Genomic DNA, 144,179 nt, shown 5'->3' on the forward strand with positions numbered 1-144,179 from the left:
GAAACCATGGCTCCAAGCCCATGGTTTTGTGCATGTACAAACCTATAAAACCCCTAGTTCGGCTTGTGTAAAGGGGGGACTCAATATGATATGACCATCATCATCACCATCAATAATAAAAGCTTCTATTTCTTCTTCTTCACATCTATCTTGTAATTATTTATCTACTTCTGAAAGTGTACAATCTTAAATCTTCTGAAGTATAATAGGTCTTCCTCCAATCTTACATTCACATCGTCCTCTTCTCAATACCTTGACGGATATCCTCCTTGGTCCAAGACCCCGGTGGTCCCGCTCAAGCGAAGCACGCTCGCACGCACATCTTCGCGACATTTTTGGTGAACCCGACATGAAGAGCGGTAGGGGAGGATGAAGCTGGACGAGGAATATCTAATGAAGGCAATGTCAAAGATGATGATGGAGTTTTCAAGAGAAGGGAAAACACGACATGCGGCCCAACAAGCCGTCGAAAGCATGATCAAGCGAGTCGGGTTTTTCGATGGAGGAAAAGTCCAAAAATTTCTAAACGCCTACAATGCCGAAATGGATTCAAGAGGAGTGGAGGAAGCAATGAGGCTGGAGTACTTTTGTCAAGTGGTGGCCGAACCAATCTTCGAAGAGATTAAAGAGATGCAAAAAACTCACGATTCGTGGGTGTCCTTCAAAGAAGCTTTACGAGAGTCATATGGTTACGAAGAGCAAAAGGGACGAGGTCTGCATGAGTTTCACGAATGGGTGTCATCGAGAAAGACCCACCAGAGTGCTATGCATGCATTCGTTGAGTTTGAGTATCGCTTCGCTCAACTCTCGGACCAGGATCGAAGATTGGTGGGGGGGAATAAAGTTCTGATGTTTGTAAAGTCCATCGATCGGAATGAAAGGAAGACCATTGGAATCCAACTCGAGGATGACAATGGTGAAAATGGCCTCACTGAGGATTGGGCCAAAGTGGAAAGGGTATGCCGACAACACGATAAGAAGGAGATGAGACTCTCATCGACAACAACACGACCCACAAGGGATGTTCAAAGGAGAATGGGATGTGGCAATAAAAACCCACTGAAGGAAGAAAGCTCGAAGAGGGAAGCTTCGAAAGAACTCAACATAGAAGCCTTGATGAGAGAGGCAATAATGAACTTAAAGGCACAAGTCGAGGTTGAAGAGAAGTTGAAAACAAAACCGAGCAAAATGGTGATCGACGAAGAGGAGACCTCCCGACAAATGCAGAATAATGGTGCAGCCAATAGGAAGGCCCAGGTTTGGTATGATAGTACCATGGGAGAAGGTGTGAAACAAGCCACCTTCTCAACTTATGGAGGAACGACGGTCGAGAGAAGGGCCGAAGACTCGAGTGCGGGAAATGCTGCTTTAAGAGTGGACGAGCATTTTAAAACACATGTTGTGTCCGAAATATCGAGTAATGAAGGTGCAAGCATGAGGGAAGCTTGCGTGATCAAGGGATGTAAAGAGTGCGAGGTCGACGTGATTGAGGCGGCAGCCATGAGAAACGACATCAAGTCGCAGATGGCTAAGGAAGAGTTCACGGCGGATGACCGTGTCGAGACTTTCCCAACACTTGATCTAGAGACTTGGGTAGTTGCGTCTGAGAGCCAACATGAAACCCAAGAGACGGAAAGTGGTGGGGAAGAAAATATTGAAGACAATGCGAATAACAACATTGAGCGAAAGATGGCTACGGATGAGAAGACGATGACCGATGGTGTCGAGGTTCTCCCCACATTTCTTCCTGAGACTTCGGCAGTTGTGCCCGAGTGTCAACGTGAGACCGGAGAGACGGAAGGTGACAGCAAGAAATCGAAGGACCAAAGTGGCAATGAGGACGATGACCACAGACGAAGGGATCACTCCAGACCGGTTCCGAAGACTTCGGCAATTGTGCCCGAGAGCGAACATAAGACCGGAGAGATGGAAGGTGGCAACGAGGAGATGAGGGTCGAAGCCGGCGCATACAGAAGAAGGGTTGCCAACAAGGAGGCCAAAAACAAAGCTACAATAGAGTTCGATGAAGAGCCAAAGATCAGCAAGAAAGGAAGAACTAGAATACAATCCGGATGGAAGATGACTCAGTTAGTATTCCGACCCGAACGGAAGCCGACCCGGACAAGAGTTGATCAACCAGGCCCGACGCAACTGAAAACCGGACGGAAACTAACCCGGACGAAAGTCGATCATCTTAGTCTGATTCGGCCGAATGCGAATTCGAACGGAGGCCGACCAAGCCAGAAGTTGATTGGTCGAGACCGATCCCGACAAAAGTTGAGCCGGCTTAGACAGAGGTCGAAGCAAACGAGCCCCGACATCCAATCGAGGATGTTGAGCATAAGGAAAGGCAAGCATGAGACGAGAAAGGATGATAAAGGAAAGTTAAGTGACCAAGGAGATGGCCGAGATGAAGGTGGCACGTGCACGAGGCATGAAGCGTTATGCTCGTGAGGAGCACAGGGAGCCATGATAACTAGACATGGCAATAAAAAGGGTGAGCGAATGATATGGTGTATCGGATGGCAATGACAGTTTGAAGTAGACGACAAAAAGACGGTGTGGACGAGGCACAAGAAAGGAGGAAATCAAACACCAACCACCTTTGACCTTTCCACATCACTCTTTTCTTCTTGGCACATTTCGGAGGATGTGCGGTTTGGTGGGGGTGGATGTCGTGATGTGGCATGTCTAGTGCGAGAAAAACTCAAAAATTGAGGATCCACACACATTTCACGAATACTTGTAAAAATGAAAATAAATAAACCTAGGTCACAATGGCATTGAGTGCATGTAGAGGGTTGCAAGTAGGATTTGAAACTTGCACCTCTAAGATAAGAGGCAATTACCTTACCACTAAAGCTACTACTAAGTGCTTTAGATGTTCTATATTTCTTTCTCATATTCAGTATTCCGTAGGAAACAAACGAACAAAACCGTGTACACAAAACCACGGTTTTAAGCCCATGGTTTCCTGCATGTCTCAAAACTGTGTGCATAGAAACCATGGCTCCAAGCCCATGGTTTTGTGCATGGACAAACCTATAAAACCCCTAGTACGGCTTGTGTAAGGGGGGGGCTCAATATGATATGACCATCATCATCACCATCCATAATATAAGCTTCTATTTCTTCTTCTTCGCATCTATCTTGTAATTATTTATCTACTTTTGAAAGTGTACAATCTTCAATCTTCTGAAGTGTAATAGGTCTTCCTCCAATCTTACATTCACATCGCCCTCTTCTCAATACCTTGACGGACATCCTCCTTGGTCCAAGACCCCGTTGGTCCCGCTCAAGCGAAGCACGCTCGCACGCGCATCTTCGCGACATTTTTGATTATGTCGTGAAGATCCGTCACTACGCGCAGATCGTGAGGCGGAACCGCCGGGGTTCTAGACCAGAAGGATTTAGAGTCGATACAAGCTTTGGCGAGAAAGTACTTAAGATAGATTGGGAAAGAGAGAAGATGAGATTACACGATTGATTTGATAACGAATTTCTTCTTCTTAATTTTCATAAAAGAAACCGTGTTTTTCTCCTCCCCCTTCCCTCTTTTATAGATGCTCTCATGCATATGATGCATGTGAGGGTACAAGACATGCATAAATTGCATGTTTGCCATTTGGCGCTTAAGTATTACATGTGGTGCATGCTAACCATGTCACTCATTTTAGCACTCATGGATGAGAATTTATATGTAAAAGTACAATGATAGAAATATAATTTTCAACTAAATAGCATGTCTTAATGGTAAGCCAATTGACTCCTAACTTGGAGGTGCAAGGTTCAAATCCATACTTGCCCTCCTTGTATATGTAAATATGTATATATATTTATATATTTATTTTATCTAGTCGCCGGACGCCGGTTCGCTGGATACCGTCACCGGATACCGGTGCCTCGCCGGATGCCGACGCCGGATGCCGGTGCCGCCGCCGGATTGCGGTCGGATCACCGGCTCCATCGCTGGTCCGGTTTTGGTTGGCCAAAACCCTTTTCGAGTAGCTAGCTACCTCCACTCTTAGTTCAAGTTACCTTGAACTCTCTATGCTCCACACATAGACACAAAGATAATATCTTTTGCTCCACCTTATATATGATGAGAGCCGTATTTGTCGTGCCTATGTGGGATATCTCACAATTTTCTCTTTTCTTTTTACAAACTTTATACCCTCATATCTTGACATTTAGTTATCCATTTCTCATGTAATAAAGTGCATTCGAAACCTCCATCATTTTGTACTTAGATATTAAAAATGTTATCTTCACAATTATTGTATTACGTGATTCATACTCGATTTCGTACATTTTATGGGATTTTCACACTATTGCCGAAAATCTTCACGACATCCACCCCCACCAAACCGCACGTCCTCCGGTACGTGCCAAGAAGAGAAGAAGTGAGATTTCGGCTACGATGATCAATTAGATTCCTCCATGTCTTCATTTTCATCCGGCCTATTATGTTCATCGTCGAGGTAATCGAGGTCAGGATCCTTGTCTTGTCTTTTCTTGAAAAGCTTTACTCTTTTTCCCGCAATGGGTACGGCCAACCTTGATCCGTCTAGTTCCGCAAGGTGGTATGTGGCATTATCGTTGGCACTTGTCACCACATATGGCCCGAACCATCTTCTTGCGAACTTCCTTGTTGTACTATGTTCTTCAATCTTCTTGGGACGAAGTCGATGCGTGTTGTCGAGCCGAACTTTGTTCTTTACTCGGGCTGCCTTCATCATCTTTCGCGCTTTTTCTAAATCTTCAGGTCTTCTTTCAAGTTGCCTTATCCGCGCCGCTAATAACTCTTCTCGGCTCATCTCGTTCTCCCACGGTATCGCTACCCATGAGGCGATTGTCCTTTCGATGGGCATAATCGGCTTTTGTCCATACATAAGCTCCGTCGGCATATACCCTGTCACTGAGCTATGTGTCGTTCTATCGGCCCACAGGGTAATAGTCGTGGCCAATTCCCGACTCGACCGTTGCATGCCCGTACGATGGCTTTAACGATAGGTCCATGCCCTCGCTCGATCTTCCCATTTGCTTCCGGATTGTAGGCAGTCGTGAGGGAGAGCTTCACGCCTAGTCTTTCGAAGAGCTCCGTCGCTTCGTGCGCGTCCAACTCCCCTCGGTCGGCCACTATCTTCCCTACACATCCATATCGGCAAACAACATCTTCAAGTAAAAATTTGCAAACGGCTGAAGTCGTCTTATTTGTCAAGGCTCGTCCTTCCACTTGATTTGTCAAGTCTTCCCTTGCGAGCGCTAAGTACTTCATTTGTCCCACTCCCATTGGCATCGAGACCAGATCCACCATCCATTTGAAGTGAATGGTGAGTGGGTATGTCGGCTTTAACTCATCACGATGACGTATATTTGAATATATTTGGCAAGTTTCACATGTGGACACGAAATGGAGTACATCTTTGTACATGCTTGGCCACCAGTACTTCTCCTTCAATTTTTCGAACATCGCCCATGTTCCTCTATGACCTGCCCAAGCACTCTCGTGGAATTTGGTCATCAGCGTCTCTTGCTCTTCTTTCTTTACCACCACTCGACGTGGTATTCCTGTCCTTCTTTTTGGATGTCGCTAAAGGAATCCTCCCTTCAAGAAGTATCGATAAGCTTTCTTTCGGATTCGTAGGGCCTCCTCCTTTGTCAACGAAGCATCTGTCGTCAATGTTCTTAGGAATCTACCGATGAGTAACCACTCTCCTTCGTACTCGTTCTCGTTGAAGGCGTGGAGGGTTTGCGTGTCCTGGTCTTCCGCCGACAATCGAGCCATCTTGAAGAAGTCGAGGGCGACATCTTCATCTTCCGAAACCATGTTACTTCCATTTGAAAATCTTGCCCTCGACAGCATGTCAGCCATGGCGTTCTTCTTCCCTGCGATGTGACGGATCTCTGGGTTTAAAGACTTGATGTAGGCGATCAACCTTAGCATAGCAAGATCTGGGGTCGCACATCCCGAGACCATTCCGAGAATTGGGAGACAATCTGTCTCTATTATCACTTCTGACCCGATCAGGTAATCTTTGTCCGTCTTCACTGCCGACACAATACCCCAAAGTTCCTGCTTGACTTGGGCATATCTTTGTTGCCGTTCGCTGAGAACCTTTGCTCCGAACCGGATGGCATATCGCGCATTATCTTCACCTTCTTGATTGATGAACCACCGATTCCGGTTGGGCTCGTATCTACGGTCACGTAAATTGGTTTCCCTTTGGCATAATCGGCCTTCCTTAGTGCCGGAGCTTCAAGAAGCAGTTTCTTTAATCTTCGCATCGCCTCTGTGTGCTCGTCTCGCCATTCGAACTTTATTCTTTTCTTTCGTAGTCCATATAACGGTTCGGCGACATGAGCGTAGTGAGGAATCCATATATGATAAAATGCGCACGCTCCAAGGAACCTTCGAACCTCCGTTTGGTTTTCGCATTCTTCTTTCATGTCTTCGATTGCGTTCACTTTGGATGGCGAGGGCTTCCGGCCGTATGCTCCACACAAGTGACCTACCACCAAGATCTCTGGTTGCCCGAATGCGGATTTTTCTCCCGAAAATGTCAAATTCGCATCTTCGAGCCTTTGAAGCACCTTCTCGCAATCTTTCATATGATCCGCAACGAACTTTCTACAACCTTCCTTATCTTTCGATTCATCTTTCTCCTCATCCGAACATCCTTTTATCGGAATATCATCCAAGAATGGCATCGTGATGTCCGGAATGCAATCCTTCAAGACTTTATTCATGGCATTCACCATATGAGCCACCGAGTTCGTTGCGCCTTGGGGTAAGGTACACATCCGCACAAGCCCGATCGGAGTCCTCATGGTTGTAATGTCCCGACTGTCGATCGCCAATTGGAATTGGTCATATCCGGAGTAGAGATCACCAATGGAGTAGATGGACCGGCCCGCAAACGCTTCGGCAAATTCGTCCACGCTCGGACCGATTCCGGCATTTCGAATTGTCACCTTGTTGACGGGTTGAAGATCTTGGATGAATCGCAATGATCCATTCTTCTTCGGCACCGTGAACCACCTATTGGAATAAGGAGCATTCGACGGTTCTAGAATTCCCATACTCACCTTCTCCTTTAAGAGCTCGATCAGCTTCGGAAGGTGTGCTCTCGGAACCGGTATCGGTTTCAAATTCCAAGGCACATGAGGCACCGTGAAGATCACCATTGGCTCTATAACCTTTGGGTCGGCGCATCCGATTTCTTGTGGGAAGAATGCGAAAGCCTTCCCATGTCTCTCAAGCATATCGTGAAACATTCGCTCCTCTTCAGGGAGAAGGAAATCCTCCTTTCCAACTCGTAGCTTCCCCTTCGTCTCTTTGGTGAAGTCATGACCTATCTTCTTCGGATCTCTTAAGCTTGGATCATTAGCGACTTCCTTCATCTTTTGCCAGCTATCTTCCGGTAGCGGAACCGCAACTGGCTTGATCTTCTTATCCACCATTTTATATTTCGTGTTGATGTCAGCATCCTTCATCGAGATGCCACGACGGTATTCATCGATGATAGCGTACATGTTGACGGAGTTAACCGAAATCACGCATTGGTTGTGAAGATAGCTCAAGTCCACGACGTCCTCGATTTCACCGATGGTGTCGTTAAATGAGGCTTCTTCCATAATATGAGTCACGAACTCCCCTTCTTCTATTATGTTCTCTTCTTTCAGCATCTTCTCGAATTCTTGTATCCGGTGCTTGTGCTTCTTGTCGGGTAGTACTAGTTTACATGCGCCACTAGGTGTGACACATGTTGCTTCTCCTTGCAATCCACGCGCTCTTCTTTCTTGTGGGGTCTTGTGATTGCTCGGACTATTTGTGCCCCATGCTTCAATAGTCCGCTCTAAAAATCCGAGGATTCGCCTCCGAGACTATCTCGATTCCTTTCATGATTGGCTCACACTGTTAGGAATTGGACCGATCTTTGGTTGTCAAGACTCTTTATTCGTGCGAAGGCTGCTCCATTATCGAACACTTTGGTCTCCATCCGAGATGATGTGATATAAGGTTGCCCTAGGATGACAGGATGCAACGCCGATTCTTGTACGAAGAAGTGTTGATCCATCTCCACATCCCCGATCGTGACTTTGACATTGGGACAAGCTCCGTACAAGTCCTCTGTAGACTTTGTTGCCGCATGAATCTTCCATCCGTGGTTTGTATTGATTGGCCATCTTCCCTTTTTGTAGAAGTCGGTTGACATGAGGTTGATCTCCGAGCCGTGGTCGATCAAGGCTACGACGGTCTCTTTCTTCTCCCCGATCTTTACCGGCGTCTCCATTGTCGCTCGTGCCCAATGAGGTCGAGTGTAGTGGCTGTCCACCATATCTTCATCGATTTCGTCTCTTGCCATTGTTATGGCATTCGTTTTTGCTTTCTGCGGTTTCTCTTCTTCCTCGTCCGATTGTTGTCTCTTTCTCTTTACAAGGTTCACGATCGTGTCATGGAACTCCTTCTTCGTAATGCCAAGCAATTCCCTCAAGGACAAAGTTACGTGGCTATCAAGAACTCGTTCTTCGAGAATCTTCTTTAGGTCCGTCATCTGCTCTATGTCCGACCTTAGCTTATAGGTAGGTATGGTCCTTGTCCTCCGAGCGGGGTCTTCGACACCAACCTTCACGGGCCGAACCGTTTCTTCAACTCATATGCTCGGCTCCCCTTTTCGGCTTGATTCTCGTTCCTCCGTTTGTAAAGGTCGACTCGTCTCCGCATCGTCCTTCTTTTCCGCGTTCCTTGTTTCATGTGTTTTTGATGGGCCTTGCTCTTCTATTCTCTTTCTCTTTTCTTCGACGAACACCTCGTGGTTGTCGCACATCACCTCTGCGAGTATGGTGTTGTCGTCCACCGGATCCGACCACCTGGTTATGGTTTGCACGTTTCGGTCCGCAAGCTCTACCTCGTTCGATGTGACTTTTCCCTTCTTCTCATATTCGAGAACGGAAGTCCAAAACTTTGCTCCCGCTCTAGCAGCTTCAGTCTTGTCTTTCCCGACTCTTATTCCGGCCGACGCAACATAGTGCATCGCATCCACATGAGTCGCATCGGCATCCTCCATAGATTTCTTCATTCCTCCTCTTCCGAAATTCACCCGTAGGGGTCTTCTAGTCTCGCTTGAGCAGATCATGTTGTCCTCTATGTATACGATATTTTGTCGAATCGCCTCTCGAAGGCTCGCACAATCCCTTCTCATGTGGTCCATGCTATCGCACCACACGCATCTAAAGGGTTCTTTTCCTTTAGGGCTCCGACGATTCATGTTGGCTACCGTGACCTTCTCGAACTTCTTCGCTAGCTCTTCAATGATGTCATCATCAATCTTCTTTTCTTCCACGTTACTTTGTCTCAGCGGCTTAGCTACTTTCGGCGGTCTTGCTTTCTCCGTGGTAGTCGGTCCCGTCAAGTCGGTGTCATCAACCCATTGGCGACGCTTGTCGAGCCTATTGCATGCCCGCTTCACCGCGATCCAGTCCGCTACGAGCCCATTTGCTTAGGTATCATCTTCGAGAAGAGTCCCCAACTCCCGTCTATCCTTTATGTCCACGGCCTTCAAGAAGTACAAAGTCTTGTCCTCTTCCTATTCTTGGTCCGTATTGGGGAGACGACTAAACATCTGGTCGAATTCGTCGTACACCCTCAAGACGCTCATCTTCTTATTCTTCTTCTCTATCCACTTCATCAGGGCATGTCGAGTCATCCTCGTTGAGTCTTCAGTCACGAACTCCGCTAGTATCGTTTTCTCGAACTCGGACCATGTTGTCTTACCTTCTTGAAGCTCGATGACGCGTCTTTGGATGTTGTTGGCGACAACTCTCTTGAAGCTTGCGATTTGACGTGCCTCGGACACGTCCCTTTGATTCATCTCCCTCTTATATGCATCAAGGAACTTCGTAACGTTCCTTCCATCGAATTGGCCCTCGAGCTCTACGACACGATCGACAGCCTTCTCCACGCTCGCGTCGTTGTCCCGAGATCTCATCATTTGCTCGACGATTAGCATCATCCTTTCGAGCTCTCCCGCTTGGTTGCTTGAGGACGCCATCTCCAAGTATTAATCTCGACTTGATCCTTCCTACCGCCTCGTTCACATCGGGTTCACCACTTAAAAAAAATGTCGCGAAGATGCGCGTGCGAGCGTGCTTCGCTTGAGCGGGACCACCGGGGTCTTGGACCAAGGAGGATGTCCGTCAAGGTATTGAGAAGAGGGCGATTGAAGGTGAATGTAAGATTGGAGGAAGACCTATTACACTTCAGAAGATTGAAGATTGTACACTTTCAAAAGTAGATAAATAATTACAAGATAGATGCGAAGAAGAAGAAATAGAAGCTTATATTATTGATGGTGATGATGATGGTCATATCATATTGAGCCCCCCCCTTACACAAGCCGTACTAGGGGTTTTATAGGTTTGTCCATGCACAAAACCATGGGCTTGGAGCCATGGTTTCTATGCACACAGTTTTGAGACATGCAGGAAACCATGGGCTTAAAACCGTGGTTTTGTGTACACGGTTTTGTTCGTTTGTTTCCTACGGAATACTGAATATGAGAAAGAAATATAGAACATCTAAAGCACTTAGTAGTAGCTTTAGTGGTAAGGTAATTGCCTCTTATCTTAGAGGTGCAAGGTTCAAATCCTACTTGCAACCCTCTACATGCACTCAATGCCATTGTGACCTAGGTTTATTTATTTTCATTTTTACAAGTATTCGTGAAATGTGTGTGGATCCTCAATTTTTGATTTTTTCTCGCACTAGACATGCCACATCACGACAGCGTCGGTCGCAAAGATGACAACCGTCTGTGTTTTACTTACAGTAGTTGCAGAGAAAGAGTGGCACTTACATCAGATGGATGTCAAGAATGGCTTCTTGCAAGGCGAGCTTGAGGAACAGGTGTACACGGTACAACCCCCGGATTTCACTCTGGACTGAACACTTCGACGGTCTGCCGATTGAAGAAGTCCCTTTACGGACTAAAGCAAGCCCCGCGTGCTTGGAACGCAAAAATCACACAACGATTGTGTCGGATGGGATTTGCGACGTCTAGATCGGACTCTTCACTATTCATTTGGAAAGGTTGACTCGGGCCGATTAGTATTTTACTTTATGTTGATGACCTGGTCATCACGGGCGCCTTCCTAGGTGAAATCAACCGCGTAAAGCTCCAGCTCGCGGCATCATTTGACATGAAGGACCTAGGGAACCTTCACTACTTCCTCGGGATCGAAGTGATCCGTACCCCCGAAGGCATATTGATCATCAGCCAACGTCATTATGCATTGAATATGCTCTTCAAGTTTGGGATGGCAAATTGTAAGCCCATCTCGACCCCTCTGGACAAAAATGTAAAGCTTCGCCGAGATTCAAGAAAGCTGTGCGACCCTACACGGTTTCGACAAATTGTCAGAAGCCTCATCTACTTGACGATTACTGGGCCGGATCTCAGCTACCTGGTCATCTTAATCAGTCAATTTATGTCGCAGACCACGGCCAAACACTTTCAGTGCGTGCAAAGGATATTGCGATATGTCAGCGGCACGAAATACATGGCGTTGTTGTATCAGGCAGGCATAACTGAACAGTTGGTTGGCCACACGGATGCCGATTGGGCCGGAAACGCCAATGATCGTAGATCCACATCCGGATATGCCTTCTCATTAGGAAGTGTGGCGATCGCATGGAGCAGCAAAAAGCAGCTGATAGTGGCACTGTCGAGCACAGAGGTTGAATATCGAGGGGCGATTGTTGCTACGTGCGAAGTCATCTAGTTGAAACGGCTATTACGGGATCTGCATGTAGAGGTGTCTGATCCGACGACGATCTATTACGACAACCTCAACAGTATCCACCTTGCGAAAAACCCCGTGTTCCACGCCCGGACCAAGCACATTGAGGTGCATTACCATTTTGTCCACGAGCGGGTCCTTTCAGGTGAAGTCTAACTAGCGTATGTTCCGACGGATCGGCAGGTTGGTCTCGACAAGTTACGACATTTCTCAGGTGAGCTAGGGTTGTGTCACCTCGACACGCCAAACTTGAGGGGGTGAAAAGAAGAATAGGAACAAGAGCATGAAAGGATCAGAGGTATTCATTGCGGCGAATGTGACCGTGACGCTGAATTGGATGGAGAATTCGATTTTGAACCGGCTGAAGAAGCCGAAGGAAGAATCAAGGGCCATAATCGTAGGAAAGAGTCGCAGACAGCCGAATCTGGGGGAGATAAGACCAAGACGAAGAGGTGGTCGAAAGTTGTCAAAGGCCTGAAGACTGAAGACGAATTGGAGACAACCAATTCGGATGAGAGGGGAATTGAATCGGAAGTGTTCGATTCAATCAAAATGTTCAATTTGGATACGCCAAATCAACGGAAGGCCAAACGGAGAAAAGGGCAGTGAAGGAACTGCCAACACCGTGATAGCAAGGGAGCTGAGAAGGGTCGAACAAGCAGAAAACCCGACCAGAAGGGTCGAGGCACGCGGATTCAAACAAGTCGAGGAGTGAAGAAAGAAGGAACCGGAGCATAGATTCGGAAGGGCAAACAGAACCTCAAGTTTTGCTGTAGGGGGAGTGTTGAGTGACAAGCTCAACATTCGGCGTGTAATACGGTGCGTAACCCAGTGCGTAGACTGGGTGTGTGAAATAGTACGCATAATGTAGCCGTAGTGGTGCGTAAACCGTGAGGCCGTTAGTATGGTATTGCTCGTAAGAAATAATTTTGGGAGTTATTGTAGTAGGCTCATTTATGAGCAGTCAAGTATTGTCAGTACTTGTGTCAGCCCAATTGTCAGGGCTTGTATAAAAGATGCTCACTGAGCACGATGTATATACAAAGCATCATTATTTTTGAAATAGAACTAAGTTGTCTACTCTCTATCTGTCTCTCCATCTCCATCTCCATCTTTGTGTTTCCTGAGTTTACCGAACTGACTTATTTTCGAACTGTGTACTATGTGTTTACGCACACCCTTCCGCACACATATTCTTTACAATCATCATTATTGGTCTTACCATTATGACGAGGACAAGGTGGTGGTTGAACAATGGGAGCAGGAACCTGAGAAACTGCAACTTTAATGGTAGTACTGATGAGGCTCATTGCATCTTCTACTTTCATGAAACTTCTTTTTTTCTATTCATGGAAAGCTGAAGCTTGAGAGAAGTCTTCTCTATTTAGCACCGAAGAAGGAGTAGAGCTATTGTTTTCTGCACACAACACAAGACTTTCTTCACTAAGAAGGTAGACGAGGAAGAAGGGCAACACCAACGAAGAGTAGAGTTCCAATGGTTCCTGATAGCATTGTCTATGCGACCACGGAGTAATCGAGCTATGGCAGCCCACATGAGCTTTTATGGCCTGATCTGATCGACCAGGTATTCCTTTACTTATTAGAGACCAGTTTCGATCTCCATACTTCTCAACTAGTCGATGGAGAGCCGCGTGTTCGTTGGGGCTCCATGGACCTTTCCCTCGATCATTCGGGTTGTGGATGGTCGACGCAGACAGAGATGCGTGAGAGACCGATGCAGATGTATTGGTCAAGCTTGAGAGCGCCCTGGAAGCTAATACCAAGGGAAGATGACAATCGAGAAGTTGTGATCAGATATCAGGAGAAGCTTGTGATCACGGAGAAGTTGAGCGGAGGTTGCTTCTCCTACTTCTGTTTCCATTTCGGTTGGTGCTCCTCATGATTGAAGCCTTCCATTGATGGATTGATGGATGGATAGATTCGTTCTCTGGCAGAGCAAGAGAAAAGGGAAACAGAGACAGAGAAAAAGAGGATCATGGCATCAACATGATAAGAGGATTTGAAAGAAGGAGGATGCCATGTCTCATCTTCATCCTCAGAATAGTGCAAGACTCTAAGAAAGGCTCTACCTCTTCATCTTCTTCCATTTCCCTTCCTCTCCTTCTTCCAGGTTGTTGCTACGTTTCTTCTTCACTATTTCTTCCGAGGGTCTAGGGTTTACATCCCAAAAATGAAACGATGAGTTAGGGGAGAGAGACACACACACAACACAGAGATACAACGAGAGAGAGAGAGAGAGAGAGAGAGATTAGTGTTGAAGAGGGACAGTAACAGAATTCTTTCTCAAGGAAGGGTCGGCCGTTGAGGCATGCCAAAAGTGTTGTTGGGGTGGGGGGTGAAGCCATTCTCCCAAGGGGTTAAGCTAGAGAGAGAGCGAGAGAGAAAGACAAATAGAAAATGACACCAAATGAGAGGGGAAAAAGTTATTCATTACATACCCTAGAGGGGGTTTATATAATACATCCAATGTAACGGTTACATGACAGTTATAAATAAGAGTGTTGGGTGAAAGCATGAGAGTGGAAACAATTAGCTCTGTCCTTGACATAGCTAATTAGCTATGCAAAAAGCTACCATTGATAAATAGTCATTTTAGCAAAATGCCATCATTAATAAATTAACTATGCAAAAAACTACAATTGAAAATACTAGAGTGTTTTAATTACATATGTAAATGAGCACCATAAATGTGCAACACAAATTGATATGTGCACCATAAATGTGTACCATAAATTATATATCGAATTCCTAGGTCCATTATGCATGATCCTTTGCCACATCACGTAGGCCATCTCTAGTTGAGTATTGTGGGTTAGTTGCTACCACTGTTGCTAAACCCTATCGAGTCCACCTGCCGCCACTCTACACTCAGTGGGCCGTTACTGTGAAGGTCATGTATTGCTGCCACTTTTCAACCCGACGGCGTTAACAACTCCACTACCGCCATTCTACTCTCAGTTGCCTTCTCTGTGCGTTCCAAGCATCATCGGTAACTGTTCAATCTGACGGGGTTCTCTCCTCCATCGCCATCATTCTACACTCAGTTGCCGCAACTGTCCAGTCCTGGATTGCTTCCACATTTCGATTTGACGGAGTTCACTCATCCAACGGCAACATTTTACACTCAGTTGTCACCATTGGTCGGTCCTGGATCGCCTCCTCAACTATTCGATCCAACGAAGTGAACTCCTTAACTGTTCGGTCTTGGATTGCAATAACTTTTCTGTCTATTGATTATCTTGTGTATTGTTGTGTCTAATCTTGTGTATTGTGGAATATTTTTGTGTATTGTTGTTGCCCATAGCCATCTTAAATACTTGTTTTTTTTCCTGGAAATTTAGGGTTTGAATATGTCCAACCAAATGGAAGGGGAAGAAGGGTGTTTAGAATTACCCCTCAATGATCATAAGGATAGGGATGATGCTATCAGGCACAACAAGCCATATGAAACTATTGGGCAGAAATAAAAAGGAAACATCGTCAATTGTTGAAGGATACAAAAGCCACACTCAGTAAAGGTAAGGATAGTTTAGCTGAGAATGTAAGTAATGCGATTACCATCATAGAGAGAAAGGTTGTAGACTATTTCAATGTTCAAACCAAGCACATCAACAATGAAGAAAAGAAGGTAGTACTTTATGGAATATTAAATGATCCATCGATAAAGGACTTAGTTGATTGTGATGGTCTTAATGCAAACATATCATCTATTTTAGTAAATAATCTTCGTAATAGTTTCGTATCCATGAGCAAGTCAGAAGATGATCTTGTCTTAAAAAGGTCTAGTCTAATGATGTTACTTAATAGTGATGTTGACGATATAAACATCAATGAGCTATCTAAGGTAATTGGTGTTAGTAGAAAAATAGTGTACAATACATTGAACTGTATAATTTCCTCGGGTGAAGGAACTAGTCTACTAAAGCTAACTATAAGATGTAAGCCAATGACACCCATAACATCAGAAATCAAGGATGTAATCACAATGTTTTGGACTAATGAGAGTAGGGTTTCACCCAATAAAAAGGATTTATGCAGGAAACGTGTTGGAAGAAATCAATACGAGGAGCATCCCATTCATCTTCTTGATGTACCTCAGGTATTTACATTTATCTCAACATTTGTTTTGACTGTACACGGAAAGTTAATTAGCTTAGTTAGCAGAAAAGCTAATTAGCTTATCAGTTACATTTACCTCAGTTAGCTACTAGGATAGCTACTACATAGGTAACTGGCTACTCTCAATAGATACTACCATGATAGCTAATTAGCAAACTCAATAGCTAATTTAGTTACTACCAGATAATTAGCTACCAAAATAGCTAACTAGCTACCATGATAGCTAATTAGCTATTCTCAATAGCTAATTTAGTTATTACCAGATAATTAGCTACCAGAATAGCTAATTAACTTTTAGGATAGCTAATTAGCTATTAGAATAGGGTTTTAGCTACCATGATAGCTAAATAGCTACTCGAATAGCTAATTAGAATAGCTAATTAACTAATTAGCTATTAGAATAGGTAATTAGCTACCATGATAGCTAATTGGCAACTATGATAGTTAGCTACTCTAGTTATTACCAGCTAATTAGCTACTAGGAAAGCTAATTAGCTACCATGATAGCTAATTAGGTACTAGGACAGCTAATTAGCTACCATGATAGCTAATTAGCTACTAGAACAACTAATTAGCTACTAGGACAACTAATTAGCTACTAGGATAGCTAATTTCGTTATTACCAGCTAATTAGCTACTAGGAAAGCTAATTAGCTACCACGATAGCTAATTAGCCACCATGATAGCTACTAGGACAGCTAATTAGCCACCACGATAGCTAATTAGCTACCTTGTTCGTCCAACACTGTTTTAAGTTACATTGGCAGTGGTTATTAGCTCAACGTTTGGAGCTTACTCAACATTGGGTCTGGTCTGACGGAGTTGCGTCATAATTCAAGGCTCGACGTCCATTTTATTTTGTGGGGAGGTATCCTACTATAACAGGTTTGGAGATGAGATGAGATGTGGGAAGGATAGCTAATTAACTACTTTACACAACTATGGTAGTAGCTCATTAGCTAGTAGGATAGCTAATTAGCTAGTAGCTAATTAGTTGCCAATGCCATGAAATAGTGGAAACAGCATGTAAAACTGAGGTTCACAACAACAATGTTTTTGAACACTTGATGTAGCATACTGCCATAATGTTGCATCAAGTGCTGCATCAAGTGTTCAAAAACACTGTTGTTGTGAACCTCAGTTTTACATGTTGTTTCCACTATTTCATAGCATTTCAAATCGTTGCCTAATTCAGTACACTATTCCAAAAGAATAGGGTGGAGCTGATCTGAAGGAGATGTGATAGCAGAACTCTTACTTTCAGCCACGTTGGCAGCTATCTCCTCATCTGTTGCAGCGTCATCAACACCAGACACATCATGTGCCGTCCTTAATCCACAAAATTCTACAATAACAAGGCAGCTATTTAGGATAGCTAATTAGCTACTTTACTAAACTATGGTAGTAGCTACGATAGCTAATTAGCTAGTACGATAGCTAATTAAGATAGCTAATTAGCTAGTACGATAGCTAATTAGCTACTTTCCTCAACTATGGTAGTAGGTAGGATAGCTAATTAGCTACTATGGTAGCTAATTAGCTACTTTACTCAACTATGGTAGTAGCTAGGATAGCTAATTAGCTACTTTACTAACTATGGTAGTAGCTAGGATAGCTAATTAGCTACTTTACTCAACTATGGTAGTAACTAGCATAGCTAATTAGCTACTTTACTAACTATGGTAGTAGCTAGGATAGCTAATTAGCTACTTTACTAACTATGGTAGTAGCTAGGATAGCTAATTAGCTACTTTACTCAACTATGGTAGTAACTAGCATAGCTAATTAGCTACTTTACTAACTATGGTAGTAGCTAGGATAGCTCATTAGCTACTATGGTAGCTAATTAACTACTTTACTCAACTATGGTAGTAGCTAGGATAGCTAATTAGCTACTTTACTCAACTATGGTAGTAGCTAGGTGTTATGTACACATAACGTTGGTGAGGGTAGGTCACTAATATTTACATTAGTGAAGGGTATGTTCACTATTATTAAAAAGGGGACTAATGATTGGATAGAATGAATGATATGTGCATGCACTATCATGATTTAGACAACCAATGAATAGAGAGCCTTTTAGAAAGGCACATCTATTCAAGGGGCCTAGGAAAAGGTATAAATATGAGGCTTAGCTACCCTCATAGGGATCATCACGTCGGAAGGCTGCTGTCGTAGACACCGGTGGTGCGGGCTAGGCTTTCGTCTCGACAATCGTGTTTATCTCTTCCAAGGTATTAGTCATCCTAATATCCGGCGGTATGGGACGTCGGTGGTAGGTTGGCTATGTCTAGATCATAGCTCGGGGGTGGTCGGGTGGAATGGGTTCTTCTATCCAATCTATTTTCTTCCTTTTTACTTGATTTGGTCTATTGATTAGTAATAGACTCTTAACAGTGGTATCGGAGCTTTTACTAACAATTTTTTTGTTGTTTTGATGTTTTTTGCGTGTGAGCGAGGGGGATCTAACAAGGCTCGTCATGCTCTTCTCAGGATCAAAACAACACTCTAAACCCGGTATTCTTCTTTTTTGATCTCTTCTCTTTTTCTATTATGCGTTCTTTATGGTCGAATCAAATTGGTATTACGTTTTATTCTCTTTCTTTCTACCTCCTACTACGCTACAATTTTACTTATTATTATGCATCGGGCCGAGCGTGTTTGCACTAATCGCACACGCTCAACTCATGGCCTTTTGCATATTGCGATATATATCCCACTCTCTCCTCTCTTGAACTCTTACGATAATAATTATTCTTGTGCATTGGGTCGAGCGTGTTTGCTCTAATCGCACACGCTTATCTCATGGCCGTTTTGCATATGATGTTGAGTATACCACTCTTCCCCTCTATTGAGCCATCACTTGGCCGATTCTAAGGGATGATGTGGCCTTGACGAGGTGTATGTTGCGTACCTATGCCACTCTACTCTCTATTAAGCCATCAATTGGCCGATTCTATGGGATGTTGTGGCCTTGACAAGGTATATGTAGCTTACATATGCCACTTTCCTTTTTAATTAGCCATCAATTGGCCGATTCTAAGGGATGATGTGGCCTTGACGAGGTATATGTCACTTACCTATGCCACTTTCCTCTTTAATTAGCCATTACTTGGCCGATTCTAGGGATATGTGGTGGTCTTGAGGAGGTGCATGTCAACTACCCTAGGGTTTCGTATCTTAGGGCATGTTTGATTCCATACACCTAATTGTTGATTATTCTAATTAAATCTTAATTTCATAAGTATTGTTTCACTTATATGATTTTCTAGTAATTATTATTTACCCGCCCACAATTAACTCTCCTTTTTCCACTTCCTTTTCATGTATAAAGTATTTACATCGTTTATTTTTAATGTAACCTTTACGTGTAGACTATTTTTTTCGTATGGAGTGGCTTGTTGAACGATTTTTTTTCAACGGGTCATCTAGGTTTAACTCTTATCATCAAGCCTTAGAAAACGAGTAAAACCATATGAGTTCCCTTATTGATGTTTTACTCATGGATTTGAGTATTACATCTTTGCGCACAACACCGTCATCACTTGTATCAATTTGTGGCTTATGTCACAATTGTGCAAGTTATAACAATCATATTGGGATGTATATGTGCATACCTTGCACTTCCCATTTATTTGTGACATTGTTTTTTTCGTAGGTAACACATGGGTTCTTTTTTTTTTACCCTTGTTTTCGTCACTACTTAACTCTTATGAGTAGTGCCTTATTTTATCATTTTATCATCACGTTTGCTTATTGCTCGCAAGACTAGAATATTACTTGTGAGTGCACTTGTTTTTTCACGTAATACACTTTCTCGACCATATAATACATGATGGGTTGGCATTAATATAAGGCTATCTAGGAAATTTCATTGATGTAAGAACCATGTTTGAGCCTCGGGGAGCCGCCATGATTACTCAAGATAGAGATCCGAGAAATACATCTTAGCTATGTTTTCCCCCATGGTTTTTAAAACACCATAGTGTTACCATAGTTATCGGATCTCGAATCACATCTCATATGTCTAGAGGGGTAAAGACATGAGATACTTTCTTGGATAAAGTTCTTTCAATCAAAATTTCAAGCATTCATTTTGCTTGTGTATTTTCTGAACCTCCTTATTTTATTGCATACCCACAGCGTGCATCATGGAACAAGTTTTGAACGCAGTTGGAACGATCTCTCCAAATGAGACCTCTCAACCCCAATCCGCATCTCGCACACAAGCTGAGATCACTATTGAGCAATTGCTCACTACTACCTTGAATCAATTGGCCGAAATGAGACAGGCCAATATGGCATTGGAAAAGAAATTCCAAGAATTAACTATTGAGTCCAAGAAAGAAGGTGAACCTTCCTTCGTAGTCACGCCTTTCAAGGGAGATAAGAAAGAAAGAACCGAGGAGGCCATTAGCACTTGGCTTGGTCGTTGGGAGTCTCACTTTGAGCTTCATCCCAAGCCCGATGCAGTAAAAATTGGTTATGTCGGTCGTGAGTTAGGTGGCCGAGCTGCTGCTTGGTGGCGTGGCCTAAGGACCGCAAAAAACTTACCCACAACTTGGGAAGGTTTCGTTGATGTTTTTAAGAAACAATTCTTGCAGCCACCTTCTCAAACCGAACAAGCGCAACACTTGCTCACATTGTCTAGTAAGCCATTTACCTCTCTCGAGGATTATGTGCATCACGCACGGACCCAGATCCAAAAATCGGGACTTACGGGTGAGAAATGGTTTGTCGCTTGTTTTTTGAATGGTATTCCCAATGGGGATTATCATTGGATTGTCCATGACAAGGACCCCACAACTTTCGAGGAAGCCGTCAACATTGTGCTGCGATACCATAGGACTTCCAAGAAAGACCACAATAAACCTGAGTTCGCCAAAACTCCGAATGTCAAGCTCATTGGGAAACGTAAGCAATCCAGTGACACTCTTGACCGCGACTCAAAGAAACCGAACCTCTTCTGTGCATATTGCAAGAAGCGGGGCCACACAAAGGATACCTGTCGTCATCTTGAGAGGAAGTCAATGAACACCCCTCCTCAAGACAAATCTACGAGTCACACAGGTGAGTCTTTTGATATTGTTGAAGTTCATACCAATCACTTAAGTTTATGTGAATGCACTTTTCCTTCACATTTACTTGGACCTAATGATTTACTCCGAGCAGTCGGATATATCAATGGAACACAAGCACATTTCTTGTTTGATTCCGGTAGTTCTCACAATTTTCTTAATGATCACTTTGTGCAGCAAATGGAGCTCCACATAAACGCAAGTGATCATATCTATCAAGTTCACATGGCAAATGGAAACGTTCAATACATCAGTGGCATTGTTTGTCAACTGCCAATTCAAATAGATACTTATTTGGAGAAGCTTGACTTTCATGTTATGAAATTACAATCCGCAGATGTCATTTTAGGATATCCTTGGTTTTTTAATAAAAACCCTTCTTTGTCCATTGATTGGGTTAATCACTCAATCACATTTGAACTTAAAAATTGTAAACATTTTATTCAATGTTCCAAACTTCCTTCTCATTCACTTGTGTCTTCTAAATCTTTAAGTGAGTATTCTAGTTCATTAATTTATTCGTGTGTAATTGATCCTGCGGTTCAATTTTATTATTTTAATATTGACGCCACACAATTACCACATTTTGAGCAACGATTACTCGACTCTATTTTAGAGGATTTTCAAGATGTGTTTCCTACTGAATTACCGCTTACTTTACCACCTAAACGTAATGTGGACCATCAAATTGAACTCATCCCTGGGCTGCTCCTGTGAGCATTCCACCTTACCGACTTAGTCGATTAGAAGAGGATGAGATCGCTAAACAACTTAAGGAATACTTGAGTATGGGCCACATTAGGTATAGTAAATCACCTTGGGGTGCGCCAGTTCTATTAGTCAAGAAGAAGGAAGGTTCGTGGCGAATGTGTATCAATTATCGCCGTTTGAATAAAATGACAATTAAGAATGCATATCCATTACCTCGTGCCGATGATTTGATTGATCGTTTGCACGGGGCTCGATATTTTACGAAAATTGACTTACGAACTGGTTATCATCAGATTCGCATCGCCGAGGATGATATTCCTAAAACCGCTTTTCGTACGCGCTATGGCCATTATGAGTTTTTAGTCATGCCGTTTGGGTTGACTAATGCTCCAGCCACATTCCAACAAGCGATGAATGATGTTTTCCGAGATCAACTCGGTGATTTTGTTGTCGTCTTCTTGGATGATATTTTGATATATAGCCGTACCTTGCAAGATCATGTTCAACATGTTCGATTTGTTTTGCGAAAGTTGCGTGACAACTCTTTCTATGCAAAACATTCAAAATGTGACTTCTTCCAAAACTCTATTGTGTACCTAGGTCATTTAATTACAGAAAATGGCGTTGAAATTGAACCTTCTCGTATTGAAAAGGTTAAACTTTGGCCCATTCCTCGTAATATTCGTGAACTTAGATCATTCTTAGGGTTTGTTGGATTTTTACGAAAATCAATTCGTAACTATTCCAAATTGACTACGCCATTAACTGACCTTTTAAAAGGTCATCCACGTAAGTCTGTCAAACCAATTTCATGGAATGAACAACTTGAAAAATCATTTGAGACACTCAAGGAGCATGTGTGTCAGGCTCCCACTCTTCTATTACCAGACCCTTCTAAGCCTTTCTCAATTGAAACCGATGCTAGTGATTATGCTATTGGTGCCGTTCTTTATCAAGGTGGTCACCCTATCGCTTTTGAAAGTAAGAAGCTTGATGCTGCTCAATCTCGGTATTCGGTTCAAGAGAAAGAGTTGTTTGCGGTGATACACGCACTTAAAACATGGAGGCACTATCTCTATGGAAATAAATTTGTGGTTACAACAGACCATCAATCATTAAAGTATTTTTGGGACCAGCCCGATCTTGTTGGTCGTAAAGGCCGTTGGGCTAACCTTATGCAAGATTTTGATTTTTCCATACGATATCGCAAGGGTTCTATGAACACCGTTGCTGATGCTCTTAGTCGCATTAAAGAAGTTAACATGCTTAGCTTCACGGAAATAAAATCTGATCTTTTAGATCACCTTCGAGGGAAATACCTTGATGACAGTTATTTCTCAAAATACTGGACGAAAGCCGAATCTGGTTTAGATGCCGATACTAGCACCCTACCCTCGAAGGCGACCTTTCACATTACAAACGGTTTGCTCTACCGTAGTGGAAAGGTCTGTGTTCCAGATTTACCAAATGTTAAACAGAAAATTCTTCATGAATGTCATGATGCACCATCTGATGGTCATCCTTGAATACAACGCACACTCGTTCTCATCTCGTGTACTTTTTTCTGGCCTAAGATGCGCTCTGACGTGCATAAATACGTAACTCAATGCTTACAATGTCAGATTAATAAGTCGGAACGACTTAAAGCTGCTGGTCTTTTACATCCCTTAGATATTCCCAACAATAAATGGGAAAGTATCTCGATGGATTTTATTGTTAGTTTACCTCGTACACAGAGGGGTCATGATGCCATATGGGTTGTCGTTGACAGGCTAACAAAATTAGCTAGATTTATTCCTACAAAAACCACGGTAACCGCTCAACAGTTGGCTTATCAATTTGTTGATGAGTTATTTCGTTTTTATGGATTACCGATGGATATTGTTAGTGATCGAGATTCCAAGTTTACTAGTGACTTTTGGACTCAGGTCTTTAAGAAACTAGAAACTACGTTGAGCATGAGTTCCGCAGATCATCCTCAGTCTGATGGACAAACTGAACGAGTTAATCAAATTATTGAGGACATGCTTCGAGCTTATGTAGCAAAAACCCCTTCTAAGTGGGAGCAATACCTTCCTATCTTAGAATTTGCCTATAATAGCTCTAAACATACATCCACTGGATATAGTCCTTTTATGTTGATGTATGGTTTTCAGCCACGTGCCCCAGTTGATGTCACGATTCATCATGATACATTAGACAGTACACGCAATTTTTTGCAAGACATGAACCAAATGTTGCATATTGCCAAAGAAAATGTCAAGACAGCTCAAGATCGTGCTCGATTTTATGCTGATCAGGATAGACGTCCTCGTGCATTTACTATTGGTCAAAAAGTTTTTTTTGCATGTCCCGACTGATTCTACGTCATTATCTACGGGCAAGTGCGCTAAGTTAGCCCCACGATATTGTGGCCCATTTGAAATCCTTAAGCGAGTTGGGTCATCTGCTTATCACCTTGCCTTACCTCGTAACGTTGGTATTCATCCTGTTTTTCACGTCAGTCGTCTAAAACCATTTTTAGGCTCTGGTGATAACACCATCACAATCCAAGATCTTGTAATATTAGAGGATTTTTCTTACAAACCTCATGTTCCTGAACGAATTCTTGATTCTCGTACTAAACGTTTACGTTCTAAAGAGATTCGGCTATTCAAGATCAAATGGATGGATAAACCTATTGATGATGCCACATGGGAACGCGAGCATTCGCTTAAGGCACAATTTCCTCACTTTATATTGCAAGAGTGCAATCTTTTGAAGTAGGGGAGTATGTTATGTACACATAACGTTGGTGAGGGTAGGTCACTAATATTTACATTAGTGAAGGGTATGTTCACTATTATTAAAAAGGGGACTAATGATTGGATAGAATGAATGATATGTGCATGCACTATCATGATTTAGACAACCAATGAATAGAGAGCCTTTTAGAAAGGCACATCTATTCAAGGGGCCTAGGAAAAGGTATAAATATGAGGCTTAGCTACCCTCATAGGGATCATCACGTCGGAAGGCTGCTGTCGTAGACACCGGTGGTGCGGGCTAGGCTTTCGTCTCAACGATCGTGTTTATCTCTTCCAAGGTATTAGTCATCCTAATATCCGGCGGTATGGGACGTCGGTGGTAGGTTGGCTATGTCTAGATCATAGCTCGGGGGTGGTCGGGTGGAACGGGTTCTTCTATCCAATCTATTTTCTTCCTTTTTACTTGATTTGGTCTATTGATTAGTAATAGACTCTTAACACTAGGATAGCTAATTAGCTACTATGGTAGCTAATTAACTACTTTACTCAACTATGGTAGTAGCTAGGATAGCTAATTAGCTACTTTACTCAACTATGGTAGTAGCTAGGATAGCTAATTAGCTACTGGGATAGCTAATTAGCTACTTTTCTCAACTATGGTAATATCTAGGATAGCTAATTAGCTACTTTCTCAACTATGTAGTAGCTAGGATAGCTAATTAGCTACTAGGATAGCTAATTAGCTAGTAGCTCATTAGCTGCCAATAGCTAATTAGCTAGTAGGATAGCTAATTAGCTACTTTATACAACTATGGTACTAGCTAATTAGTTATGAGTAGTTAATTAGCTAGTAGCTAACTAGCTGCCAGTAGCTAATTAGCTGCCATTAGGATAGCTAATTAGCTAGTAGCTAATTAGCTACCAGTAGGATAGCTAATTAGCTAGTAGCTAACTAGCTGCCACTTAGCTAATTAACTACTGTAGTAAACTATGGCAGTAGCTAATTAGCTACTAGGATAGCTATTAGCTGCTTTAATCAACTATGGTAGTAGCTAATTAGCTGCCAGTAGGATAGCTAATTAGCTAGTAGCTAATTAGCTGCCATTTAGCTAATTAACTATTGTAGTAAACTATGGCAGTAGCTAATTAGCTACTAGGATAGCTATTAGCTGCTTTAATCAACTATGGTAGTAGCTAATTAGCTACAACGATAGCAACAAAATAGTTTCCATACTTTTTACGGCTTAGCTAATTAGAAGAGACTAAGCTTACTAGCTACAGTATGGTATACCTGTTAGTTTTCTCCACTCATTTGGTAGAGTTGTACTGCAATCTACCAAATAGAATGCAGCAATTCGATAGGCATATTGAAAACAAAGGAGATGGTATGTGTGGTTGCATGGTTGTAGGTGAACCAACAAAGACGTAGTTTTGTCCTCCATACCTAACCCACAAGCGATGCAACGTGCTTGAACTGTCAATAAATCATTTTCTGGTTCTCCTTCATTTGGTAAGGGAGCAAGAATGTTCAGGTCCAAATCCTGTCTGCTCCTTACCATTCCCTCCACAAAATGTAGCTGCTTCTTAAGGCAGATAACTACCTGTTCTTGATGAATGTATTGTTCCTTCAACGCAACAGAGAAATTTACCGATTAATTATTCTTGTCTGAGAAAGATACACCAACTTTGCTCAGGAATCGTTAACTTACTTGAAGCTTTTCCAAATTGTAATCTACAACAGTATTTACACCTAGAAGGTCCAGGTTCGTTGAAAGAACCTGGATCTCTATTTGCAGTTGTATTTTACGTTGGGGATCTAGTGGCCCCTCTAATTCAAGCTCCTGTTGCGCAACCTATTCCAGATAATGCTTGATTAGCACATTTTACCCTTAAAGTTATTTATAACACAATCACATACCAACAAAACAATAGTTACCTGAATCTTATTTCTAATCGTTGTAACAGCGAAAGTAACTTTGCTCTCCATTGCAGAAGCCATTGTGGCTTTCTCTAAATCAGTCTTAAAAAATGCTAATGTCTGACAGGCTTCATGGACATTTTTTAGCATATAGCTAACCAATGTCTCACCTGTATCATCGACATTGGCTTTCCTTGGGTGTCGGTGTCGTGTATGCCCCCGGTTTTGCCGGGAGTTGGCAGTTGCATCAACAGCTGCCATGCTCCAAAATCTGTCTATTTTTTGTGCCAAGGTCCCCATCTTTTGGCATCTTTCTATCGATGCCTCACCATAGACTGCCCAAGCTACCCTATACATTTCAGGGTCTCTGGATTCCTTCGTTGTTTTGCAGTACTCATATGCAAATGCTCTAGCAAATGAAACTGACAACTCATTGTTGACTGGGATCTCCTGATGAACTTTCTGGTGCAGCCTCATGCAGTCATCGTACAAGTCGGCTCGTACATGCTTCAGCTTGACCTTGCCTTTGACTCTAGGCACTGTATATATACTGTCATCTAGTCTACATCACTTATCAATTTATCACTTAGTACAGTAGGGTCAACACCCTTGAGTGACAGACCATAGGTGTTGTGGAAGTCCTCCTTTGTCTCGCAAAATTTTGCGAAGTTTAGCACTCTCAGATACGGAGGAACGAGCCATCTGAAATATCAAATCAGAAATCAGAAATAGTGCAAAATCAGAATATGTCAGAATCAGAAATCCCAATCAACAACAGAAATAGTGCAAAATCATTAACTTAGCAAATCAGAAACCCCTTTCAGAAATTGCAATCAGATATTTCTAAACAGAAACCCTAATCATAATTTGTATTCAGAAATTTGAAATCAGAAACCCTAATCAAAATCTGTAATCAGAAGTTTGTAACCAGAAACCCTATTCCGAAATTCTAATTAGAAATTTATAATCAAAAACCCTAATCAGAAATTTAATCAGAAACCATAATCAGAAAATTGTAACTAGAAACAAAAACCCTAATTATAATTTGTATTCAGAAATTTGAAATCAAAAACCCTAATCAAAATCTATAATCAGAAGTTTGAAATCAAAAACCCTAATCAAAATCTGTAATCAGAAGTTTGTAACCAGAAACCCTATTCAAAAATTCTAATCAGAAATTTATAATAAAAAACCCTAATCAGACATTTCAATCAGAAACACTAATAAAAAATTTCAATCACAAACCCTAATCACAAATTTATAAAGAAAAACCCTATTCAGAAATTCTAATCTGTAATCAAAATCTGTAACCAGAAACCCTATTCGGAAATTCTAATCAGAAATTTATAATAAAAAACCCTAATCAGAAATTTCAATCAGAAACCCTAATCAAAAATTTCAATCACAAACCCTAATCAGAAATTTATAAACAGAAACCCTAATCAGAAATTTTAATCAGAAACCCCAATCTATTTATTATACGGAATGGTCGTACTATGATAGAATTATATGCCCCTTCACTCTCCCAAAGGGTAGTATTGCACGAAGGGTAGCTGTGACTGACAACAAGAATAAGGATACAAGATATTTGAAGGGTGATGGAAGGTAAGTACCTATAATAGCATAAGACACAATAAAATATATATACATTATAATAGAATAACACACAATATTCTTTTTTGTTTATGTTTTTGCCATTGTTAAAAACAAGAAATTGTTTTAGCCAAAAACAACACTTTTTGCTAGTGAATGCAGAGTAAGCATTGAAACTCTACAAGTTCCGCTACCACAGAAAGGTGGTACTATGACAGAATCATATGCCCCCTTCACACTCCCAAATGGTAGTATTGCACGAAGGGTAGTTGTGACCAACAATAAGAATAAGGATACAAGAAATTTGAAGGGTGATGGAAGGTAAGTACTTATGATAGCATAAGACACAGTAAACATACATACATTATAATAGCATAAGACACAATATTCTTTCTTGTTTATGTTTTTGCCATTGTAAAAAACAAAAAATTGTTTTAGCTAAAACAACACTTTTTGCTGGTAAATGCAGAGTAAGCATTGAAACTCTAGGAGTTCCGCTACCATGGAAAGGTGGTACTATGACAGAATCATATGCCCCCTTCACACTCCTAAATGGTAGTATTGCACAAAGTGTAGCTGTGACCGACAACAAGAATAAGGATACAAGAAATCTTAAGGGCGATGGAATGTAAGTACTTATAATAGCATAAGACACAATATTGCTTTTTGTTTATGTTTTTGCCATTGTTAAAAACAAAAAATTATTTTAGCCAAAACAACACTTTTTGCTGGTGAATGTAGAGTAAGCATTGAATCTCTACAAGTTCAGCTACCACTAAAAGATGGTACTATGACAAAATCCTATGGCCCCTTCACACTCCCAAAGGGTAGTATTGCACGAAGTGTAGTTGTGACCGACAACAAGAATAAGGATAGAAGAAATTTGAAGGGCGATGGAATGTAAGTACTTATAATAGCATAAGACAAAATTAAACATATATACATTATAATAGCATAACACAAAATATTCTTTTTTGTTTATGTATTTGCCATTCTTAAAAACAGAAAATTGTTTTAGCCAAAACAACAGTTTTTTGCTGGTAAATGCAGAGTGAGCATTGAAACTCTACGAGTTCTGCTGCCACGAAATGGTGGTACTATGACAAAATCCTATGCCCCCTTCACACTCACAAAGGGTAGTATTGCACGAAGGGTAGCTGTGACCGATAACAAGAATAAGGATACAAGAAATTTGAAGGGCTATGACAAAATCCTATGCCCCCTTCATACTCACAAAATGTAGTATTGCATGAAGGGTAGTTGTGACGGATAACAAGAATAAGGATACAAGAAATTTGAAGGGCGATGGAATGTAAGTACTTATAATAGCATAAGACAAAATTAAACATATATACATTATAATAGCATAACACAAAATATTCTTTTTTGTTTATGTATTTGTCATTCTTAAAAACAGAAAATTGTTTTAGCCAAAACAACAGTTTTTTGCTGGTGAATGCAGAGTGAGCATTGAAACTCTACGAGTTCTGCTGCCACGGAATGGTCGTACTATGACAAAATCATATGCCCCCTTCACACTCACATAGGGTAGTATTGCACGAAGGGTAGTTGTGACCGATAACAAGAATAAGGATACAAGAAATTTGATGGGCTGTGACAAAATCCTATGCCTCCTTCACACTTACAAAGGGTAGTATTGCACGAAGTGTAGCTATGACGGATAACAAGAATAAGGATACAAGAAATTTGAAGGGCGATGAAAGATAAGTACTTATAATAGCATAAGACACAATAAAACATACATATATTATAATAGCATAACACAAAATATTCTTTTTTGTTTATGTTTTTGCCATTGTTCAAAACAAAAAATTATTGTAGCCAAAAAACACTTTTTGCTTGTGAATGCAATGAAAGCATTGAAACTCTACGATTTCTGCTAACACGGAATGGTGGTACTATGATAAAATCCTTTGCCCTCTTCACACTCACAAAGGGTAGTATTGCACGAAGGGTAGCTGTGATCGACAACAAGAATAAGGATACAAGAAATTTGAAGGGCGATGGAAGGTAAGTACTTATAATAGAATAAGACACAATAAAAAATACATACATTATCATAGCAAAACACAAAATATTCTTTTTTGTTTATGTTTTTGCCATTGTTAAAAACAAAAAATAGTTTTAGCCAAAACAACACTTTTTGTTGGTGAATGTAGAGTAAGCATTGAAACTCTACGAGTTCTGTTACCACGGAATGGTGGTACTATGACAAAATCCTATGCCCTCTTCACATTCCCAAAGGATAGTATTGCACGATGGGTAGCTGTGACTAACAACAAGAATAAGGATACAAGAAATTTGAAGGGCGATGGAAGGTAGGTACTTTTAATAGGATAAGACACAATGAAACATTCATACATTATAATAGCATAAGACACAATATTCTTTTTTGGGTGGTGAATGCAGAGTGAGCACTGGAACTCTACGAGTTCAGTTGCCATGAAGGGAAAATACTTTTGCAAAATTGTTGGCCCCCATCACACTCACAGAGGGTAGTACTGCATGAAATTTGAAGGATGATGGAAGGTAAGTACTTATAGTAGGATAACACACAATAAGAGATACATACATTATAATAGCATAAGACATAATATTCTTTTTTTTAATTATGTTTTTGCCATTGTTAAAAGCAAAAAATTGGTGGGAGAGGCAAAAACGTATTGATTCTAAAGATGCTAAAGATTGTGTGGAGGAGGATGTTGTAGAAGTGGTGATGGAGACCAATTCTATGTTAGCAACTTTTGATAGGTTTTGTGATCGTGGTGTTATTTTGTATTTCACCAGGAAACTTCCTTTGGTATGATGGATTAAGCAGTGGTTAAATTCATTCATAATGCCCAATTGTGTTGAGGATATGTATGTGGTTCCAAGAGGTTTCTATAATGTAGTATTGCACGAAGGGTAGTTGTGACCGACAATAAGAATAAGGATACAAGAAATTTGAAGGGTGATGGAAGGTCAGTACTTATAATAGCATAAGACATAGTAAAACATACATACATTATAATAGTATAAGACACAATATTCTTTCTTGTTTATGTTTTTGCCATTGTTAAAAACAAAAAATTGTTTTAGCTAAAACAACACTTTTTGCTGGTAAATGCAGAGTAAGCATTGAAACTCTAGGAGTTCCGCTACCATGGAAAGGTGGTACTATGACAGAATCATATGCCCCCTTCACACTCCCAAATGGTAGTATTGCACAAAGTGTAGTTGTGACCAAAAACAAGAATAAGGATACAAGAAATCTTAAGGGCGATGGAATGTAAGTACTTATAATAGCATAAGACACAATATTGTTTTTTGTTTATGTTTTTGCCATTCTTAAAAACAAAAAATAGTTTTAGCCAAAACAACACTTTTTGCTGGTGAATGTAGAGTAAGCATTGAATCTCTACGAGTTCAGCTACCACGGAAAGATGGTACTATGACAAAATCCTATGGCCCCTTCACACTCCCAAAGGGTAGTATTGCACGAAGTGTAGTTGTGACCGACAACAAGAATAAGGATAGAAGAAATTTGAAGGGCGATGGAATGTAAGTACTTATAATAGCATAAGACAAAATTAAACATATATACATTATAATAGCATAACACAAAATATTCTTTTTTGTTATGTATTTGCCATTCTTAAAAACAGAAAATTGTTTTAGCCAAAACAACAGTTTTTTGCTGGTGAATGCAAAGTGAGCATTGAAACTCTACGAGTTCTGCTGCCACGGAATGGTGGTACTATGACAAAATCCTATGCCCCCTTCACACTCACAAAGGGTAGTATTGCACGAAGGGTAGTTGTGACCGATAACAAGAATAAGGATACAAGAAATTTGAAGGGCTATGACAAAATCCTATGCCCCCTTCATACTCACAAAGGGTAGTATTGCACGAAGGGTAGTTGTGACTGATAACAAGAATAAGGATACAAGAAATTTGAAGGGCGATGAAAGATAAGTACTTACAATAGCGTAAGACACAATAAAACATACATATATTATAATAACATAACACAGAATATTCTTTTTTGTTTATGTTTTTGCCATTGTTAAAAAACAAAAAATTATTGTAGCCAAAAAACACTTTTTGCTGGTGAATGCAGAGAAAGCATTGAAACTCTACGATTTCTGCTACCACGGAATGGTTGTACTATGATAAAATCCTATGCCCTCTTCACACTCACAAAGGGTAGTATTGCACGATGGGTAGCTGTGACCGACAACAAGAATAAGGATATAAGAAATTTCAAGGGCGATGGAAGGTAAGTACTTATAATAGCACAAGACACAATAAAACATTCATACATTATAATAGCATAAGACACAATATTCTTTTTTGGGTGGTGAATGCAGAGTGAGCACTGGAACTCTACGAGTTTAGTTGCGATGAAGGGAAAATACTTTTGCAAAATTGTTGGCCCCCATCACACTCACAGAGGGTAGTACTACATGAAATTTGAAGGATGATGGAAGGTAAGTACTTATAGTAGGATAACACACAATAAGAGATACATACATTATAATAGCATAAGACACAATATTCTATTTTTTTTTTATGTTTTTGACATTGTTAAAAGCAAAAAATTGGTGGGAGAGGCAAAAGTGTATTGATTCTACAAAACATGAGAAAATATCATATGATGCTATTCTTGGTGGGAAAGATGTTATTGGAGATGATTATGATATTGATAGTAGTAGTGATTTTGTTAAGGCTTTGCTTTCTGATTTTATGGAAAAACTGACAAAGATGATAAAGATTGTGTGGAGGAGGATGTTGTAGAAGTGGTGATAACACCTTTGCATTCACAAGTGGAAGGACTGCGCATTCCACTTATAGATTCCTTTTATAATCTTGCGATTTTAGACAATTTCCAAAAACTTGATACACTAGTATCATATGTTTTAAATAGCATGTAAATTTTGCTAATTTTTTGAGATTTAACAAATTTCAAAATGATAATTTCTAAAATTGAATAGTTTAGGGATAATGTTTAAATGTTGATGGTTTGCAGATATGAAATGTAGTTAACTTAAAGAAAATCACAATTATGGTCAACTCAAGGCACAAGTTAAGATTAATGGTTTCACCGTCTTGAGAAGATTAAGGTTACATCTATTGTTAGACTTGAAAATGTTTTAAGTATAAAAGGTAATATTGCAATCCTTAATGTCATCATCTATAAATTAGTGCTCATTAACATCCATAAATTCACAACTCAAGAAATGTAGACAATATTTATAAACAATTTTGATAAATCCACAACTCCTAAAATGTAGACGATATTCATAAATTGTCAAACTTTAGATGTGAACATTAATATATCAATTTGAACATAACACATAGTTATCAAGGTATCTACAATGTTATAATCTCCTTCCTTATAAGAATTCCCCTTCAAAATTTGTGAAGTAAATGGCATTTGCAAAGTTCAATTTCCATCAACACAATTATTAATGGTTTTCTTCTAATAAATGAAGCACATATTTACCATAAGGTATCTTGTTCTGCAACATACATCTTTAAAAAACCTCTTTTATTTGAAAAACAACAAGAGTTTTAAACATGAACACGATATGTTGTATTGAATTGACGTAAAAAATAGAGTTTTCATCATAACTCTATACAATATATTGAATTCATGTTCAAAGTTTTTTTTACCGGATTTAAAAAATAATAATAATAATAAATTAAGCTTGAGTTCATAGAAAAACCAGATTTTTCATCACAATTCAATACAATGTATCAAGTTCATGTTTAAAGCAATTTTTTCTAATTTTTAAAAAAACATTTTCAATTTGTTTCAAATTTTTTTATTTTTTTTCAAATTTTTTTTGTTTTTTTCAATTTTTTTTATTTTTTTATTTTTTATGGAAAAAATAATAATTTTAAACATGAACTCGATACATTGTATCGACTTGTGATAAAAACTCTGGTTTCTTCATCACTTATTAAAGCTCCAAAACAAAATTCTAAGACAGAGACGAAATTGGTACTAAGAGAGAAATATTAGTACTAAGAAGAATTGGGACTGAGAGGGAATGATGATGACATGAGTTAATCTACGGCGTATCGAGTTCATGTTGAAAAGCTAACTTTTGTACATGAACTCGATACGCCTTTTCAACATGAACTCGAAACGGCGTATCGAGTTCATGTTTAAAGTTTTATTTTGGATTGTTTTTTTTAAATAATTACATTTTTTCCTATTTTCTTTTTTTTGCTAAAAAACTTTGAGCTTTAATAAGTGATGAAAATAATATTTCATGTATTACAATGTATGGTCTAATGGTCGAGAGCTTGACCCATGTAGCATAAGGTCATGGGTTCTAGTCCTACCATATCATGACATGAACTAAGCTAACTTTTTTACATGAACTCGATACGCCTTTTCAAGATGAACTCGATACGGCGTATCGAGTTCATGTTGAAAAGCTAACTTTTTTACATGAACCCGATACGCCGTATCGAGTTCATCTCGAAAAGCTAACTTTTTTACATGAACCCGATACGACGTATCGAGTTCATGTTGAAAAGCTCACTTTTTTACGTGAACTGGATACGGCGTATCGAGTTCATGTTTAAAGTTTTATTTCGGATTTTTTTATTTAAATAATTACATTTTTTCCTATTTTAGTATGGTTTTTTGTTTTATTTCTAAAAAGAAATTGAGTTTTAATAAGTGATAAAAATAATATTTTATGTATTACAATGTATGGTCTAATGATCAAGAGCTTGACCTATATAACATAAGGTCATGGGTTCGAGTTCTACCATATCATGACATGAAAAGTTTAATTTTGGATTTTTTTTAAAAAATAATTACATTTTTTTCTATTTTATTTTGGTATTTTGTTTTTTTTCCTAAAACAAAATTGAGGTTTAATAAGTGATGAAAAAACCAGAGCTTTTATCACAAGTCGATACAATGTTTCAAATTGATGTTTAAAAAATAAAACAAAATCAATAAAAAATTATAAAAAATTGAAAAAAAATTGAAAACAATTAGAAAAAATTACTTTAAGCATGAACTCAATACATTATATCGAATTGTGATGAAAATTATGGTTTTCTAGATGAACTCAAGCACAATTTATTATTATTATTTTTTTTAAAATCTAGTAAAAAAAACTTTGAGCAAGAATTCAATACATTGTATGGAATTATGATGAAAACTCTATTTTTTACATCAACTCGATATAACATATCGACTTAATGTTTAAAATCTTGTTGTTTTTCAAATAAAAGGGGTTTTTTAAACATGAACTTGAATCGTACTAAAATGTTTGTTTTAACAAGATAAAAATATGCATATCGATAGTGCAAACAAGTATGTTGTACAACAAGATACTTTATGGTGAACATGTGCATCATTGATTAACAAAAAACTATTAATAATTGTGTTGATGGTAATTGAACCTTGCAAATGCCATTTACATGGTCCATAAAGTGTTCGTGTGGTTCTTAATCACTACTTAATGTTAATCTTTATAGTTGGAACGAAGGATGACAACACAAGTATAACTCAGATGACAAGGAAACTTGCAAGAACTCAAGATGGGGATATTAATAGCTACACTTGTAGATGGCCATGACCTAGGGTACCAATTCTGCATTGGTAAAGTTTTGGACGTGATGATGTATTAAACATTTGTAATACATCTATCACTGACATTAATGAGGTGGATATCATTATGTATGACTTTACACAAACAAAAGTTGGATGTATAAGGACAACAACGATATGCATACTAAAAGAGATATTAGCAAGTCTAGAAGATATCTCAGATTGAAGGCGAAGAAGATTTATTGCACAAAATTTGAAGATACCATTTGGTGAAGACAATGATTTGATTGGTACATTGGAAGATGAGGAGGAAGAGTCACAATTGTATATTATCTATAGTAGTGATTCTCATGAAAAGAATGATGATAGTCATGCAAATAACTCCCAAATGTATTTGTTGTGCAACTATATGTAACAAATTTAGACAACATTTTATCGAATGGAACAAAAACGTTCATTGTTTTGAAATATTCTACTTTGATTTCTTTAAGATCTAAAAACTTATTAGTTGTCATTTTTCTTTAAAAATCCACAAAGTTACTTTTCATATTTTACCCAAATTTGGCATTTTTCAATTTTACCAAATGGTGAAATTTTCAACTTTTTCATCATGTTTTGGAGAACATGTGATACTAGTATCAAGATGTTTTGTGAAATGGCAAAAAAAACCCAAAATCAAACGGAATATTCCTTATCCTTCCACTTGTGCGCGATCCTTCCACTTGTGAACGCAAACGTGTTTGATGGAGACCAACTCTATGTTAGCAACTTTTGATAGGTTCTATGATCGTGGTGTTATTTTGTATTTCACTAGGAAACTTCCTTTGGTATCATGGATTAAGCAGTGCTTGAATTCATTCATAATGCCTAATTGTGTTGAGGATATGTATGTGGTTCCAAGAGGTTTCTATAATGTAGTTTTTCAATCCTCAGAACATTGTACGACTTTGATGGCAAAGGTACCAATCTTTTTTGATAGAAGATTTGTGAATGTGATGCAATGGGTTCCAGTGCTAGATTATAAAGATTTAGTAAAATACACTGTCCAATTCGGGTGACCGTTGATTGTAGCAACTCATTCTTTTGGGATTTACTACAAGGATTGATGTCTCAAATTGGTAAAGTTTTGGTTGCAGCTCCTGTTAATTCGTTGAACAAATGTAGATTTTGCATGTTATGGGATACAAGTTGTAAACTTCCAAGATGGTTGAGTATCGATACATCTCGATTTGGTTGGTTTCGTTTTAAGCTTCAACGGGAAACTTTTGCAGGACATTGTTTAAAATGTGGTAATTTGGGGCATTTTATGGATGAATGCCAATATATGGTGAACTATCCCTAGAAAATAAGGAAGATGTTGAGAAGGATATGGTCATGATTATTCATGATTCGTTTTGTCCACATATTGACTATAATGATCCATATGGACGTTTTTTGGTGATGGAAGTCAAGTATTTTGAGGATTTGATATGGTTGGTAGGAATCTATGCACCCAATAATGCTAATCAATGCATTGAGTTATGGTCTTCAATCTATCCATGACTATTAGTGGGCCGTGTTGGTTTGTTAATGGGTTATTTTAATATGTGTGTTGATGCGTCACAATCTACTTCATGATTCTCATTGATAGATTCTCATGAGCAAGTAGTTTGGGACAAACTGGCATCAGAGGTTTTGAAGTTGGATGTATGGAAATGGTTGCATCAAGATGAGGTTGGGTTTACATTTCAATCTATCCAATATAAGGAAACATGGAGTAGGTTAGATAGAATGTATGTTATGCATGATGAGTCCTTTTAGCCAGAGATGCTTAATATGTGAATTATGCAAGAGGGTGTGACATCGGATCATTTTCCCAATTTGATGCCTATATGGAACAAATTTTTGGCATGTTTTCAGAACAAGTTATTTAAAAAGGATGGCATTCATGGGATACAACACACTACAAAACATCAATGATATTCATCATATGTATGGTATGACAAATGCTAAAAGACGTAAGAGATTGATTGATAAGTTTCCATATATTCTTACGCGATGCAAATATTTGTCAAGTATTGGATGTTGATTTTGAAGAAGCTGAGGTTGAAAAGGTATTGTTACACCTTCCAAATGGTAAAAGCCTTGACTGGGATGGTGTTAAAAATGAAGTTTTTAAGAAGTATGCTAGGATGCTTAAGAGTCCATTCCCACAAATGTTTCAACAATGTTGGGATTCTGGTTTCATGCCTCAAAGCTAGAAGGTGGGCTTAATCAAATTGTTACCAAAGGTACCATCTCCGGAGTCATTTCATCAATGGAGGCCTACTTCTTTGATGGGAGGGTTGTACAAAATCGCGTAAGAATATATGAAAACTTATCGATCAATTTCTTATGTCGTTTAGCATTAGTCATACCATACATACGATGAATACACATCCATAAGACACAATAAGACATACATATATTATAATAGCATAAGACACAATATTCTTTTTTGTAACAACTTGGAGCAACTTTTGTCATTTTCCGATAAGGGATAATGTTTATTGATTTTTACAAGAAATATTTTGAAGAATACTAGTGAGTTCTAATGTTTATATATAACTACATCGTACAAAATAGAAACATATTATGAGAATGCATTGATTTGACAGTTTTAGTCCTAGTAATTTTTGTTGAAAAGACAACTACTTTGCTGGTGAAATATATGTATGTGTATAGATATTAAATGTATATATTTAGTTTTCCCAAAATATTCTTTTTTGTTTATGTTTTTTGCATTGTTAAAAGCAAAAAATTGTTTCGGCTTGAAACAACACTTCTTGGTGGTGAATGCATACAAAGGGCTCTTTCAGTTTTGATCAAAATTTAAGAATGAAGTAGAGAAAGCCATGGGCTAACATGTACAATTTCTTCGGTCGGACGGAGGAAAAGAGTACTTCTCCGACGAATTTTCGGCCTTTCTCCGGAAAGAAGGAATTCGGCGAGAGTTTTCACATCGTTTGTTAGTAATGTTGTCAAAACTTGCAGCCAGTGGTGATATTGTGGGTTTGCATCTTCCTTATGGTGGACAATTGGTGGCACAGGCATCAACTGATGATTCGTTTATGTTTTTCCAAGCCTCAAAATAAAATCATAAAAGGAGTATACAAGTTTGGGATTAATTTGCTTTGGCTTTAGGGTTGTATATAAATTGGAGAAGTCTCGACTTATTTCTTTTACATAGAGTAATTTGGAATGTTTGGGATGGCGAGGGTTAGTGATTACATGAGGATCAATTTATCAACATTTGGGTTATCCATTGGGAATTGAGGTTACAAATGTTCAATTGATTGACTGGATTGGTAGTAAATTGAGGGACAAATTTATGTATTGGAAGTCTCAATTATGGCCCTTGCATGTACGACCCAAAGTGGTGCAATGTGTCTTGATACCCATGTTATTATATTTTTTGCATTTACATCCTTGGACTAAGAAGCTATTGAGATACAAGCTCAACATTGGCCGGATTGGTTGCGCAAGCCGAGAACCGGATCGGTTAAGTCGGACCGGTGCGTAAACCGGGTACGTAAACCGGTGCGCAAACAAGAAGCTATAGCGGTGCGTAAACCGCGAGGCCGTTGGAAAGATATTCCGCGTAGGAATATATTTTGGGAGTTAGTGTAGAGCTCATTTATGAGCATTGAAGTACGTGTCAATACTTCTATCAGTCTGTATAAAAGTGCTCACTGAGCACTTTCTATGTATATACTGAGTATTATTTTTTGAATAGAGTTGTGTGTATTCTCTCTCTCAGTCAGTCTCTCCTGCATACTGTGTGTCCAAGCTCTCCATTAAACTTGTGTTTTCCTACGTTCTGCCTTCTGTTGCTTCTGCATGTCCTTTTTTTACATGGTATCAGAGCGCGAGGGTTGAGAATGAAACTCTACAGCAGACCTTAGCATGAGAAGAAAACCTAACCTTCGAAAAGAATAAGAAAAACTGAATAGATAGAGGCATGGCTAGCTTGCTTCCGACCGAGAAGCTCGACAGAAACAACTACGCATCTTGGTTGTACAAGATGCACCAGTACCTGCTCGGGCATGGATACTGGAACTATGTCGACGGAGCAAATGACTCAGCACCCGATTCGACACACAAAGACTTCCCAACTTGGGAATAGTCGGCGAGTAGAGTTCTCTATTGCTCTACATCTTGTGTGGGCGAACAACTTCTGAGCTATATTCGGGGTGCGAAAATGCCAAAGGATGCTTGGGGAAATTTGAAAAAGATTTTCACCGCAAGCACCACAGCCAGAAAGCTCCAACTTCGATAGGAGTTGAGCAACTTGCGGCAACACGATTTTTCGGTGGCTGATTACACCTCGAAGATCAAAGATATATGCGAATCCTTAGCCTCCATTGATGTGAATGTCAAGGAAGGTGAGATGGCGCAGATCTGTCTCGGGGGACTGGCGTCGAAGTTCGGAGCGTTTCAAACTGCTATGTGCACACGGGAGAATACGCCGTCGTTTTTCGACCTATAGTCGATGCTCCTTATAGAGGAGTACCATGCGGGTGCGTGGATGAGTACGCACACCGATAGCAAGATGTTGTACACGAAGGGAGATAGGCCCCGTCGTCATGGCAGACGAGGCGAGTCGGTGCACAATGGAGGCGGCCGATGGGATCAAGGAAGAAGGCACTGAAGTGATGCCAAGAGCAATTCTGGACCCTCCAGAAACAGGGGGAGTCGAGGCAACGAGAACCGGCAAGGGAAACCCGTCGCGGAATGCTGGTACTGTGGCAAGAAAGGCCACAAGGAGAGCGAGTGTTGGAAGAAGTGCGCCGATTCGGAGAAAACCGGATCCTGATCCATACAAACCGACAATGGAAATCACCAGCGATCGCACTACGCCAAAGGATCCGAAAAAGTCGGAAAGGGGGCCGTCTTCATGACAAGACACGAGGCGAACTCGATGAAGAAGAGCACCCCGGAATCGGACAAGGTGTGATACGTTGACTCCGGTGCGTCAACCCACATGATGAGCCATAAGGAGTGGTCCTCATACCTTGAGAAACCGATGCAACTAGGAGTAGTCGCAACAAGACACGTCACTCCACATCCGATCGAGAATTTTGTTGAAGTTCCCCTAAGCCATGCCGGGCAAAAAGGGAAACTCATGAACGTGTTACACGTCCCGACAATCACGAAGAATCTAGTGTCGATCGGGCATATCGTCAACTAGGGGATGCAAGTCCGGTTCATGTTGTCGTAAAGATCCGTCACTACGCGCAGATCATGAGGCGGAACTGTTGTGGTTCTGGACCGGAAGGATTCGACGTTAGTATAAGCTTTAGCAAGAAAGGAATTAAGATAGATTGAAAGAGAGAGAGATTGAGAAAAGATAGAACACTTGATTTTAGATTGAGAGAGAGATTAAGAACTCTTGACTTTAGATTTCAGAAACAAGTTACACGATCAATTCGATAACGAATTTTCTTCTTCTTAATTTCATAACCAAAAGAGCCTAACCCTCTTTTATAGATGCTCTTTTATAGATGCTCTTTTCATCCCCCTCTTTTATAGATGCTCTCATGCATATGATGCATGTGAGGGTACAAGACATGCATAAAATGCATGTTTTCCATTTGGCGCTCATGTATTACATGTGGTGCATAATAACCATATCACTCATTTTAGTTCTCATGTATAAGAATTTACATGTAAAAGTACAATAATAGAAATAAAAATTCAACTAAATGTTATGGCTTAGTGGTAAGCCTACTAACTCTTAACTAGGAGGTGCAAGGTTCGAATCCACACTTGCACTCCTTGTGTATACATATATTTATTTATTTATATATATATCTACCCGGTCACCGGATGACGCCGGTTCGCCGGATGCCGGTCGCCACCGATTACCGTTGATTGCTGGATGACGTCAGTTCCCCGGATGTCGCCGGTTACCGTCGGTTACCGGATTTCGGTTACGTCGCCGGATGCCAGATGCCGGTTACCGCTCGGTCACCGAGTCCCGATTACATTGCCGGTCCGGTTTTGGTTGGGCAAATCCTTTGCAAGTAGCTAGGCCACACCCATTCAGCCAATAGCTTAGTTCAAGTCACCTTGAACTCTATATGCTCCACACATAGACACAAAGATAATAGCTTTTGCTCTACCTTATATTTGGTGAGATCCTTATTTCCTGTCTATGTGGGATATCTCACAGTTTTATTTTTCTCTTCTTCCTTCTTATACTTCACTCCCACATAACTTGTCACTTAGATGTCCGTTTCTTATGTAGTAAAGTGCATCTCTTCAAGATCTTCGTCTTTTGTACTAAGATATTAAACTTACTTAGAATCAGTATATTCACTATTATTGTTTTATATGATTGACACTTGATTTCGTATGTCTTATGTAATTTTCACACCATTGCCGAAAATCTTCACGACATCCACCACCACCAAACCGCACGTCCTCCGGTACGTGCCAAGAAGAGAGAAAGTGAGATTTTGGCTACGGTGATCAATAAGATTCCTCCATGTCTTCATTTACAACCGCCCTATTATGTTCATCGTCGAGGTGATCGAGGTCAGGATCTTCGTCTTGTCTTTTCTTGAAAATCTTTACTCTTTTTCCCGCAATGGGTACGATCAACCTTGATCTGTCTAGCTCTGCAAGGTGGTATGTGGCATTATCGTTGGCACTTGTCACCACATACGGCCTAAACCATCTTCTTGCGAACTTTCTTGTTGTACTGTGTTGATTGTCAAGGCTGTTGTCGTAAACCAAAACCTAATCTCCTTCTTCAATCTTCTTGGGACGAAGTCGATCCGTGTTGTCGAACCGAACTTTGTTTTTTACTCGGGTTGCCTCCATCATCTTTTGCGCTTTTTCTAGATCTTCAGGTCTTTTTTCAAGTTGCCTTATCAGCACCGCTAATAACTCTTCTCGGCTCATCTTGTTCTCCCACGGTATCGCTACCCATGAGGCAATCGTCCTTTCGATGGGCATTACCGGCTTTTGTCCATACATAAGCTCTGTCGGCATATACCCTATCACTGAGCTGTGTGTCGTTCTGTTGGCCCACAAGGCATAGGGTAATAGTCGTGGCCAATTCCCGACTCGATCATTGCATGCCCGTACGATGGCTTTGACGATAGGTCCATGTCCTCACTCGATCTTCCCATTCGCTTCCGGATTGTAGGCAGTCATGAGGGAGAGCTTCACGCCTAGTCGTTCGAAGAGCTCCGTCGCTTCGTGCTCATCCAACTCCCCTCGGTTAGCCACTATCTTCCCCACACATCTGTATCGGCAAAGAACCTCTTCAAGTAGAAATTTGCAAACGACTGAAGTCGTCCTATTTGTCAAGGCTCGTCCTTCCACTTGATTTGTCAAGTCTTCCCTTGCCAGCACTAAGTACTTCATTTGTCCCACTCCCATTGGTATCGAGACCAAATCCACCATCCATTTGAAGTGTATGGTGAGTGGGTATGCCGGTCGTAACTCATCACGATGACGTATATTTGAATGTATTTGGCAAGTTTCGCATGTGGACACGAAATGGAGTACATCTTTGTACATGCTTGGCCACCAATACTTCTCCTTCAACTTTTCGAACGTCGCCCATGTTCCTCTATGACCTGCCCAAGTACTCTCGTGGAATTTGGTCATCAGCCTCTCTTGCTCTTCTTTCTTCACCACCACTCGACATGGTATTCTTGTCCTTCTTTTTGGATGTCGCTAAAGGAATCCTCCCTTCAAGAAGTACCGGTAAGATTTCTTCCAGATTCGTAGGACCTCCTCCTTTGTCAACGAAGCATCTGCCGTCAATGTTCTTAGGAATCTACCGATCAGTAACCACTCTCTTTCGTACTCGTTCTCGTTGAAGGCCCGGAGGGTTTGCGTGTCCTGGTCTTCCGCCGATAATCGAGCCATCTTGAAGAAGTCGAGGGCGACATCTTCATCTTCCGAAACCATGTCACTGCCATTTTCAAATCTTGCCCTCGACAGCATGTCAGCCATGGCGTTCTTCTTCCCTACAATGTGACGGATCTCTAGGTTTAAAGACTTGATGTAGGTGATCCACCTTAGCATAACAAGATCTAGGGTCGCACATCCCGAGACCATTCCGAGAATTGGGAGACAATCTGTCTCTATTATCATTTCCGACCTGATCAGGTAATCTTTGTCCGTCTTCACTGCCGACACAATACCCTAAAGTTCCCGCTTGCCTTGGGCATATCTTTGTTACCGTTCGTTGAGAATCTTTGCTCCGAACCGGACGGCATATCGCGTATTATCTTCTCCTTCTTGATTGATGACCCACCTGATTCCGGTTGGGCTCGTATCGACGGTCATGTAAATCGGCTTCCCTTCAGCATAGTCGTCCTTCCTTAGTGCTAGAGCTTCGAGAAGTAGTTTCTTCAATCTTCGCATCACATTTGTGTGCTCGTCTCGCCATTCGAACTTCATTCTTTTCTTTAGTAGTCCATATAACGGTTCCGCGACATGAGCGTAGTGCGGAATCCAAATATGATAAAATGTGCATGCTCCAAGGAACCTTCTAACCTCCGTTTGGTTTTCGCATTCTTCTTTCATGTCTTGGAACGCGTTCACTTTGTATGGCGAAGGCTTCCGGCCGTATGCCCCACACAAGTGACCTACGACCAAGATCTCTGGTTGCCCGAATGCAGATTTTTCTCCCGAAAATGTCAAATTCGCATCTTCGAGCCTTTGAAGCACCTTCTCGCAATCTTTCATATGATCTGCAACGAACTTTCTACAACCTTCCTTATCTTTCAATTCATCTTTCTCCTCATCCAAACATCCTTTTATCAGAATATCATCCAAGAATGGCATCGTGATGTCCGAGATGCAATCCTTCAAGACTTTATTCATGGCATTCACCATATGAGCTACCGAGTTCGTTGCGCCTTGGGGTAAGGTACACATCCGCATAAGCCCGATAGGAGTCCTCATGGTTGTAATGTTCCGACTGTCGATCGCCAATTGGAATTGGCCATATCCGGAGTAGAGATCGCCAATGGAGTAGATGGACTGGCCTTCAAACGCTTCGGCAAATTCGTCCATGCTCGGACCAATTCCGGCATTTCGAATTGTCACCTTGTTGACGGGTTGAAGATCTTGGATGAATCGCAACGATCCATTCTTCTTCGGCACCGTGAACCACCTATTGGAATAAGGAGAATTCGACGGTTCTAGAATTCCCATACTCACCTTCTCCTTTAAGAGCTCGATTAGCTTCGGAAGGTGTGCTCTCGGAACCGGTATCGGTTTCAAATTCCAAGGCACATGAGGCACCGTGAAGATCACCATCAGCTCTATAACCTTTGGGTCGGCACATCCGATTTCTCGTGGGAAGAATGCGAAAGCCTTCCCATGTCCCTCAAGCATATCACGAAACATTCGCTCCTCTTCAAGGGGAAGGAAATTCTCCTTTCCAACTTGTAGCTTCCCCTTCGTCTCTTTGGTGAAGACATGACCTACCCTCTTCGGATCTCTTAAGCTTGGATCGTTAGCGACTTCCTTCATCTTTTGCCAACTATCTTCTGGTAGCAAAACCACCACTGGATTGATCTTCTTATCCACCATTTTATATTTCGTGTTGATGTCAGCTTCCTTCATCGAGATGCCACGATGGTATTCATCGATGATAACATACATGTTGACAGAGTTAACTAAAATCACGTAATCATCGTGAAGATAGCTCAAGTCCACGAGTTCCTCGATTTCACCGATGGTGTCGTTAAATGAGGCTTCTTCCATAATATGAGTCACAAAGTCTCCTTCTTCTATTATGTTTTCTTCATTCAGCATCTTCTCGAATTCTTGTATTCGACGCTTGTCCTTCTTGTCGGGTAGTACTAGTTTACATGCACCACTAGGTGTGACACATGTTGCTTCTCCTCGCAATCCATGCACTCTTCTTTCTTGTGGGGTCTTGTGATTTCTCGGACTATTTGTGCCCCATGCTTCAATAGTCCACTCTAAAAATCCGAGGATTCGCCTCTGAGACTATCTCGATTCCTTTCATGATTGGCTCACACCGTTAGGAACTGGACCGATCTTTGGTTGTCAAGACTCTTTATTCGTGCGAAGGCTGCTCCATTATCGAACACTTTGGTCTCCATCCGAGATGATGTGATATACGGTTGTCCTAGGATGACAAGATGCGACGCCGATTCTTGCACGAAGAAGTGTTGATCCATCTCCACATCCCCAATCATGACTTTGACATTGGGACAAGCTCCGTACAAGTCCTCCGTAGACTTTGTTGCTGTGCGAATCTTCCATCCGTGGTTTGTATTGATTGGCCATCTTCCTTTTTTGTAGAAGTCGGTTGACATGAGTTGATCTCTGAGCCGTGGTCGATCAAGGCTACCACAGTCTCTTTCTTCTCCCCGATCTTCACCGGCATCTCCATTGTCGTTGGTGCCCAATGAGGTCGAGTATAGTGGTTGTCCACCATATCTTCATCGACTTCGTCTCTTGCCATCGTTATGACATTCGTTTTTGCTTTTTGTGGCTTCTCTTCTTCCTCGTCTGATTGTTGTCTTTTTCTCTTTACAAAGTCCACAATAGTGTCATGGAACTCCTTCGTAATGCCGAGTAATTCCCTCAAGGACAAAGTCACGTGGCTATCAAGAACTCGTTCTTCGAGAATTTTCTTTAGGTCCGTCGTCTGCTCTATGTCCGACTTTAGCTTATACGTAGGTATAGTCCTTGTCCTCTGAGCGGGGTCTTCGACACAACCTTCACGGGCCGAACCGTTTCTTCAACTTTTATGCTCAGCTCCCCTTTCCGGCTTGATTCTCGTTCCTCCATTTGTAAAGGTCAACTCGTCTCCACATCGTCCTTCTTTTTCGCATTCCTCGTTTCATGTCTTTTTGATGGGCCTTGCTCTTCTATTCTTTTTCTCTTTTCTTTGACAAACACCTCGTGGTAGTCGCACATCACTTCCGGGAGTATGGTGTTGTCGTCCACCAGATCTGACCATCCAGTTATACTTTGTACACTTCGATCCGCAAGCTCTACTTCGCTCAAAGTGACTTTTCCCTTCTTCTCATATTCGAGAACGGAAGTCCAAAACTTTGCTCCCGCTCTAGCAACTTCAGTCTTGTCTTTCCCGACTCTTATTCCAGCCGACGCAGCATAGTGCATTGCATCCACATGAGTTTCATCGGCATCCTCCATAGATTTCTTCATTCCTCCTCTTCTGAAATTCACCCGTAGGGGTCTTCTAGTCTCGCTCGAGCAGATCATGTTGTCATCTATGTACACGATATTTTGTCAGATCGCCTCTCGAAGGCTCGCGCAATCCCTTCTCATGTGGTCCATGCTATCACACCACACGCATCTAAAGGGTTCTTTCCCTTTAGGGCCCCGACAATTCATGTTGGCTAGCGTAACCATCTCAAACTTCTTCGCCGGTTCTTCGATGATGTTGTCATCAATCTTCTTTTCGTCCGGGCTACTTTGTTTGGGTAGCTCAGCTACTTTCGGTTGTCTAGTTTTCTCCGCAACAGTCGATCCCGCCAAGTCGGTGTCATCAACCCACTCACGACGCTTGTCGAGCCTATTGCATGCTCGCTTTACCGCAACCTAGTCCGCCACAAGCCCATTTGCTTGGGTATCCTCTTCGAGAAGAGTCCCCAATTCTCGTCTATCCTGCATGTCCACAACTTTCAAGAAGTACAAAGTCTTGTCTTCTTCAAGCAACACTTGGTCCGTGTTGGGGAGACGACGAAACATCTGGTCGAATTCGTCATACACCCTCGAGGCACTCATCTTCTTATTCTTCTTCTCTATCCACTTCATCAGGGCATGTCGAGTCATCCTCGTTGAGTCTTCAATTGCGAGCTCCGCTAGTATCGTTTTCTCGAACTCGGACCATGTTGTCTTACCTTCTTGAAGTTCAATGACACGTCTTTGGACGTTGTTGGCGACACCTCTCTTGAAGCTTGCGATTTGACGTGCTTCGGACACGTCCCTCTGATTCATCTCCCTTCTATATGTATAAAGGAACTTCGTAACGTTCCTTCCATCAAATTGACCCTCGTGCTCTACAACACGGTCGACGGCCTTCTCCATGTTCGCATCGTTGTCTCGAGATCTCATCATTTGTTTGACGATTACCATCATCCTTTCAAGCTTTCGCGCTTCGTTTCTTGGGGACGCCATCTCCAAGTATTAATCTCGGCTTGATCCTTCCTACCGTCTCTTTCACGTCAGGTTCACCACTTAATTATGTCGTGAAGATTCGTCACTACGCGCGGATCGTGAGGCAGAACCGACGGGGTTCTGGACCGGAAGGATTCGACGTTGGCACAAGCTTTAGCGAGAAAGGAATTAAGATAGATTGAAAGAGAGAGAGATTGAGAAAAGATAGAACGCTTGATTTTAGATTGAGAGAGAGATTAAGAACTCTTGACTTTAGATTTCAGAAACAAGTTACACGATCAATTCGATAACGAATTTTCTTCTTCTTAATTTCATAACTAAAAGAGCCTAACCCTTCTTCTTTTTCATCCCCCTCTTTTATAGATGCTCTCATGCATATGATGCATGTGAGGGTACAAGACATGCATAAAATGCATGTTTTCCATTTGGCGCTCATGTATTACATGTGGTGCATAATAACCATATCACTCATTTTAGCTCTCATGTATAAGAATTTACATGTAAAAAAGTACAATTATAGAAATAAAAATTCAACTAAATGTTATGGCTTAGTGGTAAGCCTACTAACTCTTAACTAGGAGGTGCAAGGTTTGAATCCACACTTGCACTCCTTGTGTATATATATATATGTATACATATATATATATATTTATTTATATATCTATCCGGTCGTCGGATGCCGGATGACGCCGGTTCGCCAGATGCCGGTTGCTGCCGATTATCGTCAATTGCCAGATGTCGTCGGTTACCGTCGGTTACCGGCATCCAGTTCTGTTACCATTCGTCCGGTTTTGGTTGGGCAAAACCTTTGCAAGTAGCTAGGCCACACCCATTCATCCAATAGCTTAGTTCAAGTCACCTTGAACTCTCTATGCTCGACACATAGACACAAAGATAATAGCTTTTGCTCTACCTTATATATGGTGAGATCCTTATTTCCTGTCTATGTGGGATATCTCACAGTTTTATTTTTCTCTTCTTCCTTCTCATACTTCACTCCCACATAACTTGTCACTTAGATGTCCGTTTCTTATGTAGTAAAGTGCATCTCTTCAAGATCTTCGTCTTTTGTACTAAGATATTAAACTTACTTAGAATTAGTATATTCACTATTATTGTTTTATATGATTGACACTTGATTTCGTATGTCTTATGTAATTTTCACACCATTGCCGAAAATCTTCACGACATCCACCACCACCAAACCGCACGTCCTCCGGTACGTGCCAAGAAGAGAGAAAGTGAGATTTGGGCTACGGTGATCAAGGTGATTTCGTACGTCTTATGTAATTTTCACACCATTGCTGAAAATCTTCACGACAACGCATCTCGGGTGCTTGATCGAGGAGGAAGGCCAAGTTATTGCGCAAGGGCGTAGAGATGGGAGGATGTTTATCCTCGACACCAATGACGTTGCCACCACAATGTTTGCGAAAGGACAAAAAGTTGAGTCGGATATCGACTTGTGGCAGAAGCGGATAGGCCACGTCAACTTTCAAAGGCTTGAGGACTTGCAATCGAAACAAGTTGTGTTCGGATTGCCCAAATTCAGTGGCCTGAAGTCCCAAATTTGTGAAGCCTACGAGCTAGGGAAGCAAAACCAACTTCTTTTCCCCAACTAGCGTAACCGGAGCTGGAACAAGCCTGACTTGATAGAATCGGATGTATGGGGTCCGACACAAAACGTTAGTCTTGGCGGGAGTCGATATTTTGTCTCCTTCATCGACAACTACACGTGGCACACGTGGATCTATCTCATTCAAAAGAAGAGTGAAGTCTTTCACATTTTCCGGAACCTCAAAAGCTTCGTAGGAAGGGAAATAGGGAGAAAGATTCAGTGCCTGTGGTCGAATAGCGGAAAAGAGTACTTTTCCGGCCAATTCAACAATTATCTGCAATAAATGGGAATTCGACGCGAATTCAGTTGCAGGTATACCCCAGAGCAAACCGGCGTAGCCGAAAGGAAAAATCGGTTGGTTGTGGAAGCGGTGTGGGCAATGCTGGAAGAAAAGAGCTTGCCCAAGTTCTATTGGGCCGAAGCGGTACGAACCGCGGTCTACATCCAGAATCGGATCGGAGACAAAGTGTCGGCGCATGAGCTGTATTTCGAAAGGAGGCTAAATCTATGACACTTGAGATTTTTCGGTAGCATTGCGTATGTGCATGTGCCGAAGGAGAATTGGAGGAAGTTGGACGCAAAAGCCGAGAAGTGTATCGTGGTCGGCTACTCGGACGAATAGAAGGGTTATAAGTGTTATAATCCCCGAAACAAACAAGCTCGCGTGAGCCGCAATGTTGTTTTTGATGAGTTTGTGTCCTGGTACTTGCCTCCGACTCCGGACCTCAACTCCAACTCCGGATCTCCGGACCCGAGTTCTGACGATGAGGTCAACGAGGCTAAAATGCCTTCGGATGACCGCGAAATCAAGACCCTTGATGAGAGTCCAATTTCATTTCAGCTAAGTGGACTGAACGAGTGACTGGGTTGGCTTGACCAGTCCGAAGAAGAGACTGCGACTGGTGGAGACTCGACCGTGCATTCCCCTCGTAGGAAGCCGAGGAGACGGTTTACCCGCAAGGAAAAAGGGAAGAAGAAAATGCCAGAGTACGACACGGATAAGGGCGAGTCGGATAGATGCGAATCCGACTCTGAGAAGAGCGATGACGGGCCTTCGAGAGCAAAGTCCGTGTTAGCCAAAAAAGCCTCAACATCGGCTAATGAGCAGTTACGACAATCTACCCACCAGAAGAACCCTGTTGTGTGGTTCGGATACAACGAGTACATGGCGCATCACTATGCATACATGACACTTGTAGCGGATGTGCGTGAGCTGGAGAGCTACGTAGAAGCAGAGAAGGACGCAAATTGGTGTGCCACAATGAAGGAAGAGATGTGCGCATTAGCGAAGAATGAGACTTGGGACCTGGTTGACGCACCGAAGGGTGTAAAGCCGATCGGATGCAGATGGGTGTATAAAGTGAAATACAACACCGACGGCTCTGTCAATTGCTACAAGGCCCGGTTAGTAGCGAAAGGCTACTCGTAGAAGTACGGCATGGATTATGATGAGACCTTCACGCCAGTCACGAAGATGACTACCATGCGAGTCCTGCTAGCCGTAACAACGGCGAAAGGGTGGCACTTACATCAAATGGATGTAAAGAACGCGTTCCTACAAGGTGATCTCAAGGAACAGGTGTACATGGTACAACCCCCTGGATTTCTATCCGAACAAAACACTTCGGTAGTTTGCCGACTGAGGAATTCCATCTACGGACTTAAGCAAGCACCGCGAGCCTAGAACGCGAAGAGTACGCAACAGTTGCATAAGATGGGTTGCGTCGTCGAAGTTGGCCTCTTCACTATTTGTTCGACAAGGTCAACAAGGACCAGTTAGCCTTCTTTTGTATGTTTATGATTTGGTCATTGTCGGTGCCGACCTGAACGAAATCCGCCGCGTGAAGTGTCAACTTGCGGCATCTTTCGAAATGAAGGATCTTGGAGACCTTCATTACTTCCTCGGCATCGAAGTGATCCGTACCCCCGAAGGCATATTAATTAGCCAACGCCACTATGTGCTGAATATGCTCTTCAAGTTGTAAGCACATCTCGCCCCTTTAGACAGAAACATAAAACTTCGCCGATATTGGGGAAAGGTGTGCCACCCGACACGGTTCCGAAAAATTGTTGGAAGCCTCATATATTTGACGATTACTCGGCCGGACCTCAGCTACCCGGTCGAACTGATCAGTCAATTCATGTCGCAGCTTACAACCGAACATTTTTAGTGTGCACAAAGGATATTGCGATATGCCAGCGGCACGAAAGACATGGCGTTCCTATATCGGGCAGGAGTAGCCGAACAGTTAGTCGGCTACACGGATGTCGATTGGGTCAGAAACGCTCATGATCGTAGATCCACATCCGGATACGCATACTTTCTAGGCAGTGCGGCGATTGTGTGGAGCAGTAAGAAGCAGCCGATAGTAGCACTGTCGAGCATGGAGGCCGAGTATCGAGGGGCGACTGTCGCTACGTGCGAAGTCATTTGGCTAAAACGGCTATTACGGGATCTGTATGTAGACGTGTCTAATCCGACGACGATCTATTGCGACAACCTTAGCAATATCCACCTTGCGAAGAACATCGTATTCCATGCCCGGACCAAGAACATTGAGGTGCATTACCATTTTGTCCGCGAGCAGGTCCTTTTAGGTGAAGTCGACTTGGTGTATGTTTCGACTGATCGGCAGATTTCCGACATCTTCACCAAGCCTCTTGGTCTCGACAAGTTGCGGCATTTCTCGGGTGAGCTGGGTTTGCGTCACCTCGACACGCCATACTTGATGGGGAGAAAGGAAGAACAGGAACAGGCACAAGAGCGTGGAAGGAGTAGAGGTGGTCATTGCGGCGGAAGTGACCATGACGCGGAATCGGATAAAAAATTCGATTTCGGCCTAGCTGAAGAAGCCAAAGAAAAGAGCAAGGGCCATAACCGGAGGGAAGAGCCGAGGATAGCCAAATCAAGGGGAGATATAGCCAAGAAGGGCGTAAAGTCCAAGACCAAGACGTGGTCTGATGGAGTCGAAGGCCTAAAAACAAGAGACGAATTGGAGATAACCAATTCGGATGAGAGCAGAATTGAATCGGAAGTGTTTGATTCAATCGGAATGTTCCATTCGGATACGCCGAATCAACTGAAGGCCGTGCAAAAAAAGGGCAGCGAAGGGCGCACCGATACCGTGATAACAAGGGAGCTGAGAAGGGTCGGATGAGCAGACAAGCCGACCGGCAGGGTCAAAGTGTGCGGAATCGAATGGGTCGAGGAGCGTGAGCGAGGCGTGAAGCTAGAAGAAACCGGAGCGGTGATCCGGAAGTACCAAAAGCGCCTCATGTTGAGCTTGAGGGGGAGTGTTGAGATTTAAGCTCAACATTGGCCGGATTGGCTGCGCAAGCCGAGAACCAAATCAGTTGGGACTGATCGGTTAGGCCGGACCGGTGCGTAAACCGGTGCGCAAAAAAGAAGTCGTAGCGGTGCGTAAACCGCGAGGCCGTTGGAAATATATTCCACGTAGGAATATATTTTGGGAGATAGTGTAGAGCTCATTTATGAGCATTGACGTACGTGTCAGTTATTCTATCAGTCTGTATGGACTTGTATAAAAGTGCTCACTGAGCACATTCTATGTATATACTGAGTATTATTTTTTGAATAGAGTAGTGTGTATTCTCTCTCTCTCAGTCTTTCTCTCCCGCATACTGTGTTTGTCCAAGCTCTCCTTTAAACCTGTGTTTTCCTACATTCTGCCTTCTATTGCTTCCGCACGTTGTTTTTCTACAAAGGCATTACAAAACATGTTACAACCTATTCGGTTCAAGTTGTGGCGGAAGGGAGAAATGATGGGAGTTACATGGATTTCATGGGACCATTGGGATACTCCTAAAAGGTTAGGTGGTGCAACAATATTGGATTTGGAAAGGCATTTGATGGCTTGTAGATTTGTATTATTACAAGATATATGTCAACAAGATCAAGCATAAATATCTATGATGCAATATTTTATTGAGCATGAAGGATTGGTGCATGGGAAAACAAAGATTCAAGCGTCATGGTGGTCACTACGTAATGGCAGTATTCCTCTAAAGATTCGTCATTCTGTATGTGGTCAACATTTGGTACAATCGTGGCAAGATGATTGAGAATATTGTAATTCATTACAAAATGAATTGCTTGTTTCTTCTCTAGCGTTGTTTTGCCATGGGAAAGAGAAGTTGAGATCTCAATTCAATCATTTAGTTCGATTGGGGATTGTACATTTGGAAGATGTGGTTGATAATGAATCTCAAAGGTTGTTAGATTTTGAAGATGCCAAGAGATGGTTATGTATTCACCCAAATTATGGATTTATTAGGGAGAAATTACAAGAGATACCATTGTTGCAAGGATCTTTGCCATTGAAAACAAAATTTGCACCTTGGGTCGATTGGCGGTTACAAGATGGTGCACACTTGTTACAGGTCACTAGAAATATATTGTATCATCATGCCATGGCATTATTATCTTGGCTATCTCCTGAAGCAACGAAGTTGTGGAATGTATATAAGTCAGAGGCAAGGTGGTGGAAAATATTACGTGGTTGGCATTCCCATCTACCATTTCGTGCAACAGTATTCATATGGAGAGTCATGATTGGTGGGCTCCCATTAGGTTCAGCCTTAAAGAGACGAGGACTAGGGTCTAGCACTTGTTTCTTTTGCATTGTTCCATTGGAGGATAGTACACATAGGTTCATTAAATGTCCTATAACGTGTACCATTTGGAAGTTCTTATCCGCCATTTGGCAAGTTTTAGCCCGTTGTTGTTTGAGACCTCAACGATGGGTTTTTTCTCAATATGCTCAAAATGGATCAAATGATGAGATTGAGATATTGTTCTAATTTTTACGTTATTGGGGTCTACAACACAATTGGAATATGCATAATGCTTTCATGTTTGATAATAGACACAGGGTGGAAGCCTATATAAAGAAGTTGAAAGGTATATTATCATGTGGATTTTTTGGATGTTAGTGCATGGGGGGATCATTTCCTCAAATGCTTATTCAAGTTTTTTAATAGCATTACACAACGTTCCTCTCCCTACATAGGCATATGATAGGTAGAGGAGACTAAGAAATGTTGTAACTAAGTGGATTTTACATAAACTTAATATAATTATGTGCTTTTACCCAAAAAGAAGAAGAGAAACAAACAAACAAAGCTATATTAACGTCTTCGAAGGCCAAAATTGGCCCATGAGACAGTTGGTTTACAACAAAATGGGTATTTATCCAATTATCAAAACTAAAATAAAATAAAGTGAAAATAGAACTTAAGCTAAAAGAGTTCTAGTTACAAAACGTGGTATACGCTGTCGTGACGTGGCTCGTCCAAAAGCGTAGCATTGTGTAGACAAAAGATATCGTGAAGGTGAGGAAGGAATCACTAGGATTATGGACGGAAGGGATGAAAGAGTAGAGGTAGAGTAAATAGAGATCAACAAGATATGACAAGATAGGATATAGAATGATATTTGACAGAATAAAAGAAATTTATAATTATTTCGTGAAAGAGTTACAAAATGGTTACGAGCGTCGTTGAACCTTCGATCTTTGTTTCATAAGGTAATCGCTCTTCTCTTTCTTGATAGTAAGCCACATCAATCTTCACTTCAATATTTCGATGAAGATAAGAATCAAGATAAGAATCTAACCGCCGCCCTTTCGTTGTGAGTTGAGCACCACAAAAATCAAGCTAGCTCTTCTCTTGTCATTTCTTCTTCTGTTGCTCTTTCTATCTTATGATATCTCTTATGTAATATAACTCTATTTGATTCTCTTGATATATCATCCAATATAGTTCTTCGAGTTCAATTCCTTCGATATCCCTTGTGGCCCTACTCCCTTCTCCTTTTATAGGGAAGAGATGGTTGTACATGTGGGCCATGTGGCGCACATGCAGAGAGAACTTTGCATGTGTGCTATATGGTGCACATGTAGTACATTCCATGGTTTAAACCATACAATACTACTTCAAATAAAACAACACATATATTTTATATGCATTACAAGTAAATGCTAAATGGTAAGGTTTAAATGTCATATTAAGGTTGGGGTTGTTGGTTCAAGTCCTCTTTTGCCCATGCAATATGCTATATGGTGTGCATGTAGTATATTACATGGTTTAGACTATAAAATAGTACTTCAAATAAAACAATGCATATAATGTAAATTATCAGTATATGCTAAATGGTAAGGTTTGAGTGTCATAAGGTGGGGTTATTGGCTCAATTCTTCTCTCGTCCATGTAACATAACATATACATTATTTTATTTGCCTCTACATATAATGTTTAATATTATCATAGTGTGTTCTTAATATTATCTTTATGTATAAAATATTATCAATATTTATTTTATTTTAGTTACGTATTTATCTTATTGTAGACTTTTAATGTGAAGCTTTTGTACTTCACGACATCCACCCCCTCTAGACCTGCACATCCTCTGGCATGTGCCACTATCTTTCATCTTCATCTTGATCTATTGGAGGTTCACGCTCGAACCTTTTCTTAAATACTTTTATCCTTTTTCCAGCTACCACGTTTAGGATTGGTGTCTCATCCAATTCACTAAGCTTAGAAGTAAAGTTATCATATACTTTTCTTACTAACTTTCAACGAACTTGCAGACGGTCTTATGTTGATTATCTAAACTGCTATCATACACAAGCACCCAATCCCCTTGTTCTATCTTTTTATGTCTAATTCTATGAGTTTTATCAAAACGAATTTTATTCTTCAGTCGGGCCTCCTTCAATCATTGGGCTGCAAATTCTATATCTCCAGATCGACACTCTAATTGTTGAATTTGCAAAGCAAACAATTCTTCTTTACTCACCTCTTCTCTCCATGGAATAGATATCCCTAATATAATTGATTCTTCTACCGGCATGATGGGTTTTGGCCAAGTATCAATTCAACTGGCATAAATCCTATTACTGAACTATGCGTTGTTCGATCGGGCAATAGTGCGTAAGGTAGCATGCATGGCCAATCTCTTATTTTAGTTTTGTAGCTTTTCACAATTGCCTTAACTATTGGGATATGTCCTCTTTCAATCTTTCCATTGGCTTCTAGATTATACCTAGTTGTAATTGATAACTTGACCCCTGTCCAATTGAAGAATTCTTGAGCTTCATGAGAATCAAATTCTCCTCTATCTGCAATTATTTTACCAACTGTAAAAACAAATAGCGCGTGGAAGCAATAAAAAAACAGAAAACAGAGAACAGGTTTAATGGAGAGCTTAACAGTATGCGGGAGAGACAGAGAGAGAACAAGAATCTCTATTCAAAAATTATATCAACACTCTGTACATCGTATGTGTTTAGCGAACACTTTTATACAGGTCCATACGGACTGACAGAAGTATAGTGTACTTCAATGCTCACTCGAGCGTCTGACACTAACTACGAGAGTAATAACTCCCTAGTAGTCTTGCTGCTACTAGGCTTCCGGTTACTGATGGATCCGGCTAACCGACTCCCTAGCTCACCGGCTCTTTTGCTCACCGAGTGCTCACCGATCCGTCTCGCTCACCAGCTCATGCTTATCTAGCCGATCCGGCTCCAATTGAGCTTGCCGCTCAACACTCCCCCTCAAGCTCAACTTGGGGTCCGGTCGTAGTGTCAACGTCTGTGGCAACTGGTCCTTCTGCCCGGCTCCTTCTGGCATCACTCCGCCTTGCTCGCGATCCTCGTCCGGTCCGGTTCTGTTTGCCGCGAACCCTCTTGTTCTACGCACCTCGACCTCCTTGGACGTACTTGTCTGCTCAACAGGCCCAATTGAGCTCCCTCGCTGCTATGATTTCGGCGCGTGCCGGTTCGCCGATTCCTTCATGTTGGCGTCGACTTTCGCTGCCTTCTTGTCCTCTTGGCCTTGAATTGATCTGCTTCTTCCGAATTTGTCTGTTGAACCGAATCAATTGTCTCCGATTCGTTCCAGCTCTTGTCTGAATCAGTTGCTCCCGATTCGTCTTCTGGTTCCAGGCCCTTCACCATATCGGACCATGTCCGGGTCTTGGCCTTCTTCTTCCGGTCGGCTCTGTCCTTCTTGATGTTGTACGTTTTAGGGTTAGGGTCAAGGATGATAATCATGATAAAGATGATTGATGATGAAGATAGACATTGTGTAATGGTGGAGATGACGGGCATGATGATGAGAGATCGTATAGAGAAGCATAGAGAAGCATTGCGGGGTGGGGGGTGGTGCCTAGAATGGCTCCACCCCCCTCCCAAGGGGATTCAACGTTGAGGGGGAGAGAGAGAGAGAAAGAGGGATGACAAGAGAGAGATTAGGAGAGAAAATGGTTCCTTCTTCATTCATTCCCCATAAGGGGTTAAATAGTACAAGAGGGGGTAGTTACAAAGGGGTGTAAGCTCCATAGAGCATTCATACTGGACACTCACTCACACCTCATCGTATCCCTCCACATGCACACACGTGTGCATGTGTTCACATACATATCAACTCACAATTACATTTATGTTCCCTACACATATACAACATCATCATGATAATATTCGACCCTCGCTCATCACACTTGACTCTCCGTACAACTCGTACGGGGTAACACATATGGCACGCCCGTGGGAAAGTGCGTTGCACGTCGATCCCACATGCCTTGATGATGATATCTCTTCGACCGGAACTTCCATCGGTCCTTTCAACGATCGACTCCCTCGATCGGAGCGCTTGACTCGATCATCTCCATCGGTCAGCGACTTTTCCGCGACACGAACATTCTCATTCTGTCGTCTTACAAACTTTGGTATCCTCTTTCGGGTCCTTAAAAATGTTGTGTGCATGTATGTTATTCTTTGTTGATTTTGTGAGTTGTCATGGTCGATCACGTCCATTTCTTTAGGTGGATGAGATTTCAAAATTTCATAGGTGCCCTTTGATTTTTAAAATTTTCTTATATACCCTCATCTTTCTTCTTTCCTTCTCTTCTTTCCCTCTTCTTTTCCATTTCTGTTACTACTTCTTTCTTTCTTTCTCGCCTGCTTTCTTCTTCCTCATTCTTTCTTCCCGTTCTTCCTTATTCTTCCGTGTATGCCTTTCTCTCTCTTCTTTCTGTCTCTTCTTTCTGTTTCTCAGACTGCATCATCTTCTTCTTTCTCTTCTTCATTCACCACGGCTATGTCCCTTGTCCGTGGCTGTCACGCTCTGCTTTTGTGTGTCGTTGTGTGTTTGTACGGCCTTCTCTGTTCATCTCCGTCTCGGTCTCTGTTTTTTTTTTTTCTGTTTCCGTCTCTGGGTCCATCGCCGTTGCCATCGGTGTCCTCCGATGCTCGGACTTGGCTGTCCAGCCGCCGCTTTCCGTTCCTGTTCTGCCATCGTTTGGCGTCATTGCCGTCTCTGTCGGCCCTGTCCGGCCATTCTATGGTCTGCCATCTCTGTCCAGATGTCTCTATTCTTTACGACCATCGGTTGTCTGGCCGCCAACACCTCTTGTGCTTCTTCTTTTCCTTCCCTTCCTTCTTCTCTTCTTCATCTTCTTCTTCTCTTTCATCATTGTCGATTGTATGTTCGTTTGTTGGCCGCCACTGTTCGGCTGCAATCGGGGCACTGCTCCAACTATCGTTGTTCGGCCGCTTCGTCCCTGTCTCCCTCACTATTGTGGTCGGTCGTCCCTTCGTCTTTCCGGTCGTTTTTGTCGTTTGTCCGGTTGTCCGGTCCGTTCTGGTCATTGCTTTGTCACTGTGCCGACCGTTACCACTCTGGTTGTCTCTCCATCTCTGCAACCGTCCCGTCATCTTCCGTCTTCATCACCGTTCTCCGTTCGGTCGTTGGCTTTCCGGTCGTTTCTATCGCCATTCGTCCTTCACTCGAGTTGTTCGGTCTTGTCCGGCGCCTTTCCATCCAGCCCTGTTTCCGTTTCTGTTGTCGTCTCTGCCGGTTCGTCATAGTCCAACCTCGTCCGTCGCTTGCCCGCTCTGCACACAATCTGGCCGCTGCTCTTCGGCCACTCTTTGACTGTTGTGTAGGGTTTCGGGTTGCCATTCGCCGCCGCTGTCCGGCCTCTGCCGTATAGCGTCGTCGTCGTTCGGCCATTTGTCCCGCTGTTCGACCTAGGGTTTGCTCATGGCTTTTGGGGTCTCTGGCCCTTTCCGTCTCTGTCCGGCTGTATCTCCGACAGAAACCGTTTTCATCTCTCGTTGTCTTCGTCTGGCGCCCTGAGCCTTTTGTCCGTCAATGTTGTTGTCGAGTCACCCTCGTTGGTCCTGCTGTCTTTGCATGTGTGTGTTTGTTGTGATGTCCCTTTTTCTGGTTGTCGATGTTTGGTCCACGTCTGCATCTTCTTCTCTGTCTTCGATGCCCCTTCGGTGATAACCAACTTTGGTTCTTGTTCCGATTCCGGTTCCACTCTCTTTGCGTTGTTTCTTCTGGAACCATAGCCCATGCATTCGCAGCACATCCTGCCGGCCTCCGCTCCACACTGCGTCTTCCACCGCAGTCTTCAGGTGGGCTTCTCTTACCGGTCGTGCTGGCACCGGTTCCCTCTGCGTCGCTGTTTTTCCAGCCGTGCATCTTGCACCACGCATTCGAACACGCACATTGTCACTAACCGCATTCGGAAACACGTACATGGACACCAATCGCAACCTTGCACAAACATCGTTTCCATTCATGAATTCTTTCATCGCATTGTCATTTCCTGCACTCACACAAATATGTCGCTATGGCCTTCGCTATGGCCTTCATCACCGCGTATCATTCTTTGACTCCGTTTCCAAAGGGGGGTCGCCGTAGTGGTCGCCAAAAGGTGTTGTACGTTTTAGGGTTAGGGTCAAGGATGATAATCATGATAAAGATGATTGATGATGAAGATAGACATTGTGTAATGGTGGAGATGACGGGCATGATGATGAGAGATCGTATAGAGAAGCATAGAGAAGCATTGCGGGGTGGGGGGTGGTGCCTAGAATGGCTCCACCCCCCTCCCAAGGGGATTCAACGTTGAGGGGGAGAGAGAGAGAGAAAGAGGGATGACAAGAGAGAGATTAGGAGAGAAAATGGTTCCTTCTTCATTCATTCCCCATAAGGGGTTAAATAGTACAAGAGGGGGTAGTTACAAAGGGGTGTAAGCTCCATAGAGCATTCATACTGGACACTCACTCACACCTCATCGTATCCCTCCACATGCACACACGTGTGCATGTGTTCACATACATATCAACTCACAATTACATTTATGTTCCCTACACATATACAACATCATCATGATAATATTCGACCCTCGCTCATCACACTTGACTCTCCGTACAACTCGTACGGGGTAACACATATGGCACGCCCGTGGGAAAGTGCGTTGCACGTCGATCCCACATGCCTTGATGATGATATCTCTTCGACCGGAACTTCCATCGGTCCTTTCAACGATCGACTCCCTCGATCGGAGCGCTTCAAAAGGTGTTGTACGTTTTAGGGTTAGGGTCAAGGATGATAATCATGATAAAGATGATTGATGATGAAGATAGACATTGTGTAATGGTGGAGATGACGGGCATGATGATGAGAGATCGTATAGAGAAGCATAGAGAAGCATTGCGGGGTGGGGGGTGGTGCCTAGAATGGCTCCACCCCCCTCCCAAGGGGATTCAACGTTGAGGGGGAGAGAGAGAGAGAAAGAGGGATGACAAGAGAGAGATTAGGAGAGAAAATGGTTCCTTCTTCATTCATTCCCCATAAGGGGTTAAATAGTACAAGAGGGGGTAGTTACAAAGGGGTGTAAGCTCCATAGAGCATTCATACTGGACACTCACTCACACCTCATCGTATCCCTCCACATGCACACACGTGTGCATGTGTTCACATACATATCAACTCACAATTACATTTATGTTCCCTACACATATACAACATCATCATGATAATATTCGACCCTCGCTCATCACACTTGACTCTCCGTACAACTCGTACGGGGTAACACTTGACTCTGCCGCTGCTACCGCTTGTTCCGACTTGTTCGGATGTGTCGACTTCCTTTGTCAACTCGGCTCCTTTCTTCTTCTTGACTCTCCCTTTGTCCGTTCTTCCCTCACCGGCGCAATCGGCAATCTCTTTGCCTTTGCTCGTTCCGGTGTCTTTCCCGAGATGCTGAACACCAAGCATTTCGGTGAAGTGTTGCAACTTGTCCGATCTGAGTGGTTTCGTGAAGATGTCGGCAACTTGCCGATACGTGTGAACATACCGAAGTTCGACCTCACCGATCAGGACACGCTCACGCACGAAGTGATAGTGCACTTCTATGTGCTTTGTGCGAGCATGGAATATAGGGTTCTTGGCGAGCTACATGCTACTTATGTTGTCACAGTAGATCAGAATTGGGGTTGGTACCTCGATCCGTAGGTCTTGCATTAGTCGCCGAAGCCAAATGGCTTCACAGGTGGCAATGGTAACGCCCCGATACTCAGCCTCAGTGCTCGACAGAGCAACTATTGGCTGCTTTTTGCTGCTCCACGCAACAACTGCACTACCTAGGGAAAACATGTAACCGGAGGTTGATCGGCGATCTGATGCATCACCGGCCCAGTCGGCATTTGTGTAACCGACCAGCTCTTCAGTTATACCGTGCCGGTATAACAGTCCCTGGTTCTTCGTGCCACTAACATACTGCAGTATTCGGTGCGCGCAGTGAAGATGCTCCATGGTCGGCTTCTGCATGAATTGGCTAATCACACCAACCTGATAGCTGATGTCGGGTCGGGTGATGGTCAAATATATAAGGCTTCCGACAATTTGTCGAAACTGTTTCTCATCGCAGGCCGGTCCAAAGTCGAGACGGAGCTTTTGGTTGCGGTCCAGGGGAGTAAAGATAGGTCGGCATTCCGTCATGCCGAACTTGTACAACATATTCAACACATAGTGCCGTTGTGAGAGCAATATGCCATTGGGGGTTCGGATCACCTCGATCCCAAGAAAATAATGAAGGTCCCCCAGGTTCTTCATCTCAAATGCATCCGACAACTTGGACTTGACTCAGCTAATTTCATCGAGTCCGGGTCCGGTGATGACCAGATCATCAACGTACAACAAGATGCAAACCGGACCGTCCGGACCTTGGCGGATGAACAACGAAGAGTCGGACTTGGAGGCCGCAAACCCCATCTTACACAACCGGTGCGTGATCTTCGCATTCCAAGCTCAGGGGGCTTGCTTAAGGCCATAAAGGGACTTCTTCAGCCGGCATACCGCCGACTTGTTCATCTCCGTCTGGAAACCGAGGGGTTGTATCATAAAGACCTCTTCTTCAAGATCTCCTTGAAGAAATGCATTCTTCACATCCATCTGGTGAAGATGCCACCCCCTTGCCGCTGCAACCGCCAGCACCACACGAACCATCGTCATCTTCGCTACCGGAGCGAAGGTCTCATCGTAGTCGATTCCGTGGGTCTATGCGTATCCCTTCGCCACTAATCGGGCCTTGTACTGGTTAACTGAACCGTCAGCATTGTACTTTACCTTGTACACCCACTTGCATCCGATCGGTTTACTGTGACGGGGAGGGTCAACTAGGTCCCATGTATCGTTGGCATCAAGTGCCCGCATCTCTTCTTCCATAGTGGCACGCCAATGTGCGTCCTTTCCCGCTTCTACGTAGTTCTCTGGCTCACGCACATTCGCCACCTTGGTCATGTATGCATAGTGATGCACCATGTACTCATTGTATCTGTACCGCTTAATAGGTTCCTTCTGGTGGGTTGACCGGCCTAACCTACCGTTACCCGGTTTGATGCCCTTCTTGGTCGGTTCGGTCTTTGATGCCGAAGAACCGTCATTTTCCTTTCTAGAGTTGGATCCGCTTCGATCCGACTCATCAATACCAGTTCCATAATCCAGCATCTTCTTCTTCCCCTTCTCTTTGCTCGTGAACCATCTCCTCGGTTCCTTGCGCGGGGAGAGCACGGCAGAGTCTTCACTACTCGCTGGTTCTTCTTACGACTGGTCGGATTGACCTAGTCTCTCCTTCGGCCCACTCAACTGAAACGATTCCGGACTCTCTTCTTGAGTCTCAGATTCATCATCTTCTAACTGGACCGGTTAAGGCTCACTAGCCTCATCCTCCGATATCAGGTCGGGGTCAGAAGTCGGAGCTGGTAAGGCATACCATGATGCGGCTAACTTAGACCTGCTTCGTCCGGGGGTTATAACACTTATACGCCTTTTGCTCATGTGAGTAGCCGACGAGGATGCACTTCTCCGATTTTGCATCCAGCTTCCTCCGCTTCTCATCCGGCACATGCACATATGCTATGTTGGTGAAAAATGACAGCGTATTCTCCCTCGTACATACTGTTGTCCGGAAAGCTCGGAACTTAGACGCTAGGCCGCCAAGACAGACCTATACCATCTCGTCTTCCTCTACAGTAACGTTGATAGAGGCAAGCGAGTCACAGATCTCTTTGATTCGGGTCGTGTAATCAGCCACCGACATGTTCTTCTGTCGGACATTGCTCAACTCCTGTCGGAGTTGCAGCTTTCGGGTTGTGGTGCTTGTGGCGAACACCTTCTTCAGGTTTCCCCAAGCCTCTTTCGGCGTCCCGGCATCTCGGACGTGGCTTAGTAGCTGGTCTGCCACACTGGATGCAAAGCAGTACATCACTCTACTTGCCGATTGTTCCCACACCGGGAAGTCCTTGTGTGCCGCATCAGGTGCTGTGTCGTTAGGTCTATCGACATAGCTCTAGTAACCATGCCCAAGCAGGTACTGGTGTATCTTGTATGACCAAGATGCGTAGTTGGATCTATCACGCTTCTCCACCGGAAGCGAGCTAGCCATTCCTCTATCCATTGTTTTTTTTTTTTTGTTCTTTACAAAGGTTAGGTTTTCTTCTTGCGAAAGCGAATGTTGGCTGTAGAGGTTCACAACCCTTGCGCTCTGATACCATGTAAAAACAAATAGCCTGCGGAAGCAATGAAAAAACAGAAAACAGAGAACAAGTTTAATGGAGAGCTTAACAGTACGCGGGAGCGACAAAGAGAGAGAACAAGAATCTCTATTCAAAAATTATATCAACGCTCTGTACATCGTAGGTGTTCAACGAGCACTTTTATACAGGTCCATACGGATTGACAGAAGTACGATGTACTTCAATGCTCCCTCGAGCGTCTGACACTAACTACGAGAGTAATAACTCCCTAGTAGTCTAGCTACTACTAGGCTTCCGGTTACTGATGGATCCGGCTAACTAGCTCCCCAACTCACCGGCTCTTTTGCGCACTGGGTGCTCACCGACTCACTGATCCGTCTCGCTCACCGGCTCAGGCTTATCCAGTCGATCTAGCTCCAATTGAGCTTTCCGCTCAACACCAACACACCTAGAACGACATATTACATCTTGTAACAAAACTTTACATACAACTCTAGTTGTTTTTTGTCGTAGTGGTCTTCCTTCTACTTGGTTTGTAAGGTGTTCTCTTGCTAGTACAAAATATCGCATTTAACCTTCCCCAAGTGGCATTGTCACTAGCTCGACCATCCATTTATAATGCATTGATGATGAATATGTTGCCATCTCGATACCAAATAGTTGAATACCTCTGACAGACCTCACTGGTTTCCACAAATTTCGTTACATCTTTATACATATGTAGCCACCAATACTCTTCTTTCAACTTCTTAGATGTCGTCCATATGTTACTATGTCCTGCCCACAAATATCATGGAATTCAATAATTAATTTTGTCTTAATGTCATCCTTAAAAATGTCTCGAAGAGGATTTTTGGTTGGTCTTTTTAGACTCCTCCATAAATGCCCTTCATGTAAAAAAAAACTCGAATGCCCATCTTTGAAATTCATTTAATTGGTTATTCGACCATGATGGGTTGGCTTCTTCTGTCTTTAGAAAATTTCCTATTTCTAACCATTGACCTTCATACTCCGTGTCTTTGAACATTATGCTTACATTAAACTCATCATGAGGCTTAATAGATACTTGATGAGCAACTTGATGGCTTGTAGTTGCCCAATTATTATCTTCAGCTTGCATCACCTTTTCATTTATGAACCTTGCTCTTGACAGCATATCTGCGATTGGGTTCTCTTTGCCCTTTATTAATGTATGCAATCCACCGAAACATTGCAATATCTAGTGTCGTGCAACTTGCTATCATTCTAATGTTTCAACCACTACATCTGCTCCGATCAAGTAATCTTTATCTGTTTTTAATGCATCAAGCAAGCCCCACAATTCTTGTTTCACTTGTGCATAATTTCTTTGTCTTTCATTTAATATCTTAGGTCCAAACCATATAGCATATCGATGTTGGTATTCATCTTCTTGGTTGATAACCCAACCGATCCCAATTGGGCTAGTATCAACTGGAGCTTTTTATAATGCTTCTTTCGATTGTTGAACAATGTGTGTATGTTCATTAGTCCAAATAAACTTCCTCCCTTTTCTTAAAAGTTGGTAGAGAGGATCTGATACATATGCAAAGTGTGGTAACCAAATATGATAAAACACACATGCACCTAAAAATCTTCTCACCTTTGTTACCGATTCACAAACCTCCTTCATATTTTGTATTGCGTTAATTTTGATCGGTGAAGGCTTCCTGCCATACCAGCCACACATATGACCAACTATCAGAACTTCGTTCTTCACAAAGCTTGACTTTGTTCCTAATAGTGTCAAATGAACCTGCTCAAGCTTATTTAAAATACTTTCACAATCATTAATGTGATACATCACAAACTTTCTACAACCATTTCCAACCATAGTCTCATCTTTCTCTCTTTCTAAGCATCCCTTAAAAGGAATATCGTCTAAAAATGGCATAGTTACCTTTGGGATTGTAAAGAATCGGATATGATTCTTGTGAAGTGGAAGAGATATGAGTTATGTGTGTGTATGAGAGAGAGAGACAAGGAATAAGACACAGAGAATACGCAAGGTAAAAGTATATTAACAAAGGAGAAGACTGAACCTCATACAAGGTGGGAGGAGGGTGCTTTATATAGTCACCCTCTCTAACTACAAGACTCATGGAGCATGGGGAATGTGAAAGCTCATAAGTTATGTGTCATAGAATATGATTCTATGACTCGTACTAAATGCTAGAATACAAAGTGGTGACTTAATGGTGACTCTTGACCGTTGGAGTGTCTATTCACTCTCAAGGTGAGTTCACACACTAAACCAAGTTGAGCTTGATTCTCAACACGCCCCCTCAAGCTCAAGTCGGGTCGGTTTTAGACGGTATCCGAAATCCGCTTCAACTTGCGTTCTGGAGTCCGCGTCGACTCGCATTTATGCAGAGCTGCGGAATCCGTGCTCCAGCTTGCGTTGTGCATAGTTGTGAAGGTTGTGCTTCAGCTTGCGTCTTTCTTCATGGCTTTGCGTGGTAGATCGACTCTTCGCGGCTTCGTTGCGTGGTTGCGTAATCCACGCGTTATTGTGTAATATCTTCAGTACTCCCCCTCAAGATTGGCAGGTCAGGGATCGTCAATCTGAGATCGGTCATGAATTGCCACAGCTTGTCGGCTCCTAAGGCTTTAGTGAAGATGTCGGCCGTTTGAAGATTTGTGCTAATGTGTTGTAGGTCGACATCGCCAGCAAGAACGCGCTCTCGGATGAAGTGATAGTGCACTTCGATGTGCTTTGTCCGCACGTGGAACACCGGGTTCCGAGCCAGATAGATACTGCTCATGTTGTCACAGTAAAGGGAGGTCGGATCCTTCATGGGTATGCACAGATCCTTCAAAATCCTCTTGAGCCATACGGCTTCACACGCAGCTACGGTTGTGCCCCTGTATTCTGCCTCCGTACTAGAAAGAGGGACAGTCGGCTGCTTTTTGCTACTCCAGGATATTGCTCCGATGCCGAGGGAGGAAACAAATCCGGAGGTTGACCTTCTATCGCCTTTGTAGCCGGCCCAATCGGCGTCTGTGTACCCCTTGAGTTGTATTGGCATTGCGGTCTTGTAGAGGATGCCGTAATCCATTGTGCCGCTCACATATCGTAGAACTCGCTTAGTGCTACTTCGAGGATGTGCCAATTTTTGCGCTCGGCTACTCCGTTTTGTTGCGGAGTGTGTCGGCAAGTGAATTCTCGCCGAATTCCTTCCTTTCGGAGATACGCCGTGAAATCATCTAAGAAGTACTCCTTGCCACCATCCGATCGAAGGCATCATAATGTCGGCCCGTGGCTTTCTCGACTTCATTCTTGAAATTTTAGAAGTGTCCGAACACTTCGCTCTTTTGCCGCCTCGGGTAGATCCAAGTGTGCCTAGAAAAGTCGTCGATGAAGAGCACGTAATATCGGCATCCGCTGAATGTAGCCGTCTGCGCCGGTCCCCATACGTCGAAATGGACTACGTTGAGTAGACCTTTGCTCACGTTCTGCTCTTTCGGGAATGGGTGTCGGTGTTGCTTGCCGAATTGGCACGCTTCGCAAACACCTTCAATCTCCTTCTCTTTGAATGTTGGGAGTCCGATGACGAATCCTTTCGATTTCATTGCTTTGAGCTTTAGGAGATTTATATGTCCAATCCGCTTGTGCCATAACTCTATGTCAGAGTCAGCTTTCATGCCCTTTGCGAACATGGCCGATTTCATCTCGTGTGAGTCGAGAATGAACATTCGCCCCTCTCTTTGTCCGCGTGCGATGAGTCGGCCCTCTTTTTCAATGAAGCAACAACCTTGATTAAATCGAACTTGCATCCCTTGCTCTACAATTTGGCCGACGGAGACCAAATTCTTCGTAATGGTCGGTACATGCAAAACATTTTTAATGTAATTTTTCTTACCTTCTTTTCCGAACGGAACATTGCCGATGTGCCAAATCGGGTGTGTACTGTCGTCTCCGGTTTCGACATAGCCGGGTCGGTCCAACTCTCGAAGTTCTCGGAACCATTCTTGATGCAATGTCATATGGTTCGAGGCACCGGAATCGACGAACCATACGTCTTCCGGACCGGAGGCACTAGTTGAGGTAGAGGCCGACATAGAGTTTGCTCTATGTTTCATCATGAACATTCCGCCACGGTCGGAGTTGTGTGCATACATTCCACCACGATCTTCGTAGTCGGAGTTGTGCCTGTACATTCCGCCACGGTCGGAGTTGTGTGCATACATTCCGCCACGATCTTCGTAGTTGGAGTTGTGCGCGTAATTCGTGAGTTGTCGGCTTGTGGAAGCCGATTCACGCATCTTCTTTTGGCACTCTTCTTCGTGGTGGCCAAGCTTTCCACAATATCCACATTCGGTTGCGTTTTGACGGTTCGGGCCCGAGTGAAAGCTCCCCCTTCTTGCGAAGGTTCCTCGTTGGCTTCCGTTTTGCGGCCAAAATTGGGAGTTGTTATCGTAGGTCGGACCTCGTCCGCCTTGTCCTTGGCCGAATCGGCCTCTCGACCATCCGCATCCTCTTCCTCCATTCGAGTGCGTGTAGAGCATGTGGCCTTCCGACTCATTGCTCCTTGTACGCACGTGGTTTTCTTCGACCAATAGCATTGATTGGAGCTCAAAGAAGGAGGGAGATTTCTCCCATGCTAGAACGGCGGTTCGCATTGCGCTGAACCGTGGTGCGAAGCCACCGAGGCATATTTGAACCATCTCATCATCATCGATATTTACGGTTATTGAGCCGAGCCAATCGCAAAGCTCCTTGATCTTCGAGGTGTATGTCGTAATGGACATGTCCCTTTGTTGAATGTTGTTCAACTCTTGGCGGAGTTGAAGCTTCCTCGCGGTCGTGTTGGCGGCGAAAATCTTTCGTAGATTTTCCCATGCCTCCTTTGGCGTCTTGGCTTCATGAATGTAGCCGAGCATGTGATCGTGAACACATGTCGCCAAGCAATCCATCACGCGGCTTGCGGCTTGCTCCCATGTCACGTATCCGGGAGCTGCTTCCGCGGGTCGGTCTTCATGTGCTGCTTTGATGTAGCTTCAATAGCCTTGTCCGACAAGGTATTGGTGCATCTTGTACTCCCAAGATGCGAAGTTGTTTCGATCCAACTTCTTGGTATGGAGAGCACTCCCCATTTGAGTATTCATTATGTCGATTCTTCTTCTTCTTCTTCTTCTTCTCTCTTCGAATGCAAGCTATGTAGCGAAGCTACAATAGCGATGAGCGGGTTATTGGTCGTCGGCGTGGAGCACAACACACGATCATGATGAGGTGAATGGGCTAGATCGAGCTACCAAATCGCTCTGATACCAATGTAAAGAATCGGATATGATTCTTGTGAAGCGGAAGAGATATGAGTTATGTGCGTGTATGAGAGAGAGAGACAAGGAATAAGACACAGAGAATACGCAAGGTAAAAGTATATTAACAAAGGAGAAGACTGAACCTCATACAAGGTGGGAGGAGGGTGCTTTATATAGTCACCCTCTCTCTTTATTAACTACAAGACTCGTGGAGCATGGGGAATGTGAAAGCTAATAAGTTATGTGTCATAGAATATGATTCTATGACTCATACTAAATGCTAGAATACAAAATGGTGACTTAATGGTGACTCTTGACCGTTGGAGTGTCTATTCACTCTCAAGGTGAGTTCACATACTAGACCAAGTTGAGCTTGATTCTCAATAGGGATGTACTCATGTAGAACTTTGTTCATTGCTTTCATCATATGAGCAACTGAATCTGTCGCACCTTGAGGTAGAGTGCACATTCGAACCAATCCAATTGCTGTTTTCATTGTTGTGATATTGCGACTATCAATTGCTAGCTGAAATTGGTCATATCTTGAATATAGGTCTCCCATAGAGTAAATAGCTCTCCCAACAAAAGCTTCTAAAAATTCATCAACGATCAGTCCAATTCCTTCATTTGAGATTGTGACTTTGTTGATTGGTTGTAGATCTTGAATAAATCTTAGAGAGCCATCTTTCTTTGGAACAGTGAACCAACAGTTGGAATGTTGTGCGTTGGAAGGCTCTAAAATCTTTATCTTGACTTAATCCTTTAGCAGCTCCAACAACTGAAGCAATCGAGCTCTCCGTACTGCAATAGGTTTAAAATTCCAAGGAATATGAGGGATAGTAAATATTACCATTGGCATCACCACGTTTGGATCTACACAACCAATCTCCTCATATTTGAATGTAAACGTTTTCGCATGCCTAAAGATCATTTCTTTGAAAGTCGAGATATCTGATTGCAGAAGAAATTCATCCCCTCCAATTCTCAAGTTATTTATTGTCTCCGAAGTGGAGTGATGTCCGATCTTATGTATTAGTCGAAGCATAGGCTCGGTTGTTGCTGCCTTCATCTTCTCTTCGTTACCAATAGGTAATGGTACTACAACAGGTTTGACCTTTTTATCTAATGTTTTGTATTTTTTATTACATAAACTTTCTACTTCTTCATATTTACAATTATACCTATCAATCTCGTATTACATATCAATTGAGTTTACATGTATCTTTTTAACACTCTCATCATCCTCTTTCAAATACATTTCTAACTCTTCTATAGTATTTGCAAAAGAAATTTCTTCCATAACACTTTGAATCTGCTCTTCCATTTCAAGTACTCCATTACCTTTCAATGCTTGTTGAAACAAATTAGCATTCTTTTTCAAGTTCCTCTTGCAGTCCTACATCCTAGTCACACATATAGCACCACTTTCAGAAACATGAAATGACTTATTCATATGTTGTAATGCCCCACATCAAGGTCTTTTAATAATGGGACTATTGCAATCCTCATTTGCAACAGTCCTAGTCAAAAACCTAATTATTAAAATTGTCAGAGTCTTTCGGTATCGAATGATCACGAAGCTCTTGCTTGTTCCTCTCATGATTTGGGCGAAATGTCATAAACTATTCCGTTCGTCGTCCATCTTGGTTGCGGATCTTTGCATAGGCAGAACCATTGTCGAGGACTTTGGTCTCCATCCGTACCATTGTGATGTATGGTTGCCCCAAGATTATTGGATAGGTAGATCCTTCTTGCACAAAGAAATGTTGATCTACCTCTATATCACCAATAATAACCTTTACATTTGGGCATGCACCAAATAAATCTTCACTGACTGATGTGGCTACTTTTACTCACCAACCATGCTGAGTATACATTAGCCATCTACCTTTCTTGTAAAAATCAGCACTCATTATAATTATTTCAGAACCATGATCAATAAGTGCCATCACCGGGTCTGGAACATTTCCAATCTTCACATGATGCTAAGTAGTGGCTCTTGCGCAACATTTGTGAGAGTAGTGCCTTCTTGTATATGTTGAACTTATCATTGAGGTTGATGCATGCTGAGAGTCAACAATGATATTGTTCGACTCGTTGCTCACCATTTCATATCCACCCTTGGATTTGTCTCTTTAACCTGCTCATTTACTTGCTTCTGTCTTCGCACAAATATCAATTATTTCATTCTGAAATTCCTTTTTTGCAATACCTAATACTTCTCTTAGTGTAAATTCTACTCGACTATCTAGTATTCTTGTTTCTAAAATTTTCTTTAATCTGTATCCTTTTCAATATGAAACATTAATTTGAATGAAGGACCAGATTTACCTTTATCGACTTTTGCGTCCATCTCTTTTTTCTTTTGCTTTCTCTTGTTTAATGCTTCTTTGTAAGGCCAATCTCATCATTCGGCTTTTCCTTTTTTCTTCCATTATCACTTCATGGTCTCGGTGTTTTGCCATCTGAGCATAGATTGTCATAGCATCTATCGGAACATCCTATCCAGTATTTTTCCTTACAAAATCTCTGGCAACACGAAGGTCTTCCATCTTCAGCTTTTGCTTTAGTGTGAAACTTACAACCTTCTCCCAAAGTGATGATCGACATGGCCTGTCATCAAGACACATTCCTGTTGTTGCCGAGTAGTACATTGCAGAAGCCTTTTCTGCTTCAACTTCTTCAAACTTAACCTTAACACCACCATCACCAAAGTTCATTGTAAGTGGACTTCTATTTTCAGTTAAGAAAATGTTACCATTTTTCCAATTGACCAAGTCTCGATTTTCGATGTCTTTATCTTCCGCACAATCACGGAATCAAAGTTCGAGACCATCACACCACATGCATCGAGGTCTAAATGGTTCCCTTGACCTTGAAGTCTAACCATTCTCAAGCTTTGCCACTTTAATTGTTTAATCTTTCATACTTTGTACTAAATCATCAAGCAAAGACTCACTCTTAGTTTCGATCATTTCTCGTGGTTGATGGACCATTTTGTGTGATGGTTTTCGACCAAGTCTTTGAACTTCAATGTTTTGCTCAAGTCGATTTGTGATTCCCACATGTGGTATTTGTAGCATTGCACCATTCCTTTGCATTCTTTTCATAAATTTATTAAAAGCATTTGTTACCCCATTCCAATTTGCAGTTATACCATCCTCGGTATTTGGTACTTCAAGCATAAATTCCAATTCTTTTCTATATCTCTTGTCAACTGCCTACAAAAATAAAGCCATATTTTACCAAGACAAAGAATTTCTTTCTTTTGGCTTTTATTGTCCATACAATCTATCAAACTCTTTTTTCATGTCAACTACAGATAATGCTTTATTTTCTTTTATGTCAACTACAGATAGTAACGCGAGAGAAATCTTCACGGTGTCGTGAAGATTTTCGGCTATGGTGTGAAAATTATGTGGTAGTGAAGTATGAGAAGGAAGAAGAGAAAAATAAAACTGTGAGATATCCCACAACTAAGCTATTGGATGAATGGGTGTGGCCTAGCTACTTGCAAAGGTTTTGCCCAACCAAAACCGGACCGACAACGTAACCGGGACCCGGTGACCGAACGGTAACCAACATCCGGCAATGGAACCGGCATCCAACGACCAAATGGTAACCGGCATCTGGCATCTAGCGACGGAACCGGCATCCAGCGACCGACGGTAACTAGAGGCATCCGGCAATCGATGATAACCGGCGGCAACCGGATAGATATATAAATAAATAAATATATATATGTATACACAAAGAGTGCAAGTGTGGATTCGAACCTTGCACCTCCTAGTTAAGAGTTAATAGGCTTACCACTAAGCCATAACATTTAGTTGAATTTTTATTTCTATCATTGTACTTTTACATGTAAATTCTCATACATGAGAGCTAAAATGAGTGACATGGTTATCATGCACCACATGTAATACATGAGCGCCAAATGGCAAACATGCATTTTATGCATGTCTTGTACCCTCACATGCAATAGTTACAAATGACAACCAACCCTCACTAAAGGTTACAAAGTCACTTTATATAGTGACTGTCCTAGGGCAACTGCCCTTTATGCTATTTACAGAAATAGCCCGAACTTGGGTTGTCCAAAGGGACAGTGTGAATATGGCCATTATACACTCGTATTCGACACTCCCCCGTAATGGGCGTATACATGGGTTATCTTAAAGATATACAAGTATATATACAAGGTTTCTCGGACAAATTGGTTTTCTCAGAGTCGGCAAGCTCCGAAGACAGAAGACCGAATCGGTTGGGTCGGAATAGCTAAAGCCGATCCTCAGAGAACCGATGTCGGTGGTCCGAAACTGTCCTAGCTGAATCAGCTCCAAGTTGTTAGCGGCCACGATGCCGAGGATGAAACCGAGGGTCATCATTTTCACCACTGGTGAAAAGATTTCGTCGAAGTCGATGCCATATTCTTGTCTAAATCCCTTCGCAACTAATTTGGCCTTGTACTTTGGGTTGGTCGAGTCGGATGTCTCATTTAGTCGATAGACCCACTTACACGGAAGAGCACATTGATTCTTCGGTAATTCGACCAAGTCCCAAGTTTTGTTTGCCCGAATGGAGTGCATTTCTGACTCCATCGCCAGATGCCAGGTGGTTGAATTGGCAGATGCCGATGCTTCTTCGTAAGACGTCGGTTCACCGATGTCAGTAAAGAAAATTCCGGGAGAGTACCTTTCTAGAGGTTGCGACAGTCTCTCAGATCTGTGAGGTATGAGTGGATTGGTCACAGTAGGTGTTGATGTCGGATGGTCGGGAGCCGAGCCATTCGGCTGTGCCGAATTGTTGGATTCGGTGTGACAGTTGTCGGTTACCCATGAAACCGATCTTGTGTTGTGGGCTGGGCCGTCACGAAGGGTTGGCACTTTGGAAAATATTACCCTTCAGACTTCAGTAGGCCTTTCGGCCATTTTATGCATAACCGGCTCAATGAACACGACGTCGGAACTTCGGACGATTTGTCTGTGCTCGGGGTCCCAAAGTCGGTATCCGATCTCGCCGTCAGGTCCATACCCAAGGGAAACGCATTTCCTTGATCTTGGTTCGAGTTTCCGTTGGCGACATATTTATGATGTGTACTGCCGTAAGTAGAGCCTCCGCCCAAAAGCCATCCGACAGTCCAGAGTGTTGAAGCATGGATACTACGCATTCTTGAATCGTCCGATTCATGCGTTCAGCAATTCCGTTCTGCTCTGGACTATAGGGTGTTGTATATTCACGTCGAATGCCGCGTTCCCGGCAGAATTTGACGAATTCTTCAGACTTGAATTCTCCTCCATTGTTGGTTCGGAGACATTTCAGTTTCCGACCGGTCTGATTTTCGACAATTTCAAGACATTCGGAGAAGATCGAGAACACCCGATCTTTGGTTCTAATGGGGTAAGCCCACACCTTCCGAGTCGAGTCGTCAATAAAACTAACGAAGTACAAAGCACCACCGAGAGACTAATGTGGCATTGGGCCACAGACGTCTGAGTGGACCAAATCAAGGGGACTGAATTCTCTTGGTGCTGATGTCGGATGTGATGGGGCTACCTGTTTGCCGTACTAGCAATGCTCACAGTATTGGTGATTCAAGAAGGAGAGTTTGGGGATGTAACCGGCTCTAGATAGGTGCGTTATGCCGGCCTTGCTGAGGTGTCCAAGTCGTCCATGCCATAACGATGACACGGGGATATCTACCAAAAATAAGTCACCCTCTTTGAGTGTGACATATAAAGGATACAAGGAATGTACCTTTGGTCCTCGAGCAAGCAGGAGGTTCGCTTTGTGGAGTGTCCACCCTCCTAATGAGACTCCAGCACGGATGCCGGCTTCGTCAAACTGTCCGACTAAGATCAGGGGTCTTGAGAGCTCAGGAACATGTCAGACGTTGTGTAGTACGAGCGTAGGGCCACCCGAAAGGTTGAGCTCTACGGTGCCGATTCTGATTATAGCACAGTGTTGGGAGTTTCCTACTCGAACTGAGTCGGAGTGCCGGTTCGAGTATTACCGATACTGAGATCGGTGAGGTGTCACATGATACAATGCGCCCGAGTCCAAGAGCCATGTGCTCGATTCCTCAGTCGTAAGCACAACTTCTGATTCGATTGGGTTCTCTATGGACAATATGTTCGGGTCGGTCATCAAAATTTCAGCTGAAGAGCCGACATAGGTGACCTCCTCATGCGGGCTACTCTTCTTATCCGCTCTCTGAGCTTTGTCGGTTTTTTCTTTGAGTGCCCGGCAGTCGACTTTGATGTGTCCCGGTTTCTTGCAGTAGTTGCAGATTCGGTTGTCCCGGGACTTGCTTCGGCTTCGTTGATTGTTCGGCGGTCGGGAAGAACTTCTTCCCCAGTTGTTTGGTCAGTCGGTCGAACCTTGTACTACGTAAGCTTCATTTGCCAAGTCTTTGGCGGAAGACTTTCTCCGAGCTGCTTCAGTCAGGATTGCGCTCGTGACTTCGGAGTACTTAACGGCAGCTGTTGAAGCATTGCACACGGTTGTAACGAAAGTTTCCCATGAAGAGGGGAGACTACTCATGAGTATCATTGCTCTGAGTTCATCCTCCATTGCCGCCCCCTGAGATGAGATTTGGGAGCTTATGCTTTCGTACTCATTGAGGTGTGCCTGAACCGAATCGATTTCTTTCATCCGCAACTTGTAGAGGCACCGGATCAGATACATCTTCTTTGCGGCGACCTTCTTTTCATAAGTTTCCGATAGTGTTTTCCAAAGTTCAAACGTTGTCGTGCATGATTGCACTGTGAAGTACACTGACTCCGACAAGTGCATCCGAATCGTGGCTCGGACAATTCTGTCCAGCTTTAGCCACTCGTTTGCCTTGTATGCTTCTAGAGGATTTTCATTCTCAAACGGGTCTGTTTGACACTTGACTATAAGATAGTCCTGCATTTGTTCCTTGCAGAAGTTGAAGTTCGAACCGTCGAACCTCCTTAGACTCATCTCCGATGAGTTGGATGTTGATGCCATCTAATTCAGTTTCGGTTTGGAAGACTCGGTTTGGAGTTGACTACGAACCTTAGTGGGGTGCAGCCGGTTGGCTCACCCGATATCGTTCTAGTCGGTTTTGAACCTGAGTCGGTTTGGTTTCGAATACTTGTTGCTGAACTTGCTCGGAGTGACTCCGGTAACTTGAGGAACAAAACCGGTTGGTCTTCCCTAATGTTGCCGAGTCGGAGTGAGCCCGGTTAGCTTCCGATTGTATGCCGAATACCGATTACACGAAACCGATTGTTTGGGTCGATTCTGCTTCGGATGACTGCAGCGATGAGAGGGACGGATCCAACTGATCCTCCCGAATGTCGATCAGCCAAGTGAAGCATGAAGTGGTTGTTGCTAGGTGACCAATTTGTAGCGGGTGGTTACAACAAGCGGGTGAATAGTGTCCGGTGACCTATTCGAATGCCTTTTAACCGAATGAAGCACGATTGGGTCGGGTGTTGCACATGGAGCTCCCCTCAAGCGGTTACAATCACAGGAACAGAGTACAACCGGTTGGCTTACTCCAGTTTGTGATTTAACACAGTGAGATGCGAGCTTTTTGTTTGTCTTCTCCCTTCTCTGTTCTTCAAAGAAAACAAAAACAGAATGTTGTGTTGTACGATGACGGCCGATAGTGGGTTGAAGAACCTCCAACGCTCTGATACCAAATGTTGTGGACAAGGCCGTCAATGTAGAAGTGCAAGCAACATTCGTGATGAAGAAGAACCTGTGTATGCATGAGCAAGATAGACACAGAGGGAGAGAGAGAGAGAGAGAGGCACAAAGGAAACGTTATATTCCAATAGCAACAGTTACAAATGACAACCAACCCTCACTAAAGGTTACAAAGTCACTTTATATAGTGACTGTCCTAGGGCAACTGCCCTTAATGCTATTTACAGAAATAGCCTGAACTTGGGTTGTCCAAAGGGACAGTGTGAATACGGCCATTATACACTCGTATTCGACAAAAAGGTGAATGGGTTTCGCCTTAAACCTTAATTGGGATCTACGCCACCTAACCTATTTCCTGCCGGACAGGACAAAGCCGGAGAATCCACGGAGTAAGTATAGGTCCCTACTTGTACTATAGTGTAAAAATAAGATTGTATGTAATAGTTACAAAAGAAAAAAGAGAGAGAAGATAGTGACACTATTAAAAGGACTTAAGGCATGCACAAACTTCTAAACCAAGAACACATGACACCACGATGGCTCACTGACCAATGAACCCTAGGCCACAAAAAGAAGAAAATAGAAGGTTTTCTACACAATATAGAAATCAACCTTCTAACTCTCATTACCCTCATCGCTCCCCTCACTCACCCTCCGCTCCATCATATCACAAAGCTCAAGTTCGCCATAGCCAGCAGTCCTCACCCACTAGCCACGAGTCTCAGCATCCTACTATGCCAATCCCTATTTCTGTCGCCTTGCGTCGATGGCTCGTGGAGAAACTCCTGGATGGATACATCAAAGTCGCAGAGGCACCCCCTCACCCTGAAGCCGTGGACATTGCTAGGAAGCTTAATATCGACACAGTCACCAACACATCCATCCGGAAGACGCTTGACCTGTCATCGCTGGGAGAAAGACATTTTGAAATCCCACTTGCGGAAACTTTGTAGAGATATTTTAGGCCATATTTGGCGTCCGCCAAGGCCTACCAAACGAAGGAAATCCCCGACCCCTTCTTTCGCGAAATAGCCAAGTTCCTATTGGAGGTCGGATGTGTGCATGTAAATACATATGGGATGCCCAAGCAGAAGGCAGATATTATCATTGATACCTTCGAAGGGCGCACGAACGATTGGGGGGTCATTATGGGGCCAATGTTACGAGAAGGCCTGCACATGTATCAAGGCCGCAAAAAGCTAAGGCCTATCATACAACAGTATCTGATGATACTATATCCACCCCGAGGTCTACCCACACCACAACCCAGCAAACCCACGCCGCCGCCACGATCCACGAAACGAAGGTTAGCGGAGTTGGCCACCATAGAGTGGGAGGATGAACCCCAATCAGCCCAACCCAGCACGCGAACAACACAGGAGGAACGGGCGGAGCGCAAGGAGGAAGCCGAGCAACCTCTGGGAAGCCCGAGGCCGAAATGGCGGAGGCTAGACAGGAAAGATGGGCGCAGGTTAGTTAAAGACACACTCGCGGCCACAGAGACGACCAGCATGGTTGACAACTCTGTAGCTACGGAGCCCAACACCACCTTCGAAATAATCCGGGAACCACAACCGATCATTTCGGCCCAGTCACGGCGGGGGAAAGGCGTATTTACGGCGGAAAGCGAGGTCCTGGCGTATCCGGACATTCCGGACACGGCCCATGAGTTCGGCGCACTATTACAGTTCAGAACTACTTTTGAACTCATGGAATTTTTGGCAACACAACAAATAAAAGTCTCACAACGAATGGCCGAGGAGCACGCGGAGAGACAAATGAACGAGTGCGCACTAACACAAACGGCGGAAATCGATGATGAGGGGTATCTAGCCAAAGTCGGCAGACAGCGGAACGCCGGTATACGACGAATGGAGATGGAACTATCCCCATTAAACGCAACCCTTGTTGAGGTTCATAAGGAACTGGCTAAGGTCAGTATCGGCGCCAAGGATATGGCGATTAAAAATAAAAATGTCTGGAAAACGATCAAACAGACCCAAGCCGAGCTACAAAAGTCCAACAAACGCATCGCGGAGTTGAAACGTGACGCGATTATGGCGCAACGGGTAGCTCAACCAACAAACAACGCCGCCAAGGCCCTGAGAGAAGAAAGCGCAGACCGCCATTGCCTCGAAAGCAAAGAGGTCGTGCAACTGGGGGAATCAGAGATTGACCGCCTCTACTCTGAACTTTGCTAATCCTCTGACAGAGAAAAGGACATCCGGGCCAACGGCCGAAAGGCAGTGAAGACCCTTGAAGAGAAACTCATAATAGAGGCAGCACAGCACACCCGCATGAAAGAAGAAAACGCCAAACTACGGGAGGAAGCGCAAAAATAAAAAACATCAATCATAGGACTCCGGGTGTTATTGGAAAAGAAGAAAGCATGGTTCGACGAGCAGCTGGTACGGGAACAGGAGAGGAGGCATCAGCTCGAAATCCGCTTGAACAATGAAATGGGAAAGCTAGAGGAATTACATTCGAAGGAATCTCAGCTATGGGCAGGAATGAGGAGCAATTATGAGGAAGCGGCGGCGGTCAGTAAACAAGAGATCGAAAACCTCAAGAAAACCGTAGAAGAAGCACGCAACCGCTGCCAAGCAATAACCGACAACGTGCGCATACTTCTTCAAACAAATCGGGAGAGGTTTATGGTGCAATTACACGAGGCACTAGACAAAGGTTGGATGGCGTGGGCTGCACAAGCGGCGGAGTTGCATACGTACCGGGCGGACTGGGAGAACCGAAGAAAAGACAACTGAGGTTTCTACAAACTCAATGAGGAAAGCATTGATTGCGGCAGTATGCGAGGACGTAGCATAGGATTATCGCACTCTAGCGGACCAACACTTCGAGGACCTCGCGCAGCTACTAGACGATTTTGGCGAAAGTTAGGAGGACTTGTTTCACCAAATCATGCAAGTCGGCAGCACGCGACCAAACGCGGAATCCATCGCGGTACCAATACAGGATAATGCCAAACGAGAGGAACCTCAGCCCACGTCACTAGAAATAACCACTATGGTGGACAACACGGAACAGCAAGTAGAGCCCCCCGCGATAACAGAAAGTGAGACCGCCAACCAAGAGGAACCCCAACCCCATTCACCGGAGCGTACAACTACGGCCGACACCACGGAGGAAGTTACGGACGAGACAGAACCTCGACCTACCGAGAGCCCGCCAACGGTTGAGCCAGCCACAATAGCACGGGATGAGCCAACAGAGCCTGGACCGCCCACATAGGAAGCCAACGACACCATGGGAAGCCATATTGAGCAAGTAATGGAACCACGCAACGACGCGCCTATGGACACTACGCCGTCCCCAAACCCAAACATTGGAGCGGAACCAAACATCCGGGCCATTTTGGAGGAGGATTAAAGGGGTGGGTCCAATGTGCCATGGCACTATCCCATAGGCATGCCAGGTGTTGTCCACCGGAATAGTAACTGACAGACAGGAGTGTAGAAATATAGAATATAGAAAAAAACGTAAGTAACGCATGTAACGGTTCACGCGGGAAGCGTGAACGGTTAAAAGACCCTGTGTATATAAAGGGCAGAAATCCTCTGTAAGAGGTAGTGTGTAAATTTTGGGCATAGAGTGTTATGTTAATAGAGTACTATATTCTCTTATTATCGTGCATATCTATGCTTGATCTACTGTGTTTCTGTGATTCTCGATGGCGTATTGTAAGCGTAAGAGCATAGCCGTGAGTGCGTTTACTAGCACACTATCTAAGGAGTTCGGTTGTAGCCATCTCCCTTATATGCTACTAGGATACAGGGAAGTATCCCATTACGTATTACGGTACGACGTTACCGTTCGTTGCAACGCAGTCACTTTGAGGTTCCTAATCGAAGGACTAACTGTAGACCGTGTTCCTAATCGGTAACAGTCATCGATCGGGTGCTGGAAATGGATAAACATAGCTCTCTGATGACGACGGGAGCCCTGCATATGGCCCTTCCAAATAAGGAGGATCTCAGGGTTCGCCAGGAGTTGCAATGCACAACGTGTTTAAACTCGGGCCATTCGACAATAGACTACACAATGAGGACACAATGTATGATATGTCACTCACGGGCACACACAACGGACCGATGTGAGTACAACCTGCTCAACCGACAAGCGGCACCAGTGCGGAACATTAAACCACGTCGCAGTCATGAACCGGACGACGAATGGTTCCGGAGGGAGGACCGATACCGACCAGAACGTGGGAATCGATACAATGATAGAAGACACGACGACTATGACCGCGATCGCGACAACCGCCATAGGGAAGGCTACAACCGAGATCGGTATGAATGGGACTACTCCCCTGATTACGACCGGAGAAGGGACGATAGACGCTCTCTAGAACGACAAGGAAATCGGAATTTCCGACGCAACAAAAAATGAGGGTATTTTCGTAGGGAAGAGCGCCGGGAAGCAACCAGAGAGTACAATCCAAGAAGCACAAACACTGTTGTGACACCACCGAAGCAACGATAAACGGAGGACAACCGCCGGATAACCTTCGATGCACAGAACAGAAACATGGACAAGAGGGAGTCAGGCAGCAACCGTAAGGCATATTGCTATTATTTCCGGAAGGATGGGCATTATAGCAACCAATGTCCGGTCAAGGCTAACGAAAAACAACCGGCGGTAAACATGGTCACCGCTGAAGTTACCGACATCTAGCAAGTCGCTACCCGTTCCAAAGGAACAACGGTCGAGTGGGAAACTCAGGAGCATATCCGGAAGCAAGCCACCGAATGGATTAAGAAATCCAATGAACTTAATGTGGCCGAGATATAGGAACAAAACTTATAGCCGGAGGAGCCCGTAAAGAGTACCGACAAGGACCCAACTTGGCAGGCATTACAAGAATGCCAGATTGTGTTACCATTGGGGCGCCTGCTACAATTACTCCCCCAGTTTACTGAAGGGCTCAAAACAACGTTCACCGCACCAAATCAGGAGCCGTCACTAGCATTCTTCTCCAATTCGGAGGAAGGACCGGTAGTGGTGGACACAAGCAGCCTGTCCATCATAGTGATTGTTAAAGGCAAAGAGATCACCGGAACCATTATTGACGGTGGTTCAGGGGTGAACGTCATCAGCAAGGGGACATGTGACACCATGGGAATCTGAGATTGGGAACCGTGTCCATTCCGGCTAAGAATGGCGGATACAAGTTCGGTTCGACCAACCAGACTCATCCAGGACTTGGACATCACAATCGGAGGATACGCATTCCGGATATCGGTAGTAGTATTACAACTTAATGTGCAAGGGGGCTATCCCCTATTGCTAGGATACCATGGTTGCGGATGGCACACATAAAACAAAACAAGCAAAAGAATGTAATCACCTTTCCACGAGGAAAGACCAAAGTACGCGTACCGCCACAACCACGAGTAGGAACCAGTAAGGAAGTAACCCCCCTATATGCGGAGAGCATCAACATGTTGGACGGGTTAGATGACGAAGAAGTCGACCGTTACTTGGAAGAGCACCCGAAGATTGTGCCATTATTTGAGGTAGACATAACTGAAGCCGTCATACCATATGTGACGAACCTGGGAAAGGAATCAGACGAACCGGATGAAGAAGAAATCCAGGAGTTATGACAAGCACAAGAATCATTGGAAAGGGAAATGACTATATCCCAAAGAGTAAAAGCATCCCAGCTGAGAGTAACGGATGCGTTCCCACTACCGTTCAACCATGGGCTCGGGAGACTATGACCGAGAAGGGAGTCGACGCAACCACAGTGGAGCAATTGTTGAAGGAGATGGAGAATCTGAAAATCGCAATGGTGAAGAAGATAAAAGACCGTCCCACAAGTTCCAAGTACATGGACCGTCGATGCATATGGTGCGATAGCACCGAACATGATCGAAGAGATTGCGACGAGCACAAGGAGGCGTTACAACGGGATCTTATCTACTACGAGGGAAATCGGATCCATTCGATGGACTCTCGGAAGCCACTCCGACCGAACTTCCGAAAAGGCGGCATGAAGAAGGTCTTAGAGGAGGAGATCGCGGCGAAAAACAACTATGCGACAACCGCGGGAATACGTGTGGGGGAGTCATCTAGAGCAAATGCGTCTTTTTGGCCGGAAGTGCTAGAAATTTCGAAGAAAGCCGACCATGATGAAATCCGAAGCACCGGGGAATGTATCCGGGAAGCTATGGGATGAGAGTGCCCCATAGATAAGAATAGCGTACATGCGCTATGTCAATTGCATGAAGTGTATGTGGATGAAAAACGAAGGCGCACGGATGATGCGGTCGGACCATCAAAGGTGTCGGAGAGCTAAAACTCTGAAGGGAAGGGGAAAGGAAAAACAATTCCGGCATTCAAACTCACCTAGTACATCGAACAACAGACGGACCTAAAGAAGGTGTTTGAAGAGAGAATCCTTGATATCAATTTGATATCCAACGAGAAAAGAAGAAAGAATACCAGAAACTAGAGGATAAGTTGAGGTCGGCATTAATAATAAAAGAAGACGAAGAAATTGTGGGGGTAGTCGAAGAAGTGTTCTATGGGAGCATGCTACAACAGCTTGAAGAGCTTGTGGAGGATAGAAGCCAAGGAGACCAGGTAGTCTCGATGGAATCAGTCGAGATGTACAAGATCATTGCGAAAATGGGGCCGGATGCGCTCCACAAAGAAGAAGCAATGGTAAGTACGAAATACAAGACCGTGGAGAAGAAAGTGAAACCAGTCGCGGGACCGTTACCCGCTGATAGCGAGCAAAAGAGGAAAGAAGTCTCGGGAGATCCGACACTTCGGAAGTCCGTGGATATCGGACATGCCTTCATGGATGAGACCCGGAAGAAACTTCGGATCGATGGAGGTGGTTTCCTTTTACAAAATGAAGAAGAACGATTCCGTGGGATGTTGGAACAACATGGGAAAGCATTTGCATTCACATCGATGGAGACAGGGTGCGTTGATCCGAAGATAGTGGAGCCGATGGTGATCTTAACGATTGACCATATGCTGTGGAACCTGAAGCCGATTCCGGTGCCACGGGCGCATATTCCAAAAGTCATCGACTTGCTCAAGGAGAAGGTGGCGATGGGGATTCTAGAGCCATCAAATGCTCCGTACTCAAATCTATGGTTTACGGTTCCGAAGAAGAATGGGTCACTCCGATTTATCCAAGACTTGCAACCCGTGAACAAAGTCACAATCCGGAACTCCGGAGTCAGTCCGATAGTGGACGAATTTGCGGAAGCATTTGCTGGTCATGGGATATACTCCATCAGAGACCTATACTCGGGTATGACCAATTCCAACTATCCGTGGAGAGCCGAGACATCACTACCATGTGGACACCGATAGGATTAGTTTGAATGTGCACATTACCACAAGGAGCGACAAACTCGGTTGCACATATGATGAACGCAATGAACAAGGTGCTTTGAGACTGTCGTTCCTAGATGACATTCCGGTGAAAGGATGCGCGGTGGAAGAAAAAGATGAGATTATGGATGATCGGGGATGCCGACAGTTTGTAGTCGACCATATTCGCGATTGCAAGAAAGTGCTATGAAAGTTAGAAGATGTGCACCTAACACTTTCCAGTGAGAAATCGGCATTCGGACAAGAAGAAATATTGGTAGTTAGACATCTATGTGGGCCCTACGGCCGAAGACCAGCACCAACCAAGATCGATGCGATTCAAGCTATGAAAGAAGTATGTGAGTCACAATCCGAAGTTCGAAGGGTTCTTGGAGCTTGTGCATTTTATCACATATGGATTCCACACTATGCACATATTGCGGACCCACTCTATCACTTGTTGTGGAAGGGTAAGAAGTTCAAATGGAGACCGGAACATACTAAAGCCATGAAGAAGCTTAAGAAAATACTACGGAGGGCGGAATCACTTAAGAAGCCGAGCTATGACCGACCGATCATAGTAACGGTTGACACGAGTCAAACCGGAATCGGATGGGTCATCAATCAAGCTGACTTGGATGGTTCACGATATCCGATCCGATTCAGAGCAAAGGTTCTCAACGAAAGGCAACTTGAGTATGCACAAGTCAAAAGAGAGTTATGGGGAGTCGTGCCGGCAATCAAATTGGATCGAGATTATTTGATCGGAGCCGAAGTAGTGATCAAAACGGATTGTCTTCCGATACTTGGGATGATGTGATGTTGCACGATACCAGATGTGGCTATGCTAAGATGGATTGCATATGTTAAGTCGCTTAACCCGGACGTACGACACATCTCCGGAAAAGATAACGTGGTAGCGGATATGCTATCAAGGGCTCAATTCTGAGACGACATATCTGAATCCGATAATGAAGAAGTTTCGGAAGACTACTTTGCTTCGAAGCACATATGCCGATTAAACGTAATCCGAGAATTCCGAGAAGAAGAGTACAAGGGAGAAAGCTTGATGATCAGGAAGGTGCTACAAGAGATTGAGGAATCACCGTATGATAAAGAGAAGAGAGCTGAGATCCGAAGGAAGAAGAGGCAAGTCCAAAAGTTCTTCTTGAAAAATGGATTAATATGGAGGGAGCCAAAAAGACCGGATGGCATACCACTTTGGGTAGTCGGGATGAAAGAGCAACGAAACTGGATAATGTCCGAGTTTCACGAATCCGATTGGGCGGGACATCGAGGAACATGGGCAACTTTTGTGAAAATCAAACAAAAATATTGGTGGAAGAATATGTACAAAGATATAGCGGAGTTCACGGAGAGCTGCGAGAAGTGTCAAATCTACTTCGGAGTTCGACACCGAGACGAGTTACATCCGACATTGTCACCAACAATCAACTTCAAATGGATTGTCGACATTGTAGCCATGCCAACTAGGATCGGACAAAAGAAGTACTTGGTGTTAGCTCGGGAAGATCTCATAAACCAAGTAGAAGGTCGAGCGCTATGGAGGAAAACGTGTTCTGCGGTATGCCAATTCCTTTTGGAAGAAGTGTTTTGCAAGTACGGGTGCGTAGGAAAAATGATTGCGGATCGGGGAGAACTCGACTCTGATAAAGCTAGGGAAGTCTTCACCAAACATGGAGTTCGATTAACACTAACAACGGCATACAATCTAGAGGCCAACGGAAAAATCGAACGAGGACATAGTCCAATCGTCAAAGCACTTGCCAAAGCATGCAACGGAAGGGTGAAGGATTGGCCGCAGATGCTCCCGTATGCACTATGGGCGGATCGGACAACGCATAGCTCCGTAACCGGTTATATGCCGACTGAACTTATGACTGGACAAGCACCGGTAATGCCGACGGAAACCGCGATCGCAACATGGACAATGCTACCATGGAAGGAAGAGATGAGCCGGGAAGAACTACTAGCGGTCCGGATACGACAACTAGAGGGAAGACCGGAAGACATAGCGGAAGCAACACGCCAACAACAAGAAGCGCGATTCAGGAACAAAAGCCTATTCAACACAAAACATCGACTACGACCGCGGAAGATTGAAGAAGGAGATTGGGTGATTGTCTATGACAGTAGTCTGGATCATCAACATACAACGATACGAAAGTTTGCGAAAAGGTGGTTCGGGCCATACGAGGTTCGAAAAGTTTTCGACAATGGAACTTACCGACTATGTGAGTTGGATGGGACGATACTACGAGTGCCTATAGCGGGGAAATGGGTAAAGATCTTCAAGAAGCGGATTGACAACGAACCCTATGTAACCCTAGACAAGACCGACAACGAGGAGCAACCAGACAAAGATCGTGGTGATGCGGAAAGCGAAGAAAGTGGTCTACAATTGATGGTTGATATAAGGGAGGAATTGGGTAGTGCTATGGATGAAGACGAACAACAGGCATCGGGAACTTCGGCACCCGGGTTTGGAGGGGGCGAGTGTCGTAGTGTCATTCGCACACTACGTGAAAATTGCATTTTTGTCCCTCTGGATGGAATCGGTAAGGAGGAACCGGTGAGAACCGGATGAAGGATGGAATCGGTAAGGAGGAACCGGTGAGAACCGGATGAAGGATGGAATCGGCAAGGAGGAACCGGTAAGGAGACCCGGTAAGAACGAGATCAAGCAGAACTGGCAAGAGCCAGATAAAGAAGGCCGGTGAGAGTTTCTCACCAGATGAAGACACAAATTTGTAAATAAAAGAAAAGATTGTTACATGCATAGGGCAAGATTCGAACCCTATACCTCCTTGTTAACGATTTTTAAGCCTTACCACTATACTAGCATATTATGAATTGTAAAGTTATACTAAACTTTATCTCATGTAAATATTCTAGATATGCATGGTACAAAAAGTTATTCATGCATACATACTCGAGTTAAAAGAAAAGATGGGATAGAAAGCTAATCATGCACATGCAGTGTGCATGAAAACTAAAGTTAGGAAAAGCATGATGTTTGCATGTGATAAACTTAGACTCTTCGAACACTATATAAGGAAGAGAGATAGATGTATAGGGGTTGTTGATTTTTATAAGGTTTGAATAATATAAAATAATCGTGGGATTCACGATTTTACCATCTATTTCTCTCTTACAATCTAAGTATCAATTAATACACTATACTCGTGGGATTCACGAGTTTCATATCTTCTTCTTGCAATCTCTTCCTAACTAACATTATCTCATATTCTTCTTTCTCCTAGTCCAAAACCCCAACGGTTCCCACCCAACTCATGCAAACGATCCAACGCCGAAAGGCACGAAAACATTGTCGTGAAGGATTACGACCATAAAGAGAAATGGACCCAAGTGCACGCCAACGGGTGTGTGCACCAATGCACATGAACCAAGTACTAGGTAGTAGGATGTAATGAGGTACGTAAAAGTCACACACGTAGAGAAAGAGATCAAGGAGTGGGGGGATCTCTGATACCAATCACAATGTAACGGTCTCCCCTTGTGCTATAAAAGGGAAGACTTAAGCCTGTTTTAGGCATCCGGTTTTGGGAGGACGAAGTGTTGTCGGTTTGTGGGCTGAACTCTCTCTTCTTCTTCTTTTTTGTAAATCAATGTTTGTTATTAAAACAAGATGATAATACAACCCTCGCTATCTTCACTACTTCATAAATAGTGATAGTGCAAGGGAAACCCTCTCAACTGCTGTAAAACTAGATGACATAAGTCTATCTCCTCTTGGGACAAGATCCCCATACAACATAGTTTTGAAAATTGCCAAATCAATTTCCCTTTCATCCTACGGAGTTGTTGTGTTATCCCATGAAGTCCGTCAAACAAGAACTCATATCTCATGGTCCAATTAAACCATATCCCCCAATATCTAAGGTAATCAAAAGCCACCTTATATGATGGTGTGGGCATAACTTTATCCTCATCCATATAAACCCATTTATAAAGTGACAAAATATTTTCTATTATCGATGCCCAAATTTGTGACATAATCACCCAAATGGCCTATGTCTGGCATCTTCTTCAACCACCGTACAAGAAAAAGCATGTCCCATTCGAAATATGTCTTCGTTTTAAGGTCATCGCCAAAGGCAACCCACCAACTATGGCACGCCAAAGAAACACCATTGCACGGAATGGAAGATGAGGTTGCCACCCTACATCTAAAACTCTACACCACCACTTTACATTTCTAGTAATGCTCCATGTATCCAACACCTTATTTGCTAACCAAGCTCTATCTTCAACCAACTTATGGTGTGAGGGAAATAGCGCGGAATATCGCTCGGCCACAACCGAGTCTTGAATCACTTGTCGATGAGAATCAAACACAGAAATGGGAAGTAGGGAGATTGGTACGCATACGCACATGCACACAAACAACGATAGAGGATACACAGGATGTTTATGTGGGAAAACCCTAACAGGGAAAAAACCACGGGAGCCCACAGACTCCAAAATATCACTAAATGAGAAAGGTACATTCAGAGACTCGGAGGCAACGACCTCGAGCTCTATTTCTTCGCCAAGCGGCGGTTATGACAGAGTATCACTCTTTATCTCTCTCTCTATATATACAACAGTTATGCACATACAAGAATATGACAATAACCTTACAAAGTCATTGCCCTAAGTCATATTTATACTTATATAAACTTAGGGCTATTCACAAATATAGCCTCAATAGGCTTACTCAAAACATATTTACAAATATGTCTTCTCTTTCAGTTCTCACCGGGTCCATCTGATCCATAACTGGATCCCATCTAGAGGGACCTCCGTGTGGATCTTCGTCAACACGAACTGTTGATCTTCTACTCTCTCTCGGATCTAGTGATACCTCCACTGGATATGTTTCGTCCAGGAATGGTAGGCCGCTTTCTTTGAAAGGTGGATGACACTTTGATTGTCGTAGTAGAGCCGGTATTCCTCCTGTTGGATCCCTAACTCTTCGATGAACTCCTTCATCCAAATTATTTCCTTGCCAGCTTCGACAGCTACCATGTACTCCGCCCGCTTCCGTGGTTGTCAACGCAACCATCTTTTGCAGCCTCGACTACCATGAAACAGCTCCCCCTACATAAGTCATGACATATCCGAATGTAGACCGGCTGGTATCTACATCAGCGGACATATCCGAATCCGTGAATCTGTCAAGTTGGGGATTACTGAAGCTGAACCGGAGGCACATACTCAAGGTGCCTTTCAGATACCGGGGTATCCACTTGACCGCGTTCCAGTGCTCTTTTTCGAGATTTCTCATGAATCGGCTCACCAGTCCGATTGCATATTTGATATCCGGTCGGGTACATACCATTGTGTACATCAAGCTCCTGACGGCAGAGGCATATGGTATCTTCATCATATCTGTCTTCTCTGTCTTTGTTTTCCAGATAGCTTGTAGTTTGCCGGAAGTGTCGATCTGATCGGTTTTGCCTCCGACATGTTGAACCGTTGAAGTACTTTTGTCACGTACTTCTCCTATGACAACCACAACAACTTTTTCGACCGGTCCCGGATGATGTGCATTCCCAATATTTGTCTTGCCGGATCCAAGTCTTTCATTGAGAAGGTCCGGTTCAAAGCCTTCTTCAGCATCCAAATCTTGCCTTGGTCTCATCCGACGATCAACATATCATCCACATATAGGAGTATCAGCAAATCTCCTCCATCAAAATTCTTGACAAACACGCAGTGATCAGCCTACGTCTTGTGGTACGCTTGGTCAGTCATGAAGGAGTCGAACTTCTGGTACGATTGTTGGGGGGCTTGCTTTAATCCGTATAAGCTCTTCTTCAGCCGGCACACTAGGTGCTCCTTCCCTTTCTTTTGAAATCCTTATGGTTGATGCATGTAGATCTCTTTTTGAGGTTGCCATGTAGGAACGCTATCTTGATGTCCAGTTGCTCTACGTTGAGATACAAGCTCAACATTGGCTAGGTCGGTTGTGCAAGCCGAGAACCGGATCGGTGCGTAAACTGGTGCGCAAACCAGGAGGCTGTTGAATAGATATTCCGCAAGGGAATATATTTGGGAGTTAGTGAAGCCGCTCAGTTATGAGCATTGAAGTATGTGTCAGTACTTTTGTCAATCTATATGGATTTGTATAAAAGTGCTCTCTAAGCACATCCTATGTACAAAGTTTACACATTATTCCAATTCAGTTTTTCTGTGTGTTTTTCCCTCTCTGTCTCTCCCGCGTACATTGTGTCTTAAGCTATCCATTAAACTTGTTTTTTTCTCTATCGGTATTCTATGTTTCGTATAGCTTCCGCACGTAACATTTCAAATAGTATCAGAGCGCGAGGGTTGAGAACCTCTACAGTCAACTTCAGCCCGAAACAAAAAAAAACCTAATCTTGGTGAAGAACAGAAAGGAAAAAAATTGGATCGAGAAATGGCTAGTTCGTGTTACAGGCTGGCAAGAAGGCTTAAGGAGGTCCAAATCAGAGTGTGAAAAGGAATAGTTATTCGGGAACTATTGTAATTAGTAATCTTATTAATATATGAGAAGATGTGGACGCCGTCTCCGCCATCCATCGCAGCTTGTCTTTTTCCTGCAACACTTTCTCTTTTTCCTCCTTCAGCCGGTCGTAAGCATGATGTCCTTTACGCAGGTTTTCCTCTGCCCGGCGAAGGTTCTGAACAATCTTTTTTAATTCTTCTTCGGCCGCCTTCTTCAAGTCGCGTTCGCAGCTCCGTAATGCTTCTTGTGCGGCGAGCTCATCTCGTAATTCCGCAAGCTCGTGGGCTTGCGCCGCATCTTTCTCCGGGACAGTTTGTGTCTCTGGGGTCTTATTCCTCTGTACATCAACCGAAGTCACCGGTGCTTGGATTTGCATTGTGGTTAAGGCCATTTTGGCCATATCTCCTGTGATCCGATCCAAGTCTTGTTTGAGGCACCGGATCCTTGACCGGGCCTCCTCTAGCTCATCGGTTGTGACGAGCAACCGTTCCGTTTGTGCTCTTTCCTCTGCCTCTATGCATCCGACTACTCCGACAATTTGTTCTCCTACCCACCGGAGCCATTGGCTGCCGGTGCACTGTTGTTGCGCTTGCACAGAGAGTTGGCTGATGGGTTCACTCACCGGTGGCTGGTCCCGCCTTACTACGTCGAGCTACGCTTCTGGTTCTGCCAGCTGACCACTTTGTCGTTCCAGCTCTGAGTGTGTTTCGGTTCGCCGCCCCTTGTCTGCTTGTTCTTAGCCGGCTGGGGCGGTTGGCCTTTGTATATCCGGCTCTTGAGTGACAGGGCTTGCCGGCGCTGCCTGTTGTGCTGGGACTTCTGTGACCAGTTCCATCCGAACTAGTTCCGATGCCTCCCTTGGCGTGGGTTGCGTAGCGTGAGTTGCGGGCGTTCCATCCTTCTGTGGGTCCGAACGCTTCCCGGCTGATTCAGCGGTGCTCTTCACCGGCCGCCGCTGAAGGTGCTCCATGGGTTCTTCCTCCATTTCTTCCGCCTGAGTCCCGTCATTCATTCTTGCCGCCAAGGTGTCTGTTTCCTGTTGCACCGGCCGGTGGAGTGGGCTCTTCAGGGGCCGTGCCAGTGTCTCCTCACTTGCATCCGTCGGCCACTTCCGCCTGGCGCATTCCTTTGTCGCCTTCTCTGCGTCGGCCGTCTTCCCCTTAGTGGCCTTGGAGGCCCACAGTTGTTGCCGTTTCGAAGCAGGTTTCGGGGTGTCGTCCGTTGCTCTTCCCCCTTCTTGGTTTGGACGGGCTCAACCGGTGGCGCCAGCAGGGTGAGCCATTGTGCCACCGCATGCCATATTTTCTGGCCTTCCTTGCCGTCCTTTCCTCTTACTATATCAATGGTCGTACACAACCCATCGGCGATCAGCACCGGCCAATCTACCTTGACCCCTTCGTACGTTGCGATGATCAAGCTTGCTCGGTTCTGAGGCATGACGGGGGGTCGAGGGTACACGTCGCCGAACTCATGGAGCACACGGGCAATTTCGCGGAATAGCATATCTTCGCCACCCTGTGTCCTGTAGCCCTTGCTGGCTAGAGAGTACTCACCGAAATATTTGATGAGTTGCTCGGAGGTAGGATTGTCGATCGTGTAGATGCCTCCCTCCGGAAGGCCTATTAACGATGTTCGATAAGCCCAGAGCGCACTGTGCAGCTTCGTATCCCAATCCGTCCGGTTTTCGTTGAGGATTTTCCGGAGGATATTCTGGAGCGTTTTGTTCGTTGACTCAGCTAACCCGTTTTCTTGCGGATAGTACGGTGTGCTTCGTTTATGTACTCCGTAAGCTGCATGAACGCGCTGCCGATTGCGATGTCAGAGGCGTCCATGAACACATGAAACTCTTTACTCCAATCCAAAGGCTGCACTACTGATGCTTGTGACAATAACACCTTTAGTGCCTTGTATGCCTTGTCTTCGATGTCGGTCCATTGGAACGGTGTTCGATGTACTGCCGTATGCAGAGGTGTAGCCAGGTCTGCCAAATATCGGAGCATACGGCTATGCCAGCAGATTTGTCCTAGGAAACGGCTCAATGCCTTTTGCCGTTGCCGGTGCCGGTGCTTCCCAGATTGCTTTCACTTTGTCCGGATCTACGACAATGCCTTCCTTGCTTACTATATGCCCTAGTAGCGTTCCGCTGGACACTCCAAATACACTCTTCGTCGGATTCAGGTTTAGCCGGTACGCCCTACGCTTCTCCAGACATAGTCTGAGGTGCTGCAAATGGTCTTCTTCTCGGCTATAGACGGCGAAGTCGTCAAGGAATACCTGCATAAAAGATGGTATGTATTCGCCAAAGATCTCCATGATGATCCCTTGGAATGTTGTTGGTGCCGTTTTCAGACCGAACATCATCACCACGGCAACAAACACTCCCCATTCGGTGACGAAAGTCGTTTTCTCTTGATGATCAGGATGCATCCGGATCTGATTATACCTGCTGAATCCGTCTAAGAAACTGTAGACTTCATGGCCAGCGACGACATCCAAAACCCCATCCGTAAACGGAAGTGGAAATGCATCCGTTACCGTTGCCGCATTGAGCTTCCGGTAGTCGACACAAACTCTAATTTTGTCGTTCTTCTTTGGTACGACTACGATCGGGCTCAACCATGTAGATTTCTTTACGGAACGGATGAAGCCAACCCTCAACAATTTGTCGATTTCCTCCTTGGCTTTGGTGGCGTAGTTTGGGTTCATCCGGTATCGACGTTGTGCTACCGGCTTAGCGTCTTTGCTCAGGTGTATCTGGTGTTGATACAACTGAGGATCCAGCCCTCTCATATCCTCGTAAGACCAGGCAAATACATCGCGAAACTCGTTGAGTGTAATTATCGCCATTTTGTTCTTTGCATTCATTTCTTTGGCGACGTGCACTAGTTTTGCCTCCTCCACCGTACCTAGATTTACCTCTTCCAATTGAGACGCTTTTACACGTTGTGATACGGCCATTTCTCTTTCCAATGCCTCCTGCGCTTGCCGTAACTCCCGGATTGCTTCTTTATCCGGTTCCGCTTCGATTCCGTCCGGTTGCAGTAAGTAAGGTGATACCGCTTCGGCAACGTCAATTTCGAATAGGGGTACAATCTCCGGGTTCTCCTTCAAGTATTGATCTTCTTCTTCATCTGCGAATCCTTCCAGCATATTGATGCACTCCGCATATAACAGTGTCAGATCCTTGCCAGTGTCCTTCCTTGGTTGTGTTGGTGATCATATTCCTCCTCCAATTCTGCTTGATGTGTGTCGTCTTTAACCAAGGGCGTCCCAACAATAATGGGTACGCTCCTTGAGCCTGCAACTGGAGAACTACGGCTGAGATTCGGAATGTGTGGCCCCCGATGGTTACTTCTAAGTCCCGTATTAATCCTGTCAGTCGCACCGAGCTTGTGTCCGCCATTCGGAGCCAAAACGGACATGGCTCCCACTCTTGGATTCCAAGAGCATCGCACGTCCGGAGGCTTATTACATTAACGTCGGAGCCTCCGTCTATTATCATGCTGGGGAGTTCTTTCCCTTTCACAATGGCAGTAATTGCTAGACTGTTGGTGTCCACCACCGTCGGTCCCTCCTCCGGATTTGAGAAGAATGCCGAAGCCGGTGGTGTTCCGCTTGTCGCCGTGTCGGACTTGAGTCCTTCTGTGCATCTTGGTACCGTCCATTGTAATCTCGGTACTTGTCATATCTCTTGTACCGATCATAGTTGTCTCGCCGATTGTCATACCGGACATCCTGTGCCGGTCGATACCGCTCCTCTCGTCGCCAGCGTTCGTCTTCCTCATCTTGGTTGCTGCATGGCTCGATTTGCCGGACTAGTGGAGCTTGCCGATTCAATAAGTTATATTCGCACCGATCCATCGTGTGGCTCATGGAGTGGCAGAGTAAGCAGTGCGTCCGCATGGTGCACTCCAGTGATGAGTGTCCGGAATTCAAGCAGGTCGTGCATTGGATTGCTTGCCGGAAGCCGAGATCCTCATCGGTTGGTAACGCTTGTTGGAGAGCTCCCATTGTTAGCCAAGAGCTCGTTTTTTCCATTTCTCTAACCCGGCCGATGACCTGGCCGACGGTGCTTGTGCGAAAGTCGATGACCGTGCATACTATTCGGAGAGGTTCCCAGAGGGAGGCTAAAAATATAGCCCGCGTTTCTTCCTCCGGAGGTGCGTGGGTAAGCTGACTGTGCATCCGTTGAAACCGGATGACAAACTGCGGGATGCTCTCCCAGGGTCCTACCGGATGGTATAAAATAAGCCCACCATTTCTCGTTGGTCCACCTCCTCCTGGAAGAAGTGCAAGAATTTGTCTTTCAGGTCTGCAAAGGTGGTGATGGTGCTGCGATCCTGCGTCCGGTGCCATCTGGCGGCCGATCCTTCCAATGTCACACCGAATTCGGCTATCTTAGATCGTTCCTCTTCTACCGCAATTAACCGTTGTGACACATGGTTAACCTCCCATGTTTGTTGGAATGCGTGAACATGAGCCTCCGCGTCTGGATCATCCCTATACTTGGAGTACTGGAACGACATGTTGTTGTCCGGTGTCGGTACGCGGGCTGGCGGTGTTGGTGGTCTTTCCTGCTGTTCCGTCAGTGTGGGAGGTCTTTGCCGATCTTCCTTTGGTGTTGCCGGCTCGACTTCCGGTGTTGGAGGTTTTTGCCGGTCTTCCTCCGTCTCCGGAGGTTGCTCCACGTGTAGTGTCGGAGGTTCCTGATCTGCCAACTCTGGTTCCGGTGTCGGTACTGTATCCAAATCCGGTGTCGTCTGGTCCTCCCAGGGTGTTGTTACTGCTGCGATAGTTCGTGTGCGTGTTGTAACCCCCTTCCGAATCTGATTCCAGTGCTGAAAACGCTTCGGATTCGCCGTCTCTTCCGGCCAAGGCCTGCAGAAGGGATTCCGCTTCCCGGAGGCTGCTTAAGCTGCTTCCTTCGTCCGGGTAGGCGTTTTGTTGTAGACGGAGCGACTCCTCTGCCACTTTCCGGATCACTTTGGAAAATGATCGATCCATTCGGATTTCTTCCTCTGCTTGTTGGAAAGCCTCTCGCCACCTTCTCCGTTCAGCAAGTCTTCGTGCTCTCTCCGTAACCGGGTCGTCTGTTGGCCTCGTCATCCATTCCCGTCATTGTTCATTGCAATTGTGCAGGAATCGTGCTTGCCAAAAACTGTGTTAATCCGAGGGCAGGACAACAGCCTAACACAGGGTGTCCACTTAAGACACTTCACCAAAGGGTGGTACGGCAGAATGACTTACGGCACAACGTTTAATTAGACCTTAATTGGCTACTTAGCAATCCGTAAATAACACGCGTAAGATATAACAATGAATACAAAACAATAATCAACACTGGAAGATTAAGACAAAAAGCTCTATTAATTATCCGCTTCTGATTACATTATAACCGGGCCTTTATATAGGTCTCCGGTGCAAAATACAAAACGGTGCCAATCGGCACCTTTACGGGATCGGTCCGGATCCGGATCCGGATCGGCATACCGATTCCGGTCCGTCCATCCACATCTTCTCATGTATTAATAAGATTACTAATTACAACAGTTCCCGAATAACTATTCCTTTTCACACTCTGATTTGGACCTCCTGAAGCCTTCTTGCCAGCCGGTAACAGTTCGCTTCCAACTGACAAACTGGACAGAAGTAACTATGCATCTTGGTCGTACAAGATGCACCAGTACCTGCTCGGACATGGATACTGGAGCTATGTCGATGGAGCGAATGATGCAGCACCCGAATCAACATAGAGAGACTTCCCAGCCTGGGAACAGTTGACGAGCGGAGCTCTCTACTGTTTCGCATCCTATGTGAGCGAACAACTCTTGAGCTACATTCAGGATGCAAGAATGCCGAAGGATGCTTGGGGAAATCTGAAAAAGATTTTCGTCGCAAGCACCACAGCAAGGAAACTCTAATTCCGATAGGAGTTGAGCAATGTGCGTCAACGTGACATGACGGTGGCTGACTACACCTCCAAGATAAAGGATATCTGTGACTCCCTTGCCTCCATCAATGTGAACGTTGAGGGCGAAATGGTGCAGATCTGCCTCCGAGGATTGGTGTCGATGTTCGGAGCATTCCGAACTGCTGTTTGTACAAGGGAGAATACGCCGTTGTTTTTCGACTTGTAGTCGATGCTTCTTGTAGAGGAGAATCACACGGGTGCGTCGACAAGTGTGCACGCCGATAGCAAGATGTTGTACACGGAGGGAGATAGGCCCCATGGTCATGATGGACAAAGCAAATCAGCGTGCAATGGAGGCGGTCGATGGGTGCAAGGAAGAAGGCATCGTGGTGATGCCGACAGCAATTCCAGACCCTCCAAAAGCAGGGGGAGTCGAGGAGGCGACGAGAACCGACAAGGGAAACACGTCGCGGAATTTTGGTATTGTGGCAAGAAAGGCCACAAGGAGAGTGAGTGTTGGAAGAAGCGAGCCGATTCAGAGAAAATTGGATCCGAATCCGGACGGACCGAACAAGGAAATCGGCAGCGGACGCACTACGCTGAAGGATCCGAAGAAGTCAGAAAGGGGGCAGCCTTCGTGACAAGACATGAAGCGAACTCGATGAAGAAGACCACCCCGGAATCAGACGAAGTGTGGTACGTTGACTCTGGAGTGTCAAACCGGAACAACCGGGAGTAGTCGCAATAGGACACGACAATCCGCATCCGATTGTACATGTCAGTGAAGTTCCCCTCAGCCACGTCAATCAAAAAGGGATGCTAATGAATGTGTTATACGTCCCGACAATTACCTAGAATCTGGTGTCGGTCGAACAGATCGTCGACCAGGGGATGGAAGTCTGGTTCACGCATCTCAGGTGCTTCATCAAGGAAGAAGGCCAAGTTATTGCACAAGGGTGTAGAGATGGGAAGATGTTCATCCTCGACACCAATGACGTAGGCACCGCCATGTTCGCAAAAGGGTGAAAAGTCGAGTTGGATATCGACTTGTGGCATAAACGGATAGGCCACGTCAACTATCAAAGGCTTCAGGACCTACAATCAAAACAAGTTCTGTTCGGATTGCCGAAATTTAGTGGTCGAAAGGCCCAAATTTTGAGAAGCCTGCCAGTTAGGGAAGAACCACCGAATTCCTTTCCCCAACGAGCGTAATCGGAGCCGAAATAAGCTCGACTTGATACACTCAGATGTATGGGGACCCGCACAGAACGTGAGTCTTGGCAAGAGGCGATATTTCGTCTCCTTCATCGACGACTACACCCGGCACACATGGATCTACCTCATCAAAAAGAAGAGTGAAGTCTTCTACTGTTTCCGGAACCTCAAAAATCTTGTCGAAAAGGAAATAGGGAGGAAGATCAAGTGCCTGCGGTGTGATGGAGGAAAAGAGTATTTTTTTGGCCAATTCAACAGTTATCTACTGTTGGTAGACAGGTCCCTCCGGATGGGAAGGGAGAAGAACAGTGCCAACGGTATGAACCGGATGGGGAGAACCCGACTTCGGAGAGTCGGATGGTGTAGGCCCGATATGAACCGGATGAGGAGTGCCCGACTGCGGAGAGTCGGATGGTGTAGGCCCGATATGAACCGGATGAGGAGTACCCGACTGCGGAGAGTCGGATGGTGTAGGCCCGGTATGAACCGGATGAGGAGTACCCGACTGCAGAGAGCCGGATGGAGCCCATCGAGGCTACATTTGTAAATAGCCAAAAAGTCATATTAGTATAAATATGACTTAGGGCAAACTTTTTTTTGGGGTAGTTGTTGTTGTTTTTTTTTGTTGTTGGTGCAAGAAGAAATCAGTGTGTGTAACTGTACAGAGTAAGAGAGAGAGAGAGAGACGAGGTCGTTGCCTCTGTTGTAACCGCCGCCTGTGGCGAAGATCTGAGAGCACGAGGTCGTTGCCTCAGTGATCTCACTGTTGTATATTTCTGCATAGTGACAGTTTGCAGCTTGTGGGCTGTCGTGGTTTTTCCCCCTATTTTGGGGTTTTCCACGTATACCTCCTGTGCACCATTTCTCCTCTTTTGTGTAGCGTTTCATTACCTGTTTTTCTGTGTATGTAAAGAATCTCGGTTGTGGCCGAGCGTCGGACATAAGGAACGTCGAGTTCTCAACAAGTGGTATCAGAGCAAAATCGACACAGAAAATGGACGAATCGTTTGGCGGCATGTTCAAGCTCACCGGCTCCAACTATTCAGTGTGGAAGTCGAAGATGAGGGACATGCTCGTGGTTAAAGACCTCTGGCTGCCGGTTCAGTTCGGGGACAAGAGACCGGACAAAATCGACGCCGCGATATGGGAGGTGATGCACATGAAGACAACGGCGTACATACGGTGCTTCATCGACATGAGCCTGTACAACAACTTCAATGAAGAGAGCAAGGCTCATGAGCTCTGGGAGAAGATCGGCATGATGTTCCAGAACAAAAATGCTGTCAATCAGGCGTCGGTATTCCGGAAGCTTGTAAGACTCCGGTACCAAGATGGCTCCAGCATGGCGGAGCATATGAATGCCTTCCAGGGGCTGATTCACCAGGCAACGTCATTGGAAGTACCTCTTGCCGATGAGGTCCTAGCGCTACTCCTGCTCGGTTCCCTCCCGAATAGCTGGGAGACGTTAGTTGTTACTTTGGGCAACGCCGGCCCGGAAGGAAAACGGCTATCCCTAGCAAGATGAGGAGGCTCGTCGGAAAGACAAAGATACGAGCTCCGACTCCAAAGCGCTCCTTACCGAATCGGAACGCGGAAGACATAGAAACCGTAGTCCCCTGAACCGGGAGAAGTCGGGGACACGATCAAAGTCAAGGGGGGGGCCGACTTGCTTCTATTGCGGCAAGCCGGGACACTTCCAAAAGAACTGTCGGCATTTCCGTAAAGACAAGGAAACCGACGGTACCGATTCGAAGCAAACCCCGAACCAGAACGGTAAAGACCGGAGGGGTCCGGACCGGAAGGGAACGACGGCAATTGCGGCAAGTGAAGAGGAGTTGATGCTCATCACCGAGGAGAGTGAGATAAACCATGTCGGCGATGAGATGACCTGGGTGGTAGACTCCGGAGCGTCGTTCCACCTTACCCCGGACCGGAAATGCTTCTCATCCTACTCAGCCGGTGATCACGGCTGTGTCCGGATGGGGAATGAAGGAACATGCCGAATTGTCGGCATAGGAGACGTGTGGCTGACAACACCAACCGGATGCAAGTTGCTGTTGAAAGATGTCCGACACGTTCCGGAAGTACGTCTGAACCTGATATCAGCCGGTCAGCTAGATGATGAAGGCTACACGGGTAGCATCCGGAACGGTGTCATGAAGTTCAGCAAAGGGAGCCTGATTGTGGCTCGGGCCCGGAAGGTAAACACACTGTACCTGATGAATGCCCGGTTATGTCCGGAAGAAGTGAACGTGGCTTCCGACACTACCGGTGAGCTGTGGCACAAGAGGCTATGTCACATGAGTGAGAAGGGGATGAAGAGGCTTGGAGACGACAACCTCATTCCAGTGAAGAACGTGCACTTAGAGAAGTGCACTGATTGTCTGGCCGGTAAGCAAAACCGGACCTCCTTCCGACCAAGGCCACCGATGAGACGTAATGCACCACTGGAGTTGGTGCATACGGATGTTTGTCAAGTAGACACGAAGTCACATGCCGGAGCGCAGTACTTCGTGACGTTCATAGATGACCACAGCCGGAAGCTGTGGGCCACACCACTGAAGACGAAGGATCAAGTGTTATCCGTCTTCAAAGAGCTCCACGCGAGAGTGGAAAGAGAAACCGGCAGGAAGCTGAAGGCGGTTCGAGCAGATAACGGAGGTGAGTACCGGGGGCAGTTCGAGGAGTACTGCCGCTCGAAGGGAATCCGGCTCGAATTTACCGTGCCGAAGACGCCGGAGCTAAACGGACTAGCCGAGAGGATGAACCGGACCATAATGGAGAGGGTCCGGAGTATGCTAGCGCATGCAAAACTACCCAAGAAGTTTTGGGCTGAGGCACTGTCGACGGCGACATATGTGATAAACAGATCACCCTCAGTGCCCCTGGACGGAGACACGCCACAGAGAGTATGGACCAGTAAGGAAGTGTCCTACCAGCATCTAAGGGTGTTCGGGTGTCTCGTGTACGTGCATGTAGCAAAGGACCGAAGAGGAAAGCTAGATCCAAAGACCCGGCCATGCATATTCCTCGGTTACGGTGACGACGAGTTCGGCTACCGAGTGTGGGACCCGGTCGACAAGAAGGTATTCCGGAGTCGAGATATTATCTTCATGGAGGACAAGACGCTCGCCGACTGGGAGTTGGAGAAGAAGATAGTGAACTCCGAGTCGACCGGTAAGGATAGACTCTACAATGAGCAGACCCAACCGGCAAGAGACCGGTTAGCACTCGAGGAACCAGCCGGTTACGGTGAGGATACCGAACCGGCAGAAGGAGAAGTAGAGGAAGTTGAGACCGGAACCGGTCAAGATCCCGAATCGGATTCGGATGAAGAGCAAATGGAGGAACCGATTACCGAAGCCCGAAGACGTAGATATCCTCTCAGAGAGAGAAGGGCGCCCCGGAGATTTCCGGATGCAGAGCATGTCCTGCTAACCGATGAGGGGGAGCCGGAAAGCTTCGAAGAAGCGAAGGAAGACACCCACAGCCGAAAATGGTTAAGTGCCATGCAGGATGAGATGGATTCCCTGCATGAGAACCATACGTACGAATTGGTGGAGCTGCCGAAAGAAAAGCGGGCACTCTGAAACAAGTGGGTGTTCAAGTTGAAACCGGGAGATGCCGGCAACCCCCTGAGATACAAAGCCAGGATCGTGGTGAAGGGGTTCCAACAGAAGAAGGGCGTGGACTTCGACGAAATATTCGCCCCGGTAGTAAAGATGACCTCCATCCGGATGGTGCTGAGTATAGCAGCAAGCATGGATCTCGAGGTAGAGCAGCTGGATGTGAAGACGACATTCCTCCACGGCGACCTCGAAGAGGAAATCTACATGCAGCAACCGGAAGGATTTGTGGAGAAAGGGAAGGAGCACCTGGTATGCCGGTTGAAGAAGAGCCTGTACGGACTGAAGCTGGCTCCCCAGCAATGGTATCGGAAGTTCGACTCCTTCATGACCAATCAAGGGTACCATAAGACGCAGGCCGATCACTGCGTGTTTGTGAAGAAGTTCGAAGGAGGGGACTTCCTGATACTCCTCCTGTACGTGGATGACATGTTGATCGTCGGACGAGACAAAGGCAAAATACGGATGCTGAAGAAGGCTCTCAATCGGACCTTCTCAGTGAAAGACCTGGGTCCGACAATACAGATGTTGGGGATGCACATCATTCGGGACCGGTCAGTGAAGCAACTATGGCTGTCACAGGAGAAGTATGTGACAAAGGTGCTTCACCGGTTCAACATGTCAGATGCAAAACCGGTCGGATCGACACTTCCGGCAAACTGCAAGTTGTCCGGCAAGCAAAGCCCGAAGACAAAGGGAGAGAAGGAAGATATGATGAAGATTCCATATGCCTCTACCATCGGGAGCTTGATGTACGCCATGGTTTGTACCCGACCGGACATTGGATACGCAGTCGGAGTGGTGAGCCGGTTCATGAGCAATCCCGGCAAGCAGCATTGGAATGCGGTCAAATGGATACTCCGGTATTTGAAGGGCACTTCAAATATGTGTCTCCAATTCGGCTCCGGAAAACCTCAACTGGACGGTTTCACCGATTCGGACATGTCGGCTGATGTGGATACCAGCCGGTCTACATCCGGGTATGTGATGACATATGCAGGGGGAGCTGTTTCGTGGCAGTCGAGGCTGCAGAAGACGGTTGCATTGTCAACCACAGAGGCGGAGTACATGGCGGCTGTAGAAGCCGGCAAGGAAATATTATGGATGAAGGACTTCATCGGAGAGCTCGGTATCCGGCAAAAGGAATACCGACTCTACTGCGACAGTCAAAGTGCCATCCACCTTGCTAAGAATGCGGCCTACCATTCCCGGACGAAGCATATCCAGCGGAGGTATCACTGGATCCGGGAAAGGGTAGATGACCAGGAGTTCGCATTGGCGAAGATCCACACGGCCGAGCACGGGTCAGATATGCTGACCAAAGTGCTGACACCCGACAAGCTGGACGCATGCCGGAAGAGGATCGAGCTGGAAAGACACCCCATGCCGGAGTGAAGGGGGAGTTTGTTGGTAGACAGGTCCCTCCGGATGGGAAGGGAGAAGAACAGTGCCAACGGTATGAACCGGATGGGGAGAACCTGACTTCGGAGAGTCGGATGGTGTAGGCCCGATATGAACCGGATGAGGAGTGCCCGACTGCGGAGAGTCGGATGGTGTAGGCCCGATATGAACCGGATGAGGAGTACCCGACTGCGGAGAGTCGGATGGTGTAGGCCCGGTATGAACCGGATGAGGAGTACCCGACTGCGGAGAGCCGGATGGAGCCCATCGAGGCTACATTTGTAAATAGCCGAAAAGTCATATTAGTATAAATATGACTTAGGGCAAACTTTTTTTTGGGGTAGTTGTTGTTGTTGTTTCTTTTTGTTGTTGGTGCAAGAAGAAATCAGTGTGTGTAACTGTACAGAGTAAGAGAGAGAGAGAGACGAGGTCGTTGCCTCTGTTGTAACCGCCGCTTGTGGCGAATATCTGAGAGCACGAGGTCGTTGCCTCAGTGATCTCACTGTTGTATATTTCTGCATAGTGACAGTTTGCAGCTTGTGGGCTGCCGTGGTTTTTCCCCCTATTTTGGGGTTTTCCACGTATACCTCCTGTGCACCATTTCTCCTCTTTTGTGTAGCGTTTCATTACCTGTTTTTCTGTGTATGTAAAGAATCTCGGTTGTGGCCGAGCGTCGGACATAAGGAACGTCGAGTTCTCAACATCTACAACAAATGGGAATTCGGCGTGAATTCAGTTGCAAGTATATGCCGGAGCAAAACGGCGTAGCTGAAAGGAAGAATTGGTCGGTTGTGGAAGCGGCACGGGCAATGCTGGAAGAAAAGAGCATGCCCAAGTTCTATTGGGCCGAAGCAGTCCGAACTGTGGTCTACATCCAAAATCGGATTGGCAAAAAAGTGTCAGCACATGAGCTGTATTTCGGAAGGATGCCGAATCTACGTCATTTGAGGGTTTTCGGTAGCATCGCGTGTGTGCATGTGCCAAAGGAGAAGTGGAGGACACTAGATGCGAAAGCCAAGAAGTGTATCTTGGTCGGCTATTCGGATGAAAAAAAGGGTTAGAAGTGTTATAACCCCCGAACCAAACAAGCTCACGTAAGTCGCGATGTCGTATTCGATGAGTCTGCGTCTTGGTACTTGTCCCCAACTCCAGACCTCAACTACAATCCGAGTTCTGAAGATGAGGTCAGCAAGGCGAAGATGCCTCCTGATGAACGCGAAGTCGGAACTCTTGAAGAGAGTCCGATCTCCTTTTGGCTAAATGGATCGAATAAGTGACTAAGTCGGCGAGTAGTGGAGACTCGGCCGTGCATTTCCTGCACAGGAAGCCGTAGAGACGACTTACACACAAAGAAAAGGGAAAGAAGAAGATGTCGGAGTACGACACGGATAGGGATGAGTCGGATCGACGTGAATCCGACTCCGAGAAGAGCGATGACGTGCCTTCAAGATTGACGCCCGCGTCGACCAATATGGCCTCAACATCGTCTAATGAACAATTACGTTGATCTATCTAATAGAAGAACCCTGGTGTGCAGTTCGGATACAACGAGTACATGGTGCATCACTATGCATACATGACACGTGTAGCGGAAGTGCCTGAGCCGGAGAGCTACGCAAAAGCGGCAAAGAACGCTAATTGGCGTGCCGCCATGGAGGAAGAGATGAATACACTTGCCGAGAATGAAACTTGGAACCTGGTTGACGCCCCCAAGGGTGTAAATTCGATGGGATGCAGGTGGGTGTACAAGATCAAGTACAACACCGACAGTTTGGTCAACCGATACAACGCCCGGTTAGTAGCAAAAGGCTATGCGCAACAACATGGCATCGATTACGATGAGACGTTGGCGCTGTTCGTGCAGATGACGATCGTCCGTGTTTTGCTAGCAGTAGTTGCGGCGAAGGGGTGGCACATACATCTAATGGATGTAAAATGAGTTCCTGCAAGGCGAGCTTGAGGAACAAGTGTACGTGGTACAGCCCCCTAGATTTCACTCTGGAACAAACACTTCGGCGGTATGCCGGTTGAAGAAGTCCCTTTACGGACTAAAGCAAGCCCTGCATGCCTGGAATGCAAACATCACGCAACAATTGCGTCGGATGGGATTTGCGATGTCCAAATCGGACTCTTCATTGTTTGTCTGGTAAAGTTGACTTGGGCCGGTTAGTATTTTACTTTATGTTGATGACTTGGTCATCGCCGGCGTCGACCTAGGTGAAATTGATCGCGTAAAGCTCTAGCTTGTGGCATCATTTGATATGAAGGACCGGGGGGACCTTCATTACTTTCTCGGGATCAAAGTGATCCGAACCCCCGGAGACATATTGATCAGCCAACGGCATTACGTGCTGAGTATGCTCTTCAAGTTCGGGATGGTGGCCTGTAAGTCTGTCTCAACTCCTCTGGACAGAACCGTGAAGCTTCGCCCTGACTCCGTAAAGGTCTGCAACCCGAAAAGGTTCCGACAGATTGTCGGAAGCCTCATATACTTGACTAGCACCCGGCCGGACCTCAGTTACCCAGTCGGCTTGATTAGTCGGTTCATGGCACGGCCAACCAAGGAGCACCTCAAGTATGCGCAACGCGTTGGTACGTCAGTGGCACTAAGGACCGGGGGCTACTATATCGGACCGCTACTACCGTTCAACTAGTCGGCTATATAGATGTCGACTGGGCCGGAAACGTCGGTGATCGCCGATCCACATACGGATTCACGTTCTCCCTTGGGAGTGCCGCGATCGCGTGGAGTAGCAAGAAGCAGCTGACAGTTGCATTGTCGAGCATAGAGGCTAAGTATCGAGGAGCAGTTGTCACAACATGCGAAGCCATATGGCTGAAGTGGCTACTTAAGGATCTACAGGTGGACGTGTCTGATCCGACGACGATCTACTCCGACAACCGCAACAACATCCAACTTGCGAAGAACCCCGTCTTCCACGCCCAGACTAAGCACGTTGAGGTGCACTACCACTTTGTCCGTGAGCGTGTTCTCTCTGGTGAAGTTGAACTTCAATATGTTTCGATGGATCGGCAAACCGCTGACATTTTCACCAAGCCCGTTGGTCTGGACAAGTTGCGGCAATTCTTGGGTGCGCTTGAGTTGCGGCACCTTGATGTGCCGAACTTGAGGGGGAGAAAAGTCCCGCAAGACCAAGGAAAGAACAAGAAAGAAGCAGGAGTGACCGCGACATCAAACCGGATGACGAATTCGATTTAGTGTTGACTGAAGAAGCCGAAGGCGGATCCACAGAAGAGTCTGGAAGCGGACGAGAGGGCAGCAGCCGAAAGAAAGAGCCGGAGCCAAACAAACATGTGGGAGATGAAGCCAACAAGGCCGAGAAGGCCAAGATTGAGGACGAATTGGAGACAGCCAATTCGGACAAAAGCGGAGACGAATCGAAGGCCAAGCGGAATAAAGGGCAGTAGAAGAGGCACCAACACCGTGATAGCAAGGGAGCTGGAAAAGGCCGCACGAGCAAACAAGCCAACCGAAAGGGTCAAGGCGCAGGGAATTGAACAGGTCGAGGAGTGCGAGCGAGGCATGAAGCCAAGAAAAACTGGAGGGAAGTGTTGGGGACAAGGTCGTCAGTGCGGAAGAACAAACAACATCTGTGATGTTGAAGGACCTATGTATGAGAATGAACAAGATATACACAAATAGAGACAGAGAGAGATAGGCACAAAGAAATGTTTTATTTCTTAATAGCAACAGTTACAAATGACAACCGACCTTCACTAAAGGTTACAAAGTCACTTTATATAGTGACTATCCTAGGGCAACTGCCCTTTATGCTATTTACAGAAATAGCCCAAACTTGGGCTGTCCAAAGGGACAGTGTGAATACGGTCATTATACACTCGTATTCGACACTCCCTCGTAATGGGCGTATACATGGCTTATTTGGAATTACAAGTATATACAAAGTATATTGGACAGATCGGTTTTGTTCAAGTCGGCAAGATCTGAAGACAAAAAACTGAACCAGTCGGGTCGGAAGAGCTAAAGTCGATCCTCAAAGGACCGATGTCGGTTGTCCGAAACCATCCTGTGCTGTGTGTCCGACTTTAACCGAACCGATTTTTCGTTACCCCCATCTGGGGCCGGAGGGACCGGAAGCGATCCGCCGAAAGACACTTGGGCATTCCATCTACGACATTACCGGTTATGGAAATCTTCTCGAGACCGATTTTCCGTGAAATGACGCAGTCCCGAACAAAGTGATATCAAACGTCGATATGCTTGGAGAACTGAGTGGTGAACCGGATTTTTTGACAAAGCAACAGCACCCTAACTATCTTTGTAGACAACTGGAGCCGAGTCTAGGTCGACTTGTCGAAACGTGTGCGCCAACCGACCGAGCCATAAAGCTTCTTTTGCTGCGTCGGACGTAGCTACATATTCCACTTCGGTCGTTGAGGTGGCTGTGCACTCCTGAAGTTTCAACTTCCACAAGATTGCTCCATTGTCGAATTTGTAACAATATCCGGTCGTTGATTTCCGACTGTCTACGCATCCGGCGAAGTCCGAGTCGATGTAACCGACTATGCTTGAGGTTGAGTTCGGGTCAAAAAGAATATTGTGGTCTTTTGTGCTAGCTAGATATTTGAACGCATGCACACTGTCGAAAACTTATGAAAAGAAGGTCGCCGCGAGAAGATGTATCTAATCCGGTGCCTCTACAACTTGTGGATTAAAGAATGTCATGGTCTTTTGTGACAGCTAGATATCTGAATGCATGCTTGACTGCGTTCCAATACAATCAGCCTAGGTTGTGCATGAATCTACTAACGACTCCTACGACGTGAGAAATATCAGGCCGTGTCACGACCATCACGTACATAAAGGAGCCGATTTCCGGTCCATACGATACGGACTTCATATCTTCCCCCTCCGGACCAGTTGTCAGGTCTCACTGAGATAACCGAAGGTTAATGGGGAGCGGGGTCGAAGCAGAGTTGGCCGACTGCATGTTGAAGCGTTCCAAGACACATCTGATGTAGTCGGTTTGAGACAAGAAAAGTTGTCGTTTATCGCGATGCCGACTAATCTTCATACCAAGTATGTGTCTTGCCGAACAGAGCTCCTTCATGGAAAACTTCAACCGCAATTTCCGAACGAGTTCAGTGAGCTCTCTGGCATGTCGGCCGAAGAGTAGCACGTCGTCCACGTAAATGATGAGGAAGACAGGAGACCCGTCTTGAGTTGTTTTGGTGAAGAGACAGTAGTCCTCATCGCTCTTCGAGAAGCCGACCGACTGGATGAAGTCATCGAACTTCCTGTACCACTGTCGGGGTGCCTATTTCAGGCCGTATAAAGTCTTCCTGAGTTGGCAGACTAGATGTTCCTAGTCAGATGCCACAAACCCTTTCAGCTACTCCATATAGATTTCCTCCTATAGGTCACCGTGGAGGAATGTCGTTTTTACATCTACCTGAATCAACCACAAGTTGTCGGTGGCCACGACGTCGAGCATGAAACGAAGGGTTGTCATTTTCACCACTGGTGAAAAGATTTCGTCGAAGTTGACGCCATATTCTTGTCTAAATCCCTTCGCAACTAATCTGGCCTTGTACTTTGGGTTGGTCTAGTCAGACATCTCATTTAGTCGATAGACCCACTTACACGGAAGAGCACGTCGATTCTTTGGCAATTCGACCAGGTCCCAAGTCTTGTTTGTGCGATTGGAGTGCATTTCCGACTCCATCGCCAGATGCCAGGTGGTTGAGTCGGCAGATGCTGATGCTTCTTCGTAAGACATCAGTTCGCCGGCGTCGGTAAAGAAAATTCCGGGAGAGTACCTTTCTGGAGGTTGCGACAATCTCTCGGATCTTCGAGGTATGACTGGACTGGTCCCACCAGGTATAGATGTCAGATGGTCGGAAGCCGAACCATTCAGTTATGCTCAATCAGTGGATTAAGGACGTGAGGTGTCGGTTACCCGTGAAACTGATCTCGTGTTGTGGGCTGGGCCTTCATGAAGGGTTGGCACTTCGGAAAATATTACCCTTCCGACTTCAATAGGCCTTTCGGCCGTTTTATGCATAGCCGACTCGTTGAACACGACGTCCAAATTTCAGACAATTTGTCTACGCTTGGGGTCCCACAGTTGGTATCCGAACTCGCCGTCGAGTCCATATCCAAAGAAAACGCATTTCCTTGATCTTGGTTCAAGTTTCCGGCGGTCTTCTTTCGGTATGAAGGCATACGCCTCGCAACCGAAGATCCTCAGCTTGTCATAATTCAGCTTACTACCGGTCCATGTTTCCTAAGGTATTTTAAGTCCTAGAGGTCTACTTGGCGACATATTTATTATGTGTACTATTGTAAGTAGAGCCTCCGCCCAGAAGCCATCCGACAGTCCGGAGTGTTGGAGCATGGATACTATCCGTTCTTGAATCGTCCGATTCATGCGTTTAGCAATTCCGTTCTGCTCCGAACTATAGGGTGCCGTATATTCACGTGGTCTTCTGTGATGTTGAAGGACCTGTGTATGAGAATGAACAAGATACACACAGATAGAGAGAGAGAGAGAGAGAGAGAGATAGGCACAAAGAAACGTTTTATTTCTGAATAGCAACAGTTTCAAATGACAACCGACCTTCACTAAAGGTTACAAAGTCACTTGATATAGTGACTATCCTAGGGCAACTGCCCTTTTTGCTATTTACAGAAATAACCCAAACTTGGGCTATCCAAAGGGACAGTGTGAATACGGACATTATACACTCGTATTCGACACGAAGGATTGGAAGAGCCTCAGGTTGAGCTTGAGGGGGAGTGTTGAAATACAAGCTCAACATTGACCGGATCGGTTGTGCAAGTGGAGAACTGGATCAGTTTGGACCGATCGGTTAGGCCGGATCGGTGTGTAAACCCGTTCGTAAATTGGTGCGCAAACCGGTGTGCAACAAGAAGCCGGATCGGTGCGGAAATCGGGAGGCTGTTGAATAGATATTCTACGACGGAATATATTTGGGAGTTAGTGTAGGAGCTCAGTTATGAGCATTGAAGTACGTGTCAATACTTCTGCCAGTCCGTATGGACTTGTATAAAAGTGTTCTTTGAGCACATCCTATGTACAGAGTTTACACATTATTCGAATTCAGTTTTTCTGTGTGTGTTTTCCTCTCACTCTCTCCCGTGTACATTGTGTCTTAAGCTCTCCATTAAACCTATTTTTTTCTCTGTGGGTATTATGTGTTTCGTATAGCTTCCGCACGTAACATTTCACACTCTACCTCGAGGTCCATGCTTGCCGCTATGCCCAAAACCGTCCGTATGGATGTCATCTTTACTACGAGGGCAAAGATCTCATCGAAGTCTACTCCTTTCTTTTGTTGGGATTACGGTCCCTCCGGATGGGATGTCCGGAGATGAATGACGGCAAGCCCGGTTGCGGTTACGGAACCGGATGAAGAGTACCCGGCATGAAGCCGGATGAAGAGTACCCGGATACGGATCCGGATGATGAAGACCCCGGCTACGGAGCCGGATGACGAATGTACCCGGAGAGAGAGATCCGGATGCAGGGCTATATTTGTAAATATCCCGAAAGTCATATATGTATAAATGTGACTTAGGGCAAACAGTTTTATGAGGTTGTTGCTTAATTTTCATGCGAAGTGAGAGCAGCCGAGAGAGAGAGAGAGAGAGAGACGAAGAGGTCGTTGCCTCTGTGTATTGCCGCCGCCTGTGGCGAAGACAGTGAGCTCAAGGTTGTTGCCTTGTAGCTTCACCAGTGTACATCCCTGTTCATAGTGATAGTTGGAGTTTGAGGCTCCCGTGGTTTTTCCCATTTAGGGTTTTCCACGTAAAACATCCAGTGTACCTTTCTCTCTATTGTCTTTCGTGCATTGTTGTATTTCCCGTTTTCTGTGAATCGATCCTGTTCCTCGGTTGTGGCCGAGCACGGAATTTCAATAAAGTGGTATCAGAGCGACGATAACACAGAAGATGGAAGGCGGCGGTAGCGGGCAGCCGGGAATGATGGTGCTGAATGCGCAGAATTACGCCGACTGGAAGATCAAGATGGAGGATCTTCTGATTGTTCGGGACCTGTACGAACCGATTGACAGGTCGGAAATACCGAAGGGAGTACTTGAGTCGGAGTGGAAGCTCCTGAACCGGAAAGCAGTAGCGACGATCCGGCAATATGTCGATGTAAGTGTCCTGCAACATGTGGCGAACGATACGAACGCCTATGAGATGTGGAAGAAGCTGTCGGGCCTCTATGAGAGGAAGAATGCGTTGAACCGGACCTCCCTGATGAGAAAGATAGTGAACCTCAAGTACCGGGACGGCGAGAGTATGGTGGAACACGTAAGCACGTTCATGGGATTCGTGAACCAGCTTGCGGCGATCAAGTTCCCGTTGGAGGATGCAATGCAAGCCATCATCCTGATGTGTACATTGCCGGACAGCTGGGAGAACTTGGTGGTGACTCTCAGCACCTCCTGCACGGAAGACAACTTGTCCCTACAAATGGTAAAGACAAGTATTCTAAATGAAGAAGCGCGTCGGAGAGATAAAGAACCGGCCTCCGACTCGAAGGCGCTGCTTACCGAATCGGAACGGGGAAGACACTGGAACCGGAGTCCGCAAAGACGGGAGAAGTCGGGGACCCGGTCGCAGTCAAGAGGAAGACCCATTTGCTTCCACTGTGGGAAGCCGGGGCACTTCCGGAAGAATTGTCGGCATTACCGAAAGGACAACGGAGCCGACGACACCGATTCGAAGAAGTCACCGGAGAGAAACGGTGCATACCGGGGAGCCACGGACCGGAGAGGTCCGGATCGGCGAGGGCAGGACCGGAAAGGAACGACGGCACTCGCGGCAAGTGAAGAAGAGATAATGCTCATTACCGAAGAGAGGGAGCTGAACCTTGCCGGCGTAGAGATGACCTGGGTGGTCGATTCCGGAGCGTCGTTCCACCTGACCCCGGAGAAGAAATACTTCTCATCCTACACAGCCGGTGAGCACGGTTTTGTCCGGATGGGAAATGAAGGTACATGCCGAATTGCCGGTATAGGAGACGTGTGGCTGATGACATCAACCGGATGCAAGATGCTGTTGAAGGATGTGCGACACGTTCCGGAGGTCCGATTGAACCTGATCTCGGCCGGGAGGCTAGATGATGAAGGCTACACGGGTAGCATCCGGAACGGCGTAATGAAGTTCAGCAAGGGGAGCCTGATAGTGGCTCGGGCCCGGAAGGTCAACACTCTGTACCTGATGAATGCCCGGTTATGTCCGGAAGAGCTGAATGTAGCAGCCGACACTGCCGGTGAGCTGTGGCACAAAAGACTGTGCCACATGAGTGAGAAGGGGATGAAGAGGCTTGCAGAAGACAACCTTATTCCAGTGAAGCATGTGCACCTGGAGAAGTGCACCGACTGCCTGGCCGGTAAGCAAAACCGGACCTCCTTCCACTCAAGGCCACCGACGAGACGTAGCGCACCCTTGGAGCTGGTGCACACTGATGTGTGTCAGGTAGAAACGAAGTCACATGGCGGAGCCCAGTACTTCGTGACATTCATTGATGATCACAGCCGGAAGCTGTGGACGGCACCGTTGAAGACAAAGGACCAAGTGTTGTCCGTCTTCAGAGAACTCCACGCGAGAGTGGAAAGAGAATCCGGCAAGAAGCTGAAAGCGATACGAGCAGATAACGGAGGGGAATACCGGGGGCAGTTCCAGGAGTACTGTCGCTCGAAGGGAATCCGGCTCGAGTTTACTGTGCCGAAGACGCCGGAACTGAACGGGCTGGCCGAGAGGATGAACCGGACCATAATGGAGAGGGTCCGGAGTATGCTAGCGCATGCGAAACTACCCAAGGGATTTTGGGCTGAGGCAATGTCGACGGCGACGTATGTGATAAATAGATCACCCTCAGTACCTTTGGACGGAGACACGCCGCAGAAAGTGTGGACCGGTAAGGAAGTGTCCTACCGGCATCTGAAGGTGTTCGGGTGTCTCACATACGTGCATGTGGCAAAGGACCGGAGAGGAAAGTTAGATCCAAAGACCCGGCCATGCATATTCCTCGGTTACGGCGACGACGAGTTCGGCTACCGAGTATGGGACCCGGTCGACAAGAAGATATTCAGGAGTCGAGATATCATTTTCATGGAGGACAAGACGCTCGCCGACTGGGAGTCGGAGAAGAAGATGAAGAGCTCCAAGTCGACCGGTGAGGATAAACTCTACGAGGAGCAGTCCCGACTGGCAAGGGACCGGTTAACACTCGAAGACCCGGCCGAAGACGGTGAAGAAACAGAACCGGCCGAAGAAGATGAAAATGATACCGGAACCGGCCCCGATCCCGAAATGGATTCGGATGAAGAAGAAGAATCGGAAGAACCGGTTACCGAAGCTCCCGAACGGAGATATCCTCTAAGAGAGAGAAGGGCCCCCCGGAGATTTCCGGAACCAGAGCACGTGCTGCTAACCGACGAGGGGGAGCCGGAGAGCTTTGAAGAAGCAAAGCACGACACCCAGAGCCGCAGGTGGTTAAGTGCCATGCAGGAGGAGATGGATTCCCTGCATGAGAACCACACATATGAACTTGTGGAGTTGCCGAAAGGAAAGCGGGCACTTCGAAACAAGTGGGTGTTCAAGCTGAAACCGGGAGATGCCGGAAACCCCCAGAGATACAAAGCCAGGATCGTGGTGAAGGGGTTCCAGCAGAAGAAGGGCGTCGACTTCGACGAGATATTTGCCCCGGTAGTGAAGATGACCTCTATCCGGACGGTGCTGAGCATAGCGGCAAGCATGGACCTCGAGGTAGAACAGATGGACGTGAAGACGGCATTCCTTCACGGTGACCTCGATGAAGAGATCTACATGCAGCAACCGGAAGGATTCGAGAAGAAAGGGAAGGAGCACCTGGTATGCCGGTTGAAGAAGAGCCTTTACGGATTGAAGCAGGCTCCCCGGCAATGGTACCGGAAGTTCGACTCCTTCATGACCGACGAAGGGTACCTCAAAACGCAGTCCGACCACTGCGTGTTTGTGAAGAAGTTCGAAGGAGGAGACTTTCTAATACTCCTCCTGTACGTGGACGACATGTTGATCGTCGGACGGGACCAGGTCAAGATACGGATGCTGAAGAAGGCTCTTCACCAAACCTTCTCAATGAAGGACCTGGGTCCGGCAAGGAAAATACTAGGGATGCACATCATCCGGGACCGGAAGAAGAAGCAGTTGTGGCTGTCACAGGAGAAGTACGTGACGAAGGTGCTTCACCGGTTCAACATGTCGGAAGCAAGACCGGTCGGGTCAACCCTCCCAGCAAACTGCAAGTTGTCCAGCAAGCAGAGCCCCAAGACAAAGGCTGAGAAGGAGGATATGATGAAAGTGCCGTATGCCTCAGCCGTCGGGAGCTTGATGTACGCCATGGTGTGTACGAGACCGGACATAGGATATGCAGTCGGAGTGGTAAGCCGGTACATGAGCAATCCTGGCAAAGAGCATTGGAACGCGGTCAAGTGGACACTCCGATACCTGAAGGGCACGGCAAACGTGTGCCTTCGATTCGGCTCCGGTAAGCCCCAACTCGACGGCTTCACCGATTCGGATATGTCGGCTGATGCAGATACCAGCCGGTCCACATCAGGGTATGTGATGACCTATGCAGGGGGAGCCGTTTCGTGGCAGTCGAGGCTGCAGAAGACGGTTGCGTTGTCAACCACGGAGGCGGAGTACATGGCAGCTGTTGAAGCCGGCAAGGAAATAATATGGATGAAGGACTTCATTAGAGAGCTCGGTATCCAACAGGAGGAGTACCGACTCTACTGCGACAGTCAGAGTGCCATCCACCTTGCGAAGAACGCGGCCTACCATTCCCGGACGAAACACATCCAGCGGAGATACCACTGGATCCGGGAGAGGATAGAAGACGAGGAGTTCGTGCTGACGAAGATCCACACTGACGAGAACGGGTCGGATATGCTGACCAAGGTGCTCACACCCGACAAGCTGGAAGCATGCCGGAAGAGGATCGGATTGGAGAGACATCCCATGCCGAAGTGAAGGGGGAGTTTGTTGGGATTACGGTCCCTCCGGATGGGATGTCCGGAGATGAATGACGGCAAGCCCGGTTGCGGTTACGGAACCGGATGAAGAGTACCCGGCATGAAGCCGGATGAAGAGTACCCGGATACGGATCCGGATGATGAAGACCCCGGCTACGGAGCCGGATGACGAATGTACCCGGAGAGAGAGATCCGGATGCAGGGCTATATTTGTAAATATCCCGAAAGTCATATATGTATAAATGTGACTTAGGGCAAACAGTTTTATGAGGTTGTTGCTTAATTTTCATGCGAAGTGAGAGCAGCCGAGAGAGAGAGAGAGAGAGAGACGAAGAGGTCGTTGCCTCTGTGTATTGCCGCCGCCTGTGGCGAAGACAGTGAGCTCAAGGTTGTTGCCTTGTAGCTTCACCAGTGTACATCCCTGTTCATAGTGATAGTTGGAGTTTGAGGCTCCCGTGGTTTTTCCCATTTAGGGTTTTCCACGTAAAACATCCAGTGTACCTTTCTCTCTATTGTCTTTCGTGCATTGTTGTATTTCCCGTTTTCTGTGAATCGATCCTGTTCCTCGGTTGTGGCCGAGCACGGAATTTCAATATCTTTTGTTGGAAGCCCTTCACTATGATTCGGGCCTTATACCTTGGTGGATTTCCGGCATCTCCCGGTTTCAGCTTGTACACCCACTTGTTCCGGAGTGCTCTCTTCCCTTTTAGCAAATCCATCAGTTCATATGTGTGGTTCTCATGCAAGGAAACCATCTCATCCTGCATGGCACTCAACCACTTGCCACTCTGGGTGTCTCTCTTTGCTTCTTCGAATCTTTCCGGCTCCCCCTCATCGGTTAGCAACACATGCTCTGCATGAGGAAATCTCCGGGGGGCTCTTCTCTCTCGGAGAGGATATCTCCGTCCTTGGTTTCTAACTATCAATTCCTTCGTTTGTTCCTTATCCGAATCCGATTTAGGATCTTGTCTTGTTACGGTGTGTCCTTCTTCTTCTTCTTCTTCTTCTTCTTCTTCGGTCAGTTCAGTTTCTTGTCCGTATCTAGACGGTTTGTCGAGTGTCATCCGGTTACCTCTCCGGTTCGAACCGTTTCGGTTCAAACTCTTCTTCGAATCGGTAGTGCTGGTTTCTTTCTCTTTCCGGAAATGCTGGAAGTTCTTCTGGAAGTGCCCTGGCTTCCCACAATAGAAGCAAGTAGACCTCCCGCTTGACTTCGACCTCGTCCCTGATTTGTCTCGATTTTGGGGACTCCGATACCGGCCTCTTCCCCAGTTGTGGTCATCTTCCGCAACCAAGGCCTTCGGATTGGTTCCGGACTCCCGGTCCTTCCAACGAGCTTCTTCATCTTACAAGCTTGACTTGACTCTTGCGAGGGACAACTGTTTTCCTTCCGCCCCGGCGTTGCCCAACGTGACAACTAACGTCTCCCAGCTATCCGGGAGGGAACCGAGCAAGAGCAATGCGAGTACCTCATCGGCGAGAGGTACTTCCAGCGAGGTTGCTTTGTGTATTAGCCCCTGGAAGGCATTCATGTGCTCCGCCATACTAGAGTCGTCCTGGTACCGGAGCCTCACTAGCTTCCAGAATACCGAAACCCGATTAACGGCATTCTTGTTCTGGAACATGATGTCGATCTTCTCCCAGAGTTCATGAGCCTTAGTCTCTTCATTGAAGTTGTTGTGCAGGCTCATGACAATGAAGCACTGGATGTATGCCGTCATCTTCATGTGCATCACCTCCCACACTTTGGCGTCGATCTTATCCAGTCTCTTATCCCCGAAGTGAACCGGCAACCAAAGATCTTTAACCACCAGCATATCCCTCATCTTCAACTTCCACACTGAGTAGTTGGAGGGGTGAGCTTGAACATGCTGCTGAACGATTCTTACATTTCCTGTGTTGTTTGCTCTGATACCAGATTGAGGGAAATAGCGTGGAATTTTTCTTGGCCACAACCGAGTCTTGAATCACTTGTCGATGAGAATGAAACACAAAAATGGGAAGTAGGGAGATTGATACGCATACGCACACAAACAACGATAGAGGATACACAAGTTGTTTACGTGGAAAAACCCTAATAGGGAAAAAACCACGGGAGCCCATAGACTCCAAATTATCACTATTTGAGAAAGGTACAATCAGAGACTCGGAGGCAACGACCTCGAGCTCTGTTTCTTCATCGAGTGGCGGTTACAACAGAGTATCGCTCTGTATCTCTCTCTATATGTATACAACAATTATGCACATACAAGAATATGACAACAACCTTACAAAGTGATTGCCCTAAGTCATATTTATACTTATATGAACTTAGGGCTATTTAAAAATATAGCCTCAATAGGCTTACTCAAAATATATTTACAAATATGTCTTCTCTTCCGGTTCTCACCAGGTCCATCCAATCCATAACCGGATACCATCCGGAGGGACCGATTTCCCAACATGGTACACATCATTAGTGTGCACCACATAAATCGATTTCCCATTACCAAGTGACCAATCTTTCTATGGTTCCTCGACTACCAACTTTGGAATTGGGAAACTAATATAGGCAATGCCAATATTGATTGCCAAATATACTCATATCAATGTGGTATATGAAACTTATTTTTGATTGTCTGAAAGACTATCATTTTCCTACGTGACTCTAGAATACCATCTTCTACAATTACCAAACCTAGCCTTGCCATTCGATTAAGCTATGAATTTAGACTTTCTTTTCCCTCCCAGTGTAATATCCTTGAAGCTACCAACACCTCGAATGCCAATGAATTTATATCTTTTCTGCACTCAGGAGGCCTCCAATTAATCAATTTCAAACACCGCTGCCAAGAAAACACCAATTGTTGAACCATACTAGATTCTGAACACTTAAATTGCTGGGTACTATTAACAACATGCCACCACGAAGCTGTAATTCTCGTTTTCCCATGGTAAATACCAACCTTTTCCACAAAATAAGTAATTATTTCTGCCCAAGGTTGGGTACCTAAGCACATACCTTTCAAAAGATTGAATCTTTGAGCCACCATATGATCTTCTAAATTGAGTAAAGCAGCACCCCCTAACTGTTTTCGAGTACAAATATTGTTCCATGATACCCAACTCCTACCAAGGTTTGTGTCTTTCTTCCATAGTGTATATTTAAGTGAACGAGCTAAATGATCAAAAGACATAGGAGATGCAACTTTTGGTATAAGTTTAACCAAACCAACTTTCCATGAATCGGGCATTTTACCAAAACTCCACATTTCTTGGAATATCAGTGTTATAGGGGCTTTGAGTTCTTATAAAAAGGCTTTAAAAAACTCGTTTGTAATGCCATCCCAACCCGGGCTTTTATCAATTGCAAGATGTGATAATACATATTCCACCTCCTCCTCTTTTATATCCTCCTCCAATGCGATCATGTCATGTTGTCCATCACTCACCTTGACTGAGTTAAATAGCATCCATTGCGTTTGTGTTATGTCATCATTCATAATACAGTCTTGCCCAAAAAGATTTGTGCAGTATTTAACACAATTATCAATAATCCCTTGTGGGTTTGTATTCAAAGTTCCATCAATCTCTACACTTACCACATTCATTCTAGCATGAGATGCCTGCAACCCATGGTAAAACTTATGTGAATTATAGTTGTGATCATGTACTTCATTTTTCAAGCATGCTATGGGACTTGTCTTATAAACTCTCCCACCAATTGTCCTGTAGCATGCTTAGATTTATCATGTCCAAGAAAAGATGAATTAAATCTCAATGGTTGTCTCCCCAATAAAGATCTAAAACCATCCACAGTTTTATGTGTGCATTCCAAAACAACTAGGAAATGATCTGATGATCCAATCCCCCTAACCACTTGCATAGTCAAAAACTCTAGCAAGAATGTATCATCATGCATAATATAAATGTGATCCAGTCTACTCCAAGTTTATCTATATTGTGCTAATTGAAAGGTATAACCAACACCATTTCCATTGATCCAAGTCCATGCATCATACCTTACGACATCCATCATAAGCAAATCCCATACCTCTCTCATTCAAGAGCATCCATCAAGCCATGCATCGAAGTAGATTGGCGCATCTCAAAACACATATTAAAATCCCCTAACAAAAAACCGGATCTCCGATGAAGCAAAACTTGATTTAAGCATCTCCAAAGTTCCGTACAATGTCTTGCAACATTCGATCCATAAATACCAACCACCCAAATTTGTTACCCTTCATAATTAACTTCAATCACCAAAAACCGACCATGTACATCACTTTGAGTGACTACGGGTTTCAAGCTACCGTACGACTCTGCTACCGGCCAAGCCCAGTTGTATTCTGTTTACCTTAATCAATTCTTTCCATAGTTCGGGTCGATCTCTTCTTGTTTCAAGTTTCATCTCTATTTCTTCCCTTTGTATCTATTTCCTCGCTCTACCTGTGAGCTGCATGACACGGTTCCGTTCGCAAACATACACACTCGATGTCCCGCTTCCGGTAACCATCTAGGCACACCGTCACGGTTGCTCTTCCTAGTCCCTATGACTCCTTGGTCTGGGACTCCCGTGGTCCTACCCGTTTCAACACTTACTGGTTACATCATTGGTGAACCCGACGTGAAAGGGGTAGCAGAGGAGTCTGGAAATGAGAGGAAGTGAACTTGCCGAAGCAATGGTGGTGGCTGTAACCGCCTAATTAACGCTCACTAGGGCACAAGCACCCTTGATAGGGCCATAGAAACGATGCTCGACAAGATAGGTCAGTTTAATGGGAAAGACGTAACAAGCTACCTGGAGACCTACAGGGCCGAGATGTTGATGAGGAATATTCCAAAGGACAGACAGTTGTCCGGATTCCCTCGGGTCGTAACACCGAGCACCCATGCAGAGGTGCTCGAAGTGCAAGCGGACTGCCATAATTGGGCAGACTTCGAGGCGCGGTTGCTCGAGAAGTACGGCTTCGATGATTCTCTACAATTGTCGAAGAAGGACTTTATGGATTGGGTCGAGAGCCCCCACAAGGGACGGAATACATCAACTTTGCTTCAGGAGTTCGAAAAGCGGCTCGCGTGACTCTCGATGCTAGAACGGACCATGCTCCAGACGAGCAAGGTCCTACTGTATGTGAAGTCGATCGACGTGCTTGACCGCGAAAAGGTTGGTTTCCTCTTGGAGACGGATGAAGGGCTCATGGTCTACTAGGCCATGGTTAAAAGATTTTGTAGCCGTTTCGATAAACCGTAGGATTGGAACGACGCGAGGTCGTCGACAACCGGTGCGGGTGCTGGGAGGAAGCCAGAGGAATCGATTTTGACGAGAGCGGACAAAATGAGACAGTGACTCGAATCAGGCATGGCGCCAACCAATGTGGTCGCAAGACCGTCCGGGGGAGCGGATCTAGAGGAGCTAATGAAGATGGTGCGTGATCTCCAGATCGCTCAGGCTTGAAGGGACGGCGGAGGCCAATCACGCGACCGACGGCCGCTAACTGACTAACGGTGTAAATGGTGTGATGTCGTTGGCCATGCCTGAAGGGAGTGGGCCGACTTCGGAAAAGCGCTTAGAAGTAACGTGGTGTACCTTTGGAATGGTCGAGTGCATGCGAGTGACACATGAAGGCCGCACGAATTAAGCACCAGATGAGGCGGCATGAAGAGGATAATGGAGGAGGCAGCAACACATCATGTCGAGGCCATTCACTACTCGATCCTGGCTGGCATCTGTGTGAGTGGAGAGAAAGCTACTGGCTCCGGGGCCGAATCAGGATTTTGGCCACTACTACTAGAGGGCTTCCACGGAAAGAAATTGAAGAAGGAGGAAGTCAACCGCGCGGAGAGGCGGGTTCGTGAAGTTACCGGATGGAGCGATCCGGTTGAGGACAAGACCGGCTTCGTAGAAGCCGCGTGCCAGAACTGCATGGTTCTGGTCAAGGACAAGCGGGCCGGAAAGGCCGGAGGGGTAGGCCCTTCGAGGAGTTACGACACCCGGAGCGGACCCAACTGACGTGATTCACAAGAGAAAGAAAAGGGGAAGTTCTCGAGCTTCTAGTTAAGCTCAGAGATAGAGCAAACTGTGGACCTACGGAAGGTCCTCGAGGAGCGAATCCTCGATAGTCGCGTGTAACTCACGGTGCGGGAAGTGCTAGGAATAACAAAGAAAGAGTTTCACAATGGCATCATGGACCTGGTAAAGAGGAAGCGACTCTCAACAGAGCTAGAGCCAAAGAAGCCGGTTGAAGTAAAGGTGTCCTACATCAAAGAGGTTGTGATGGAAGAGAAGTTCCCGGACAGCCACTATATGAACCCACACTAGGCCAGAGCGACAACGGAAACCCCCTATCCGAATCCGGAACGTGAAAGAGCTGGTGGTGCCGCTAATCGACCACAGATCAAAGATTAACTTAATTTCCATGGACTTCTACGAGAAGGGTAAATGGTCGATCAACACGAAGCATGGGTGGAAGATATGCGCGGCGACCCACGCTACGGAGGAGGTTCATGGAGCGTGCCCAAACGTCCGGGTGAAGGTCAGGGATGTGGAGATCGATCAACACTTCTTCGTACAGGAGACATCCTCCCATCCAGTGATTCTTGGTGAACCATACATTATGGCGGCTCGTGTGGAGACCAAAGTGTTGGACAGCAGATCGGCATACGCAAGGGTAAAGAGCTAGGATGGTAAGCACTACTTCCAATTCCTGGCGGTGAGGTCAAATCATGAACAAAACCATGATTCTCTTGATGGCGAGGGCCGAGGGGATTTTTAGAGAGGACTATCAAGGCATGGGGCCGCGATAATCTAGACAACCGGAAGAATTCCCACACCTGTACCATAGGTAGGAAGTTTTGGCCCTCCGCTAGTGGAGGTTGTACCATAACCGACATTGATGGCCGAGAGAAGAAGCGGGTAGAAGGACCCTTGAAGGCTTGTGGCACCTTAGGCTCTGATGACGAGATTAGTGGCACCATGGAGGCGGTTTCATTCGATGACACTCTCGGAGAGATCGAGAGGATGGCCAAAGAGGACCTATGCGAAATGTACGAAGTCATTGCGGACTTTGGAAGGATGGTCGGGTCAGATCAAATAGCCCAGTGAGCATGAAGTACAAGACTGTGGACTGGAAGGTGAGGCCAATCGTGGCTCCCTTGGATATAACCAATTCCAGCTAGCCATAGAGAGTGGGGACATCATGACGATGCGAACTCCTCTCAGCTTGGTTCAGATGTGTACCTTGCCGCAAGGAGGGACCAACTCGGTGGCACACATGGTGAATGCAATGATCAAGGTCTTGTAGGACTACATCTCGGACATCACCATGCCTTTCTTGGATGACATCCCGATCAAGGGATGTCCGGAGGAAGTGAAAGATGAATTGATCGGGCCGAACAGATGCCAGAGTTTTGTCGCGGCCCACATCTCCGACTACAAGAAGATATTGCAGAGGCGTGAGAGCGCTCAACTTACCTTCTCTGGGAAGAAGTCAGCTTTCGGACAATCCGAGATCCTCGTAGTGGGGCACCTGTGCGAACCATACTGCCGGAAACCATCTCCGGCGAAAGTAGAGGCCATCTCCGCGATGAAGGAGGAATGGGGGTCGGTCTCGGAAGTCCGGAGATTCTTGGGAGCGTGCACCATCTACCACATTTGGATCCCACACTACCCACACCTTGCCGAACCGCTCTACCGGTTGCTAAAGAAAGGTCAGAAGTTCAAATGGGGCACAGAGCACATAGGGGTTGTCCGGAAACTAAAGGACAAGTTGACAGTAGCACCAGCTCTCCGAAAATCGATATACAAGGTGGAAACTCCGGCTTACGTAACGATGGATACGATTCCAACCAGAATCGGGTGGGTGGTTAATCAGGAAGACAAGGACGGGATATATTCATGATAATCTTGCAAATGGCTTTATTCAACATTCTCAATCTCCTACTGGCACTCCTATTTTTTTCGTTAAGAAGAAAGAAGGATGTTTACTTTTGGTCGTAGATTATCGAGGCTTGAACAAGGTTATGATCCGAAATCGATATGCTCTACCATTGATTCCAAATCTCTTGGAATATCTCAGTGGGTCCAAATACTTCACAAGGCTAGACTTACAAGGTGCTTATAACCTTGTTCGTATTCGACCTTGTGATGAATGGAAAATTGCTTTTTGCACGCAATATGGTCACTTCGAGTACACAATAATGCCATTCGATTGTACAAATGCTCCAACAATTTTCCAACATATGGAAAATGATATCTTTCGAGATTTCCTTGATATCTTCACACTAATTTACTTGGATGACATACTAATATACTTATAGACACAAGAGGAGCACGATAACCATGTTCGACAAGTTCTCCAACGATTACGGGAATTTGGTCTTTTTGCCAAACTCTAAGAAATGTTGGTTTGACCGCAATCAAGTGGAATTTCTAGGGTATATGATCTCTCTGGAAGGTATTTCTATAGATCCAAAGAAAGTACAAACGGTTCTAGATTGGAAGACACCAGGCTTAGTTCGCGACCTGCAATGTTTCTTGGGATTTGCAAATTTCTACCACAATTTCATCAGGAGTTACTCAAAAGTTGCTTTGCCCCTCACAAAACTATCACAAAAGAACCAAACATTTGTATGCACGACAAGCGCATCCGATGCATTTGATAGCTTGAAGCAAGCATTTACATCTGCTCCGATTTTGGTCCACGTTGACCTTGAAAAGCCGTTTATCATAGAAGTAGATACATTTGATTTTGCACTAGGAAGTGTTGTATCGCAAATAGCGCATGATGAGAAATTGCATCCAATTGCATTTCATTCAAGAAAGTTTGAACCTATAGAAATCAATTATGAAAACCATGACAAATAATTGTTGGCAATTGCTGATTCTTTCGAACAATGGTTTCACTTCTTGGAAGGTTCTCCCCACCAAATTGTTGTTTACAGTGTGACGGGAACTCAACGCTCGTTATATGCAACGCTCGGCCACAACCGAGCTTAGAATCATACACAGAAAACGGGAAATAATGAACGACATGAAGAAGAGACGAGTACGCAGGATGTTTACGTGGAAAACCCAAACTAAGGGAAAAACCACGGCAGCCCACAGGCTGCAAACTATCACTATGCTAGAATGTACAACAGTGAGTTCACGGAGGCAACGACCTCGTGCTCACGATCCTCGCCACAGGCGGTGGTTACAACAGAGGCAACGACCTCTTCCTCTCTCTCTCTCGCTCTCTGTACACTGTTACACACACGCTCTCTTCTTACACCAACAAGAAAATGAAAACTGCTACTAAAAGTTTGCCCTAAGTCATATTTATACTAATATGACTTTTCGGCTATTTACAAATATAGCCATGATGGACTCTCAGAAACATATTTACGAATATGTCTCTTCATCCGGTCTTGACCGGGTCTGCACCATCCGGCTCTCCATAGCCGGGTACTCCTCATTCGGTTCTCACTGGGTCTGCACCATCCGGCTCTCCGTAGCCGGGTACTCCTCATCCGGTTCTCACCGGGTCTGCACCATCCGGCTCTCCGTAGCCGGGGACTCCTCATACGGTTTCGGCCTCGGCCGAGTTTGTTCATCAGCATTGTTCTTCTCCCTTCCCATCCGAAGGGACCTGTCTCCCAACACAGTGATCATAAAAACCTCACATACTTTCAGAATGCTCAAGTTCTAAATCGATGACAAGCTCGGTGGACACAATTTTTGTCACGGTTCAACTTTATGATAACATATCGACTAGGAATACAACAAGGTAAAGTTGATGCCTTATCAAGACGCTCTTATTTTGCACCAAAACCGGGGGACCCAACTTATGACCATCAAGAACAAGTCCTTTTGAGCCCTAGTCGTCTACAATTAATGGTGACAAATGTTGCTGAGACAACTTTGGATTCAAAATTTCTTGATTCTATTCGCTCAAGCATTGGTTCAAATGATTTTGCACAATACATTTTAGACCACATTGTTCCAACTTTTTGTACACGCTCCAACTTTTCTCGCATGGATTATGGGAACTTCAGTTGGCATGATGGGATTTTTTATCGAAACAACTGTACTTATATTCCCAATGGACCTTCTCGACTTGAAGTCTTGCATCACTGCCATGATTCACCATTAGCTGGACATTTCGGAGTTTTGAAAACATTGGAGCTAGTTACCTAAAACTATTGGTGGCCTCAGGTTCGTCAATTTGTCATAGAATATTTTTCTACATGTGATGTATGTTGTCAATCAAAGATGCCTCGACATCGGCCATATGGTTAGTTGCACCCATTGCCCATTCCAGATGGTCCGTGAAAATCCATTTCTATCGATTTCATTACAGATCTCCCATCTTCCCAAGGCTATGATGCTATTCTTACAATCCCACGGTCAAGGATCGTCTAGAACAACTCAAAGAAATTCAAGCCAACCTTTCCCATAATTTGCTTCATGCTCTCATTATCTTCTTTTCTTGGATGTCTACATCTTCTTTGAAGCTTGGGCCGCGACAGAATTCATCAAGACATGCAATACTTGTGCTTGATCCAAAGTAGCATATCATCATTCATACAATCTTCTCTAACAACTCCCATTCCAAGCAGGTTGTGGGCATCTATGTCACTTAACTTCATCACCAACTTAGCTCAAGTTGATAGAGTCGACTCGGTGATAGTAACGGTCGACCATTTTACCAATTTGGTTCACTTTGTCCCCTAGGGAGTTCACTGTCAAAACTTGTATGATACCACATGAGTTCATCAAAAGGGGTTTAAATTAGTCACAAAGATACAGAATGTATATATATAAGGGTATTAATAAATATTTGGAAATATATTTACATAAGGGTATTATCGATTATGCTAGTGAAAGCAATTTCATAACCCCATGAAATATTACATATTTCAATGAGATAGTAAAGAATATATTATACAAACAATACTCAAATTTGGAGTAGCATATATACATACATTATTTTATACATACATACATATACATGCATGCATGCATATATACCTACATTCAAACATTACATCCATGAATATGTATATACATACATTACACCCATTTATACATGCATACTCACTAAACATAAATATATGTACAAATTATATATATTAGCATATGTAAATATGTACATACACATACATAAATACATTACATACTACGATCTAACATTTCATTGACGTATGTGATAAGAAAAAACAGGAGAAAAAACAGAGAACACTGAAGAAGATGAAGTAGAAGATAGTTGACACGTTATGTCAGGGGAACTCTGACGCAACGCCCCAACCACTCCTCCACATTTTGCTATCATTGTCGTCTTTACGCGGGAAGAAGAGGTCATGCTGAGAAGAGAGGTACGTCATCTACACTCCTATTCAATAGTGTGCAGGGTAATAGGTTTACAGCAAAATAGAGGGGATTTGCGAGATCTCCTTCAGGTGGCGTTTCAACATTGGATAGGAAAAATAATTGATGTTTAGTTCATTCGGCATGGTTTTTATTACTTAGAATTGGATACAACTGAGTCCATAGAGGTAATGTTGAATGGTAATATGATTAATATTCGGAATGTGATTGCATGTTTTGTGCCATGGAAATTGGGCTTTGATCCCATCAAAATTATGAATTTTCCATTTTTTTCCAAAGAATGCCTAAGGATACATGGTTGTACTTCCATCAATCGCAATGAAAATCTTCACAGTTCCTTCTCCTCGTAAGTGTCATGAATACATAAACATCATGGCTTGACCTGGGCTTGAACCCAAGACCTTGAAATACATAATCAAGAACCTAACCATTAAGATAACCTATGATCATATAAGATGATAAAAGCTACTTCTTATAATACACTGATTATGGTAAATACTCTGGAACATTCTAGAACATTCTATAGGAACCTATAAATATAGACATGTACAATTCTTCTCAAACCAATTCGAATCAACACCAGTCTTAAGCTCTCATTAGCTATCTCGTATCCATTCTCATTCTATCTAATACATTCATTCTTCTCTTATCATTTCATTCCTCTCTTCTTGTGATCTCTTTATATCTTTCTTCTGTCACTCTATCTTTCTCTTGGTTCTGACAGTTTGATTCAAATTCATCTCTCTCTCCTTTATCCTCGTCTATAAACATCATGAAACCATGGTTGCCATCAACTTAGAAGAATATCTCACCCTTGTTGCAAAAGTGGAGAATCTTAAATCCAAGTTTGCATCTCTTCCATTAGAGAATCAACGTCTTCTTGGATATCCACAAAAGGTTACTATGGAGAAACAACAACAACAAGAGGAGTTTACATGACGGGTGCAACAATTAGAATCGACAATCGTAGTTTTACAACAACATAGGGTCGAACGTCAAGGAATTATCAAGGAGCCGAAAATCAGCCTCCCAACTAAATTTGAAGGTTTGAGGGGGAATTTCCGAGGTTTCTTGAATCAAGTGAGGTTGGTAATTCAAATGCATCCCACAGGTTATGCGACAGATGCATCACGAGTCGGGTTAGTGGGCACCTTATTGATTGGCATAGCGTTGTCATGGTTTTCTCCATTACTAGAGACAAACTCTCCTCTACTGCATAGTTTCGAGGAGTTTAAAGCTTGCTTTCGAGATACAAATAGTCATGATATGGCAATACTCGAACCCATGACCTTATGTTACATGGGTCGAGCTCTTGACCATTAGACTATTTGCTGTAATACAAAGGATATTATTTTCATTTAAGTTTTACTATAGAAAATTGACATATATTCCAGATTTCTCTGGAACATTCTAGAAACTTCAGGAGTACTCCTGAGAAAAATATAAAAGGAGGTACAAGGAATTATTTCGAGCCAAATTGGTTCAACGCCAGTCTTAAGCCTCCTCCTAGCTACTATTGTATATTCTCTTAACATAATATATATCTTTTGTTATCATCATTCTCTCTCTCGATCTCTCGATCTCACTCACTCTTTCCTTCTCTCGAGAGTTCTACACCTCCCTTAGTACTAATCCTCATCTTTTAGTACTAATTCTTTATGTGTCTTAGTACTGTTCTCTATCTTAGTACTGCTCCTGACAGTACTTCTCTTAGTACTGCTCCTGACAATTTGAACCGATTTTGCTCTCCTTCCTTCTCTTCCTTTATCTTCTTACTTCCCTCCCTTCATACTAATCTCTTATTAATCTTTTCTCTCATACTATGGCCATTGTTAGCGCTCAAGAATATCAATCCGTTTTTTAGGAGTTGCAATGCTTAAAAGAGAAGTTTCTGGCATTGGAACAAGAAAATCAACGACTATTGGGGGAGCTTCAACAAATCTCCTTAGAGAAGCAGCAGATGCAACAACAACACGGGGAACTAGCATTACACATGCAACAACTCGAAGCAACCATAGTAGCAATGCAACAACAAGGACCCAGTACGCAAGGGGTTCATAAAGAACCCAAGATCGGTCTTCCCATGAAATTCGATGGAATGCGATCACAGTTTAGAAGATTCCTTAATCAAGTACGATTAGTCATTCAAATGCATCCTTCTCGAGATGCCACCAATGCATCACAAGGGGGTTTAGTAGGCACGTTGTTAAGTGGCTCAGCTTTGGTATGGTTCGCTCCATTGTTAGAAAAGGAATCTCCTTTACTAAACAATTTTGAAGAGTTTTTAAGTGAGTTTAAAGCTTGTTTTGGAGACACTGACAGCATAAGGACAACAATCAACAAAATCCAACGATTACATCAAGGTGATCGTCCAGCCTCCGCATACACTGCAGATTTTCACCTACTCGCCTCCAATATCCCCTGGGATGACCAAGCACTTATGGAGCAATTTCGTTATGGTCTACATAACGATGTCAAGGATTTACTCTTGACCTTCCCCGAAGAACCAAAGTCATTGACAGAAGCAATCAGTCATGCGGTGAGATGCGACAATCGTCTTTTCGAACGACGTTCGGACCGTCAGTTCCAGATGCCAAGCGCAAGATCAGAGCTCACCTACGCCTCAGTGGTAGAAAAACCTTTTCCAAGGGAGTCACATAATGCGTCTCCAGTTAATACTCCAACTCCGATGGAAATTGACACTACACGTCGTCGCGGACCATTATCGGAAGAAGAAAAACAACAACGTCGAGCAAATCGACTATGTCTTTATTGCAGTGGACTAGGGCATATTGCAGTGAACTGTCCCCATAGGCCAAGAAGATAGGTGAACCAAATAGTTGCTAGTCCTAATTGTACTAAACCCAAGTCTATTTCAGTAGGAATATCTGATAGTCCTAATAGGACTAATAGTCCAAATCTATCAAACAAATTTGATGTCCTTAGTCAAATAGATGAAGAGTTAAACGATTAAGTCCAGCCAAAATAGGAGTCGTTTGGTTAGACAGCCCTAGATCTGTGCAGCTCATTAGTGGTTTCATTCCCTCTAAGCAAGTTAACAATGTGTTCTTAGCCCAAGTAACCGTTAGTACTAAAAGTACCTCTAACCGTTAGTACAATTAGAACTAGCAATTATTTGGTTTACCTATCTTCTTGGCCTATGGGGACAATTTATTGTGATGTGTCCTGGTCCACCGCAGTAGAGACATAGTCGATTTGTTCGGCGTTGCTGCTTTTCTTCTTCGGATAATGGTCCTCGACGACGTGTAGTGTCAATCTCCATCGGAGTCGAAGTATTCACTGGAGGCACATTATAGTACTCCCCAGGTAAAGGTTTTGCTACCATTGAGGCGTAGGTGGGCTCTGATCTTGCCCTCGACATCTGTAGCTGTCGTTCCGAACGTCGCTCAAAGAGGCGGTTATCACATCTCACCGCACGATTGATTGCTTTTGTTAAGGACTTTGGCTCTTCAGGGAAAGTCAAGAGTAAATCCTTGACATCGTTGCGTAAACCATAACGAAATTGCTCCATCAACGCTTGATCATCCTAAGGGATGTCAGCGGCGAGTAGGCAGAAATCTGCAGCGTATGCGGAGGCTAGACGGTCTCCTTGGCGTAATCGCCGGATTTTGTTGATTGCGGTCCTTATGCTATCAGTATCCCCAAAGCATGCTTTAAACTCACCTATAAACTCTTCAAAGTTGTTGAGTAATGGAGACTCCTTTCCCAACAGTGGAGCGAACCATGCCAACGTTGAGCCACTTAATAGCGTCCCTACTAAACCCATTGGTGATGCATCGGTAGGATATCGGGAAGGATGCATTGAATAACTAATCGTACCTGATTAAGGAACCCTCTAAACTGCGATTGTGTTCCATCGAACTTCGTGGGAAGGCCAATCTTGGGTTCCTTATGAATCCCTTGTGTTCCGGGGCCTTGTTGTTGCATCGCTATGATGGTTGCTTCGAGTTGTTGCATGCGTAATGCAAGTTCCCCATGTTTTTGTTGCATTTGCTGCTTTTCTAAGGAGATTTGTTGAAGATCCCCCAACAACCGTTGATTTTCTTGTTCCAAAGCAAGGAACTTCTCTTTCAAGCATTGAAACTCCGAGAAAACATATTGATATTCCCGAGCGCTAACTGTGGCCATGGGATGAAAAGAAAAGAAGAATAAGAGATTAGTATGAAGGTAGAGAGACAAAAGGGAAAATTGGTTCAAACTATCAGGAATAGTACTAAACAGAGAGAGAATTAGTACTAGAGAAGGGAAGTACTATTAGAACTAAGAGGACGGGACTGCATAAGACTCCCAAGAGAGGAAGAGAGAAGAGGAGAGAGAGAGAGAGAGAGAGAGATAGAGAGAGAGATGATGATAACTGATTATATATTATAAGAAGAGTAAGTACAAAAGGTCTATGAGGCTAAAGACTGGCATTGAACCAATTTGGTTCAAGATAATGCCTAGTGCCTCTTTTATAGTGTTCTCAGGAGTTATCTTGAAGCTTGTAGAATGTTCCAGAGAAATCTGGAATATACATTAATTTCCTATAATAAAATGTAAACAAAAATAATATCTTACGTATTACAATAGATGATATAATGGTCAGGAACTTGACCCATATAACCTAAGGTCATGGGTTCGAGTCTTGCCATATCATGAGAACAATCCTTTATTATGCTTCTCTCTTCGCCGCAAGTATTAGTTTCGACCTTCGGTTCTTCGCCATCACCTCCCGTCTCTTGGGTCTTACATTGGTTCTCGAATGTAATTGCCCAAGTCTCTGGAACAAGTGTGGAGAAAATTTGGCCGTCCTCATTGGTTGTATTATCTTGGTCCTTCTCTTCCTTTTCGCCACCATCCATCTCTTGGGTCTCACGTTGGTTCCCAGATGCAACTGCCCAAGTCTCTAGATGAAATGTTAGGAAAGTCTCCACATGACCATTCGCCATCGGCTCGTTCATAGCCATCTCTGACTCGATGTCGTTTTTCGTGGCTATCTCTTCAATCTCATGGGCCTCGCACCCATTGACCCTCTTGATCGATCAAGCTTCGATTATCCTTCTCTCTTTGTCGCATGTATTCTTTTCGACCTTCCGTCTCTTGGTTCTCACGTTGGTTCTTTGACTCAACTGCCCAAGTCTCTGGAACATGTGTGGAGAAAATCTGGCCATGGTCGTTGTTGACGCTTGTTGTCTTGTTCATAGTCACCTCCTCAATGTCGTTTTTAGCGGCTAGATCCTCAATTACACTAACCTCGGACTCTTTATCTCCATTGATGCAAGCTTCGATTAGGCTTGCTTCTTCATCATCCGATGTTTCGAACACGACGCGCGTTCTGAAACATTCATCCTCCCTCTAAGTGGCCTTCTCCATCCCCGAGTCATCATCAATCTTCTTTTCATGTAGGTTGCTTTGTTTAGACGCCTCAACTTCTTTAGGTGTTCTTGATTTTTCTATGCTTGGTCTTACAAAGTCAATATCATCAAGCCATTAATGACTCATGTCGATCTTGTTGCATGCTTGCTTCACCGCAACCCAGTCCGCTACAAGCCCGTTCGCTTGGGTATCATCTTTGAGGAGAGTCCCCAACTCTCTCCTATCCTTCATTTCCACAGCTTTCAAGAAGTACAAAGTCTTGTCCTCCTCAACTAGCACTTGGTCCGTGGCGGGGAGACGACGAAACATTTGGTCGAACTCATCGTACACCCTCGAGGCGCGCATCTTCTTATTTTTCTTCTCTAACCACCTCATCAAGGTATGTCGAGTCATCCTCGACAAATCTTCCATCGAGAACTCTGCTAATATTGATCTTTCAAACTCTGACCACGTTGTCTTGCCTTCTTGAAGCTCGATGACACGTTTTTGGATGTTGTTGACAACAACTCTCTTGAATCTTGCGATTTAACGTGCTTCGGACACGTCCCTTTGATTCATCTCCCTTCTATATGCGTCAAGGACCTTCGTAATGTTCCTTCCGTCAAATTGAACCTCGAGGTCAACGATACAGTCGACAGCCTTCTCCACGCTCGCATCGTTGTCTCGAGATCTCATCATTTGTTCGAAGATTATCATCATCCTTTCGAACTCTCCCGCTTGATTGCTTGAGGATGCCATCTCCAAGTATTGGTCGATCCTCGACTTGATCCTCGACTTAATTATGTCGTGAAGATCCGTCACTACGTGTGGATCGTGAGGTGGAACCGTCGGGGTTCTGAACCAGAAGGACTCGAAGTTTGCACAAGCTTTAGCGAGAAAGTGTCATGGACAAGTATAATAGAGTAGAACAAAGATAAGACTAGAGAATAAGAGAGAGTAAAAGAACAAGAACTCAACTTATAGAACCTGTAACTTGTGTTGTTCACCTTGATTAGAATCAAGGTGCACATGAGTATTTATACAAGAAGGTAGGGCTATGTAAGACATCTAGAAATAGAGTATGCATGAGGATGCATGCAAGCTAGAAAATGAGAATACATGCAAGCTAGGAACTTCGAATGTTCAATCTACACTATATGAAGTTGAATTAAATGTAAGGATGCATATGTAGCTCAAGTGGTAGGGTTGCCCAATAGAGACCATGAGGTCTTGGGTTCCATCCCTACCTTCTTTCGTGGCATATGTCTATGACATTATCCTCCCTCTAAGGCCGCCTCCTAACACCTGCCACCGGTTTATGGGGGTATCGTTGATGAAAAGCGCGAATTGCCTCCGGTGCATTTTGTAAATGTGTAATTGGTTCCCATGTGGCGTCCGAAAGAGGGTAACCTTTCCATAAGACCAGGTATTGAAGTCTGCTCGACGCAAGCGAGAGTCGAGGATTCAGTCAACCTCATACTCCTCACCTGTCGATAATTCCACGGGCGGCGGCGGAGGAGGTTGTCGTCCCGAAATGTGAGAAGGATGATAGAGTTCGAGGAGAGAGACGTGGAAAACATTGTGAAGCCGAAATGTGGGGAGAAGCGATAACCGGAAAGCGACTGGGTTAACGCGCTCGAGGATACAGAATGGGCCTAGCTTTTAGTAGTCGAGCTTCGCATAGGGATGGGTGGTTGCGATGTGCCGACGTAGCAATCAAACCATGTCACCAACTGTGAAGGTCGGCACGACTAAGCGATGTTGGTCAACGTGAGCTTTATACTATTTGCCAATGGCACGGAGCTCGAGGGCGAGTTCACGATGAACATCTTGTAAGTTGTGGGCATGCTTCTCGGCCGACAGATTGATGGATATCGCCGGAATGGAAATGTTGAACCGAGGGTGGAAACCGTAATTTGCAAAGAATGGAGAAACCTTAGTTGAGGCATGGATACTGTTATTGTAGGCAAATTCCGCCATGGCAAGGAGGTCCACCCAATCGTCTTGTTGGTAGCTAACTATACACCGGAGGTATTGTTTGAGGATTTGGTTGACTCTTTCGGTTTGACCATCCATTTGAGGGTGGTGTGTGGTTGACAAGTTCACAGAAGTCCCGAATGTGAAGTCGGTGCCAAAAGTGGGAGATAAATTGAGGACCTCGATCAGAAGTGACATCCTCAAGCAAACCGTGTAACCAGACGACATTTTTCTAGAAAAAGGGTAGTTGTCTCCTCCCCCAAAATGGTTTTCGAACATGGGACAAAGAAAGCCATCTTCGAAAACCGATCAACAACCACTAGCACTGTCTCATTGTCACCGACTTGAGGAAGGTCGGTGATAAAGTCCATGGAGAGAGAAGCCCAAGGTCAATTGGGGATTGGAAGTAGGTGTAGAAGGTCGTATGGACGATGGTGAGCCGCTTTGGAGCGATCACAGATGTCACAAGTTTTGATAAATTCTTTGACCAATTTCCAAGGTTGAGGCCACCAAAACCCTCGAGAAAGCAATGCCAACGTTTTGGCGACCCCAAAGTGTCCGACACAAGGATCATCATGGCGAGTTTGTAGAACTCGGAGGCGACATGGGCCAGCTGGTACTTAAAGGAGGTGATTACGATAGAGTGGCCCATCTTGAGTTCTAAAGTGACTGATATTATAGATCTAAGTACTAAAGTAAGCTTAAGATAAGGATAAAGTAATAATAGATAGAAAGGAGAAAGAGAAAGAAGGGTGTCGATCCACCCGACCACCCCCGAGCGAAGGGATCGAGACGGACTCGAGCCTCGATCGGCGTCCCATACCACCGTCGTGGCGTCGAGTCGTACCTGGTGCTGGCGCGCTCGCTACAAGAGTTGACCCACCACACGAGCAGAGTCTCGATGTAGTCAAAAGATGATCCAATGAGGGTAGCTAGGCCTCTTATTTATAGCGATACCCAAGGCCCCCAGGCAAGTTCACACTTGACCTAATGGGTTGTCTCAATCCCGAGGATTAAAAGTAATCCCCCCCTTCTTTACACTCTCGTTTAACCCTCACACTTATGCACGTGTATAGAATACTACGGTAAATTCTTACCACGGGATATTATATGGTCATGCCCGTAACAACTGAGATCCGAGCTTTGCCTTTCTAGGGATAGGTTGTTGAGGCGCGCCATGATGTTAGTAGCGAAAGGATCCGAGCCTGCCTCTGATTCAACGTACGAGTGGTGATGAAGTAGATGAGATTCTTGTGGTCAGTCACCACCTGAATACGATGTTGGGCCCCAGCCAGATAGGGTTGCCATTCAGCGAAGGCCGAGATGATAGTTGCAAGCTCCTTGTCGTAGATCGGATAGTTGATTTCCGGGGTTGTAAACTTCCGAGAGTAGAAGGCGACCGGATGTAGGGTGCCATCGTCATCAGGCTGGGGCAAGACCGCACCTATGGCAAAGTCGGAGGCGTCGGTTTCAACCTGGAAAGGGCGGGTGGGGTCAGGGTGGACTAACAAGGGGTGGAGAGAAAAGTTGCTTTGAGGGCATTAAAAGCATTATGTGTTGCGGGGGTCCAAAGAAATGGAGTATCTTTCCCAGTAAGTTGGATGAGAGGTTGGACTAGGGAAGAGAACCTGTCTATAAATCGTCTATAAAAATTTGCAAAACCGAGAAACGATTGTACCTCTTTTAGCCAAGTAGGAAGAGGCCAATCAATGATTGCCACGACCTTGTGTTCATCCATTGTGATCCCTGTAGGTGAGATCATGTAACCTAGGAATTTGACAGAGGTCCAATCAAATTCACATTTCTCACTTTTGGCAAAGAGCCCATATTCTCAGAGTTTGGTGAGAACTAGCCGGATGTGGTGTGTGTGCTCCTCCAAGTTGGAAGAAAAAACTAGGATGTCGTCAAGGTAGATGACCACGAAATGATCGAGATACTCTCGAAAAATATCATTCATCATGTGCTGGAAAACGGTCGGAGCATTGGTAAGGCCGAAAGGCATCACTTTTTACTTGAAATGTCCATAGCGCGTCTGAAAAGCCGTTTTCCACTCATCCCCAGGCTTAATGCGCACCAAATTGTAGGCGCCCCGAAGGTCAATTTTGGAGAAGATATGCCCCGTTCAGAGTCGATCGAGGAGCGCTGGAATTAAGGGCAGGGGGTAACGATTACGTACTGTAACTTTGTTGAGACCCCGATAATCCACACATAAGCTAAGGAGCCGTCCTTTTTTTTTACAAATAAGATTGGTGCCCCAACCAGTGGTGCCCCAACCAGTGATTTGGAGGGTTGAATGAAGCCCTTTGCAAGATTCTCAGCCAAATATGTGTGGAGAGCCTCAAGTTTGGGTTCGGATAACCCATAGATAGGACCGAATGGGGGATGCTCGCCAGGTTGGAGTTCGATTAGGCAATTGTAGGGACGATGAGCTTGTAACCGATTGGCATTCAACTTTTCGAAGATGTCGGAAAAGTCGTTATATCGGATGGGTAAATTGGTGACAAGAACAGTGACATTTCCCGACACAACGGCCAGTGTAGCGGCCAAACCGGACTCGACCGTAACAGAATTAAGGGAGTGTCGTGACCGAGTAGGAATTGGCGTTCTTGGAAAAGTAATGGAATGGCTACACCAATCCACCGTCAGATTGTGTGTCTCCAACCAAGATAGCCCCAACACAATCGGATTTCGGGGAGTCGCGATGAGGTAGAAAGTCAGTTCCTCCTTTTGTGCCCCAATTTGAAGTACCAACGGGATAGTGGCTTTGGTAACCGCCCCCTACGAGAGAACCTGGCCGTCAATCGCTTCAACGGATATGGGTTGTGATGTGCGGACAATGGGGATATTATGTGTGCATACAAAAGATTTATCAATAAAGCAAGTAGATGCTCCGGAGTCGAGCAAGGCATGATAATGTATTGAAGTCGAACCAAAACAAAGACTTACTTGCAAAGAAAACCCTCCTAATGGCGGTACGGACTTGTAGGAGCATGAGAAGGTGAGTAACGGGAAGCGTCCAGCGGCATGGCTCCTACTGCAGCCGGACTTGGTCATTTTCCTATTGTCGAGGAACCTCCGCAAGACGTGCACGATGGAATTCGTGTCGAGGGCCTCGCACAAGACAATGGCGGATGACATGGCCAGGGTTGCCACAATAGAGACAAAGTCCATTGTCCCAACGATGTTGGCGTTGGGCTTCAGTTAGTGGTTGGAACCGAGCATGGTCGATCTCCATCGGGGTATGGGACTCGACCTCCATTGTGGTATGGGTTTCACTGACTGATGGTAAGGTTGGCGTGGGCAACAAGTAGGGCCTGGCGATTGCTGCGTTCCGAGAAGAAGCCAGAGATCCACGAGTCCCCCGTTCTTCATGACGAAGTTCAAAAAGACAATTGTCACACTGGACAGCTTGGGAGATTACTTAAGACAACGATGTGGGCTCTAGGAAGTTTAAGAGAAGAGTCTTGACATCATTTCGGAGACCGCGACGGAAATGGTCGCGTAGGGCTTGGTCATCCCAACTAACATCGCAGGCAATCTGGCGGAACTTTGAGCCGTAGATCGAGGCAGGACGTGAGCCTTGTTGGACAGAATAAAGCTTTGTGAGTGTTGTTCGTCACCGATCTGTCTCGCCAAATGTCGCTTCGAGCTCCTCAATGAAAGCGGTGAAGTCCTCCAAGAGAGGGGATGAGGTCTCGATCAAGGGTGCAAACCACGCTTGCGCTGGCCCAGAGAGAAGTGTGCCGACAAGCCCAACCCGAGAAAAGTCGCTAGCATACCGTTGGGGTTGTAATCGGATGATAAGCCGAATTTGGTTGATGAAGCCGCGAAGATACGCCCTCATGCCGTTGAATTTGTCAGGTAGGCTGATGGTTGGTTCGAGGACATATGGATGAGAAGAGGACGTGGTCGGGTTAGGTGTCGACGGTGGTTGTGACTCGGCGGCTACTGGATTTCTTCAAGTGCCAGATTGCAACTCTCGTAATGATTCCTGAAGGATTTCATTCTCTAACTGAAGTTGTTGCAAGGTTGCCATGATTTGGTTTAGGTTGTCGATGGAGTCAGACATTGTAGCAAGAAAAGGAAGGTGAACAAATTGTCACGGACAAGTATAATAGAGTAGAACAAAGACAATACTAGAGAACAAGAGAAAGTAAAAGAACAAGAACTCAACTTATAGAACCTGTAACTTGTTTTGTTCACCTTAATTAGAATCAAGGTGCACATGAGTATTTATACAAGAAGGTAGGGCTATGTAAGCTAGCAAGAAATAAAGTATGCATGAGGATGCATGCACGCTAGAAAATGAGAATACATGCAAGCTAAAGTATGCTTGACTTTAGATTGAGAGAGATTAAGATTGAACTCTTGACTTTACATTTGAAGAACAAGATTGATACATCAATTGGATATCAAATTTCTTACTTTTAATTTCTTAATTAATACATCAATTGGATAACGAAATTTCTTCTTAATATTAATTTTGATATAAAGTACAAAGCTCCCTTTGATATTTTTCATCCACCCTTTTATAGATGCTCCCATGCATATGATGCATGCAAGGGTACAAGACATGCATACAATACATGGAATGCATGTGATGCATGTTTGTCATTTGGCGCTCATGCATCACATGTCACTCAATCGAGCTCTAATATGAGAATTTACATGTAAAGCTATAATGATAAAAATATAATCTCTAAAGAAATGACTTCGCTTAATGGTAAGCCTATTGTTTCCTATCTTGGAGGTGCAAAGTTTGAGTTTTGCTTACATCTTTTTCTTTTATGCACAAAATACTATTAGGCTTTTGGACCAAATATCTTTAAGACACCATGCACCGTGATCAACTGACCCGACGAATCCGTCCGATTTACATCTGTTTGGTCCGGCCCAGTCCGCATCCTGATTTCGTTTGGTCCTCATCCCTAGTCGCTTGCCGGTAACCGGCCGGTCACTACTTGTCGATCGCTAGTTGCCGTCGGTTTTGGTTGGCTAAAATCTTTTACAAGTAGCTAGGCCACACCTACTTATCCAACTAGCTTAGTTCAAGTCACCTTGAACTCTCTATGCTCCACACATAAACACAAAGATAATAGTTTTTGCTCTGCCTTATATATGGCGAGATCCTTATTTGTCCTATCTATGTGGGATATCTCACAGTTTTATCTTTCTCTTTTCCTTTGCAAACTTCCTACCCACATAACTTGAGACTTAGATGTCTGTTTCTTATGTAGTAAAGTGCATTCGAAAGCTCTTAAAGACCTCCATCTTTTTGTACTAAGATATTAAACTATTTTAAATAGTATTTTGACTATTATTGTTTTATATGATTCATACTTGATTTCGTATGTTTTATGCGATTTTCACACCATTGCAGAAAATCTTCACGACACTAGAAATATCATAGAAGAGTCAGAGCCTTTTAATATTGTCCTAGATAGTTTAGCGTGTGTAGTATCATTTAATATAATTAGTATCCCAAAACATCCCATTATTTTGGGATTACCATGGTTCGAATTACATAACCCAAACATAGATTGGAGAACAAGAGAAATCCGGTATCGACAACCCCGAGGATCTACTCATAAGATTGCAACCATTTCGTTACATCAGTTGCGTGAGGAAGGACGCAAGGAAGAAATGTTTCTCTTCACAGTATTAGTAAAACCCTCCAACACCACTAAACAGGAGTCTAGCGTTCAACTTCCAGAGAAGTATCGTCATTATGCCGAGGTGTTCAATAAAGTACAAGCCAATATGCTTCCTCACTATCAACCGTATGATTGCCCCATCGATTTACAACCGGGAAAAGAGCCACCATGGGGACCGATCTACAATTTTTCACCAATCGAGCTAGATGTCCTTCGAGCCGATATAGAGAAGAATTTGGCAAATGGTTTCATTCGACATTCAAAATCTTCATCCGACGCACCCATTTTCTTCGTCAAGAAAAAGGATGGATCACTTCGTCTCGTCGTAGATTATCGTGGCTTAAATAAGGTTACCATCAGGAATAGGTACAGACTTCCCCTTATCTCAAGTCTTTTAGAACAGATCAATGGGGCAAGGTTCTTCACAAAGATCAACTTATGAGGAGCATATAACCTCATACGGATCCGACCAGGAGATGAATGGAAGACCGCGTTTCTCACCAGATATGGGTAGTTCGAGTATACGGTCATGCCATTAGGCCTCACTAATGCGCCAACAGTCTTCTAGCACATGGCAAATGATATATTCCGAGATCTCTTGGATGTTTGTTTATTCATCTATTTGGATGATCTACTGGTTTATTTGAAGACCCAAAAAGAGCATGATTCTCATGTACTGTTAGTACTAAAATGACTTCGAGAACATGGTCTTTATGCAAAGTTGGAAAAATGTAGTTTCGAGTGCAACCAGGTAGAATTTATGGGCTATGTCATTTCCTCAGAAGGCATCTCCATGGATCCGGCTAAGCTCAAAACGGTGGTAGAGTGGCAGATTTCGCGTTCATTGCAAGATGTGCAATGCTTTTTAGGCTTTGCCAATTTCTACCACAAGTTTATACATGATTACTCAAAGCTTGTTCTGCCTCTCACACAACTCACCAAGAAGGGACAATCGTTTGTTTGGTCTGAAGAAGCAGACATGGCTTTTGAGGGTCTTAAGAAGGCATTTACATCAGCTCCTATTCTGGCTCATGTTGATCCGGAAAAACTATTCATCATCGAAGCAAACGCGTTGGATTTCGTGTTGGGTAGCATTTTGTCACAACAAGGCGATGATGAAAAGCTCCATCCTATGGCTTTCCACTCACGCAAGTTTGACGCCGCCGAAATCAACTATGAAATTCATGATAAGGAGCTATTAGCAATAGTGGACTCTTTTACGCAACGCAGGCATTTTCTAGAGGGATCCTCTCATCAAGTCACAGTATTCAGTTATCACAAAAACCTTGCCTACTTTTAGAGTGTTCGTGTGTTAAATCGACGTCAAGCTCGGTAGACCCAATTCCTCACGTGTTTCGACTTCAAAATTACATATCGTCCGGGGAAGCACCAAGGGAAGGCAGATGCATTATCACGGCGTTCGTATCTAGCACCGCGTCTCAGCGAGCCAGCTTTCGATAACCAAAAGCAAGTAATCCTAGGACCAGCACGACTACAAGTAACACAGGTCTTCGGAATGCCCTTGGATTCCCACGTTATCTATACCATACGTGAGGACTTGAAGACAGATGCTTTCTCCCAAGCCACTCTAGCACAGTCTCAACCATCTTGTTCACAGTCGCAACAACCAGGTACAGATTATCGACAATTCGAATGTCATGAAGGATTACTATTCTTTAAGAAACTGTTGTATGTTCCTAATGGTTCTTGTCGCCTTCGAGTAGTCCAAAACTGTCATGACACATATACATATGGGTATTTTGGTAGTACTAAAACATTAGATGTAGTACAACGATTATTCTAGTGGCCCCATATGCGACAATTTGTCGAAGATTTTGTTCGGACTTGTGATAAATGTTGCAAAGAAAAAATGCCAAGGCATCATCCATATGGTTTATTAGAACCATTACCAATTCCAAGCAAGTCGTGGCAATCCATTGCCCTAGATTTCATCACAGATCTTCCGGTCTCTAAGGGATTCGATGCTATATTAACAATAGTAGATCGATATACGAAGATGGCCCATTTTTTGTCATGTACTAAGGAAATCTCTAGTGAGGAAACCATCGAAACTGTCATGCGTGAAGTATGTCAGCATCATGGCCTTCCCGATAGTATCATCAACGACTATGGACCCCAGTTCGTCTCGATCTTTTGGAAGCATCTCTTTAAAATGCTCAAGATCACTTGTAAGCTCTCCTCCGACTACCACCCGCAAACAAATGGCCAAGCAGAATGAACAAATCAAACGATGGAACAGTATCTTCAATGCTTTCTAAGCTATCATCAAGATGACTGGGCAGATATTCTCCACTTCACTGAATTTGCGTATAATAACTCTGTCCACTCATCAACAAAGGTTACGCCTTATACGGGTTGTCACCCTCGGTGGTGTGTATTTGAAACCCCAGAGTTATCCACAAATCCTTGCGCAGAGGATCGTTTGGAGCAGTTACGCAAGATACAAGCGAATTTATCTACTCATCTATAGCAAGCTCAACAAACACACAAGGTTTACACGAATCGTCATTGGCTTCCATCCAGTTTTAACATTGGAGATCAGGTATGGCTACTTCAACGACACATCAAGACTACTTGCCCATGCGAGAAGTTGGATTATCGGCAATTAATGATGTCACTTTTCGTCTCGATCTACCTCCACAACTTCGGATACATTCGGTGTTTCATAGTTCTCTCCTCGAACCCTATCAAGACAGCACCATGCCAGGTCGTATTAAACAACCTCGACCCCCTATTGAACTTGAAGATGGACCTGAGTACGAGGTTGTCCCCATCCTCAATTCCAAGATTGTTCGCAACAAGCTGTACTATATAGTCTATTGGCTAGGATATAGTCCCAGCGAGCATACTTGGGAACCAATATAGAATGTCACCAATGCTCATGCTCTTCTTGAAGACTTCGATTGTGAATATCTAGACAAACCGGGTCCTCAATCCAAAACGATTCGTGACACTCGTCGTTTTAAAAGGGGCATAGTTTCATGATATGGCAAGACTCGAACCCATGACCTTACGTTACATGGGTCGAGCTCTTGACCATTAGACTATTTGTTGTAATACAAAAAGTATTATTTTCATTCAAGTTTTACTATAGAAAATTGATGTATATTCCAAATTTCTCTAGAACATTCTAGAAACTTCAGGAGTACTCCTAAGAACACTATAAAAGGAGGCACAAAGCATTATTTCGAACCAAATCGGTTCAACACTAGTGTTAAGCCTCCTAGCTACTATTGTATATTCTCTTAACATAATATATATATTTTGTTATCATCATTCTCTCTCTCTCTCTCTCTCTCTCTCTCTCAATCACTCTCTCAATCACTCTTTCCATCTCTCGAGAGTTCTACACCTCCCTTGGTACTAATCCTCATCTTTTAGTACTAATTCCTAATGTGTCTTAGTATTGTTGCTGACAGTACTTCTCTGTCTTAGTACTGCTCCTGACAATAGCATTACAAAGGAGGACAATCAACACCTTATGAAGGAGGAGGGTGCTTTATATAAGGTCACCCTCTCTCTTCATTAACTCTACTACAACAACCACTCTCTCTTGGGGAATGTGAAGAATCATTAGTCATGGGGAATATGGAACTCATTAGTTATGTGTCATAGAATATGATTCTATGAGACATAGTCAATGTGTAGAGAGTAGTGGTGTGACTTTTGACCTTTGAGTGCTCATAGATTCTCAAAGGGTGTGTTCACACACAAGGCTAGGTTGAGCTAGATTCTTAACACGCCCCCTCAAGCTCAACTCGGGTCGGTTCCTCTTGTGGTATGTTCGTTTCGGTTAGTATTCTGTTCGGACGATATCTAGTGTCCGCTTCAGCTGGTACCTGGTACGGATGGTATCCAGTTGTCTCTTGTACTCCCCCTCTAGCTTGGCAAGTCGGGGATCGTCAATCCAAGGTCTGACATGAATTGCCAAAGTTTATCGTCTCCTAAGGCTTTGGTGAAGATGTCGGTTGTCTGAAGATGCATGCTGATGTGGTGAAGGTCTACATCGCATGCCTGAATGCACTCTCAAATGAAGTGATAGTGCACTTCGATATGCTTCGTGCGTGCATGGAACACCGAGTTCCAAGCCAAATAAATAATGCTCATGTTGTCACAGTAGAGGGGAGTCAGATCGTGGATGGGAACACTCAAATCCTTCAACATCCTCTTGAGCCATACGGCTTCCATGCAGCCATAGTTGCACCCCTATATTTGGCCTTTGTGCTTGAAAGTGCAATAGTCGGCTCCTTCTTGTTACTCCATGAAATCTGGAGAAAACAAATACGGAGGTCGATCGTCGATCGACTCTTTAGCTGGCCCAGTTGGCATCAATGTACCCTTCAAGTCGAATTGGTTGGCCGATTCGTAGAGAATACCACAATCCATTGTGCCACTCACGTATTGTAATACTAGCTTAGCGTAATCCAAGTGACTATCTCGTGGTTTTTGCATGAATTGCCTAAGGAAACCAACCGGGTAGCTAAGGTTAGGTCGAGTGATTGTGAGATAGATGAGGCTCCCGATCAGTTGTCGATACTAATTAGGCCCGCATTCTTCGGTGCCGGAGTCGGCATCAAGTTT

The sequence above is a fragment of the Azolla caroliniana genome, unplaced genomic scaffold (assembly GCF_043228905.1).
Source record: "Azolla caroliniana isolate FFs.n. ecotype wild unplaced genomic scaffold, voAzoCaro1.0.p SCAF_4, whole genome shotgun sequence".
NCBI classification, from domain to species: Eukaryota; Viridiplantae; Streptophyta; class Polypodiopsida; order Salviniales; family Salviniaceae; genus Azolla; species Azolla caroliniana.